General features: G+C 49.3%; 4 protein-coding genes and 1 long non-coding RNA gene across 8 annotated transcripts; 4 read left to right on the forward strand and 1 right to left on the reverse strand.

The window, feature by feature from the left end:
- Nucleotides 1–4,263: 4,263 nt before the first annotated feature.
- On the forward strand, nucleotides 4,264–14,535 carry LOC109446809 (uncharacterized). The gene is made up of 3 exons (XR_002137274.2): nucleotides 4,264–4,860; nucleotides 11,036–11,113; nucleotides 13,156–14,535. It is a non-coding gene; the product is annotated as an uncharacterized LOC109446809 (long non-coding RNA).
- A 7,530-nt stretch (nucleotides 14,536–22,065) lies between these two features.
- Nucleotides 22,066–58,124, forward strand: AHCYL1 (adenosylhomocysteinase like 1). Of its 4 annotated transcripts, none has more exons than XM_019730479.2 (17): nucleotides 22,066–22,468; nucleotides 43,926–44,037; nucleotides 46,277–46,420; nucleotides 47,534–47,634; nucleotides 48,040–48,142; nucleotides 49,318–49,412; nucleotides 49,999–50,105; nucleotides 50,914–51,030; nucleotides 51,288–51,351; nucleotides 52,146–52,234; nucleotides 52,694–52,764; nucleotides 53,141–53,235; nucleotides 53,321–53,419; nucleotides 53,810–53,878; nucleotides 54,013–54,091; nucleotides 55,413–55,533; nucleotides 56,061–58,124. In XM_019730479.2, exons 1-17 carry the CDS (start codon nucleotides 22,349–22,351, stop codon nucleotides 56,065–56,067), a joined length of 1,593 nt encoding a protein of 530 aa, XP_019586038.1. In that variant the 5' UTR covers nucleotides 22,066–22,348; the 3' UTR covers nucleotides 56,068–58,124. The 4 variants fall into 4 exon arrangements, with proteins under 4 accessions (XP_019586038.1, XP_019586039.1, XP_019586040.1 ...); XM_019730481.2 differs by having other exon boundaries at nucleotides 22,268–22,468; nucleotides 43,929–44,037; XM_074319133.1 differs by lacking the exon at nucleotides 22,066–22,468 and adding an exon at nucleotides 31,965–32,163.
- Nucleotides 58,125–63,681: 5,557 nt separating this feature from the next.
- Nucleotides 63,682–80,742, forward strand: STRIP1 (striatin interacting protein 1). Its single transcript, XM_019730478.2, has 21 exons — nucleotides 63,682–63,904; nucleotides 66,275–66,344; nucleotides 67,057–67,131; nucleotides 67,500–67,634; nucleotides 67,731–67,851; nucleotides 68,628–68,696; nucleotides 69,735–69,841; nucleotides 69,951–70,078; nucleotides 70,970–71,152; nucleotides 71,468–71,685; nucleotides 72,642–72,707; nucleotides 72,831–72,894; nucleotides 73,997–74,068; nucleotides 74,520–74,594; nucleotides 74,823–74,920; nucleotides 76,157–76,283; nucleotides 76,489–76,589; nucleotides 77,281–77,347; nucleotides 77,852–77,956; nucleotides 78,581–78,785; nucleotides 79,783–80,742. Exons 1-21 carry the CDS (start codon nucleotides 63,725–63,727, stop codon nucleotides 80,028–80,030), a joined length of 2,514 nt encoding a protein of 837 aa, XP_019586037.1. The 5' UTR covers nucleotides 63,682–63,724; the 3' UTR covers nucleotides 80,031–80,742.
- A 5,497-nt stretch (nucleotides 80,743–86,239) lies between these two features.
- On the reverse strand, nucleotides 86,240–97,161 carry ALX3 (ALX homeobox 3). The gene is made up of 4 exons (XM_019730571.2): nucleotides 96,541–97,161; nucleotides 91,101–91,417; nucleotides 87,796–87,924; nucleotides 86,240–87,395 (listed from the first exon to the last, which is right to left on the reverse strand). Exons 1-4 carry the CDS (start codon nucleotides 96,815–96,817, stop codon nucleotides 87,087–87,089), a joined length of 1,032 nt encoding a protein of 343 aa, XP_019586130.2. The 5' UTR covers nucleotides 96,818–97,161; the 3' UTR covers nucleotides 86,240–87,086.
- Nucleotides 97,162–135,607: 38,446 nt separating this feature from the next.
- Nucleotides 135,608–136,398, forward strand: UBL4B (ubiquitin like 4B). Its single transcript, XM_019730576.2, is given in 1 exon segment — nucleotides 135,608–136,398. A coding segment is annotated over 1 exon segment (534 nt). The 5' UTR covers nucleotides 135,608–135,673; the 3' UTR covers nucleotides 136,208–136,398.
- The last annotated feature ends 4,091 nt before the right edge of the window (nucleotides 136,399–140,489 follow it).

Consider the following 140,489-nt stretch of genomic DNA (forward strand, 5'->3'; position numbering starts at 1 on the left):
CAACCCAAATGTTTATCAACCGTTGGCTGGATGAATAAAATATGGTACAACCATGCAATAGACTTTTATTCAGGAACAAATTACTGATACCCATAACATGAATGAATCTCAAAATCACTATGCGCTGTGCAGAAGCCAGATGCAAAAGGGTACATACCGTATGATTCCACTTATATAAAATGCAAAGTAAAGTCTAATGACAGAAGGTAGTCCAGTGGTTGGGGGAGGGGCAGGGCAGAGTGAAATGGACAGCAAAGGGGCATGAGGAATTTGGGGCTGATTATATAAATGTTCGGTATCATGATTGTGGTGGTGGTTTCACAATTATATGCAATTTTCCACACTCATTGCATTTGTGCATTTTTAAGTGGGTGTGGTTTAACGCTATATAAATCATTCCTTGATTCCTCAGTAAAGTTGATAAGGAATAAATAGATCCACGTGGTACAAAATTCAAAAAGTACAAATGGCACAAAGTAAGTCTGCCCCACCCTGGAGGCAAACACTGTTACCAGCTTCCTGTGTATCTTTCTAGAGATATCTTTATTTAATATAAATCAAAGATCTTTACATATCAGTACATTTAAAAATCTCCTCTTTCTTGTTTTTAATAGCTACACAATTGTCCCTTTAATGGCTGTACCATAATTTACTGAACCTGTTTCTAATTGATGGACGTTAGATTATTTCCAATTTTTTTCCCAAAGAAAACAACAATGAGCTTAAATTGCTGGGCTAAAGAGTATGTGCATGTTTTTTCATTTTTAAATATATTGCTAAACTACCCTCCATAGAGGTTACATATCGATACATATTTCACCAGCAATGAGAGTACTTATTTTTTTCCACACCTTGATGACACATATGTTATCAGGCTATTCAATTTGATGAGTGAAAAAATACATGTCATAATTTTATTTTGTATTTCTCTTATTATGAGTGAGATAGATAATCTTTTCACATTTTTAAAAGAGTTGTCGATAGTTGCTTTTATAGCTAACTTTTTGTGAACTATTTATTCATATCTGCCTACTTTTCTGCTGGGTTATTTCATGTTGTCTTTTACCAGGTAGTTCTTTATACAGGGTTTTGGCTCAGGTTCCCTCGGAAACAGAGGCTGAGACTAAGTTTCCATGCTCATGCTTTACTGGGGGAGCGCAGGACAGCAAGAATGAAGGGGCAGGGGCTGGCCCGGTGGCTCAGGCGATTAGAGCTCCGTGCTCCTAACTCTGAAGGCTGCCGGTTCGATTCCCACATGGACCAGTGGACTCTCAACCACAAGGTTGCCAGTTCAACTCCTTGAGTCCTGCAAGGGATGGTGGGCTGCGCCCCCTGCAACTAGCAACGGCAACTGGACCTGGAGCTGAGCTGCGCCCTCCACAACTAAGACTGAAAGGACAACAACTTGAAGCTGAACAGAACCCTCCACAACTAAGATTGAAAGGACAACAACTTGACTTGGAAAAAAGGCCTGGAAGTACACATTGTTCCCCAATAAAGTCCTGTTCCCCTCCCCCAATCAAATCTTTGGGGGGAAAAAATGAAGGGGGAAGTGGAAGTGAGGGCAAAAAGAAAGGAAAGTATATATTAGATGGTATTATACTACATTATGGAGCTGGCCACAGCTTCACGAAGAAACACAGACAATTGCTCAGCTACATCAATGTCAGGGGTGGGCCTGCTGGGAATGGGGAGGAGAGGCTTTTATCTGTCAGCTCCCTCCCGTCTGCAGTCTCTTGTAGGTCAATGTTTGTCCCACAGGGCATTGGCTGCCCTGCACTTCTGGGTGCCAGATCCCATGTCCCATGACACAGTGTTTCATCTGAGTCCAAAAGAGAGGAGAGTCACACCTTCCAGATCTGGTACCAATGCAACTGTGGCCATAGCCCAGCTTTGGATGATAAGCCAGGCTGGGTTGTTGGGATCAAGGCAATGAGGGCAGCGGCCAGGGCATTCCACTGAGTAAGCAACTGAGGTCATGGAAGGCAGGTTGATCTGAGCAATTCTGGAGAAAATTTTATATATATATACGCGGTCTGACAATTAAGTTCATGAACCTGTTGCAATCATGGTGCTAACCTTTTTTGATGTCAGAGGGATTATTCATTATGAATTTCTACCAACTGGACAACCAGTTAACCAAGTTTACTATTTGGAAGTGCTGAAAAGGCTGCATGAAAACGTTAGACGACCTAAACTTTTCACCCACAATTCATGGCTCTTGCATCACTACAATGTACCAGCTCACACAGCACTGTCTGTAAGAGAGTTTTCAGCCAGTAAACAAATAACTACTGGAACACCCTCCCTACTCACCTGATCTGGCCCCCAATGACTTATTTCTTTACCCGAAGATAAAGGAAATATTGAAAGGAAGACATTTTGACGACATTCAGGACATCAAGGGTAATACAATGACAGTTCTGAGGGCCATTCCAGAAAAAGAGTTCCAAAACTGCTTTGAAGGGTGGACTAGGCGCTGGAGTCAGTGCATAGCTTCCCAAAGAGGAGTACTTGGAAGGTGACCATAGTGATATTCAGCAATGAGGTATGTAGCACTCTTTCTGGGATGAGTTCATGGTCTTAATTGCCATATCGCGTATAAAGTTCAAAAGTCCCCCCTTGGGGCATGGCATGCAGTAGGCCCTCTATAATAGCTGTGTTGTTACTATTTTTATTATTATTTACTATTATTGTTATTAGGAGGCATAGGGGAAATAAAAAGGAAACTGTTAAATTTAGAATTTAGGTAGCTTTGGAGGAGATGGTTGGGCATGGGATGGAGTGTCATGGGCAGGCTGTCCAGTAGTTACTATGGTAATAATAACCATCAGATACTGAACACCTACTCTGTCAGGAACTCCACACACATCATTTCATTAAATACTTACAACAAACCTCAACATCAGTGGTATCAGCGCAATTGTCAAAATGAGCACCTCTCTGAGTTTCAAGGTCACAGAGCTAGGAAGTGGTTGAGCTGGGTTCAACCCAAATCCATCTGATTTCAAAGTTTGTGCTCCAGGCATAACTTTTTTATCCCATTCTGAATAACACAAGAAATGAAAATCTTCTGGGAATAAAACCTGCTTTACAGACTTGTCAAGAACCTAAATAGTGAGTTAAGCTGGGTTAAGGTCCTGAGTAAAGTTGCAAGGCTACATATGCCCAATTTTCCATCAACCTATGCTTACCGCTTTGTCATTAAAGATGTCTTAGCATTTTAAACAACCGAGCTTGTGCTGGATCAAAGGGACTGTACTGTGTGTGGAGAGCTAGTTTTTTTGGGGGGTAGGGGAGAATCTCCACCTGCATCTGTTTCAGCAACAGCAGCAAGTTACCAGTGGTTTTTGGAAAGCTGCCTTTAGGGGACTGCCCTGAGCCTAGCTTATCACAGGAATTTCATTGGTTTGCATTTCCCCAGCACATAGCAGATGTTTGCCTTAGCATACCATACATTTTCCAAGCATGCAAGACACGGAGACTCACCCCAGGCATGGCTGTTGCAAAGCTTCATCTGGCTGCTGCCTCTGACCTCTTCTCTCGTGCACACGCTCATTGGGCTCAAATGAGCTCATCGGGTGCTTGACTTCGGCATCACAGAACTTAGAACCTGATTCTGAATTCTCCGGGCACTGTTGGCCATTTTTACACAAGCCTTCTCTCCACCAGCCAGACGGTTTAAAACGTGCTCTGACCCCCACATTCCCAGTAAGTTGCAGAGCACATGGTAGGTACTCGACAAGTGTGTTCTAAACTGAGAGGTTCACTGAACAGGAGAAGATGAACGGTATCACCTCTTGGCATCAGTATTATGTAGCATCAGTATTCGAGGAGGGTTGAGGGGCTTGTGGAGCGAGGATGACTTCTTTCAAATCTCTCTGTATATATGTCTCCCCCACTGAGAGTCCTGCTGAAAAGAAACATAACCTGCTCTGTGTGTCTCCACCACAGGAGGGGTATATGGCAGGGATAAGAACCGGCTTCTCTGGAGGAGCTTTTCCAAAGGACACCATCTATTTACTCAACAAATATTTACTGAGCAAAATGGGAGGAGGAAGGGCATTCCAGGGAGAGAACAGTTTAAACAAAGCTACAGAGGAAGGAAAACCAGAGGTGTGTGTGGTAGGGGGTGGGGTCGGGTTGGGGTGTCCAGTGAGTAGTGAAATTCAGGAGATAAAATCTGGAAGGTAGGATGAACTCCTCAAGATGTCTTTGAATACTTGGCAAACGAGTGTCGGCTTATTTGAACAGGCAGAAGGGAGTCAAAGAAAGATTTTAAGCAAGGGATAGACATTGTCAAAACTGCTCGTTAGGAAACAATTTGACAGTATTGCCTAAAATGGACTGAGGTGAAGAATCATAGAAAGTAGCCAGGAATGGTTGAGAACTGAGTATGTATCCAGCACCAACTGCTTTATATCCACTGTCTCGTTCAATAAAAGCAATAGATGATGCATTGACGACTCCGTGCCAGGCACATGGTGTTTTCCAATCCTCACCATCACCCTGTGCGTTGAATGTGATTATCACCTCAGTTTTACAGATGATGCCTGCAGAGTTCAAAGAGGTTAAATATTAAATAACGAAGGTCAAACAGCGGTTAAGTGGCAGAGCCAGGATTTAAACTCAGGTGGGTCTGACTCCAAGGCTGATTCTTAAGGGAACGAGATGTTAGGAAGCACTTTCAAAAGTCCTGACCACTGGTGATGAACTGGAAGAGGGACAAGAGGGAAGGAAAGACATGACATGGCAACTGACAGACTGGAGGAGAGAGGGCACCGTCCCAGGGGAGGTTTGGAGCACTGGTGACCAATAGAAAGGCGGCCCTGTGATGAAAATCAAGAACAAGGAGGCAAAGTAAGTAAAAAGAATTCAAAATATGTTGAATTTGAGGTGTTGATGGCATTATCAGGTAGCAATAGCTTGCAAGCATTTCGAAAAAGCATCTCATTTCTTACACCCTGTTCCCCATTTATAATTTCTCATTCTTTTTTTTTTTTTTTTTTAAATTATTGTTATTAGGAAGCTATTAAATTTAGAGTTTAGGTAGCTTTGGAGGAGATAGTTTGGGCATGGGATGGGGTGTTACATAACATAATGTTGCATAACATAAAATTTACCTTTCAACCATTTTTTTTTACTTTTTTTTTAAATTAGTTTCAGGTGCACAAAACAATGTAATAGTTAGACGTTTATCATTTATATCCTCACACAGTGTCAACCCCCCTCCCCCCACCCACTAACCCTCTGACATCGCACACAGCCATTACATTTCCACTGTCTCTATTCCTAATGCTGTACTCCGCTTTTTGTAAAAAAAAAAAAAAAAATATATATATATATATATATATATATATATATAAAATTGTAGTTGACATTCATTATTGTTCAGCTTCAGCTACAGGTGTACAGTGCAGTGATCAGGCATCTACATCTTCCCTGAGGTGGTCTCCCTAATGAGACAAGTGTCCATCGGATACCCTACAAAATCTTTACAACATATTGATTACATTCCCCAAATTGACTTTCGTATCCCTGTGGCAATCTTGTGGTTACTGATTGTGCTTTCTAATCCCCTCACCTTCCCCCTTATCCCCACCGCCCCTCCCGTCTAACAACCCTCAGTTTTTCCTCTATGTCTCTGAGACTGTTTCTGATTAGTACATTCATTTATTCTCTTCTTTAGATTCCACATATGAGTGAGATCATATGGTATTTGTCTTTCTCTGTCTGATTTGTTTCACTTAATGTTCTCTAGATCCATCCATGTTGTTGCAAATGGTAAGATTTCTTTCTTCTTTATGGCTGTGTAATACTCCATTGTATAAATGTACCACTTTCTTAATCTAGTCGTCTACCAATGGGCATTTCAGTTGTTTCCATGTCTTGGCTATTGTGTATAGTTCTGCAATAAACATAGGGGTGCATAAATTTTTTGGGATTAGAGTTTTGAATTTCTCTGGATATATACCTAGGAGTGGAATTGCTGGGTCATAAGGTAGTTACATTTTCAGATTTTTGAGATACCTCCATACTGTTTTCCATAGTGGCTGCACCAATCTGCAATCCCACCAACAGTGCACAAGGGTTCCCTTTTCTCCACATCCTCACCACCACTTGTTGTTTGTTGATTTATTGATGATAGCCATTCTGACTGGGGTGAGGTGGTATCTCATTGTGGTTTTTATTTGCATTTCTCTAATGGTTAGTGAGGTTGAGCATTTCTTCATATGTCTGTTTGCCATCTGTATGTCCTTTTTAGAAAAATGTCTCTTCATGTCTTCTGCCCATTTTTTAATTGGTTTGTTTGTTGTTGTTTTTTTGGAGTTGAGTTCAGTGAGTTTTTAATAAATTTTGGATATTAACCCCTTATCAGATATATCATTGGCAAATATCTTCTCCCATTCAGTAGGATCCCTTTTCGTTTTATTGATGGTTTCCTTTGCTGTGAAAAAACTTTTTAGTTTGACATAATCCCACATGTTTATATTTTCTCTTGCTTCCCTTGTCCGAGGGGATATATCAGTAAAAATCTTACTCCAAGTAATGTCTGTAAAATTTCTTCCCATATTTTCTTCTAGGAATTTTATGGTTTCAGAATTTACATTTAAGTCTTTAAGCCATTTTGAATTTATTCTTGTATATCGTGTAAGGAGGTGGTCCAGCTTCATTTTTTTGCATGTGTCAGGTTTCCCGCACCATTTATTGAATAGACTGTCTTTACCCCACCGTAAATTCTTGCTTCCATTGTCGTAGATTAAATGACCATATAGGCATGGATTTATTTCTGGGCTCTCTATTCTGTTCCATTGATCTATGTGTCTATTTTTATGCCAGTACCATGCTGTACCTTTTAACCATTTTTAAGAGACTTTTATTTTTTAATGAGCATAAAGTTGACTTCTGGTTTCTGGTCCAGCATGGAAGGAGCTTGGAAATCATTACTCCATCCTAACAAGGGAAAAGCTGAACAAACTGAAAAATCAACAACTTTTTCTGGGTTCATCAGACAAGTGAGGTCACAGGACAAACTGCTACGCTCAAAATTGGAGAAACAGAAAGCCAACACAGACAATCACAACTTACTGGAGCAGAAACTTTCATGGGAACAAGCACTGGGGTGGAAAACCTAAACTGTAATTGATGAATTGCTAGAGGCTCAGTGTGGACAGGTCAGAGTTAAAAACTCTGAGGCGGAGTGGGGGTGGGGGTGGGGGGAGGGTGTCATGCTTTTGTGAGTGTTAGCTCCAGAAACTCCACCAGGTTCTCATAGAGAATATCAGAGAAAAATCCCCTCATGCTTCCAGCAGGAGAAGGGGAAAAGTGACCATTTTTAAGTATACCAGAGCATTCTGTTCTTAACAAGTCCTGCGTTCAGTAGAAACTATTTTACCAGAGCCTAACCTGCTGGGGGTTTTGCAGAGTTTAATCAACCTGAGGGGAGGGAAATACCCAACTCCAGTCCATTCTAGCCATCCTATCCCACCTAAGGGAACAGAAAACTGAGAAGCACTCGTGAAGTTCACAGCTCAGGGCCACAGACTCACTAAAAGAGTGAGACCTAATCACAGGATTATAGAACATTTCTCCCCAGCCCCCACACACAACACCACCACACCAATACAGGCCTATTTACCAGATTTCCTTTTACCCAGCACATCATGTCTGGCTTTCAACAAAAAAATTACAAGTCATACTAAAAGACAAGAGACACAGTTTGAAAGGACAAAGCAAGCATCAAACCCGGAATCAGCTATAGCAGGGAATGTTAGAATTATCAGACCAGGAATTTAAAACAACTATGACTAATATGCTAAGGGCACTAATGGAAAATATAGACAACATGCAAGAACAGGTGGGTAATATAAGCAGAGAGACGGAAAGATAAGAAAGAATAAAAAAATGCTACAGATCTAAACCACGGTAACAGAAATAAAGAATGCCTTTGATGGGCTCATTAGTAGACTGGCCATTGCTGAGGAAAGAATCTCTAAGCTTGAGACCCTGTCAATAGATGCTTCCCAAACTGAAAATCAAAGAGAAAAAAAAGACTGAAAAAAAAGGAACAGAATATCCAAGAACTGTGCAACAACTCATAATGGGAATACCAAAAGAAGAAAAAGAAAAAGAACAGAAAAAATATTTGAAACAATCATGACTGAGAACTTCCCTAAAATCAATGTCAGACACCAAACCACAGACCCAGAAAGCTCAGAGAACACCAAGGAGGATAAATACCCCCCAAACACCCAAGTATATCCTATTCAAACTGCATAAAATCAAAGATAAAGAAAAAAATCTTGAAAGAAGCCAGAGAAAAAAACACCCTACCTAGAGAGGATCAAAGATAAGAATTCATTTGACTTCTCAGAAACCATGCAAGCAATAAGACAGTAGAGTGAAATACTTCAAGCGTTGAGAGAGAAAAAGAAAGAACCCACCTAGAATTCTGTACCTTGTGACATTATCCTTCAAAAGTGAAGGAGAAATAAAAGACTTTCTCAGACAAACAGAAATTGAGGGAATTTGTTGCCAGTGGATCTGACCTGCGAAAAATGTTAAAAAAAGTTCTTCGGAGAGAAGGAAAATGATATAGTTCAGAAATTTGAAATTACATTTTAAAAAAGGAAGAGCCATTGGAGATGGAATAAGTGAAGTTAAATTAAAACTTTTTCTTTTTCGAATTGACCTAGCACGTAACAGTTTGTTCAAAAAATAATAGTAACAATGTGTTTGATTATGTGTTTGTATATGTAATATATAAGCATATAACATATGTATGTATAATACATTCATATGTATAAGTGAAATGAATGACGGTAAAGATACAGTGGACAAGAGGAAGAAATTACGAGTATTTTGTTATTGTAAGATACTTGCACTAGTCCTGCAGTGGTATTTGAAAGTGGACTTGGATTAGTTGTAAATGTATATTGCAAAATCTAAGGCAACCACTAAACAAAAGTTAAAAAAAAAAAAAAGGTATAATTGATATGCTAAGAAAGGAGGGAAAAAATGGAATACTATAAAACACTCAATTAAAACCACAACAGCTGGGAAAAGAGTGGAAGACAAAAACAGGAAAAAAGAATAAGGATACAAATAGAAAATAGAATAGTAACAAAATATGATGGCTATTAATCCAACTATATTAATAATCACGTTAAATGTCAATGCTCTAATATGCCAATTAAAAGACAGAGATTATCAGAGTGGATCAAAAAACAAGACAACTATATGTTGTCTACAAGAAACCCACTTTAAACATAATATAGATTATATATAAATATAAATGAAAAGTAAAAGAATGGGGAATGACACACCATTCTAATGCTAATCGAGAGAGTAGGCGTAGCTCTTTTTCACTCAGCATAATGTCTTTGAGATTCATCACAGTTATTTCACGTATCAATTGTTTGTTCCATTTTAATCCATTATATGGATGAACCACAGTTTTCAAAAATCATTTGCTTGTTGTAGGACATTTGAATTGTTTCCATTTGGGGCAATTATGAATAGAGCTACTATAAACATTCCTGTACTGGTTTTTGTGTGAACATAAATTCTCATTTCTCTAGTGTAACTATCTAGGAGCACAATTGCTGGATCATATGGTAATTTATGTTTCATTTTATAAGAATTTGTCCAATTGTTTTCCAGTGTGGCTGCATCATTTTGCATCCCCACAAGCAACATATTGGACCAATGTTCCTGTGTTTGAGAGCATTGTCACCAGCACTTGATACACTTGATACTGTCAGTATTTTTACTTTAGCCATTCCATCATACGTCATGTTATCTCACAGAGAGGTTTTTTTTAAGATTTTTTTATTATTATTGGGGAAGGGGAACAGGACTTTATTAGGGAACAGTGTGTACTTCCAGGACGTTTTTCCAAGTCAAGTTTTTGTCCTTTCAATCCCAACCATGGAGGGTGCCGGTAAGCTTCAAGTTGTTGTCCTTTCAGTCCTAGCTGTGGAGGGCACAGGGGGCGCAGCCCACCATCCCTTGCGGGACTCGGGGAATTGAACTGGCAACCTTGTGGCTGAGAGCCCTCTGGCCCATGTGGGAATTGAACCGGGAACCTTCGGAGTTAGGAGCATGGAGCTCTAACCGCCTGAGCCACCAGGCCGGCCCCTCACAGAGGTTTTAATACATATTTTACTAATGATGTGCAACATACTTTCGTGTGCTCATTTGCTGTGTTTTTCTTTAGTAAAATAATTAAGTCTTTTACTCATTTTTAATTGGATTATTTGCCTTCCTGCTGTCAAGTTTTGAGAGTTCTTTATATATTCTTGGTACATATCCTCTGTCGGACATAAAAACTGTAAATATTTTATTCCAGTCTGTAGCTTGTCTTTTCATTCTTATGTTTTACATTAAATTCATGATCCACTCTGAGTTAATTTTTTGTATAAGGTATGAGGTTTGTGTTTCTGCATATGGATGTCCAACTGTTTTAACACAATTTGTCAAAAGAAACTATCCTTTCTGCAATGAATTGCCTTTACGCCATTCTAAAATATCAATTGGCCATACTTGCATGTGTCTATTTCTAGATTCTCTATTTTGTTTCACGGATATATATGTCTCTCCTCTTGCCAATACCACATTGTTTTGATTATTGTAACTTTGTAGTAAGTCCTAAAATCAGTCTGTGTTCATGAGAGATATTAGTTTGCAATTTTCTTTTCTTGTGATGTCTATTTCTGATTTGAGTATAATGATATCCTAATAGACCAATCCTTTATTTTTAAAAAGATAGAACCTAAGAAATGATAAGGATTCTGTGAACATCTTAGTGAAGACACTTCCTAGATTCTGAGCCAGTGGCATTCACTGGGCTGTGAATTGGATATAATTTTATTTATGTTGGCTCCTGAATCCAAAATACAGATGGTAGTTAGGTTGACTGTGGTGAGAACTGACTTTTGTAATATCACTATCTGATTGCTAATTATTGAAACTGGCCTTCCCTGCTGACACATTTTCAATGATGGATGACACAAATACTTTTATTTTCCTACAGCTGCACTGTCAATGGATGTCTTATTCTCTTCTTCTGTTTTACAGCCACACCTAGAATGAGACAAACTCTACCAGCCAGGTGAGTTAAGGCCTCTGTGCAGTTCACAACTATGTAGATTTCTAGGGGGCTTAGGGCCTTTCTGCTTACTCCTCCTCCAGAAAGGTGTAAATACAGTAGTCCCCCCATTTCCATGCTTTCTCTTTCTGTGGTTTCAGTTACACAAGGTCAACTGTGGTCCAAAAATATAAAATGGAAAATTCCACAAATAAACAATTCATAAGTTTTAAATTGCTCACCATTCTGAGTAGTATGATGAAATCTCATGCCATCATACTCTGTCCTGCCCAGGAAAATGAATCCTCCCTTTGTCCAATGTTTCTGTGCTACTTATGCAACTGGCCCATTAAGTTACTTAGTAGCCATCTCAGTTACCAGTCACGGTATCATAGTGCTTATGTTCAAGTAACCCTGATTTTAATAATGACCCCAAAGTATAAGAGTAGTGATGCTGGCAATTCAAATATGCTAAAGAGAAGCCATAAAGTGTTCCTTTAAGTGAAAAGGTATGTATGTATAGGAAAAAACATTGTATACACACACACAACACACACACACAGAGGGTGCCAAAAAAAAAAAAAGTATACACATTTTAAGAGAACATCTCTTAAAATGTGTATACATTTTTTTGGCACCCCCGGTATATATATGAAATCTTACATTTAGTATGCATTTACATATATATGCACGTGTGGTTGTTTGCATTAAATACAGAGGGTACCAAAAAAATGTATACACATTTCAAGAACTGAAAAAACTATTAAAATTGTAGTACTCAATATAGAGTCATGTTTGACTTCTGCAATGACAAGAGGTGCTGAAAGTGGTTACCATCAGCTGCCAGGCACTTCTGATTACGGTGAACTACTGCTACACAGATAACATCTCTTAAAATGTGTATACATTTTTCTGGCACCCTCTGTGTATGTAGGGTTCAGTACTCTCCGCGGTTTCAGGCATCTACTGGGGGTCTTAGAACATATTCTTGAGGATAAGGCGGGATTACGGTAGTTCAGATAACCCCAAGACTCTAGGTAAGCACAGCATTTGGCTGAATAGACCTATTTGAGGCCCACGGTAAGAGTCAGGCTTAGTCATCAATGTGAAAGTAGATCAACAGGGAACTTCCCATCAGGCAGCCCCTCTCCAAGCGATGGGAGGAAAAGATGAGAAGTCAGCTATTCATTTATTTTGTTTCATTTTCAAAAAAATAAATTTTTTCGTAAGTATTAAGTTAATGTAGTCCTAATGTAAAGGGATGCCTATGAAACAGAGTGGAAAATTAAATAATGCGTTAAAAGAGTCAGAGTTAAAATTCACGAAGTGCCTTTTATGTATGCCAGGTACCACTCTAAGTCCTTTATATATTAACTCATTTGATTGCAACAAAACCCCCAATAAGGTTGGTATCATTCTTATCTCAATTTTACTGGGAAATGGTCACAAGATGGGTTGCAGAATAACACGGATAGTCGTATTTGTGCAATAAAAAAATAAATCCACATATGAAAATACAAAAATATGATGTAGGCGTGAAGTTCCCCATGCTAAGCCTGGGTAAAGGGGAGTTTCACTTTTGTGGCACATACATCTGTTTGCTTAGTTGTTTTTATGAGTATGCATTACTTTTATCATTTAAAATTAAAATTTTCTTCAAATATGCATCAAAAAAGGGTAACATGCCCTCATTGTGGAAACAAGCATTTTGGGGTTTACCTTTCCAGTTTTTTTTTCTTTGTCTAAATATATAATTTTTATGGTTATCAAAAAATTGGGTCACACCGTATGCTGTTTTTCAAAGCTGCTTTTTCAGCTAGTAATTTTATCATGACCCTCTTTCCGTGTCATTAAACATTCTTCTTCCTGGTTGCACAACATGGCCTTTACCATATTTTTGGTTGCGGACTGCTGACCATTTCTTTTGCTGTTGGAAGTGAAACAGGGTGATTAATTGAACATTTAATGTGGCAGAATAACCTGGTTGAGACATCAGCTATATCTGGTTTTCTTGACTGTGGACTCTTCAGGAAAGAATGTGAAGAATTTTTCCCACATCCTCCCAGGAGGGTGCCAGGGCTTCCAATTCTGGTGGTCAAAGAGGACTGGAGCTGGTTTTCCAGTTGGGGAGTGGGAGCCGCCGTACCTGTGGAGCAGTGACCTCCAGTCCCGCAGAAGAGGGTGGGACATCGTGAGTGTCCACAAGTGGCAGACGTTGAGATCCAACTGGAATACGCACATCCCCCGACCCTGCAGGATGGCAAAACCTGGTATAGAGACGGCTGTGAGAAGGAGGCTGGGAGAAAATCTCTAGTGGCCAGCTGCTGGGAGAGGCCACTGTGGGTGGGCAGCTCAGCAGACTGCCTAGAGAAGCAGGGCTCACAGACAGAAGGACCAACATTCAACACATAGCACAATGAGCAACCGTAACTGTGGCCACCTCCACGGAGTAAGGACCAGCTGCCCCAGTTCCACAAGATCTAGCCCTTTGCTTATCCGGGGAGTTTTGTTTTGTTTTGTTTTGTTTTGTTTGTACAATCCAATGAGCCAAGGGAGGAAGCCCTAATAATGATATTAAACTTCTCACCAACGGTGGATAGGGTTTGGGACCACGCATAAATAAACTTGGAAAAATAAAGACAATCGGCGTTTCTTTCCCATCAAGTGTCATGGAGCTAGTCACTCCTCGCTGCATGCAACAGCATGAGGGACATTCACGCGGCTAAATCTTTTGTGTTCTTCCTTGATCGCTGGCTCTTCATTTCGAACATCTTCTTGGCCCTTAAGTGTTGGCAAGCTCTGCCGGGTCAGTCAGCTCCGTGGCATTAGCTCCTTGGATTAAGAGACGACCTGGCCCAAGACAGATAAGGGTGGGGACCCTGGTTCTAGTCCTTACTCACTAGTCACTAATTACTCATTAATCACTAAGCACTCACTTAAATCACTCATGTGCTTTATGGCTCCCAGTAAGTTTCTTCACCTTTCTCTGCCTCCATGTTCTGGTCTTATACAGTTCTATGAACCAAAACGTCTTTGTCCCTTCGGTACATTAAATGACATACCCACTGAAACCGTAAGCAGCTCAGTATTTTCCCATGTGCTCTGGTCAAACCTGATGGTAGGTAATGTTTCAGAACCTGCTCTGTTTCACACCTCCATAGTTTTGTTCTTGCTATTCCCCCAGAAAAAGTGCACCTCATGTCTGCCTGTGGAAATCCTACTCATCCTTTAGGATTCAACAAAAACTACTCTCTTCCACAAGGCCACCCCATTCCTTCCCTAGGAAGCCGTCTTGCTATCTTCTTCCACAGGCGTCTTTATGTCTTTGAGTACAGCCAGCAGAGTACATTTTGCTAGCTCCCTGAAGGCAGAGGCTGGGCCTCATTCATCTCTGTATCCCCCACAGAACTCAGCCCAGGATTCGGCAAGTTAAGGTGCAGGCAAATAAGTCTGTGGAATTAAAAGTGGGCCCTGGGCCTAGGCTTGGATGAAGTTTCGGGCTGTTTCAGACCCTGGAACTGGTGGGGAGGTGAGGAGTATGTTGGAGGTGGGAGACAAGAGGCCTGAGTGGGAATGTGGCCTGGGCTTTAGTGACTGGAAGACCGCCTTGCACCCCACCTCGCCCCACCCCCTCCTCCTGGCCCGGCCCTTACAAGAGCAGGAAACACTGTGTACTTGGGACTCCCTTCCATCACACCCTTAGGCCCCTTAGGACCCTCGCTCTGCCCTCTCCTTTCCTGAGCCCCTCTAAAGAGGGCAGAGACCCAAGTGGGTCTGCAGGAAATAGCTACAGGGGTTGTGGGGAGAGACCAATGTCCAAACGCCTGGTTTCTAGCTTGGGCCCCACTCTTGCTCTTGGTCTAAAATGTTGTGTTGACCCTTTGTCGGCGCTCTGTTTGGAGTGTGGAAGGGGCATGAGCTCATGCTAGAGGCTGAGGCGTCTTCCCTCACTGCTGCAGAATGGGACACGTGCTGAGGGTGGGGATGTGGGAGGTTAACTGTTTTCCTGGGGAAGAGGCCAGGCTGGCATTGGGTCAGGCGGAGCGGAGCCTTCAAGCCTCAAAAGGCTGCCCAGGTGGAACCCTGTGTATCATAGAGCAGAAGGGAGTTTTCTAAGATTGGGACAGACAGGCGTGAGGGTCAGCCTTAGGAATCCAGTTTGCCCATCGGAAGAACTAGGAGGGTGAAATGGTTAAAAGTTTGTTGAAAAACAGGGAGAGTCCCTCCTCCAGGGGCCCAGCTGGCTGCAAAGCTAGGAACAGAGGCTCCAAGGGTGATGCAATGGGGCCCGCCCTACACACCAGAGAGGGTAAGGAAGGCAGGCTCCCACCCAGCGGCAGCCTCCGCACAACCAGCAGCTGACCATTCTCCCTCCTCGAGCTCCAACACACCAGCCACAGGGCAGGCAGGGCCTGGGGGGCAAAAGGGGCAAGGCCCTGGTCACCTGAGGTTTGGCAAGTTACAGCTTCTGCCTGTCCCACTCCATCCAGCCCCAGTGCCTTTCCAGTCAAGGCAAACCCTTCTGCTAGCCCTCAACAGGGTATCTAATCAGCCTGGCCAACTTCTCATCTCTGCCAACTCCAGGACCGTTTCTAGTCCTAGCAGTAGGTGGCAGGCAGCGGGGGGAGAGGCCACACCTGTGACAGGCACAGGCAGGCAATACAGTACCTGATCGCAGCAAACTGCACCTCACCTCACCAGCCCACTCTCTACTGTCTTGAGACAGGGTATCTTCCAGGGAGACAGTATTTCAGAAACTTGTAAAAGATTCAGGGCAACTCCAAGGGTGAACACGTGGATCTGAACAGGGAGCCTTTCCATTGTGATCAAAAACTACGATGGATGTGCTGCCGAGTGCCATCCAACGGAAAGGCAGGATCTTCCATGCGTGAAGTGGCGCGCCAAACCTCAGTAACAGTGTGTGACAAGTTTCTACTTGTTCAGTGCAGTCAGTCAGGTGTGACCTACAGTTGAAAGAAGGTGTGTTTTAAAGTGTGCCGTAAATCATCCTCCATCATGACAATGCTCCATGTCACACATCGCTTCTGGTACGGAAATTTCTGTCAAATAAAAACATTACGGTGTGTCCTCATCCACCTTATTCACTGGATCTGGCACCGTCTGACTTCTGGCTCTTCCCCAAAGTCAAAATGACCATGAAAGGTAAACATTTTGAATTGATTCAGGACATCGAGGCAGCCACGACAGTGGCTGGACACTCACGAAAAGAGGACTTCCAGAACTGCTTCAGAAAGTGGCAAGAATGATGAGATAAGTGTGTTCAAAGTGAGGAGAGTATTTTGAAGGGGATTAATGGCAATGTATCTTTTACTGTAATAAATTATTTTTAACTTAAACATTCACCATATTTTTTTTATCACACCTTGGACATCAGGCTCTCAGGTCCAACCCAGAAGAAAGCATTTGAGGGAGCTTTGAGGGGCTGCTGGACACACAGTAGCCAGACCTGGGGCCAGGTTGGGCCGTGGCTCATGGCTGGGGCAGTTCCAGCCCTCCTTTTCAAGGAAGTAAAATCCCAGCGTAAACAAGCGCTCAGTACCAGCGATGACAATCCTTTCTTGCTTATTCTTGTCCTTCTGGGAAGCAGCGCAAGGAGAGAATTCCAAATTCACGACAAAAACTCCTTTCCCCTCCAGATTTTCAGTCTGGAACCACATCTTAGTAACTTATGTTTGCACAATACTTGTAACTTGTTCAAAGCTCTCTTATACTTATTATTTTCTTGGACGGGATCATCATAAGCCCCAGAAGAGGAGCAATCACCCTGTTTTGCATGAGGAAACAGACCCAGAAAGGCCCAGGATCCCAGCAGCTTAGTTGGTAGCAGAGTCAAGACTTGACGCCACGTTTTCGTCTGCCCCGATGCCTGGCTTCCCTCCACACCATGCAGCCTACCCATGAGTCAGCCATCACGAGTTCCGGGGGCACTGCACCTCATGTCCCCTTACAGCCATAAGGTAACTTCCTCTGGGCGCTGTTTATAGCCAAGATAATTGGCCCCATTATTTACGTTTTTTGCTCCTTCTCTCTGGCAGGACCTGGGGCTGTGATCCAACCTTGTCTGTTTGGCTTGAAAGCCCCTCCCACTCTGACTCCTACCCTGACACACACTGTATTTATATTGCATTAAGTTGGAAACAACTCAAATGCCCCACAATAAAAAAAACAATTGAGAAAATTCCTATAGCAATATGATGGAGCACTTAGGAAATGCTGACGACAGGTATGCAAACAATCTCTGTATGTGGTAATGCATTTTGAAATATTGCAATTTGATCAAAGCAGAACACAAATGACATGCTGATCACAGGTATGTAAAAGTGAATACCTGCAAATTAACAAGAATCAGAAGTGAACATAGAGATACATAAAGAGATTTTTATCTTCACAGGCTTTCTTTTCCGATAAAGATTATGTTGAAATAATGATAAATAGCACAATAAATAATAAATGTCATAATAAGCAGAGGAGGCAGAGGAGTCTTTCTTGGCCTCTGGGGGACTGCTCCTTTTCTCCAAAGAGCTGGACTTGCAGAGAGGGGAGGCAGGGAAGCTGGAAGAGGGGAACCAAGGAGCTGGGGAAGGAGGAACCCGGCATGCCTGAGGACGCCTTGCTGGGAGCCCCTGGGGAGCCGCAGGGCAGACTGGCAATCTGGAATCGTGCTCAAGGGTCACCCTTCACCTCAATGACAATGCCAATGGTGCCACCCAGAGTGTGTGGTGGTTCTGGGACAGGAAGAAGATGGGAGGGCATCCGCTGGATGGATGTAGAGCCATTTACCTGTTTCCTTACTTCTATGGTCACCCAAGATCTCCTGCAATCTTTCTGCACTTTTCATTTTAGAGGACTAAAGAGGGACCTGGCCACAGGAGGTGAAGGGGCTACAGGGAGAGTACAGCCTTACTCTTGTGGAATGCCAGCCTGGCGGGGAGCAGATGGGTGGGAGAGGTGCCAACCTAGGCTCCCCTGGGACTTGGGGACAGTGAACTCCACAAACATTTCAAAGTCAACATGCCTTAAGCTGGCTCCTTATCTCAGCAGCCCCTCCACCCTGACCTGCTTCTCCTCCCGTGTTCCCCATCCTGGCAGATGTCACCACTATCTACCCTTCGTTCACCAAGCTCTGCAGGACCTGGCTTTGGCCTCAGCCCTTGCTCTGCCCTACTTTGCACCCTGTGCCCCACCCATACTGAAATAGTTAGTTCCCAGTAACATGTCAAGCTGTTTCATTGCCTGCTTTTTGTCATGCTAATCCTTCAGCCTAGAATCCCTTCCTTACCTTGTCCAGCTGCTTATCTGTCAAGAGTTCAGGTCAAGCACCGTCTCCCTCTACAAAGCCTTTCTTGCTCATCCCTTCACCCCCACCCTTACCCTTTGTCCCCAGGTAGAGCTCAGGACTTCATTTGTCCCTGTAATCTAAGATCTAGTGCTGCTCCTGCCATATCTTTAGCATTTGATGTATATTTTATGAACTAAAAAAAAAAAAAATGAGTGAATGTGGAAGGTAATTTTGGGGGTTGAATTTGATTAACCAGACCAAGCCCACATGTGGTACCCCAGTGCCACCACTTTTCTGATAACAATGTCTTCCAAGTCATTTCTATTCCTTTCTAGAGCAGGGTCCCCTCTAGTCCTGAGGCCATTTAGAGGCCTGGCCCCCACCACACACAACAAGTACACCGATCCTTGGTCCCTGCTCTTCTCAAACACTGGCCCCTGGTCTCTTCTCGGATCTGTGTGAGGGTTATGCTGTTCAGGACAGTGAGCCCTGACACACCGTCCTGACCCGTTTCACAGGTGCTGAGTCATCAGGTAGATGTGGGGCGGTGGGGGGGAAGGGGGTGTGGTGTTGAAGACAGGCAGTTCTTGTCTTCCGTGAGAGGCAACCCCCTTAGCGGGGCCATGTGGGGCCATCTAGGAGCGGGGCAACACGCAGTGTTTCTCACTGATATGTCATCACACTCTCTGGCTGGGCGAGCTCTTTGATCTCCAGTCCACTGATGGTACCGGGAATGGCAGGCATCCATGTCCTCTAGAGCAGGCTGGTTTCCAGGAATGCCCTTGGCTCTGGCCTGACACACAGGCCTGCTGCCTTTCCACCAGGGCAGTCTAAGCCTGCCTTCCAGTCTAAGCACTTCCAATGTCCCTAAGTCAGCCTCCCCGGCCTCCCGTGGGCCAGGCATTCAGGTAAGTGGAGTTGGACCTGTTGGTCTCCTTCTTGGCTCAAACCGCAGAGGCATTTCTTGCTCTAGGCATGGCCCTGTCTTGACCATCCTCAGCAACAGTCAATTCTGTGAGCCTGCTATTACGGGAAACCTGTTACTTTGGTTGAAGAGTAAAAGAGCGGCTGAACTTCAGTCTCGAGGAATCTCAGAGTTTGAATGCTAATGTGCAGGGCAGAGACTAAGCTCTTGGACAACGGGAGTTTCGAAAATCAAATCCAAAGGACAGACACATGCGTGCTTTCATTTTATTTTTTAAAACAAGCTAACTTAAACCACGTATTTTCCTATTCAAAAGATGTGGAGTTTGACCTCTGTTCCAACTGGCTCTGCTTCTGCTCTCTGAGCAGGCAGCTCCGGTCTCTGGGCTCTGATAACAGTTTGGGCAAACGTACAGGATGAAACCTACTTCAAGCTGTACACCCAAAGGATCCTGGGTGGGCAGGGGGACTCCTGGTTCCAGCTGGGAGACGAAGAGATAGGTACCAGTGGCACCTCTGAATGAATCTGGTATTCCGGTCCCCCAACTTTCTGTCCCCGCTGCTACAGGAATATCTCGGAGAGAGGAGACGAGGGGCTTCGAAGAGTGGGCAAATGAGAGAATCCTAACCGTTAAAGATCAGGATTTGCAGAAGTGTGCATCTTTCCAGTAGCTTCCATAGTCCATTTTTATTTATTTATTTATTTATTTTTAAAGGTTTTATTGGGGAAGGGGAACAGGACTTTATTGGGGAACAGTGTGCACTTCCAGAACTTTTCTCCAAGTCAAGTTGTTGTCCTTTCAATCTTAGTTGTGGAGGGTTCCGCCCAGCCTCAAGTTGCCGTCCCTTCAGTCCCAGCTATGGAGGGTGCAGCTCAGCTCCAGGTCCAGTCGCCGTTGCTAGTTGCAGGGGACAGAGCCCACCATCCCTTGCGGGACTCGAAGGACTGAACTGGCAACCCTGTGGTTGAGAGCCCACTGACCCATGTGGGACTTGAACCGGCAGCCTTCGGAGTTAGGAGCACGGAGCTCTAACCGCCTGAGCCACCAGGCGGCCCCATAGTCCATTTTTAAACAGACAGCCTCATGGGGCTGGGTGTTTGGAACATGGGCTTCTGTGACTAAGAAAGACCTCTGGGGCCCCAGAGGCAAGTATTTCACACTTCCCAACCTTGAAAATAAACCAGTGTTGAAAACCACAACTTCTTTCTTAAAAGAGTTGACCCTGTCAGATAGCTAGTGGGTTTCTAGATATAAAAAGGTGGGCTTGGGGGATGGGCCGGGGGTGGTGGTGGTAATTTAGGAAAAGAGCACTAGGAAAACTTGAATACTCATCACAATACAAGGAAGCAGGCTTCCCAGAGACAATCAAGGAAGGGAGATGAGGTGGAGGGATGGGAAGGGAGCAACAGGAGGAAACTAGATTAGACACAGTGGGCTAGGGAGCTTTGTGGGGTGGTGTGGCCAACAAGAAATCCCAGGTGACGATATAGCCAAAATAACTTTTCAGAACATTTCAGAAATGTGATTTTTAAATTGTTTGCTGTATGATGTAATCTCTCCCCTGTGGCCAACAAATTTTCATTAAAAGTTCTACGACATGTTATAGCATTATTTTTGTGGTTGTTTTGGAATAGGGGGTGGGGGTTGGAAAGAACAGGGGCTGTGTTCCCTATGTGAATTGACAGCAGGAACTAAAGAAACAGCCACAAGACCAGAACACTGAATAACACTTCGCATGAGGCAGAAAACTAGAGCCGGAGGTAACCAGGAAAATCAAAGTTCCCCCAGTGAAATCCTGGGGAGGGCCTTGGACTTTCCACAGGACATGGGAGTTCAAGACAATGTCATCTGAATCTCCAAGGACAGGCAACCTTAGGTGACATTAGGTTACAGATATGCTTTGCCTCTCCAGCTGGACTAAGCCTTGCAAAACATAAAATGTATCACGCGGATCTTTACTATCCAGGGTCTAGAACAAGGACAGGACGTAGTAGGGCCCAGTAAAAACATGTGAATGGTCCATGAACGCCCTGGGTGCCACACTGGTAGCTGACAGAATCTAATGGGGGGCAGGGAGGGAGGCGCGAAGCAGGAAAGCCATTCAGTCTCGAAACTGTCCCCTCCCCCGCTCCTGCTCTCCACCCCTCTGATCCACTAGCCCCATCCCAATGGCCAGATAACATCAGCTCTGTGGCCTAAAGGTCTGTAAACAGGCAAGGCCCAGCGGAGACAGCGGTGGAGGAGGTCACAAAAGGTTGTGCAGAAACCACATTGCTCTGAGTCTGTTCTGCCCACTCTTACGGAGTCAGAGGCAAACACTGCCCCTTGGGAAGGGACTTCTGGTCTGAAGGACTTGGGTCGGAGGCAGTGAGTGAGTGGGCTGTCTTAGGCCCCGTTGTTTCTAGGACTGGCTGCAGGATGTGTCGTGTGGGGCTCTGCTCTTTGATCCCAAGCACCCCCTTACGCCGTTCTGAGGCCTTGCCGGGAACCCCACAGCCCAGTCTCCCCAGTTCTGCGGCATCCCTGCAGGAACCACGCGCCGCTCACAGGGCTGATGGCGCCACCTGGCGGCGCCACGGGGCCGACTCACTCTGGCAGCTTCACCCGCGAGCTGGGAAGTAGGAGGGGTGGCTCCAGCGGCCCAGTCCTGCGTGGTGACGTCATGACCTAGCGCCGTTTCTCCCCGCCCATTCCCCCGCCCCGGAGCTGCCAGTACTTGACGTGGCGTCACCACCCTCTACCCTTACTTTGCGTGCGTGTGTGCGTGCGGCGGAGGTGGCTGCGCGGGCTGGTCGGAGCTCGGCGTTGCTGCTTTTGGGGCTCCTGTCGCCGCCGCGCTGTCCGGCTGTCTTGGGCGGCCGAGCAGACGAGGCGCCGGCCCCAGCACCTCGGCACCGGACGCGGCTCGGCGTGGGGCCGGGCGGGAGGGTGGGCGAGCGCGTGTCGGAGCGCTCCGCGCGGGCGGGTGGGCGGACGCCCGAGAGGGAAAGAGGCGGGGGCGGCGGATCAGCCGCGGGCCCGGCCGGCCGGGGGATGTCGATGCCTGACGCGATGCCGCTGCCCGGGGTCGGGGAGGAGCTGAAGCAGGCCAAGGAGATTGAGGACGCCGAGAAGTACTCCTTCATGGCCACCGTCACCAAGGCGCCCAAGAAGGTGCGGGGGTTCTGGGTGGCGGCGGGGGCCCGGACTGGGGCCTCGCGGACGGGGCGCGAGCGAGCCCCGGGCTCCAGCTAGTTCGCGACTTTTGGGGCGAGGGGATCGGGGACGACTGAGATGGTGCAGAGGTGGCGGGTGAGCGGCCCCAGGCCTATCCCGAGCTGAAAGGCCGCCCCTGACCTCACTTTCCTTTGTCCCTCGGCCCCAGTCCTCCGGGATCTTGTTGAAACCTGACAGGGCTGGGCCTTCAATCTGTCCGTGACTTTTCTTGGGTGAAGGGCTTCGAAGACGGGAGTGGGAGGGGGCGAACCAACTCAGTTGACCCTTGTTGCCAGCCCCAGGGGATGGGGGTGTACGGAAAATCTCCTTTCAAGTGAGTGGGTAAATCTGGCAAAGCTTCTGTAGGCAAATCTTTGGAAGCAGTGGCCGGTTTATCCAACAACTGCGTGCTAGCCTGGAGACAAGCGGGGAAAATGCGTGGAGCTAGCTCTTTTATGCAGGTGAAAGCAATGAGGGCATCATGAGATGGAAAAGAAAACTAGAAAACTGTGATTTTTCACCTACAGTCGTCCAGTTGCTTCGACACACGTAAAAAATGAATGTGTGGAGCTTGGTGACTGGAGACACTGTCATGGATACAGGTTGATCGCAGTCATGTGAATAGACCACTTGGGCTTTTCTTGAGAAGGGAGCTAGGGTGGGTTGGACGGGTGGGTGGTACGGAGCGATTGCTCATTCTTGCCTGCACTTATTGAGGCAGAACAAGTTTCCTCTATTGTACTGTGGGTTGAGCTCAAAGGACGCCCTTCTCATTTTCTTGTCGTGCGTGGAAGATTAAATGGCAACCTTTGGAGCTTTCAGTCTAACTAGCTCTCAGAATGGTGGAATTAGGATTCCTGGTGCTTTCTGAGCATTTGCTGCCAACCACATCTTGACTTTCCACATACCTGGCATCCACTTAACAGTACACCAGGGAACCTTTGCAGAGGTGACCTTTCTGAAACCAGCGAGAACCTGGATAAATATTTCCCTCTTGTATAAAAAGTGTTTCAAGGCTGTCCCTGCCTGCAGCGTTTGATGGATACAGTGCTTGTATAAGCGGAACAAAGCCAGGTTTGCAGGAATGGTTAACAATCCTTAAGCCTCCTTCATCTGAACTAGTTAAGCTGTCATAAATGGGAGACAAAACTTTTTTTAAGGAAATGAATCCACCTCTCCAGAAATCAAATGCAGGATCGAAAAGACAGGGCACGATTCTGTGGTTTAACTCCATTTTCTCACGAAATTAAGATCTTACTAGTAGAATGCCTTTGAAAAGGTTGTAGAAAAACCCTTGATTCTAAGGAGCCTGATGAACCTTATTTTTAGTGCTCTCAGTTCAGCTGACTGCTTTGTTGGGCAGTAACCCTTTGTGATCTGCATTGTATGGAGACACAGGCACAGCCTTTATAAGCAGAATGCTTAAGGGCAGTGCCTGTGGTGAGTTAGGGAAAAGAACTGGGAAATCCCTGGGACCTGACTCCCTGAACTCTTCCTCTTCCCTGTTAGCCTATCCCTCCTTTGTTAGTAAACCTTTATTTTTGGAAATGCCGCTATTAATAAGACAAAGTTTGTATTGTAGATTGTAAACTCCGTAAAGGCAGGGACTCTTGTTCACCCTTGTATGCATTCCGCCTAGCTCTATCTGTACCTAGCATATAGTAGGTACTCAAATAAGTGCCCGCCTGGCTAACTAGTAATTAAGATGTCTGTATGGCTGCCTACCAGGAATAAATAATCCTTTTTCCTCTTTTCTTCCCAGGAGGAATATTGCTAATGTATTATTGTCAGGCCAAGTGCTAATGATTTTAGAGATTCATTCCATTAGCTGACAGAAGCAGTCTCTGCTAGGAAGTGGGGAAGACCCCGTGGAAGTTTCCATTTGCTGGTAAATGTATCCCCGTGTTTCTTATTAATCTTGCTCTTTCTGAGCTTTTATTGTGTAACATTTACACAGCACTTTGTATTAAAGTGCTTTATGATGACTAATTACCCTTCCCCTAATGATGATAAAAGGCATTTATTTAGTTAATGAGTTGGTTGAGGACTAATCAAGGTCATGTAGCAGCAAGTTCTAGGTGATCCATTTTTTTCAGGACTTTGGCGGAATTGGATATTTTGACCTGAGTCACTTTTGTACCTCTGCCGTGCGTTAATACTGTGAGAAAGCATGAGGAAAGTAAGAGAAAAAATGTAGCTTCGCATGTACTGAATGGTGTGAGAAAAAGGCCTCTACAAATGGTGCTGTCCTTCACCTGTGAGGATTCTGGTATGGCTCGCTAGACCAATTAATTCTTGGAGCATACCAAGCCCTGAGGCCCCTTGGGAATTGAGGACATTTCTGGTGCCGGTCAGAGGGTATAGGTTACTTCAGGGTGACTTTGACGGTCCTCAGATCAGTTTCCAGTGTAACTGGTGAAATTTTATTTACTTTGGGGAAGAGTGGATGTCCATCAATAAATACTGAGATTCTTCAATTATAATCACAACTTACTCAGTTTTGTATTCTGTCTACCACAGTGCTATGTGGTGTAATCAAAAAATACAGTGAATGTCTAAATTTTAAAAAATTTATTACAATAAAAGACATATTCCTATTAATCCCTCTCAGAATATTCTCCCCCCCTTCAAACACACTTATCCAGTTGTTCTTGCCACTTTCGGAAGCAGTTCTGGAAGTCCTCTTTCATGAGTGTCTCTAGTTGCGCTGTCGTGGCTGCCTCGATGTCCTGAATCGCTTCAGAACGTTTACCTTTCTTGGTCATTTTGACCTTGGGGAAGAGCCAGAAGTTGGAGGGTGCCAGATCCAGTGAATAAGGTGGATGAGGACATACCTTTTCTGCTACTTTGTATTGCAGCGGTGATAGCCACCTTGGGCCTTGGGAAATTGACATTATGTCAAGTTGATTTTTTTTTTCCATAGGGTAAACCCAAATCTCCATCTTGTTGATAAAACTTCCTACGGTAGACGTCTTTCTCTGGCAGGTCTGTCAGGTCATTTGCTGTTCTCTGCACTTCTGAACATGTGGTGGGGGCATGGGGGAGGCTCTCTGGAGTGCTGCATTCGGCATTTGACCTAGGATTTATGCAGACCTGTACCACCAGCACAGGAAGCTGAAGGAGAGAAAGAACGCAAAAGAAATTACTTTTGATCGTAGGATATTCTTTATTTGAATAAAGCATGTATTGCACTAATTCATCAAAGGGGTTGGCTGAGACTTAGGAAGCATACTAGGTAGAGCCTGGGTGAGTACTGGGTAAATGTTAGCCTGTTGGGTGGAACCCAGGGTGCACCTCTTGAGGGTTATGTAGCTAATTCTTGGTGCAGAATTTACACCATACTTCTCAGTCACTGAGAAGAGATTTGATAGGTTGACATTTCCTGTCTTCTCCACATCATTAGTATCTCTTGAGTCTCTAGAGTGGCTTCTGTTTTAGCGTCAGTCTTTGAACAAGAGTCAGACATGTAAGAAGATCCTATCTTGTTTAGATTTCTCCACAGATACTGATTACTTCTCTTTTTCTTACTTGATTCTGTTTAGTTAGTTTGATACTAGTTTCCATATTACTTTGTTCTAAGTTCCTTTAGATGTTTAACTTGTAACAGACCAATCTGTTCATTGCCTAGATCCCTTTCTGGCAGTATTGTAAATGTGTACCATTTGTTTTATCAGGAGAGTATCATGTGGATTTAGTATGTTACCCAATATAACATTCTTGTAAAGTTTTTAATGTATTTTGATACATAGAATGTAGACCTTTAGTTGCCTGTGATTCCTCATAAGTTTACTCTGCCACCTCAAGTAGTTATGGTCTATAAACAAGGACCGAAATGCGCTCTTAGGGCTCTTATTTAAAGGAACTGGCCAGTAAAGTAGAATCATTTATACCTATCTTTTTCTCAAGTTTGGGAATATGAGTATTAAAATTTTGTGAGTTAGAACACATCATATTGAGGTGGGTCAGAAGCATCCCCATCATGTATGAAGAACAACACATTTGCATTCACCAGAGGTTTTTCCAACCTAAAATCTGAGCATCCAGAGTTAAAGACGAATTCATAGCACAAGTTGCCCTTCCGGGTCTTGTCAACACTGTCAGTGCCTTGCGTATGGTAAGCAGTTAAAAATTCACATGGAATTGTGGTCACCTTTTCTCCTCTGTTTCCGTATTTCCCTTTGTTTCATTCAGGTAGTTTTCTGCTATCCCACTGTTGCTTGGCTGTTACATGAAACCTCTTTAACTTTTCCTTTTTGTTCCTAAAACTGTGAGTAGTACAATGTGAGTCAAGCACTTGATTTTTGGAGTCAGGTTTACTTTCAGTCTCTACCACTTAATAGCTGTATGACTGGATGGGTGGCTTAACCTAGCTAAGCCTCTGTTTTTCTTCTCGTCTCTCCCTCTCCCTCCCTCTCTTCTTCCTTCCTTTCTGTTATCTGTAAGTGAATTTATTTCTCTCTCATTTTTGAAAGATAGGTTTGCTGGGTACATAATTGTAGGTTGACAGTTATTTTTGTTAATACTTTGAAGGTATTTTTCCATTGCGTCCCGGTCTTAATTATCACTAAATAAAAGTCTTTATAATTATTTCTTTGTAGGGTACCTTTTTTTTTCCCCAGCTACTTTTAAGTTTTTTAAGACTGCATATCACAGTGGTCCGGGGCGTGGACTTTGAGCTTCCATTTTCTTATCTGTAAGACGAGGGATGATAATTGGACTACAGGACTGTTGAGAAGGTTAACATTTAGTAAATACTGCTTAGTGTATTTACTCCTTTATAACTAGGGTGACCATATATCCTGCTGAGCCTGGCTTATTTGAAATATTCTTAAAGAGCCAAAACAAAGATGTTTCTATTGGAACGTCTTTTTAACAGGAAAAACTTTTACCTGACAAAGATGTTGTTTTATGTAGAGCTTACACCTATTGAACACTACAATAGTTGCTGATTTCTAGGAGGTACATAGACAACGGGAGAACGTAGAGCTTGTGATGGAAATGGGATACGCTCTACCTGACCCTGCCAGCACCCTGTCCTCCAGACCACACATGCACCCACAGAATGGGGTGTTTATCAGACACTAGTCTGGCTGAGTCCAGGAGTTCGTTTCTTCAATCTGCAGTTGTTTGGGAGTCTTCCCAAACTAGAAGCTGTGAATTGCATGAAACCATTCCAAAGCCTCCTCTGAGCTGTGACTTTATCTTTTTATATAGTCACCTTCAGATCACATCCCTGTGTACTGAAACTCCCTCCCCCAGGCACAGTTTCTCTCTCCTCTAAACAGCCTGCTCCTAATTATGTATAACTGATTTTCTGCTGCAGAAATGTGTGGCCTTTGCTCACAGCAATTACAGACTTAGAGTGGAACACCCAGGCATTTGTCGACGCTCAGACTGCTTTCATTTTTATTCCTGCCTCTGTTCAGTTTTCTAAAGGATTCTGGTGCTTTAATCTCCATATATGTAATGACTGGTAGGCTTAGCAGTATACAGTGGGACTTAATCATTTCCTGCCCAAACAGGACACCAAGTAAAAGAGCTGGATGAACTACCTGTAAAAGGTAGTGTTTGGAGTGCTGGGGGAGAGACTGGAAAGGACGCTGACAGAACCACAGACCTAGGACTGTCTGAGCATGCTCCTCCCCTCTTTCATTTTTTAAAATTATAGTTGACATCCATTATATTAGTTTCAGATGTATAACATGGTGATTAGACATTTGCATACCTTATGAAGTGATCACCACGATAAGCGTAGTAACCATCCGTCACTGTACAAAGGTATTACGTTATTGACTGGTTTCCCTGTGCTGTACATCACGTCCCGTGACTTATTTATTTTATAACTGGGAATTTGTACCTCTTGATCCCGTTCACCTTTTTGCCCATCTCCCCGCCTCCCTCTCTTTTGATCACCATCGATTCATTCTTTGTATCTATGAGTCTGTTTCTGTTTTGTCTGTTTCTTTTGTATTTTCGATTCCACATACAGAAGGTGACAAAAAAAATTATACACATTTTAAGAAATGAAAAAATTATTAAAATTGTAATACTCAATGTATACTGATAACAAAAGATGAATACAAGTCATGTGTATACATTTTTTTGGCACCCCCGGTATACGTGCAATCATACATTTGAATTTTTTGCTCCTGCTTTCCTGCCGTGAAAGCCCCAGTGCTTCAGCTAATGTGCCTCTGTATTCCACCTGTAGGGCTTAATTGGCTTAAAATGTTCTTTACCAGTCCAAACCAGTTCACTTCTTTTAAAATGGTCCCCCTGTACTCAGTTGTGTGCTAGAATGAGGCTTAAACAGGAGGGCTTGGTGACTGCCCACTGTTCTAGGCTGCTCAGCTTGGACCTGCCTCAGGCTTAGTTCTTTACAGTCTGAAGAAGCCCAGCCAGAGCAAGCCCTGCTGTTGATGGAGTTTCTCTTCTCCTGAACCTGTGTGTGTACAATGGCACCACTGGAATCTCACTGAGCCTCTGTGCTCAAGGTGCCAAGGAAAATGCTCATGTGCCAATCTCCATGGGCACAGTGAGCTGGATGGTGAATTGGTGAGTGGCCGAATGAAGGGGTTGAAAGCCTGGAGGAGATGAGTGTAACCATGTTTCATTCATTGGCCTCCTGAATGAAGCTCTTCATATCACTGTGCTGAGTAATGTCAGGGTTTCGGGGAGTCCTGCTTTTCATAAATGACTCCAACTCTCCTAGTACTTTAGTTAATTGTATTGAGGTGAATCTTGGGGGCGCAGATTTTCATGGGTGTAATGGGAATGACTTTCTCCCTTTCCCCCAGGGCTGGCTTGACCACAAGTCAAAAGTTTTCGGGCTGTGACCTGGTCCCATTATGATCTCTGGATCCTGACATGAAAAAAGAGGACCTATCAGGAAAGTTAGTAGGACAGAGGTGCTGCTTTGCCCTCTTTGAGCACCTCCACCCCATCTCCTTCCTCAAAGGCTGTAAGGAAAACCGATTGGGGCTGTCACGACAGCTTTATTTAGGAGCTGAAGAGCTCTTCACCTTGAATTTTCAAAGCGCGCAACCCGTCTCTGTTATTTCAGAAGAGAGGTCAGCAAGGATACAGAGCTCTGGGGAAGGAGAGAACTTAAAGTGTCCCTTTTGCCAGTTGGAGGGATTGCTCCTGAGATAGTCACTGGATTAGAGACTCTAGAACAATGGTTCTTAATCTTCTGAGTCACAGATCCCTTTCAGAATCTTAGAAAATCGTGAGTCTTTCCTCAGGAAAGTTCAGGAGCGCAAACACTTGCATACACTTTCAGAAGACAGCATGGCACTCCCTGAAACTCATCCATGGATCCTGGGTTTAAAACCCTGATTTGGAAGGGCAGGCCTCTAGCCATAATATCTCATTCTTTTTACGGATCCAGAAACTGCTGAGATTAAGTTTCCAGATGTAGTTTATCTTTAGAAAAAAGCTGAGGTTGTTGGCGTTCTTTGTCACCCCCTCTTTGGGATGCTTTTCAGCTTCCCAAGAGACTCATTATCAGCGCCTTGAGGGTTCAACTCAGGAACTTATGCACACTGGAACCAGCAACTTTGGGTGGTTTTATACTATCTCCAGTGCCCTCCATCTGAACTGTGGGTGCCCCTAAAGCTCCATGGCTGATTTTAACTAAATATCCCATAGTGTTGAGAGTAGGGAGCTCACGTAGAGTAGGGAGACTGGGTACCAAAACTAAACAAAGTAGTTTGCTCCCGTGTGTTTCGTATCGGTCTGATTTTAGGGTAGTACTTCTCAGACTATTCAGGACTGACTTGCTATCTCAATCTTATTCTTCATTTGATTTCTCTAGTCCAAGCATATTGAGAGCAAGGACCGTATCTCACACGTACGTATAGTGCGTGGTACCTGGCACATAATACTGTCAGTAATTGTTTACTGAGTAAAACCATTGTGGGATGACGATCCCTAGGGGAAAATGAGCTGGACATGCTTGATGGCTTTGGCTCACTTTCCCCTTCACAGGTTGGTTTCCTAACTTACACCCCTCCCACGTGGGTGATAGTGGAGTACTTCAGGTGAGAGACTGATGAGAATGGCCAGCATCATAGTAGATCCCTTTGTACTGCCAGAAATAAGAGGTGCGGGAGGAGACTTGAGAATACGTGGCCCGGTAGCATGGGAACCACAGGGCAAGAGGCTAGAAGCTTAGGGGTATCCTTAGATATCGTGGGAAAGGGAACTTGAACTTCCCACTACATTATAAACCCTTAGCCTTAGGGACACTACCCAAAGTTGAAACTGGTATTCTGGTTTACACGTGTGCTTGATTTAAGGAACAGAGGCTTCCTACGCTTTCATTTTAGAATGTGTGCTGGAGTCCTGGAAGTGGCAACCAACAGCTCTGCCCAGCAGTGCTGGGCAAACTTCTGCTGCTGCTCGTTCTGCAACCCCAGCTGCCCCTTTGAAACCGAAGGCTGAGCTCCAAGTTCAAAAGCTTTGTATATACGCCCTTGTCTTTGAAATACACCTTCTTTAGAGGTCGGCTTCTGGGAATTGGGCCAGGGCTTGTCCTAACCAGGAACTCGGGCTCTAATTGGCGCTGAGGGTTTTATGTGTGACGTCTCCCTAAAGTACGTGACCGCGGCAAGGTACGTGACCGTGGCAGGGTACAGGGGGAGGGAGACCTTCAGAATTTTGCAGCTTTACATGGCAGCTGTGTTCAGTCGTTCTGGTAACTAATTCAGCTTCCTGTGGGTGGCCAGGTGGTCTCTAACTCCTTACTCAGTGCTTGAGTTTTTAGTGCCCAGCTTCCGAGCACCAGACTTCTTAGCAAACAAGACATGAAGATTCCCAATGTTCAGTTCTTAGGGAGAGCGGCCCAGCTGGCTTGTCATGCTGGAGTAGATGAATTGTGAATGTTAATTATACCGATCAATACAGTGGCCTTGGTAACAGACGGGTAGCTGCTGTAGAATCTGTTTACTTCAGGTTTATAACAGAAAAGAGATGGAGCTGGTTGGGAACATGGTGTTCTAAATGTAACAAACTGTTGTGAGCCCAAGGAAAATGCCTGTTAGAAGGACTGACCCTATTGCACCCCTTCCCCAGGATTTCCCAGAGGGAAACATTACTCTGGGGGTGGTTTCTGTTCTTATTTGCCAATTGGGAATGAATTGAGGTTGGCAGAGGCTTGGCTTTTAGTGAGATGGGGTAAAGGCCATTTACAAATCATAAAGGTTAGGAGAGCGCCCTTGTTGGGAGGCCCCTCATTTCTCTACTGCGTTTGTAATTGGGAGTGGAGGTGAGATTAGTTTCCAGGCTTGCATTCTGGGGAAGGAGCCCCTCCTCTCTGGGGAGTAGAGGGTCGGAATTCGGCACATTCTTTGCTGACTCCACAGGGAGGGGTTTAGCTGAGCGCTGGGCATGTGTGGAATGAGAGCACCTTGCCAGTTTCCGCTGAGTTTGGATCAAGCCCCTGTGAAAATACAGTGTCTTTCTCAGACAGGCTCTGCGTCATGTTCTCCTAAGTCCTTGTGTGTCCATCTGATGAATTGCCTGTACCTGACAGATGGAGTTGGAACTAGAGGCACATTTTCTACTTCCTTTGCCTTACTGTTGCATCTCCAAACCAGCCGCAGCCAGCCCATTTGTTCCTGCATTCCTCGAGTTGCTTTCTCAAGAGCCTGGTAAACCCGTTATGCTTGTGTTCGCTCTTTCAGATCCTGCTGAGATTATGTCCGATCAGTGCTTCTCATGCAGTGGGAAGGAAGGGACAGTATCAGTCACCTAAGCAGCTTTTTCAGAATATTCATGACTGGGGCCCTAACCCAGACCTACTTCATCAAAATGGGGAGGGATTTAGGGGAAGGGGCAGGTGGAAAATGGGATGGTGTATGTGCATTTTGAAATAGCTCGAACTTGAAAGATCCCAGATTTAGAGCCACTCTTTTAGGTTACCTAGCGAGGCTTGCCAAAACTGTTATGAAATCTGCACTGGGTGGTAATGAGCTACCACCTATCTTGGATGACTTTGGCCCTGAGGAAAAACGTTGTGCCCATGTGAAGATTTCCAGTGTTCAGGTCCTGAAAGTAGCCTATGCTCACTCTTCTTTTCCAGGGCGTTCTGAGTAAGCCAGGCCAGAAATCGTGCAGGCCTGTCAGCTCAGGGTTGAGCACCTCCTGTGTCCCAGGACCAGTGCTGGGTGTTCAGGATACATCAGTGAACAAGACAGAGGTCCATATCCCAAGGAGCTTATACTCCTAGGACGTTCTTATTTGAGTCATGTAAGTTTAGTGTCGTTGTTCTTAATCATGTGGGACTTGGAGCTCTGTCAGAGCTGTGGTCACGTTCCAGAAATATGTACGTATGTATAGCAATTGGCCCATCCATGGACTCCAGGCTGAACACCTAGAATGCTTGCCTAGAACTGAGAGTGTGATTTGGGGAAAGCCAGGCCATGAGTTGGGTGTTTGTGACTGTTATCTCCTAACCGGACTGGTTATAGTTTCTTCCTGTGTACAGCCAAAGAAATTTGCAAAGAACTTGAGGGTGTCTCTAGGAAAAGTAACTATGAGGAATGGCTAGGCCTCCACTAAGCCAAAAGCATTTCTTGACTCTGTGTTCCCTTAGAAATGCTAATGATTTTGGCTCTCTGTCCCCAGTCCCACCTCTAGTTTCTGGTTGGCTGAGCTTTTTGGACTCAATGGATTAAAAATCTCCTCAGAAAATGAGGATTTCCTTAACATGATAATTTACATTGTGAATTTCTTGACTAACGGTGATAGTAAAATTATAAAGATCATGTGAGAGCATTTTAGTGAAATTCTGGCTTCAAAACCGAGGAAATGACAAAAGGAGTTGATTGAGGGGCTAAGGAAATAGCCAAAGAGCAAAGATTGCAGAAAGATGATAGGAAAAAAGGAAGGCACAGCCCAGAGAGACAGTTGGCTGAGCTGGTCACTCGGGTCACCAGGACAGCAGCTACCTCCTTAAGCCACACTGAGGGAATTTGAGACCCTGACAAAAAGAGATTTATTTTTGGTCCTGAAGGGGTCTGTCACTTTTGCTTTATTATCGAACAGAACACAGAATTAAAATGGGAGGGCAGATAAGGCTTTGTTTTATATATCTTCAATGTCAGTATGTCTCTGTTCCTGGAAGAGTTGGTGTTTGACTTGAATGAATGGCCAGACCCTGCCTCAGGGTTAGTACAATGTGTAACGTGCTACAGAAACATGAATGAAATTTTGTTTGGGACGCGGGGAGAAAGAATTATGTAGAAAAATCACGACCAGATTTAGAGGTTGGAGCACAACAAACACGCAGAGTCCTCGGCCAGTTCTGCCTTTACCTCCCTGAAATCTGGGCTTTAGTATAACCACAGGCCAACACCTCTTTGGGGGCTCTTTGCAGGCTTGTGCTCGTTTCTCTGGTTCCGTGTGTAACTGCTCTCCAGCGGATGGACAGACTATTCTGCTGTGAACTCTTCCAATCTGCTACTGATACAAGCACATCTCATTGTTCAATGATGCATTAAAGCCAACGCTACCCAATCTAAGGGACAATAATACTACCGATGACTTTTATTTTCTAGTTTTAAAGAAGCCCTTCAAAATGATCGAAGGAATTTCAGACCTCTCTTCCTGGGTCTGTTTAGATTTCTTTTGAGGTTCTGTTCAGCTTGTTTTTTAAAAATTCTATTAAAAAACATATAACCAGAGTTTTTTTCTTCATTCATTAAATGAGTACTTTAAATAAATGTCTACCATGGATATAAAACAAAGATTCAGTAATCACATATACTACTTAACCCCAGAATATTTCAATAAAATTAATAACCTCACAAATACTATTTTTAGTCATAGTAGAGTCAGAGAATTGGTACCAGCACGTGGGAAATCATCAGTGACAAAATGTCTTTTAAAAAAATTTTTTTACTTGGGGTCCCCAAATTTAATATAATGTATTGGAAAGCTCCAATGTTGCTAGATCTTTCGGACATAAGATGCAAGGTGGCGTGGAGCGGTACTGGTTGAGTGGCACATGACAGATGAGGAAGGAACCTAGTGGAATGTTCTCAATTTAAGGGCATATTCTCTGATAATGTGAAAGAAAAGTTCCCCATTACCATTCTGCGTAGGCTGAATAAACTGCTTTTAAAAGCACATTTAAAATACATTCTCTGTTGCATGCTTTAAAGTATGGTCATTTCTTATGAAAATAGCAAGTTTCTCAGATGACCAAAAGAAAAAAAATCACTGGCCAGTTTTAACCATACCAAATTGAAAACCACCTGTATAAATAAATCCAGGTAGAATTGCTAAATTGCTTTTGATGCCAATAGGAAATTCTGGGTCATTTCTTTCTTCCAAGTAAAGTGGTCAGGATTAGACTGCCCGTACATTCTCTCCAGTCCACCCCCAAAAGACAGTGGAAGTTAAGGCCAGAATGCGTGTTTGGGCTCTTCTCACCCTTTTCAAGTTGAAGCAGCAGTAAATCGTCTAGCAGAAGGAAATCATAGTTGCAAGCCACTAATGTTGAGGCAGACTGCTTAAACTAGAGGGTCATAGAAATCGAGGCATTCCGGCCTTGGTTTTCACAACACTAGCAAGTGTAGATTTCACACTTCTAATCAGCTTTAAGTAAAAGTCCTGATTTACTGGTGATTTTACTTGGTATTTGTATGCCAAGATTTAAGCAAAAGGTTTGAAAAATATATAGATCAGTGATACTCTAGCAGCGTTATTTATTGGTACACTTTGCTGAGTAACTTTTCCTATACAAAATTCGATTTTGACTTTTGCTTTGCCACACGACCTAAAGCAAGAGCTTTTTATCCTTGTGCATCTCTCCTCGCCACTCATTAAAAAATGGCTGTTCAGAAAGTCATAGGTCAAGAAACTTTGTGTTTTGGTCTGGGGTGCCGGGGGGCGGGGGGTTGTACTCTATTCATTCTGGAGCAATAGGTAGCCCTTCCTTTTAAGTAGCCCCCAAAGAAGGTGCAGCCAACTATTCCTTGCAACCAGCTTGTTTCTTACGAGCTAAGGTTGTGATTTTATATTGAGATTTTATCTAAAATTGAACATATGCATCTCAAGTTAGAAAGTCAAGAAGGTAAATATTGCCTCTCTAGAATGAAAAATACACTTAATGTTTTTGACGTGCCTGATTGTCTTTGATAGACTCTTATCCATGTGTTGGGTCTCTAGTCGCCTCCTAGAGGCGTAATATTTTGTTTTGTTTTTAAGAGCTGGGAGACTAAAGCCAGCTGCAGCTGACCTTTAAGGTGATTTCACCTTGTCCTTTGAACTTCAAATGATCCATTCTCACTACAGTGTGGATTCTGAAAGGTCCTTTCCACTCGTGATACTGTTACTACATAGCTACTATTTAACACTAAGTCTTTCAAGTCAGATTATTGTATTTAATGTTGAGTTTTGATGGCTGTTTCCTCCCTTGAGCCTATGCTTCATGGGAGGCGGTGGATGGTGACTAGAAAACTGACCTGGTTTCCGTCTCATTAGCCTTTTGGGGTGTTAGTCCAGGGTTCAGAAAGTTGGCCAGCATAGACTCGGCAGCCACTTATTGGGCCCTGCTTATATTAATAGTTCTTCTGCCATATATTAATACTATTTGGCAAGTGCTTTTGTGTCTTTCACCTGTAGTTAGAGACGGCCTTCCCAAATACTGAGCTGACTCACAGGTGGGAATCACTGAAGCAACCATAGAAGAGGGTTTGAATTTGTAAGATGTAATTGGCTTTCAGCTTCACTTAAGCTAGACTTCCAGATCAAGGAAAGAAGAATTGTTCTTATATATATGTCTCCAATCTTGTTCCTTCTTGGTGGGCTAAGACATAAGGCATTTACTCCGTCTGTGTGGCTACCTTTCAAAATGCCAGAGAGATTCCATCTTCTAAAGCTGTCCACTGATCGCTTGCTTTTGGTATTAGCTTTTCTTTTCATAAAAATTAACTTGAAGAATACAGATTTACCTATTGGTAAGTAGTTGACAAGTTCTCATCTTAAAGAACATGCCAGCACACCTTGCAGTAAAGTTTTCCAGTTAACTTTTTATGAGCTAAGCTACATTTAAAGTCAAGATTGGCTTTAAAAACGACTGTGAATTAAGGCTAATGACTTTTATTACAAACATGTAAGTTGAACAATAGTAACCTGGCTCTGTCTTTCCCAACATTCAAAAATTATTGATTCTTATACTCTGTGAACCAATACAAAGTGATTTCCAAGTGAAAAAAAACACAAGGTGCAGAATGTTTTAGCATGCTACCTTGTGAGGAAGAAAGAGAGGGGAAAATAAAAATATAAATACATACTTGCTTTTTTCTACCTCCAAAAATAAACATAAACCAGAAACCAATGAAAATGGGGGGGGCAGGATTGGGGGGATAGGAAAGGAAGTGAGACCTCTTTGAATATACCTTTTAAACTTGGGAGATGTTTTATATATCAAAAAATAAAATTAAACAGGAGAAAAGGAAACCTTAAAATTGCTTATAAACAAATGAACTACATATCAAATTGATATAGTCACCCAAAAAACAGTACTTCGACTATACAGCCTTTGTGAAATATATTCGAAGGACAAAAAGAACTTCAATGAAATCTCGACACTTTGCTCTGTAGATTATTGTTAGTAATCTTAGTCTTACATAATAAGAATGATTTTATATGTATTATAGAATAAAGCAAGTAAATATATTATTGCTATTAGAGACTAAGATTGTCAACATAAGAGAAAAGAGATACAAATAGGACATTAAAAGTTAACAGTCATGTTAAATTTGAAATGGAAATATCAATATGAACTCATGAGTAAAACAAAGATTTATTTTTCTCTCCACTGAAAGAACCTGGAAGCACGGACGCCTCTAGTAGCAATTAGCTCACCTTATACCTAGATACTAGTTTCTAAATACCATTCTCCACTGAAAGAAGGCAGGGCTCCAGGGAGAAACGGTGATTCCTGGTTTGAAGCAGAAGAAGAGCAAGGGGAAGGTGGGCCCGGTATGTCTTCCTATGTCAGAAAGGAAGGACGTGCTCGAATGGGGTCACGTCAAAAGGACAGAAGAGTCAGCTGGAAGGAGGCTGCTGCTGGCCCAATTGGGGACAATTGGGACATTCTGTGCACTCACTGGGTAATTGAGTGTAACATATTGAATAAATAAAAATATGAATGACAAGCTAAAAAAAAAAAAAGATAGCGAAAGAGAGAGGGAGAAGAAAAGCTTTTCATTACCAAAGAGTGCCAGCTAACACATACAGAAGGAATAATAGGAAAAAACCCTCATGATTCTGTAACCACCCTCCCCCCACGCCCCCCAGTATAACTGGTTCAGGCAAGGATTATGAACAGATGGTGAAGTCACCAGGGAACAGGCTATTAACAGGCTGACAAGTATCTCCCCACAAATTACCCTTTACTTGCAAAGGAGAAAACATACCTTTCAAACACTGATGGCCTCACTTTAACCAAGGGCTCAGTTTAGTGTCACTGAGAGTCGAACAACCTGATGTTATGTGCCACCTGATATGATGCAAGGTGAAGTATACAACATCATCTGAAATATTCTTGCCAAAATTTTAACCTCTTTCTAATCAAACCTCAAAATTAAACTTCCAGTTAACAGGAAGGTAACAGAATGAAAAATTCAGGATATGGGAGATTCTATAAGGCAGCTGGCCTGGGCTCTTCAAGAAAAGTCAGTATCACAGCAGGTGGGGTGGGGGGTTGGGGGAAAACAGGAGGACTATTCTAGATTAATAGCAACACTAAAGACCTAACAACCAAATGCACTTAACCTTGATTCCATCCTGGGTTGGAAGAAGGCTGTTGGGTCTACAACTATGAAAGACATTCTTGAGATAATTGGAGAAGTTTGAATGCAGACTGGATATTTGATAATAGAGAATTATCAATATTTTTCTATTAATATTCTTAGTTATGATAATATTAGCATGATTCTGTAGGAGGATATCCTTGTTCTTAGAAGATGCATTCTGAAGAATTGGTGAATCTGTGTGTTTGCAACCTTTTTTTTCATTCAGGACCATTTGAAAGTATGCGTGTGTACATATGTACACATATACAGAGAGAAACCTAATACAGAAAACGGAAAGTTTCAGTCTAGGTGCAGGGTTTACAGCTGTTCATTATACTCTTCTTTTAAAATTTTTGTATGTTGAAAGTGATCATAATAAACTTGGAAAAATAAATAGAAAGTGCAACAGTGGTGGGGGGGGTGAGATGGGGAGACCTTTGGTGTATCACTGATGTCATGGGTATGTTTCAGGAACCTAGATTCCTTCAGTCACCTGTACTCCAAAAAACATTTTGACAGAGTTGATGATAATTCAACGTCAGGAGCAAAGAAGAATGACTGGCACGTTTTCATGTAACACTGGCAGTGGGCAAGGATGAGGAAAGTATGGACAGGGAGATAGCCAAGTGGGCATCGAAACATAGTCAAGATGTGTGTTATGTTCTGTTGTAAATTGTGGTTTTCAAAGGATTAGGAAACTCTTTCCTGTCCTACTTGTAGCCATTTTTTAACCTCTTAATTTTACCTCTAGTTGGCAGTTGGAGGCCCAGATCACTCATTTTTACTAGATCATTTTAGGAGATAATAGAAGCTAATAAACTGTGTTGTCTCCTGTGAAAAGAGAGAGAGAAGCTGATAAGGGTAGAACCGCTCTTTGGCAGAGTTTTCCAAGCTTTATGTTCCTTCCTCCCCGTTTCTTCCGTGACTCAGCAATGTGGGTGGGCCCTGGTGTTGCCTCTCCCCTTCCTCCCACCAACATTGATGAAAGATCAAGGTGAATCCCATTTTGAAAGGAGTTTCTTTTGACTGGAATTGGATTCTGGGGGGGGGAGAGAGAGAGAGAGAGAGATGGAGAGATCGAGATCAAGATCCTATCACTGTTGAGAAGCCAGACGGTGGAGTCAAGAGGAACATGTGTGCTGTGTCGGCCAGCTTGCCCATTCCCTCCCCCACAGAAACTCAGGCCCCATCAGGGGAGACTGAGAACTTAAAGACTTGAGAGCAGGAAGAAGGACCTGCTGAGATTACATAAATTCGGGACTGTCTCAGAAAGTCAATAGAAAGGGATGCTGGCCCTTTCAGATAATCAGCAGTGAGACAGACAGTACCCGCTACCCACTTCTCAGTGAGCTTTCTTAGTGTTTTTTTTCCCCGATGATTGCTGTTTACCTTTGAGTCAAGTTCTTCACCCTTAGGAGCAAACCCTTCTGAGGAAATTAAAAGTTGTCAGATAGGCGTGTGAAGTAACCGGTTTAATAAGCCTCCTAGCCTGACCTCTGATTTTTGGAGGCCTGAATTAAAAACCATCTAGATAAGGCTTGTATCTAGCTGTTCCTAAAGAAGCAGTGAAATTCAGTGACAAAACCATTTGGTTACTACACTGTGTGTCGGAACACGTGTACAGATTGGAAAGGACCATCTTTTCTTCCATAAATGTTCCTGGAATGGCAGGCACTGGGTGCATTGGTGCCTACCAAATGTGTTGACTAAAAGAATATACTATTCCATGAAGATTATCCTGGCCACCGTCACTTGGCCATAGTGTCGTAGTGGAATGGAAGTCTGGCGGCCTCTGATTCTCTGTGAGTCGGGAGCTAGAAGGCAGAACTGGGTGGTTAACACCTAAGCAGGCAGGTCATGTGTGGACGTCAGCTTCTCAGCTTCTAGTGGGAAAAGGCGTCAATTAGGATCAACTACACGAGCGGTATACAAGGTTTTCTTCTCTGGAGGCTGACGGCTGTTTTGGCTTGCCCCCGATCCCTTTCTCTTGTAAGTTCTGTACAGCAGGTTTTTCAGCTCGCTCTGACACCAGACTTAACCACTAGGTGGTAGGTTACCATACCCCACATTGTTTCTTCTGTAGAGCTTTTCTTTACCGTTCTCAGTATCACATGGAAGAGTCAACTCTTGTACCCACTAAGCCGTTTGAAGAGGGGATCTAAAATAGCATGTTAAATTGGCCTGATGTTTGAGGTTTTTAAGGCACAGCAAATAGACTGCTGTGTTTGGATGTGCTATTTGGAGACTGGGTTCACTCCGCCTTGCCTTTCTGAAGTGTGGCATTCACGGAGGGAGGGATACTAGTGTGCTTGCTGCGGGTGAGGCTGCTAACGGGTGAGGAGTATCCGAACGCAAAGTAGTTCTTTAACAGGACTTTCTGATTTTCAGATACTTTGGGACTGTTCACTACCTGTCTGCATTTCCCTCTCCCTCTTCCCCACCCTATCTCGTATTTAGACCTAGCATTCCTTACAGATCTGGATTCGAAGAAACACTGAAGGACACCAATTAAGACTTAATAATGATTGGAAGAAATCATGATAATGGGAAGTAATGGAAACAGAACAACTTTGCAGTCTTTGGATTTTGTTTTTTACCTGACCATATTTGGCTTAAATGCAGTGAGACCAACCCAGTTAGAAGGCAACTGTTAAATTGAGATCTGGTTTCACTAGAGAGAAAACTAGTCATGTCCAAAAATTGCTTTTGGCAACAGTGTTTTTAGTTACAATGTGAAGGTGAACAATACTCCAGGAGGTGCTTGGCCAAGAGGCAGATAGAGCGCCTGGCTGGGGAGCTAGCAGGCCAGGAGGAAGCTGGCCGAGCAGCTGCATTCCACAGCCATATCGGGGATGCACGTTCTCTTCAGCGTGTAGGTTTGGGGGTGGGAGAGAAGACGAGGTTATCGTGCATGTTTGTGTCCCTGGCCCACCTTATTTATAATCAGTGAAAGTATCAAAGAGCTGCAAGAATAGACAGCCACCCACCCCCCCATGTCCTGGCTGAAGTTCACTTCTGCCCACTTCAAGCGTGGACAGTATTCATTATTTGAGAGCTGGGACACTGCAGTGATTCGTAAGCTGCTTGCGACACAGGGTAATATTTTTAGATGGGAAAGATTTTGCTAAGCTTTAGGCAACTGATGAGCTTTATTAGTACAAGGTGGGATTATGACTGTTAATGCCGTTCTCAGGGTGCAGAAGAAGCACGTTTCTATCTTGCCATAGCCACCTCTTATTTTTTATTTAAAACAACTGCAAATGTTATTGCAGTTCCCTCCCCCACCCCCAGGTAGGTGGTGTCTGGGAATATACCCAGAATCTTTTGAAAAAAGATGAACAAGGGAGGGAGTCAGAACAGCCATGGAAAGAGAGCAGCTTCCGAGGAGGCTGCCATGTGAGAAGCTGGGAGGCTGACGGAGGGAGGGCTGCCTCTGGAGGGTTAAAAGGTCTCTTGGCTGTGTGTTTCTTCTGCCCCCGGAATAACTGCATATAGGGTTGAAAGTCGTTACCTTGGTCCTGGATTGTAGTCTCTTCAGTAAAACTAGCTTTGCCGGCTGCAGAAGTCATGTGAAGATGCGCTGGGAAATCCTGTGCAGAAGCGCAGTGCTGATATGTAACCACTTCAGTGAGTGGTTTGGGTTGTTGTTGTTTTTTAAAGTTGTGTGTTTGACATTTAAGCTATTTAAAGTTTTAGCACCTAAACTGAAAGGCTGCTGCAGATGTACAAGATACTTGTCAATCAAATTTTGGTGCGGTATATGTTGTTTAGCTTGAGCCTTTATTTACTTATTTGTTTTTGAAATTTGATTGATTTTACAGAAAAAAAAAGAAATTTGAAAGGTTCACTTAATCACAGATAATTATTGAACGCTTTCTCTGTGCGGAGCCCTGGGCTAGATGCCCAGGTACGCGGCTCCTTCTCTTCCATGCCTTCAGGATCTCCTTAAGCTTCATAAACAGCCTGTGGACTCTGCCTCCTCCCCCTCATTTCACAGAGTAGCCCAAAGAGAAAAAGCTTGCGCAGTTGGATGTTGAGCCAGGTGGGTTTTAAGTGGAGGTACACTCAGGTTTCTCTCCCGGGCCTGCTGTCCAGCCGTGGTATTTATGGCATGGCTAGTCTCTGCTTTCATCCTTGGTGTGGAAACAAACCTGCGCTCCCTTGACTACTGCTTCCTTACCTGTGGCGTCCTGCGAAGTCAGTAACCCATTCGTCCAGCTGAGCTGCCTGTGCCCAGGCCGCACATCTAAGCCTGATTCTTACGCTGCCCGCCGATGCTACCCTAGCTGGAGGGTACATGTGACAGGGAGGGGAACACTAACTAATGGGCAGTGTACCACTGTGTTTCCCGAAAATAAGACCTAGCCGGCCCATCAGCTCTAATGCATCTTGAGGAGCAAACACTAATATAAGACATGGTCTTATTTTACTGTAAGACTGGGTATAATATAATATAACATAGTACCGGGTCTTATATTAATTTTTGCTCCAAAAGACGCATTGGAGCTGATGGTCTGGCTAGGTCTTATTTTCAGGGAAACAGAGTATACCTGGCTTCAAAGTGGCTATATTATGGAGAGATTATCATCTGTAATAGCTCCATTTCCAGAGATATTTGATGAAGACTTAGCTTAATGCGTTCTCCGTGGGAACGTTTTCAGGTTTAGTCAGATTGTGAGGAAAATCTCAATTCAGATTCCCAACCCATTCTGTTTTTCAGGAAGCTGAAGTTGAAAGAGTTTATCGGGGTTTAGATAGGAATTCAGGAGGAAAGTTTAAACCATTTATAGAAGAAAGTATTTTCATGCCCTTTAGAAACACCCATTAGTTTGTCTACAAATAATATTAATTATAAGTTATTTGCTATTAGCCAGTTTTCCAAGTGTCTTTCAAACAGTTACCTAGTTTGGGTTTATTTCATTTAAGAAAGTTTTTAAAGCAGAGTTTACCAAGTCATTATTTTCTCCTTCCTTCAAATTAGTTGGAATTGACTGCGGTGTGTGTGTTTTTCGTTTCTCCTCAATTGCATATTCTGGTATCTCACTGGATGTGGACGTTTCTGGGGCTGCCACATTGGCTTTGTACATGATTGGGCTCTGACGTCGCCACCCTGGTGCTCGGCACCGATTCAAGGCATCTCTTCATAATTCTTTCAAAAAACGATGACCGTTGCTAACTTCAGGATAAGAATGTGCTGCAAGGGAATATTCTGGAAAAAAGCAAAAACACAGAAGCACTATGACGTTATGCCTGTTTTTTGATTGAGTTGGGAGGAAGGGTAAAGGGTTTAATGTGTCAAGGTTATAAGGAAACTTTATGGACTGTGGGAAGGAAAACTTGTGAAATTGGACAGATGCAAAAAGAATTGGGTCTTAAGCACCCCGTGCCCCCCAAAAAGTTCTGCTGAAACAATTGGGCAGAGGCAGTAATTGGCACTGGGGAAGGAGTGAGAAACTAGGTTCCACCCACCCTCATTTCTGGTGGGAGAACTGCTGGCTTAGCAGGAACCACATGATAACTTTTAGTGAAGACAGTGTATGGCCTTAAAAAATGGAACATTTTATAGAATCCTTGCTAGTTTTCCATTTTTTGTCTTCCTCTTACAGCAGATCCAGTTTGCTGATGACATGCAGGAGTTCTCCAGATTCCCCACCAAGACTGGCCGCAGGTCTTTGTCTCGTTCCATTTCTCAGTCCTCCACCGACAGCTACAGCTCAGGTGAGTGTGGGCTTCATGTCCCCTCTGACCTCTCTTCCCTGACTCAGAGTCTTAAGTTGGTTCTCTCCCCAGGGCTCACTTATCTAGAATCTGAAAATACCTCATGTCAAGACTGCCCGTCTTTGTGCTGAAAGCTGATAATTAGTGGTTGGGCAGTGGGAATGTTCCCAGCCAGCCTTGTAGCTGGGGAAGCTTTTGTCATCTTGAGGCTTTCTTTTCCGGCTGTCTCTGTGTGTGGTCTGTGGCCAGTGCCTGGTTGGTAGTTCTGGGCTGGTTCCCATTCCCACGTTTATCTGCCCATGTCACAGAAGGAAAAAAATCAATGGTATTTTGGCTGACAGAACTGGCCTTAAAAAGAAGTGTATGTACTTTGGAAGCGTAATTTCTAATTCCTTTATATGAGATAGACCCTACTACCTACCCTTTTCATGCTTTGCTTCAATTGTGACAATAAAAATTAGTATTTGGCTCCTTTCATGTACTAGGTTGCTCTTTATGTTGACATGTCCTCCCCTGTTAACCTCTGAAGTAGGAGAGTGGAACTGTCATGTGGCTCCAGCTCTGTTTCTTTTTGGTTCTTCTCTGTCTTAACTGTCTGAGTAGTCTCTTTTCTGGTTTGAATTGTGCCCCTCGTAGCTTTAGAGGGGGTGCTACAAAATTAACACGGAAAAGGGTATGGAATCTTAGAACTTGAGTACTGGAGGAGCCCAACACTGAAAGAGCCACAGGAGCCTCTAATCCCAACTGAGGAAACATTGTTAAAACATTAAGAGGCTCGCCCAAGGTCAGAGATTGCTATTAGTGTCAAAGAGACTTGTACCAAAAGCCATTTATTGTCTTTTGCAAGAATATTGTTTGCCTTATGTTGTTAACATACGGACTTGCAGTGCAAGGAATACAAAAAAACAAACAAGTCAATACATTTTTACAAACTTATTCTCTGCCCTGTGCCATTGACAACCCAATATACATAAAATAGGCAGACAAGAGCAAATGGTGGTCTGCAGGGCTACGTTCTGAAATAAATGAACATACAGATTGACTGTGAGCCTGTGTTCAAGAAAAGTTTCCAAACATAATGGCTATCAAATGACAGGGTGTCTTGGAGTGACAGACACAAAGGTGGTGGATGGCAGGCTAATCATAGCTAAGAAAGAATTGCTTGTGCAAGATTGAGTTGTAAGAGGAAGACAGGTGGAATGAGCGAACAAAGCTTTAACAAGGTCTTCAAAGATCTTGATGGCCATGTGTTATGGGGAACTGAGCATTTTTAAAAGCTTAGTAATATCGTCTAATTGTCCTAGGAGGTAAATACCTTTAGCAGTGTTTTTGTTATCTAGACAGAAGTACTTGTTAGCTAAGCAGTATACAGAGAGAGACCTGATACACAGCGATCAGGGAAATATTCGATCCCGAGAGTAAAGAATGGTTTGAGCGGTAAGGAGTGATTACCGTACGTCCTCCTGCAAATCTGTCTGAGAGGACACATGCAGATTCTGTGTGAAACTGCTTTGCAAAGTCAAACCTCTTGAGTGATCTGAAGGCTCTCAGTGGAGCCAGCATGGCTCACCTTTTGTGTCCTTTCTTTCCGCCTCTACATCCCTTGAGCACAACCTGGTATAAAACCCCTTGTAAGACTATGTTACCACTTTCGTCCATGTGAGTGGTTCTCAAAGTGTGGTCCTCTGAACAGCAGCATAACAAACAACCCTGGGAACGTGGTAGAAGTGCTAATTCTTGGGTCCCACCTGAGACCTACTGAATGGGATTTCTGGTGATGGGGCCTGGCCAACCGTGTTTTAACAAACCTTCCACATGATTCTGTTAGATGCTTTCGATGCTTAAGTCTGAAACCAGTAATCTACAGAAATAGCATTCCTTATGTACCCTAAATTATTCCATTTTTGCCATGTCTGGTTCCAATTCAGGATGGGACCAAGTACCCCTGTTATCTGAGATTCATTAGAGCTGGTGCCAGATTGGGCTCAATAGCCCCTTATCATAGGGACTAATGGCTAAGTGTCATCAGAGTGGGAAAAGGGCCACAGGCCTAAAAGATCCACAGCAGTGTCATTCATACCATTTAGTAAATAAACCCTGGAGAGGAACTGAGTGATGTAAAAGGTGACTCCAATTAAGTGTTGGCTTCACTTAAACGAGAGTCCCTTGGGGACCGCGCTCAGTGGAGTGGGGACCATTGAGGCTTTTCTGTCCTTGTTTCTTTCTTTCCTGGCTCTAGCCGCGTCCTATACCGATAGCTCTGATGATGAGGTTTCCCCCCGAGAGAAGCAGCAAACCAACTCGAAGGGCAGCAGCAATTTCTGCGTGAAGAACATCAAGCAGGCAGAATTCGGACGCCGGGAGATTGAGATTGCAGAGCAAGGTAAAGAAAGGGCATGCGGAGGGTCCCAGAAGCAACCCGCTTGCTGGTCACCAGGATCCACAGACAACTTAAGGCTTTAAAGTCTCCTGGGTTAGATGACGTATCACAGAATTGTACACTTGAAGCCTATATAATTTTACTAATCATTGTCACCCCAATAAATTTTAATAAAAATAAATAAAATGTTTAAAAGGAAGAAAGAAAGAGTCTCCTGGGAAAATCCAGTATTCTTTGTACAAGCAGATCTCTCTGTGTGGAGCTTGAGCCTTCGGGTTTTTGTTCTTGTTCTCCCTTGTTTCCTGTTCTCAGCATGTGGTAATGAGAGTACTTTCTGTTCCCCCACCCCCGTGCTACCATATTCCGAGATCTTGCACAGTCAGCCAGCCCTGGATCAGTGCTGCATGGTGGTTAGTTCTGCGGGATCCCACCACAGCTGCCAGTCTCCGAAACCCAGATTTCACAGAAGCAGCAGATGTGGGAGGGTTTTAGCTCCAGATGTGGTGACCTAGGGTCTCATTTGGTCTTTGGTCCTGAGCACCCTCTGCTGGAGCAAGAGTAACAGTGACTAACAGTCAGTTAAATCTGGTTTCTCCACCCCACACCCAGTAAGGTCTCTTGACTCTTGTTGTTTTGCCATTGAAGCATGTCCTGCACTGGGAGGGAGTATGAAAACCAAAAAGATGGACAGAATAGGGTTAGACAGCATAGAAAAACAGAAGCAGTGGCTTCTGCTGAGGGTAGAGCTTTCTTCCTGCCGTGAGGGTTATATATAGGAGTCCATTAGCCAGTGCCATAACAACTTCCCTCTCCTCCCAAATGAGTGGTGAGACGCACCCTCCATTTGATCAGTTAGGAGATTTACTTCATTCTCTACTCAGTCCTCTGCATATAAAGGCTGAAACCGTGGAAGAGAGAAATTCTAAGTGATTGGGTGAAAACCCTTTGCTGTTGTTTTGCTGTTGAAGGTGCCAGTTATCACAGAAATGTGCTTAGAGTTTTTCTAACTTATCTCACAATATCTCAACAGATCCAGACCAGCCCTAGCTGTTGCTGGGGCAAGAATGGATGATATTGCTAGTGCAGACCTAGCTCAAATCCTCTGTTCTTTCACAGACATGTCTGCTCTGATTTCACTCAGGAAACGTGCTCAGGGGGAGAAGCCCTTGGCTGGTGCTAAGATAGTGGGCTGTACACACATCACAGCCCAGACAGCGGTGAGTTTGTTGAGAGAAACAGAAAGGGCCTTCTGATGAGGCAGAAAAAAACTTTTTTAACTTGCTTTTTGTTCCCTATCTATCCTACCTCTAAATGCTAAATAACTATTATGTGGGACCTCCCTGTACTCAATAATGGGGTTTTCTATTTTGTTCGTATAGGTGTAACCTACTTTTAACAAACCTTCCAAAAATCCGATTGTTATAATAAAACTGTTACTAAGGCTTTTAGGAACATATCTTTTGGGTAACGTTAGATACCAATGTGCTACCCAGCTGGATTACACCCTCTGATTACTTCCCAGTGTAGCCCCTGTTGCTGTGCGGTTGCTGGGGATCATTCTCTTACGTACCGCTCGTGTCTGGCCCTCCTTTCTCACCCTGTCTTCCTGTACGTCAACACAGGTGTTGATTGAGACTCTCTGTGCGCTGGGGGCTCAGTGCCGCTGGTCTGCTTGCAACATCTACTCCACTCAGAATGAAGTGGCTGCCGCACTGGCAGAGGCTGGTAAGTTCGACTTTATTTATTTCCAGCCAACTTTGCCTCAAAACAATTATCCAAACATAATCTTTATGTATTACAGTTGTGTTTACAGTGTCGTGTCTGTCTAGGGCCTATAAAATTTGGAGGACGATAAAAATATCAATAGGAAGAAAATGGATAATGATCCCTGTTCATGATAGAATATTATATAGTTGTTAACAGTGATCTTTGAAAAGAATCTAATTACACGGGGAAATGCCCAATTCTAATGTCAAATGAAGGAAGAATATTAAACTATATGAGCTACGTAAGTACATAAGTATGAGCTCAGCTGGTCTCCTTTCACCAAAAGTCTGATCACTTTTGAGAGAACACAAGAAGTGCCTTCTATGTTGATAGTTCATTAGATAATTTGGTATTCAATATTGCTTTGAAAATATATGGACCACTTGTGAGTTCAGTTAAACATGAAATGATTTTTATTGTTAAAATGTTCAAAAGAAAATCACCATGAAGTTTGTTTCAGGATCCCCCATCTTCCCGGGAACCACAGAAAGCAACTGTAACATTTTTGTTTTTCCTGTACTCTTTTCTGGTGTTTATTGCAGAAAATTTAGGAGGTTCAAAAGAAAAACAACCCTGCTACGTAGAGTAATACTTGACAATTTTTTTTTCTATTCACTTTTGACAGAGATGGAATAAATCGCAGTATGCGTACAGGTTTATAACCTAAATATAACATTATCAGAAGTAGTTTTCCACGTCACTGCAAACTTTGACTTGGTCATTTGTCGTACTCAGTCACAGGGACATGTGATTTTACTTCACTGTTGTCCTTATGTTGAACATTTAGCTTGTTTCAGAATTTTTGCTAATATAAATAATGTTCCAGTGAACAACTTTGTTTTGATTTCCACTGCATTTTTTCTTCTTAGGAAGGAGTTCCAAGTATAAAACTGGCCAAAGAGAAGAACATTTTAAGGTTCCAAAATACTTCTGGAAACAAAAATGCCTTAAATTCTTAACCAATTTCTGAACTAAAGGTGCTATTTTGACTTTTTGCCCTTCCTAAGGGCAAACATCCTTCCCAACTTAGTTTCTGTGGCCTTTTACTCTTCACATGGATTTCAGAAAGTGCTAGTGGCTGGTATGAGACACCCCCCAAAGGAGGACTCGGCTGATGTGTTTCTTCTCCCCAGGAGTTGCGGTGTTTGCTTGGAAGGGCGAGTCGGAAGATGACTTCTGGTGGTGTATTGACCGCTGTGTGAACATGGACGGGTGGCAAGCCAACATGGTAAGGATGTGTATTCACCCTACACTTTTGACAATAGATTCGTTTCCTTTTTTTCCCTCAAAGCATGGCTCCCTGAATATGTTTTGGATGTTTGGTTTTATGCACTTACTTTGTTGCCAAAATGTTTAGCTTGATACCTGTTCAGAATGGGTCTGAGTACTGAATGGACAGGTGGGGGCAGGGTAAGACTAACTGAACACGTGTGGCTCAAACACAGCAGAATAAAATGGAAGGAAGTGATGTGGTACCTCTATGGAGTAGGATTCTGGTTTCTTGCTTCCTGCCCCAGCTCTCCTGTTACATTCAAAGGGGCGGTATGTTTCAAGACTCTAGACTGAAAAGAAGTGTGTATTGGCCTGATACTCTTCACTAGAGCCTAGAACAAACTTAGGAATCCTTTTAACCATTTGACACCAACAAATTTGACTGTTTCCGATTAGACTGTGTCCAAAGCTGCTCTCACGAGCTCTGAGGAGTGCTCTTCCAAAACATACAGGGCTCTCTTACTAGTACAAAAAGTGGGTTCAAAGTACCCCCCAGCTCTAGCAGCCTGAATGCCCATAGAAGTCTTCTGGCTGTTCTGTAGATCCTGGATGATGGGGGAGACTTAACCCACTGGGTTTATAAGAAGTATCCAAACGTGTTTAAGAAGATCCGAGGCATTGTGGAAGAGAGCGTGACTGGTGTTCACAGGTAACAGATTCTGGAGTAGCCGCCCCTTGTGTCTTTGCCTCAGCAGATTCTTCCGGTCTCTCAGGCTTTAGGGCTGTGTTTCTGACTCGTAGTGACTAAATGGGAGTGTCTTCATTAGATAAAACTTTTGTGTTTTTACTTTTGAAAAATCAGTGAGACCCTAAAAGGAAGTTATTTCAGGTTCTAGCTCACATTTTCTCTCCCACTTATTCCACTGTGATCCTCGATCAGGGTAGGGAGGCAGGGAGTGACTACACCTTGAAAAACTGTATTCAGTATTGCATTATAATTTTATATTTGAAATAGGAAAAAATTCTATTGTAAAACTATGCATTATACATACTACAAAAAGTGAAACTGGGCGAAGTATTCTTGGCTTGTCAGAATACCTAAAAGATACCTGAAAAAGCGTTTCTCAATTGGGGGCACATCGTACATGCTCTCACACACACAAAAGGAACTATATCAGAATGATTGATAATCTTTGTTTATCAGAAGTAAGGGTGGGTTTTTTTTAAAGATTGAGAAAATGCTGGTCTAAGGAAATATATCCCCTATTATGGAAGAGAGGTAAATTTCTTCAATTGAAAGGGTTTTGTTTTGTTTTTCCTTCCAAAATAAAAGGGTGGTGGAGAAAATGAAGTGAGGAGGGATGACAAAATCATATTGTTTACTTCTATCCTTGGGCAATAAATAAGACTGAGGAGGGTGGCGTGGAGCTTGAAGAGAGTTAGGCAGTTTTGCCACCTATTGTGTTTTGCCAGCTAACTTTTTTTTCGTTTGTTTTTGTGGCTTCTTCTTATTTTAGGCTATATCAGCTCTCCAAAGCTGGGAAGCTCTGTGTTCCAGCCATGAACGTCAATGATTCTGTTACCAAACAGAAGTTTGATAACTTGTACTGCTGCCGAGAATCCATTTTGGACGGGTAGGTTGAACTGTACAGATACTCAAGCTTAATAGGTGGTCGATTGGGGTTGGGTTGCAGTGTTTGTGTGTATCACTCCAGTCTTGTCCCCTGCTCTTCCTTTGGCTTTAAAAGTTAGTTAGAGGGGTCCATTTCATACTGAGCCCAGCCAGCTTCCAATTGGAGTTCTCATGGAGCATGGTCCCACACTTTGGATTTTGTGCGGAGGGACTGTGTTTGAGCTAATGTTTGAGTTGAGCCCTTGTTTGTTTCCACAGCCTGAAGAGGACCACAGATGTGATGTTTGGTGGGAAACAAGTGGTGGTGTGTGGCTATGGTGAGGTAAATAGCTGGGTCTCAGTGTCTGTCCTTCCATAGACTTAATCAGAAATGTTGCGTGGAGATTTGTGCTGTCAGCGGAGTCACTGATGCAAGGTTTCAAATATGCTTTTAGCTAATGTATCTTGAAATCATAGCAGAAGTCGACTATTCAGATTTCTGAACACAGACATCCAGAATGAGTTGAGTTTTCAGATTTCACCACTTTGTCTTGTGGACTGGAATGTTGGCATCATTTCCCCCCGTTTATAGCAAAATAACCTTTTATGAGATGTAACTCAAATGAATATGTGGCATTTTAGCCCCATGAGGGACTTGCAGGGGAGTGAAGTCTGGAGTGGCATATTGGTGACGGTCTCTAAAGTACAAGAGCTGAAGGAGATTTTGTTGTCATCAGTGATGAGCCACAGAAGTTCCTGAGCTGCTAGGTTGTCCTGTCCTTGAGTTAGATGCATCTCAAATGAAAGTTACTACCAGGTTTTTCTGGAATAAGAAACTAGAGGTTATAATCGCCCTTCCTTGGCCTCGTTTCCCTGATGGTAACACTTCTGATTCCTTTGATCCCTTTTACTCTCCCAAGCCCCAGCCCTTGCTATGAAACGTGGAATGTCTGTTAAATCACTTCTCTGACTAAGGGTCACAGCATTGGGATCTGGTTCTGCTTGGGCTGGGGCATCCCTGCTGGGGCTCGCTAGGTGATCGGTGGTTTCAGGGAGTTTAATTCCCGTGCCCCCAAGAGCCCCAATACCTGTGCCTTAATGGACCTGACCACCTGACTTCCTCCTTATGCTCTGCAGGTGGGAAAGGGCTGCTGTGCTGCTCTCAAGGCCCTCGGAGCAATCGTCTACATCACAGAAATCGACCCTATCTGTGCTCTGCAGGCCTGGTAAGAACAGTATTTGATTCATTCCAGGTACTTGATGTTTCTGAGCGTTCATGATTGATTATAGTAACCATTCTTTGCAGAAGTCTCTCGAAGGAGAAAGCTAGGATTGCTCTGTTCCCTTCATTGGAATCCCAGGGCACTCCTAGACCTTCCTGGCGTCTTCTCTACCTGGATGGAACCTTGGGGAGTCTCAAGAGGGCCATGTACATAGTTTAGCACAGCTTGTCACTTACCATCCCAGGGCACTCCTAGACCTTCCTGGCGTCTTCTCTACCTGGATGGAACCTTGGGGAGTCTCAAGAGGGCCATGTACATAGTTTAGCACAGCTTGTCACTTACCATCCCTGAGAGGTAGCATTGGATCTGACTTGAGAAGGGAATTTAGTTGTCTCATTTTTGTGACCAGCTTTCGTTCCCCTGCCTCCTTGCTTTGCTCACAGTGTCCTCTTTTTCTTCCAGCATGGATGGCTTCAGGGTGGTAAAGCTCAATGAAGTCATCCGGCAAGTCGATGTGGTGATAACTTGCACAGGTGGGTGTCAGTGCCTGGGTGCACATGCGTGGAGGGGTGCTCACTCGGGACCTAAGCCTTCAACGTGGTCTGACTGACATTCATAGAAACTAAGCAAGACCTGTGCTGAGTGTCAGACTCTCAGAACTAGAGTGAGCTGGCAGAACCTTACATGTTTGCCAGAGCAAAGGGCCTTTTTCCCTGACGGCTTTCTATACTGCTGAATCTTAAAACCAAATAACTGAGCCCAAAGAGCTGTGATGCAATGCACACTTCCTTTCACACAACGTATACATGCTGTATAATGGCCGCAGGCCTCTCTCCCAGGAGAGAAACGTGTCGATGCCTCTGTCCCCTGGCATCTCTTTCTTCAGCCTTTACTCTCCTTTCCTTGTAGGAAATAAGAATGTAGTGACGCGGGAGCATTTGGACCGCATGAAAAACAGTTGTATTGTATGCAATATGGGCCACTCCAACACGGAAATCGATGTGGTGAGGCTTCTCCTTCATTTATTGCTAGGCCTTGTTCCTCTTCCTTCCGTGATAGCCACAGCCATCTGTGCCGTCTTTCTTGCAGACCAGCCTCCGCACCCCGGAGCTAACGTGGGAGCGAGTCCGTTCTCAGGTGGACCATGTCATCTGGCCAGATGGCAAACGTGTCGTCCTCCTGGCAGAGGTACGCAGAGAAGGGCTTTGGCCCTGTAGCACAGGCCATGGAGTGAGGGGAGGGAGAGGGAGGCTGGGAACAAATATTGGGCCTATACTTCCTAGAGATAGCTTTCTCAAATGGTCTGGTCCCCAAAATAGAATCACTCAAAAAATACCTACTTTTTACTAAATAGCATACCATTTCCTGATCACAACTGAGTCTTTGGCTTATCAGACTTGGGTAGACTTGTAGAAAATAAGATAAAACCCAGAGTCCTCATCTGGAACTGTGACTCTCCCTCTGCCAGCTGAGTCCAGACGGGTATAAAGTTTCCCTGCATTTGCTTGCCTGGTGTGACAGTGGACTCTGAGACAGAGGGATAACACAGCTCATGCCAGGGCTCTCTTTACCTTCCAGGGTCGTCTGCTCAATCTGAGCTGCTCTACAGTTCCCACCTTTGTTCTGTCCATCACAGCGACCACTCAGGTACGTGACAACGTGTCTATTCATCCTGCACTGAGATTCGTGGAGCGGGGCCTAGATCAGTTCCACTGACAGTGTGCCCTGCTCTGTCCCTGAGAAGTGTTTTTGTGTGTTCTGACCCTCTTTCCCCAACTTAGGCTTTGGCGCTGATAGAGCTCTATAATGCACCTGAGGGACGATACAAACAAGATGTATACTTGCTTCCTAAGAAAATGGGTGAGTGAGAAACAGTAGAAGCCCAGACTGCCGCGTGGTTTGGTAAAATGAGTATCGTGAAACGGACTGGGTTTAGAGTCAGAGTTCTAATCCCTGTTCTAACACTTAGTGGTTTTTGGACCTCAGGACAAGTTCTAATCTCCATGAGCCCCAGTTTCTTTATCAGTAAAATGAGACTGACACCACACACATTGCAGAGTTGTAGTAAGAATTACGGCTGCTGAGCAAAGAGCTTATTTATTAGCACGACGGATTAGGGTAGATGTTCTTCTCCTGTGTAACCTGCGGAAGTTCAGCAAACTACCCTCTACCACTGAGCACAGCCGGGGACCGAAAGGAGGAAACGAGAAACACATACGGGCTTTAGTGTCCATCCTCTGTGTAGATATGCAAACAGCCTCCTGTCATTCCAGGGGACAGCTGTGCTTGTTCATGAGACATAATTCATCGTCTCTAGTTCATTACCTTTCTGAATAGTGGTGCCCACCGCCCATCTATAATTGGTCAGCCCAAACCCCTGTCCTCTTAAAGCTAAAAAACGTTCTTGTTCTCATTCCCTCCAACAGCTTACCTCAGATTGTTTTGTTTTGTGTTTTTTAAAGGATTCATGTTCATGGGGCAGCCAGTTAGCTCAGCTGGAGCCCTTAACAAGGTTGCCAGTTCGATCCCCACATAGGCCAGTGTGAGCTGCACCCTCCACAACTAGATTGAAACAACTACTTGACTTGGAGCTGATGGGTCCTAGAAAAACACACTTAAAAAATTTAAATTAAAAAAAAAATTCATTTTCATAAAGGTAAAGCCCAAGAAGCTTATCTATGGAAAAGTAATAAATTTGTGCCAGCTGACTTAGAAATCCCTACTCCTAAGATTTGAGGCCTTTATGGATCTTATTCTAAATGTTAATGACACAGGCTCTTTTGAGCATTCTGGTATCCACTTTGATTCATACTGTGACTATAATCCAGTTAAGGAAGTTGCTGCAGGAAGGTGAGAGTAGTACCTGGCAGTTTGGCCATTGAGGTGAAACTGAAAGCTTTGCTAGAGAAGGGGGGGGAAGTACAAGCACACCCGTGTTTGCCCCCCTGATAAATGGCTTTCTAAGTGCACGCTGGATGTGCTGGGAGCAATACCCGGCTTCGAAAGGCAGTGTCGAGGGCTTTTTTAATTAAGCAGATTTGCAAGTTGTAGATTCTTTCAAAGTTATTCCATCCCTTGTCCCCTCTCTCTCAAAAAGCTTCAGTTGAAAATCGGGGGAGGTTATGCCCGGAGAGGCATAGCTGAAATGGAGTCTGCTTCTCTGCCACTTTGTTCTTTTTAGATGAGTACGTTGCCAGCTTGCACCTGCCATCATTTGATGCCCACCTGACAGAGCTGACAGATGACCAAGCAAAATATCTGGGACTCAACAAAAATGGGCCATTCAAGCCCAATTACTACAGGTAACTTGGGGGAAAGCAAGTGAAAAGCTTTTTTCCCCAATATTAAACCAAGCTGACTAGCCAGTTTTCTTAAGGAAAGCTAATGTTATACCTGATTTGGAAGAGTTCAAGAACTTGGCTCCAAACTAATAGAGTAGGCAGAGAAATTGTGTATCTAGTAGCAGATGTAAAGAAGTACGAGTTTTCTAAAATCTTGGAGCTTGGGCCTTACCTTCATAGATTCTGATACAGTTCGTAGGGGATGAGGCCCAGGCTTATTTGTAAAAGCTCCCCAGATTATTCTAATGTACAGCCACAGTTGAAAACCACTGACTCATATTATCCAGGAGCAGGAGATGAAACCAGAAGTGGCGTTGTCAGAAGCCCTGTGGAAACATAGGGAAGAATGACCCCTGCGGAGTGACTGCAGGGATCCCCAGCCTGGGCTGGGGAGGGCCCTGGGGGAGTGTCTGTTTCTGATTCTTCTCTTGGAGCTCTCACGCGAAAGACACAGTGCTAAGCAATCCCATCCATCTCTCTCTTTACAGATACTAATGGACCATATTACCAAGGACCAGTGCACATGAACCACACAATTCGAAAAGAAACATTTTTTAAGATAACTTTTATTTTCTTCTTATTCCTTTCCTCCTGATTTTTTTTTTTCTATAATTTCATTCTTGTTTTGTTTTTCAATCTTGTTATCCAAGTTCTGCAGACCACACAGGAACTTGCTTCATGGCTCTTTAGATGAAACTGAGATTCAAGGTTCCTCACCCTAGTCACTAAAGAAGGATTCTCTCCCAGCCCAGAAAGGTGATTCTTTCTTTACCATTTCTGGAGACTTTAGTCTTAATTGGGTACCATATTAACAGGAAATGCTAAGGTACCTTTGATGTGGAACAATCTGCAATGTCTAAATTGCCTTAAAAGAGCCCATTTCTTAGCTGCTAAAATCAGTGCTCTTTGGCTTCTTCAGAGGAGCAGAGATGGTACCTACCTGCCAGGTAGGTTAGATGTAGGCAGTGCATGTTCATTTCCTCTAGATGTTCCAAGCCCTGTTTCCTGTGTAAAGGTGACATGTCTGGTTCAGAGATGTGTATTAGTGAGTGTTGCTTGTTAAGATCCAGTAGGCCCACTTGGATTTAGTACAGCCCTTTCTCCACCCCCACCAGACCTCATTTTTTAGGTTTTTAACCAGACTGCACTCTGTTAAGTTGAATTTTGTCCCGTAGCATTTATTTCTGTTATACAAAAAAAAAAAAAGGAAAAAAAAGAAAAAAACAAAGAAAAATGTTTAGTGTTAACACTGAGAAGCTGAGTGGCTAGTTGATATCAGTTTCTCTTTTGAACCTTTGGAGCTAAGCGTGCAGAGTTGAGTCTAGAGAAATGCTGGTCTCAAACTCTGGTAAATCCCTCTGTTTCTAGCCCACAGTTTATAGCTTCGATGAACTGGGGCCATAACAGCAAATTCTCTCGCTCTGCCCCATACAGCTATGCTGAAGGCACATTTCTTGAGCCATTACTCAGTATAAAGCACTGAGCTCTATCTTTAGGATTTATCCTTCAAGGGCAAATTTCTGGTCAGCTATGCTTCTGCAACCTGAAATATTTAAAGGCAGGTAGATGTGGACGGGAAGAGAAAGGATACATTTGGGCCATGGTGAGGGAAGTCTAAGTCCATATAACTTGCTGGGACTTTAGGCCCCATATAACATTAGTTTCCAGAAACGGTAAAAACTTCTGATTGACACAGGTCACAAAAAGTTTCTAAACTGAGATCTTAAAGGGCAGTTTGTGAGAGAGAAAGTGACCAGTGTGTCCTAGCTCACGTTCTGAAAGAATTCCCCAGTTAGGTTCCCTCAGAGATCAGAGGCTGTCTTCCCCTGCCATGCGCCCTGCTTACCAGCATTTCTGCATGGTCACGTGAGCTTGATGCTCGTGAGCTTTAAGTACGTAATTATCCAGGACTCTAAAATCCTCAACTTGTTCTAGCTCTGATTCTTCGCAATCGGGTCAGGCGTTAGTGCTAGGTACTAGACATTCTCATTTCTCTATTGCCATTGGTTAGCGAGACAGACATTAAAACAGGAATATAAAAAAGGAAAGCTTTCACCCTGCAACTTCCTAGCAGGGAACAATGGTCTTGCCAAAACTCTCTCCCCTTTCCTGTTTCTCCCCACCCAGTCCCTTCCCCCTCCTTGCCAGTGTGACCATGCTTGCTTCTCTGTAGATGCTAAAAGGTTGCAGCCCTTTTTCCCAGGGCACGTAACCAGCCAATCAGGACACCACATCCTTTAGGGAAGGTAACCTGGCCATCAGTGGTATCCATCATGTCAGCTATGCTAGAGGAAAGGGACCGAGGTTCTGCTGCCCTCTGGCCTGCCCCCTGCTCCCATATCTATTACTGTGTCCATAGGAATAATAGGTAAGGGCTCCGTCTCTGTCAAGCCATGGAACGAAGGACACTGTGGAAAAATGTCTGGCGTCAGAGGGAGCATGTGGAGAGCAACTTGGAAGGAACAAGTTTATTTTGTATTGAATGATTTTTAATGAATGCAATATTAATCCTTGCAGATGAGCAATAATCATTAAAGTCAATTAAAATAAGACCTTATTGGAAGTCTGTGTCATTCTTGATTGAAGCGAAACTACATTAGAATGTGTTTTCTACAGCAGGACAAATCATAGGTCAGCCAGCAGTATCTATTAGAGATTAATATGTAGAGGAATAGGCCAGAATCGGTTTTTCAGTAATATGTTAAGTTCTGTATGCCTGCTCTGTGCCAAGGTACTTCCACTCTTAACGTCCTTCAAGAAGCAGACCTGCTACTTGAGCTTCCGGGCTCCTCACTTGCATAGTCCCCTTCTCAGACCCTGTGTCTAATTCTTTTCCTTAATGTCTCCCAAGTATGTAAGCTTCAGCCCCCTCCCACGATGCAAAGGCGGGGGCTGAAGCTCTCCTCCCATCTCTGATGTCGTCTCCGTGTCTTCTGACGTGGCAGTGTATCAGTAATACTGTTCGCAAGTAATACCTTTTCAGTTTTGTTGAATTGGCCCTAAACAATGTTGATGGTTTCTATGCGGACTGGTAAAATGAGTGCTTTTAACTGTGAGGCTTTATCCATGCACATAAATCCAAATCCACATTCCAGTGTCCATAAATGAAATTTTAAACACTGCCTCACTCATTATATAGTGTCTATGGCTACTTTCATGCTACAGTTGCAGAGTTAAGGAGTTGCAACCAAGTGACCCACAAAGTCCAAAATATTTACTCTCTGGCCCTTCACAGCAGTGGATTGCTGACCCAGGCATAAAGGTTGTATTAGGTATAAAGGGAAGGATGTGTTGGAGGACATTTGGTTTGCATTCCATTAGGCAAGAAGGAGTCTGAGAGAATGGAAGTGTTAGAAAGTAAAGAATATTGAACAAAAAGAATTCTAGCCTAGGTAGCAGATGCTAAATCCACCTGCATCCTGGCCAAGAGTCACTCTGGGGTTAGGAAATCTTTGCAAACTGATAAAGCAACTTAAAAATTATTTTAATTTGCGATTCCAATTTAGAATGTGTAATTGAGTAATAAATATAGACTTAGTAATCAACTTTGCGTTGCAGTCAATTATATATATGTTATATGACTGCGCATATATACACACACATACATACATAGGGGGCCAAAAAAATGTATACACATTTTAAGAAAGGAAAAAACTATTAAAATTGTAATACTCAGTATATACTGATAACAAAAATGAATGCAAGTCACGTTTGATTTCCGCAATTACAAGAGGTGCTCAAAGTGGTTACCATCAGCGTCCAGACACTTCTGATTATGACGAATTACTGCTTGAGCGTAGATAACATCTTTCAAAATGTGTATACATTTTTTTGGCACCCCCAGTATATGCACACATATGTATGTAGTGTTGGAAACTATACACTGTCGGAACTTTTAATAATATTTTGCTTTTTATTTTGTTTCCGTTTGGTTTAGAAAGTACCCCAAAGAGGAAATCAAATATATTAAATGCATTTGGAAATGTTTAAAGGAGTTTAAGCTTATAAATTGGATATTCGAAGACTCCTTAAGAGTGATTAACATTTGCTAGCTTTATAAATAAGATCTATAAGCTGAACTTTAAAAAACTTAAGTAATGTTTTTAATTTGTTGCTTTAATAAGTGGAATATTCATTTCTTTTTAAGTGAAGAAATCTCTTCCCTGCCTACATAGCAGCTTTTGAACACATTTTTAAATGTCCTCTAAAAGAAATTGTTCTGGATTGTGGACCAAAGAGGAATTGTCTGATCCTAGGGGCCTTTCCCCACATCCTGCCTTCCAGTAGCGCGGTTCTCCACTGTAGCCACCAGATGGCGAATTTTCTCTGTGTGGTTGTCACACAGGGTCTCTGGCCAACAAAGGATAATAAATTTAAGTCCACAATCCCTTTTCTGTCCCCCCGTGTTATGAAATTGAGAATATTTCAGATTTTTAGGAAAGTACACGACTATACAGTATATTATGTAATACCTATTCCGTGGGGGGGAACAAAGGTGTTAATATTTCTTCAATTAAGTTTATTAGTATTTGCAGAGTAAGGGATAAATAATGGCTATTAATGGCCTCCCATCAGGTTTTGCTGCCAAATTAATTTGTGCCAAACTTCAGGAAAAGTTTTTTGATTTTTAGAATCTTTAAAAAAAATTTTGGAGTCATGGATAAAGGCTTACAACTCTGGAATAATACGAGTAATACTTATGTAAGATGTTTGCTATGTTTCTGGCTCCATTCTAAATGCTTTTACAATTAGCATACTTAATCTTCACAGTAATCCCATGAGATAGGTACTACGATTACCGCCATTTTACAGATGGGAAGATTGACAGTGGGGTGAGGTAACTTGCCCAAGGGTATACAACTCCTAAATTGGAGAAGCTGTAATTAACCCAGACAGTCTGGCTCCAGGGTCCATGCTTGACATGGGCAATATCGCTTCTAGGAAACAGCCCCAAACTAGGGTTCTAGTATCGAGTCACATGTGGGGTTGGCTAAAAATACAAATTCCTGGATCCGGTCCCAGACCTAATGAAACAAAACTCGGGACCATGGGAAGTTAACTATCTCTCCAGAGTTGTTAAACTCTCTCCAGAGCAATTGATAGGTTGAGCTAGGATTTGAACCCAGTCTTTCTGGCTCCCTGTGGCCCTTCTAAGTCACTCTGAGGCTCTCCAAGGGTACTTTCAGGCAGTTTGCCCATGGTTCTCATTTCTCAGCAAAGATTCTTTGCCAGAAAAAACTCAGCATGGACACGAAGACCCATACTACAGGGCCAGCCTGGTGGCTCAGGTGGTTGGAGCGCCGTGCTCCTAACACTGAAGTTTCCAGTTTGCTTCCCACATGGGCCAGCGAGCTGCGCCCTCTACAGCTAAGATTGCGAACAACAGCTCCAGAGCTGGGCTGCTGTGAGCGGCCAGTGGCCAGCTGCTAACCAACTGCCTCAGCCAGGGGGAGCACAAGGCTCATAATACCAGCATGGACCAGGGAGCTGTGTGCTACACAACTAGACAGAAACAACGGCTTGAACCGGAGTTAGGGAAAGGGAGGCGGAAGAAGGGGAAAAAAGACCCATTCTACAGATGCCATGACTTCCCTAATGCTTCCTGAGTGAAAGCCCTGACAACCTAGGATAGCTGCTGCCTCCTGGTGCACCGAGCTCTGCTTCCCGAAGCCAGAGCCAAACTGGGTCTATTTACCCACTCTGGGGGCCCCAAGATACACTGATGAGCAGTTGGGCCCTTGTGCTCTGGATTTGGTTGTTTTTAAATCACAAAAGTCTCACACACATTCATTACTGATTCCACTATTTCAGTGTATGAACACCAAACAAAAGGTCCATTCTCTTCAATGATTCTCTTGCCTTTGTGTTTCTCTCTGGGCATGTTACTTCCGAAGGCTCACTTAGAGATGTTTTCTAGTCAGGGGAAGTATATTATGGAGCTGGAACTGGATAAATACTAGCATGCGGCCCTACGGAAGGTCAGCTGAGCACAGCCTTCTCTAGATGCCCTCTTGGTGCTTGCTTTCATGGAAGTTTGTCAACGGGATGGGTTTGTGTAAATGTTTTTTTGAGTTAAGACTTATCTCAAGCCTAATAGTAAGATAAGGGAACTGTCACACATACGTACAACGGGGAGCAAACCAGCACTTGTGGCTGTTCCTATCTGTGCAGTGGATTTGCTAATGTCTAGTCAAGGTCTTCGCTCTTCTAATTCTCCTCAAAATTAAATGAATCATGAAGATATCACTAAATAATATGAGGATGAAGATGCTGCAACCCCTACCATTTTTTTCAGAAACATATCTTTATGTTCAATTGATTTTTTAATTAAAACTTTTTTGGGGCCAGGTCTTATTTTCGGGGAAACACGGTAGATGTCAGTTGTGTATGGGTTATATGGGGTTTGCTGATTTTATCTAAGAAGCCTCTCACTCTTAGTCCTTTTCCTGCAAATTCCTTAGTTTTTCCTATCAGCTTGGACCAGCCCAGCTTGGCTGGAAAGCTGATTACAACGTGTGTTACTGGATACGAGAAGGAACAGGGGCAACGGACAGGAAGATACACAGGAAGTAGCAACATGGTGGCTTTGGACCTCCCCATTATTTTATAACAAAGACTTCTAAAGCACCTGCTTAAGAGGAACCCTGGCAGAAATCATGCGAAAATTGCATCACAGAGACTTTCTGAGAGTTGAGCTGGGGGTGCAGAGCAGCCAAGATGCAGTTCTTGAGAGACAAAGATGGGTAAAATGCCTTTACGGATTTCACAGCGTAGTAACAGGTAATTATTACATCACCACTAAGATACCTAATGGGGATCTCAAACTTGACATGTCCAAAATAGAAATCTTGATCTTCCCCACAAACCTATTTTTCTTTCTCCCAGATAGCCCTATTTTTATAAGCAATACAACCACCCACCCAGTTGTTCAAGCCAAAAATCTAGGACTCATCCTTTATTCCTCTCTATTCTGATAGGAGTCCAGCCTTTCAGCAAATCCTGTTAAATCTACCCACACTATATAAAAATATATCAACCCAGCGCTCCACCCTGGTGCAAACCATCATCGTTTCTGTCTATATAGTCTAGACTGCCTACCTTCATCCACTCTTGCAACTCTTCAATCCCTTCTCCAAAAGCAGCTAGATTGGTCTTTTAAACATCAGACTGTAACACCTCCTTAGTTAACACCTCTAGTGGTTTTCCATTTCACTTAGAATAAAATTCAAACTCCTTTCCACGCCCTTCGAGGGCCAGCATTTATCTGACCCCACCATTATCTGGCCTTCATCTCCTATAGTTCTTCCCCTGGCTCATTCAGTTCCTGCCACACTCACCTCAGGGTCTCTGCAGTGAGCTGGTCCCTCTGCCCTCGTGGCCTCCATGGAACTTTGCATGGCTCTCATTTCTTTCCGAACTCACTCAAAATCTGACTCTCAGGCCTACCCTCCCTGGGCAGCCCACCTAACATAGCCAGGATCCCCCCACCCCCATCACCACTGCCACCTCCTACTCCCTTACACTTTTTTGTTTCTTCTCGGCACTTATTTCTCTACTATTATATCTGTGTGCTCATTGTTTATCTCTCCCACCAGGCAGTATGTAATGCACCATTAGTGCAGGAACTTGATTTGTTCCTCATTCTATAGCACTGCCTGGAGCACAGGAGACATTCCTTAAGTGTTTGTTGAGTGAATGATGAATGAATGTCACAGCTGTAACTGTTTTATCGATCGATTCATTTGTTCAGCATATCTTCCCCATGTAAACATGAATTCTGTGAAGACAGGGAATGTGTCCATTTTGTTCACTAACTACATCCCAAGATTTGAACAGGACTGTAAAAGTGGCAAGTGCAAAGAAATATTAAAGGAAGGAGGGGGGCAACTAAAATGACTGAAGGAGCTAAGAGAGGATTCACAGATAAAACGACATCTAAATTGGAACTGAAAAGGAGTATTAACTAAAAAGACTGAGAAAGCTGAGAGCTCAAGCAGAGGGAATCTCGCGAGGTGTTGGGCAGTCAAGATGGCTTCCAGCACTTGCCGCCACACTTAATATGGCGACCAGGGAGCGTTCCTGGAAGAAATTACGCGAGAGTTGCATTACGGCTACTGTCCGCGAATTGAGCCGGGGGTGTGGAGCAGCCAAGATGGAGCCGGCAGCCGGTGTCCCCGGCCCGCTGATCATGAACAACAAGCAGCCCCAGCCGCCGCCACCTCCGCCGCCAGCGACCGCGCAGCCTCCACCCGGGACACCGCGGGCCGGCGGGGGCCTCTTGCCCGGGGGCAAAGCACGGGAGTTCAACCGCAACCAGCGCAAAGACTCGGAGGTCAGGAGCTTCGGGGGGCGAGGCTAGTACCGGGCGGTGGCGGCGGCAGGGTCCCGGGCCCGGGGCCGTCTCGGGTCCACGATGGGTTTCCCAGAGGGTTCAACAGGGCCTGGCCGGGGAATTGTCATTTTACAGCGAAAGGAGCGAGGCGTAGGCTGCTCCCCGCGGGGCCCGGGGTGAGATGCCGGGGACTCAGACCCGAGCTCCGCCGCCCGGGAGAACCGCCGGGAGCCAGTGACTGACGGCTGGTTTGTTCCTCCGGGGCGGGAGCTGTGGACGCGGCGTCGCGGCCCCAGTTCGGATGTGAAGTGTCAGTGGTCCGCTTGCGCTCCAGGGGGCCTGGCGGCTGACCCCTGATCCCTGACCGTCTCCGGCCTCTGGTCCTGTGGGTTCCGCAGCGCGTGTGGGCAGGGAAGAGACTGACCATTGTTTGGGAGGTACTTGGAGGCTGGTCGGAGCTAATTATCACTAAAGGTACTACGGCGCCCAGAGGTTGTGAGAGTAGGAGGGGGACGTTCCCTGGTCAGTGTGACCTGAGCCAGTGCAGAGTTGACAGTGCTGGTGGTTGGTGTACCCAAGTGCGCCCATGCTGAACGGTTCAAGATCAGAAATACACATTGTAAGCGTGAGTTAGGGCTCAGCATTCCCTCCTCTCTTACTAGTGGGCTGTTCCGGAGACACCGGAGTCTGGAGCTGACTAGTCACCTCACCCCGAGTTAAAGAATTCCTCCCACTGCTTTCCAATTGTAGAATTCATGAATGAAGACACACGTCGCAGCGTTTTAGGGCTCCTTAATCAGCAGGTTCCCAGAGCACTTACTGTAAGATTTCTTTTACTCAAAACAACTCCCAGGCCGGTCAGTCAGGCACTTAATGAGAGGGAATTCCTCACTGTCCGGGCGTAATGTACCAGGTCATACCAGCGTGATAATACTGGCTTTAGACGTGTGAAATCAGTTCCTCTCACGCTCTTGTTTTCTGTTGGCAAGTGCAAACCTTTGGTAGAACACGTCAAAACTTGGCGAGTCCAAAGTAGACATACTTTGAGCTGGAAGTGAATTATTTGAAAAAAGCAATGAAACCGACCTGTTAGGAGCCCTTGTATGGTGGGGTGATGGGACATCAGTAGTGACTTCTTAATAATTTTTCACGTGTGGAAGATTATGAAAGTGGCAGGAGGGAACCTGCCTCCATCATGAGAGGAGTTATAGTTTAAAAAGAGTTTTACATTTTCTGAAGTAGTCATGAATGGTCAAATAAATAACCTCTGATACATTGGAACTTCTCTTTCAACCCTTTCATTTCTATATAGACTCAACACGTGGGAGGTCAGTCAGTGAGGACATTTAAGCTGAGAGACTTGTCTAAATTCATTTTCTTAGAGATCCTGATGCTGTGCTCAGCTCTTTCTGGAATCATAGCTGAAATCATTGGGCTGGGGTCCTCAGCAATGCCCGGAGGCCAGGGAGGCTGACACTTGATAAGAGTCCACACTGTGCTGCATAATTTCGACTGGTCCTTAAAAACCTTCAAGATAGATTTTTTTGTCATCCCCAGTGTCTGTGGATGTTATTTCATTTTGTGTTATTCAGTGTCTGTGGGTATGTTATTTCATTTTGTGGGTGACGTTTGTCTTCTCAAGCAGATTGTAATTAAGCCTGAGGTCCTCACATATTTCTTCACTTTGTCTCTCTTATCAGAACAAGGCTTCCAAGATGGTGTGTTCTCAATGATCACCTATCTCCAGCAGTAAAAAGATTCTCTTTGTCACATTCTCTCCTGTGGGTGGGAAAGAAGCCATTCTGTTCAGCTGCGGCCTTCTCTGTCCATTCTCACTGAAATTGGAGAGAAGGGCAGGAAGGCTGAGGGTGTCAGGTCATTCTGTCCTGAGCTGTTGCTAGTTCACTAGCCAGAAGGAAGTAGGCTTCCGGAATCTTAGCAGCGTGTGGAATGCTCATTCACTGCACGGAATACATGGAAGCTTTGTGTTCATTCATCCAACAAGTGTTTATTTGAGTATAGACCATTAATTCACTCATTCATGCCGAGTAGTGTGCTAGGCATTGTGAAATCATTGGTGAGCAAAATGGACAAAGTTCCCGCTCTCAAGGAACTTGCAGTCTCACAGAGGCAGATACTTAACAAATACACATGCCCGTATATAATTACAAGTTATGATAAGTGCTCGGAAGGAAAAGTGCAAGGTGCTCTGAGAGACCTGAACCAGGAGACAAAATATTGCGCTGAAACATCAGAAAAAATGAGGCAGTGATGTACTGTAGCAACAACAGTACCTGTGGAAACACGTGTTTCTTCCTTTGGGAAACACTCACAGTGATCTTCGGCTTTACTCTCTCCTGTTCTCAACAGGGCTATTCGGAGTCCCCAGACCTCGACTTTGAGTACGCTGACACTGACAAGTGGACTGCAGAGCTCTCGGGTAAAAGCACAGACTGTCATTCTATCGGGGGTGCTGTTTTCCTTACTGGTCTTTAGTAAAATTATGAGTGAATGTCATTTTGGATTTCGTATTTTTCCCCCGAATTAGTTCCAATAATTACTGGATTCCAGCCTGTGTATCTCATCATTTTGGCTTGTCCTTTACTTGGATGAAGCATCTCATGTGCTCAGCTCAGCTGCCTGAGACCGTCCCAGTGTAGACAGTGGTGCTCCTTGGCCGTACGCTCGCCCCCTGACACTGGTGTGTCCTAGAGCCGTGGGTCGCGAGGAATGCCAGCATGTGTGCACATCCGTCAGTGCCACTGATGCTCATAGGTGACAGGTTAGCCTGAGCTGCTTCTCTAGATTCCATAGCGCAGGTCTTCTTCCGGAGGTAGCAGTCGCTTGAGAGACACATGTTCGCGGTGGCAGTCAGCCTCTGGCGCGGCATGGTGGGATCGACGTGCACAGGCTGGAAGTGCCTGGACTTACGTGTCACTGGCATTCTGGGTATCAGCTCCAAGGGGAGTCGGCAGTCTCTCCGTCGTGTCCATCAGCACTAAGGCCCCCTTAGTAATTAGAAAACATAGTCCAGGAGTGACTGTGGCTCAGGGGCAGAGTTCAGCCTAGAGGCAAGTGCCTTACTTTCTCTGCTACGTGTGAAACCTGCCGTGGACTATGGACTGGGAGCTGAGAGACTTTGTTCTTGACAGAGCTGTACAGCTACACGGAAGGGCCAGAGTTCCTGCTGAATAGAAAATGCTTTGAGGAGGACTTCCGGATCCATGGTGAGACGATTCTTTCCACTTCTTGGTTTCTTTCAGCCCACATCACGAGCGATGCAGGCTTTCTCTTAGTCATCTGAATGACCCGAGTCATCCTGGAGTAGCCTGTGAAGCCTGCTCGGCCATGATTATTCCAGATGTGACATTTAGGGTGGGCTTGCAAGTACTCTGGTGGTGGCTTTTCAGAGTGTGCGTATTGGGGGGGGAAAGAAACTTTATGTGATGAAAATTGCACCAAACAGCAATGTTTCGGTCTGAAACTTCAAATTCATAGCGCAGCAGTATGTGACCGTATCCCTTAACGTGGTGTTCGTTCCATTGTGAGGAGTTTTCTGGGCTCACATGTAACTAAGTGGTCCCTTTCCCTGCAGTGACAGACAAGAAGTGGACTGAACTGGACACCAACCAGCACCGCACCCATGCCATGAGGCTGCTGGACGGCTTAGAAGTCACAGCCAGGGAGAAGCGACTCAAGGTGGCCCGGGCAATTCTCTACGTCGCCCAAGGTACTGAGTGGACCCCCACGGCCCCCTGGCACGTCCGTCAGTGACGTAGTCCAGTCAGATACAGGAGGGGCTCAGTGAGCGCGCCCTGTCTTGCAGGCACCTTTGGGGAGTGTAGCTCGGAGGCTGAGGTGCAGTCCTGGATGCGCTACAATGTCTTCCTGCTCCTGGAGGTGGGCACGTTCAATGCTCTGGTGGAGCTTCTGAACATGGAAATAGAGTGAGTTCTGAGGGGCTTGAGGAGGGAGGGGAGGCAGGGGCACGGGGTAGGGGGACAGAGCTTACAGAACTACCTGGTCCCAGGCTCCGTTCTGACCAGCCAGTTCGAATAACGGGAGTTGCTCACCCAAACCTTGATGACTAATGAGGGGTCCCTGCCGCTCACTAACACCGGAGATTTCACCAGACGGTGCAGGTCCTGCCCAGGCCTGTGGCCCCTTCAGAAGGAGGCCTCTCCTTTGAACCCCCTTTTGAACCTGCAGACTGCACTGTGCTTACACTGCAGTTCCCCTCAGCAGGAGGCCAGGCAGCAGTCTGACACGTGGGCTCAGCCAAAGCCTGCCTCTGTCACCACTAGTCCTTTGTTCAGTGGACAGGTCGGCTGCTGCCCGTCTAGGGATAACACCATCAATAAAAAGAGCTGAGAACACTCACTGAGAGCATGTATGTCCCAGGCATTGTTCTGAGTACATTACATGTACTAATTCATGTCAATAACACAGGTACTATTATCATCCCCATTTTGCAGATGGGGAAGTTGAGGCACAAATAAGTTAAGTACCTTACCCCCAGGGCACATAGCTAGTAAGTGTTAGAGCCAGGATTCAGACCTTTGCAGCCTGGTCCGGGGCCTGCGTCCTTACCCACTGGGTCCTGTGGCCTCTTGTGCAGTCTAAGTACATGTAGCGTTTCATTCCCCCTTGGGCAGCACTTGTGAGGGGAACCACTTCTCTTCCCTCCTGGGGGAAGGCACTGACTCTCCAGTCTCTCCTGCAGCAACAGTGCCGCCTGCAGCAGTGCGGTGAGGAAGCCGGCCATCTCCCTGGCTGACAGCACAGATCTGAGGTGAGGCCGCAAGTATGGGCTGCCTGAGTGTTGGCCAGAGAGTAAGATTGCGCGCAGGAGGCGGGGGGGTAGGGGTGTGTGTGTGTGTGTGTGTGTGTGTGTGTGTGGTGGGGAGTAGACGGGGCGTTCTTTGCTGTGTGCACATTCCTTCTGCACACACTGACCTGCAGGTGTGATGGGCTTAGTGTGGGATTAGTTGGCCTCGCTGAGGGCTCTCCCTGTGGGGACTCTGGGTTGGGACTGTCAGAAGACATCCAGGGTGAAGCCACCCAGAATAGAGCCACCGTGAAGTGTGGCCTCCTGTCCACACGCTGCGGAGAACTTGGCAGTGAAGCGTTTTGTATTTGGATGAAACACACAGTGTGGCTCCTTGGGCTCCCACCTTCTCGTGCACAGCTTACCCCCCAACTGTGGAGGGTTGGTCCAGACAGCTTCCTGATGCTTCGTGGCTGCACAGCAAGTAATAGCAATTGCTGAGCAACAAGATCACCTTCCCATTTCTGTGAGGATGCGAATGTCTCTTTGTGCATTTGGAGGTTTTCAGACTGGGGGTTGGTGGTGTTCCCCACTGTCGTTAGAGTCCCTGGGCGTCACCCTGCTCGCTCCCGATTTCCACTCCACCGTGGTAAACACCTTCTTGCTCTCACTTCCACCTGCTCTGCCTTGGTGGACCCGACCCCCCCTTCCCCAGCTCACTCCCACCTCTGTGTTTGTCATTCCAGGAAGCTTAGGGCAGTCGATTGGCCCAGCCATTCTTGTTCATATTCATTCATTCAGCAACCATTTATTCAGCACCTGCTTTGAGTAAGCACTTTGCTAGACACTAGAGATACAAACAGAACCCGATCTGGTCCCACCCTTAGCCACACGGGGCAGAGGAGGAAACGCCAAGAGGCGCTCTGCGCTCGCTCAGTGTTGCAGCCGTTCCAGCCCACCCCCGTCAGCCGGCCTTTGTGCTCAGGCTTTTCTCATGGTAGCTGCGAACGCAGGAAGCACAGGTGCTCCCTGAACCCCTGTCCGCTCTGCTGTCGTCCTCAGGGTCCTGGTCAACATCATGTACCTGATTGTGGAGACCGTTCACCAGGAGGCTGAGGGTGACAAGGCCGAGTGGAGCAGGATGCGACAGACCTTCAGGGCCGAGCTGGGTAGGACCCTGGGGATCCTGTGTCGAGGCCCCTCTGGGAGCTGCAGCTGGCGGGCGTCGGGAAGCTCCTGTTCCTGCCTGTGGTCCTGAGGTCTTGGTGTCGCCTCCAGGTTCCCCGCTGTACAACAATGAGCCATTTGCCATCATGCTGTTTGGGATGGTGACCAAGTTTTGCAGCGGCCATGCCCCTCACTTCCCCATGAAGAAGGTGCTCTTGCTGCTTTGGAAGACAGTGTTGGTGAGCATTTCCTTAAAGGGGGCCTCAGGGGCTGGGGAAGCTCGGACTCCTGTTCTCCCTGGGGCTTCCCAGCGCTTCTTTCATAGGCCAGCTCTGTGGAGCCAGGGCTCAGTGAGTTTAGGACCCCCTTCGAGTGGTCAGCGCATTTTATCTTGGCCACACTTCCTCTTGGTTCCTCACGAAGCCCCACTGAAGCCAGAGAGGAAAGCTGAATTGCTCAGAAACAGTGAGACAAAGTGGCCTGAAATGGCTAAACACTGCTGTGGTTTTGGCTTCTAGCGGGCTGTTTAGCGGAAGCTTCTTTTTTATTTTTTATTTGAACATCTAACAATATATAGTTGACCCTTGAATAACGGGTTTGAACTGCACGGGTCCATTTATATGCAGATTTTAAAAATGTAAGTGGCCTCGCGCAGTTCAAACCATTGTTGCTCAGGTGTCAGCTGTATTTTCAGTCTGTGGTTTTAAATCCACACGTAAGGAGGGCTGATTTAAGTTACATGTGGACTTGCAACTGCGCTGGGTGTCGGCACCCCACCCCTCACACTGTTCCAGGCGCAGCTGGACTTTGAAAGGCTGGCAGGTACAGCTTTTGAAGCATGTGAGTCTCTGACTTTTCTAGGATCTTGAAGGGTTAGGATCTTCAGCCTGCCTTTGTTTGCTGAAGAGTCTGTTGTGCAGAGAGAGCTTGGTGTGTCTGTGCAGCAGGCTCCGCCAGACTGTTTTCTGCTCTCCCTTCCTGATGTCACGGAGCTCTCCTGTGGGTGGATTTAGTTCCTCGTTCAGAAGTTGTGTGGGTCGCAGTGTCATGGGTGCTCTTAAGCCTGACGCCGTGATCAGGGACCTGCTCGTGACGTCTGACCCTGGCTCTGTACCCTGTGTGTGACGCAGTGCACGCTGGGTGGCTTTGAGGACCTGCAGAGCATGAAGGCCGAGAAGCGCGCCATCCTGGGTCTCCCCCCGCTGCCCGAGGACAGTATCAAAGTGATCCGCAACATGAGGGCTGCCTCTCCGCCAGCATCTGCCTCGGACCTGATCGAGCAGCAGCAGAAAAGGGGCCGACGGGAGCACAAGGTTAGGGTGACAGAGGTCCCTGCGACCTGAGGGTTCTCAAGGCACACACGTGCAGCGGCCTGGTCCCTGGACAAGTGGGAATTGTCTCTGATCAGCGAGTCAGAAGGCAGGCCTCCCGGGCCTGGTTTATCAGGACTACTCAGGGGTGGCACTTTTGAGGGACTACGGCAAGAAACAATTTGTCATTTGGGCCCAACCTTGACGTGATTGGCTCTCTACCTACCTCCTTTCCGTGTTACAGCCTCTCTAGCTTCCCTGCCCTTTCCTGGTCCATCACTTGGCTCTTTTGTCTGCTCGTCCCTCCCTCTGTGTCAGGCTCTGATAAAGCAGGACAACCTGGATGCCTTCAATGAGCGGGACCCCTACAAAGCCGATGACTCTCGGGAAGAGGAAGAGGAGAATGATGACGACAACAGTCTGGAGGGAGAGACGTTCCCCCTTGAGCGGGATGAGGTGATGCCTCCCCCACTCCAGCACCCCCAGATCGACAGGCTTACCTGCCCAAAGGGTCTCCCATGGGCTCCCAAAGTCAGGTGAGTGTCAGACCTTTGGAGCACTGTTGGCTTCTGAAACCAGAGCCTTCACACCCACAGGCCTGGCCCTGGCCTGCAGCACCACATGGGGTCCTCTGCAGGGCAAGCCGACCTTGGCTCTGGGATAAGGCTCGCTCAGTGCGCTGTGCTCGCCTGGGGTCTCGGGTCTGGCCTTACTGACCTTGCACAAAGAGACCCTCTATAGCTCTTGAATCAGTAATAGGAGTTACCTCTTGGTTAGACATGATGGTAGCAAAGGGGGATGGGGAAAATTAAAGCAAGGACATTTAAGTGATGCTATCCCCACCCACCCTAGGGTTGTATATGGTTTTTAACAGAAAAATTACAGATTAGGGAAGAGTTCTTTTAGACTCATAGTTAAGATATTTGAGATATATGTGCATGAGTCACTGGTTGGGAAGGTACTTGTAAGTGGTAGCTGTTTGAAAAGGCACCAACTTAAGAAATAGATGAACATGTGAAAGGCTCTAGAAGTCAGTTTCTTGATCCAGATAAAGCCCCAGTTTTTAGTGATCCATGGTGAGAATAGAAAACAGGTCGTCAAAAAATACAAATGCTGATTGTTTCAGACAGGAAAATGTGACCCATGAAAAAAATCAGTAGCTTATAACTCTAATTGTTGTAAAAATTTTTAATATTTGAGAAGTTCTGTTGACTTATAAATATCTGAATAAATATGTTTTTAAGTTTGTTGTATCACCTTAATTTTATAAGTAAACTAGTTACACATAATATCTTTTCAGGTTTTTGATCCAACAACTTTATGAAGGACATTAAAATAGTCTGAAGATTTCAGTTTTCTTTTTTTCCCAAAAAGAAAAACAATTTTGGGAGACTTTTCCTTCTGTCTTCACAATTTCTGGACGTTCTATATTTTATTAACCAGGACACTTGCAGTAACGTTTAATAAAAACCTTGCTCTCTTTCTTTGGCAGAGAGAAAGACATTGAGATGTTCCTCGAATCCAGCCGTAGCAAATTCATAGGTTATACTCTAGGCAGGTGAGTGTGATCTGAGTTCCTTTTGAAGAAAGGTAACAGGAAATTCACTCTCCTGGCCTTTGGTGTTGGGGACCCAGGTGAATTAATGGCTAGGCTTAACACAGGGCCTTCTTTATTCTCCAGTGACACAAACACAGTGGTGGGGCTGCCCAGGCCAATCCACGAAAGCATCAAGACTCTGAAACAGGTAGGTGGCTTTGGGTGAGCTTTTGGCCTAGTTTGGTCCCAAGTGAGGAAAGTGAGACCAGCCCGTTGGCAGAGGCCGTTTCAGACTGTCGTCTGCCTGAAGGAACCTGGGGTGGAGGAACGGGTGGGCTAGGGCAGTACCTTTTAAACCAGTTCTTCATAAGTTTTCCTTATTTTAGCTGAGCTTTTATTGTGGATTTACTGGTGGTTTATTGAAGATTATGTTACCTGACAGTTGTTGGAGTTTTCAAGGGGCCCATGAAATAGTCCCCCCTTTTCCTTGCTGAAGTTCTAAGGCAATTGAGATGGAGGAGTTGGTAGGTGGAGATCGAAACACCAGCTTTATTGCTGATGAGAGCGATTGGCGATGAGGCATAAGAACACGGGACAATAGGTGTCCTAATCCCTTCCTTCCAGAATTAGACTCACCCACCCAGACCCGGGCAGTGCTGGCACCTTGCTGTGCCTGGTTGAGGAGCAGAAGAGAGCACAGGCTTTTCTCTTGTTTTTAAAGAGAAAAGAGAAAGGGCGGGTGAAGAACGTCCTGTCCCTCCTCCCACAGTCACTCACCCGTTACTGAGGGGAGGAGTGAGTGTGTGGGAAGGGCCAGAGAGACCAGCAGTGTCTGGCACGTGTACGTCCTTCCACAGGGGAGGACACATCAAGAGTGGGGAAGAGGTGGCTCCCCTAACAGTGTATCTGGAGCATATGTGTTTCTGTGTTTGAAATACATTTTTGAAGTTGGTAGTACTAAGTGGGCCTCGTGCTGCCTGGCTTTTTGAGTCCTTGAGTACTTGCTTCTGAGTCCTTGAGTACTTAGTTCTGTTTCCTGTTGCTGCAGCTACCTGAAAGCCCCTTTCTCTCCCTTAATTTGCTTTTTTTCTAATCTATTGTGTGCTTTTATATTGGTTTTAAGAGGCTTGTGCCCACATAGAAAAATACCTGGGGGTTGGAATTTTAGTTAGAGATCTTTGCGGTGACTTAGCCCTCTTTGAGAGAGTGTGTTGGAAGAAACTTCCATGGGGTCTTTGCCAGCGTGTGGGGCGTTTGGCTAGAGAAGGAGCAGTTTCCCCCAGTGCCTCCTTTCCCTTCTCTGTCCCCAGCACAAGTACACGTCGATCGCAGAGGTCCAGGCGCAGATGGAGGAGGAGTATCTCCGCTCTCCTCTCTCGGCGGTGAGTGGGAGGCGTCTTCGCCCACAGGGTCCCCAGCTGTTCCCAGGCGCTGTGCTGCCCCAGGCCCTGCCCTCCAAAAGCTCCCAATCTTGCTCCCACTGCAGCGGTGGCATATGTCTGGTGCAGGGGTTAAGAGCACAGACTCTGAGCCAATCACCTGCCCGTGAATCCTGACTCCACCACTTAGTAGGTGACAACTTAGGCAAGTGACTGGATCTCTTTGTGCGTTAGTTTCCTCACCTGTAAAATGGGAATAATAATGGTACCTTCTTCATAGTTGTGGTAAGAATTAACCTAGTTACTAATGCCTGTCAGCTGGCATTAGTCATTATTCAGTCTGCTGTCATCATCGCCACTTAGCTCCGTTCTGCAGACTCTCCCCAGCCAGCTAGCAAGCTGGCTCCGGAGACTGGTCGGGACTGGGTTTGGATCTGTGCCACTGTGTTCAAAGGGAGAAGAGGAAGTCGAGCAAGTCCCCGCAGAAACCCTCTACCAGGGCCTGCTGCCCAGCCTGCCTCAGTACATGGTGCGTGCTCAGCCCTCCTCAGGAGCGCTCGGGGTCGGGGACCCCTCGGTGGCCAGCATGGGTCCCTGCCACGGGCGCACCCTCCCCACCCCTGGCTGTGAGAGCATGCCCTGCCAGTGTCCTCCAGCCCCTCCTGCCGCCGGAGCCGCTCCGGAAGGACCACCTCTCAGGGCTTAGCCCGGCGCCTGGGCGCTCATCCAAGCTGGCTCCGTGTCCCCTCCCCACCAGATCGCACTGCTGAAGATCCTGCTGGCCGCAGCTCCCACCTCAAAAGCCAAAACAGACTCGATCAACATCCTAGCAGACGTCTTGCCTGAGGAGATGCCGTGAGTATCATTCCTGTGAACGGAGCAGGGCAGGCAGCAGAGTAGAGGGGGAAAGGGAAGTGCTTTCCTTTCAGTCCCACCATTCGCTAGGTTGGTTTCTTTTTTGGCTCAAATTCTCTGTAGGTTAAGTTGAGAGTATTCCTGGCTCAGAATTACTGGATTAAATATTTAGTTTCACTGGTTGGAGAGATGGCTTAGTCCAGTTAGCCTGGATTCTAGTGTACACTCTGCCACTGAGTGAATCGTGGAAAGTCGTTTCCTCCTCTGTGAAGTGAGTCGGGCTGCGTGCGACATTTCCCAAAACACTCCCTCGAAAGCTGTGTGATTGGGACACCCAGGACGTGTAGGTTCAGCTTCTGGACAACCTGCCGGCCAGCTGCTAAATCTGAGCTGGGCGTGGGTTCTTTCCTGTTCTCCAGTGAACTGGCACGGAGAGGGTATTTGTGAATGTCTCAGGGTGATCATGAAACCTTAGAGAGTCTTCCTCCCTGGGACACTGAGCTCATCTATTTGATGTGAGAATATAGACCGAGATCTGTTCTGCTGTGAGAGGGAGCTGGCCTTGCCTGATCTCCCGCCTGCCTTCCAAACCGCCCAGCTCGGAGCCCAGCTCCCGCTGGCTGGGCCAGGTGAGGGAGGACGCGTGGCTAATACCGCAGGTGGTGTCACGGAGCACTGGGCCAGCGTGATGGTCCTTGAATACAGGGTTCCAGAGTCAAATATTATGTCTCCTGTTTTAAAGATTTAAAATGAGAAGTCCTGATTAAGAAACTGATTTAAATGTCTAATCAATATGTTGTACACCTGAAACTAATATAATGTTGTATGTCAACTGTAATTGAAAAATAAATTTAAAAAGAAGATTTAATTCAGTGCTTCCTAAACTTATCTGACTCTGAAACCCTTTTCCCCCATAACCTGAGACATCTCAACGTACTGGTATTCTACAGAACACGCTCTGAGGCTCACACATTCATATGGTGGCAGAAGCTTCGGGGACACCTGGAAGAGGAGAAGTTAATTATTGGAGGCAAAGCAGGGAAATAGGCTAAGAATGTGTCTGGGGCATCACAAGGGAGAAATAAGTTGTGCTGAGCCGATTGCTCAGGAAGTGGGTGGAGGAGCCGTGGGCCTGCCCTCAGATGTCTGTGGGCGCCTGCTGCGGTGGAGCCTTTGCTCAGAGAAGAATTGGGAATCTGAGCACCTGCTGGCTCACCCAGGTAATTGTGTTTCCAGCACCACCGTGTTGCAGAGCATGAAGCTGGGGGTGGATGTGAACCGCCACAAAGAGGTCATTGTTAAGGCCATCTCTGCCGTCCTGCTGCTGCTGCTCAAGCACTTTAAGTTGAACCACGTCTACCAGGTACCTGCAGGGCCTTCCTTCGTGTCCCCTGGGCCAGGGCCGGAGACAGTGCTGTCCCTCCCACCCTGAAGAGCAGAGGCCTTGGCCGTCAGCCCCCCGAGCTCCGCGTGAATGTTCCAAGACTTCCAACCCCAAGGCCTTGTAGCAAGGGAGGAAAGAGGGTAAGGTCCCAAGGGATGTGCTTATTTTTTCCTGTTGGTTTCAGTTTGAATACATGGCCCAGCACCTCGTGTTTGCCAACTGCATCCCTTTGATCCTAAAGTTCTTCAATCAAAACATCATGTCCTACATCACTGCCAAGAACAGGTGAAGAGCAGCAGAGATGAGGAAGGGGCGGGTGTGGCCGGGTGGCAGGGCTCCTAGCTGGCCCCTCCCACTGAGCGCCTTCAGCAGCTGCGAGCCAGCGCTCTGCCAGGCATCAGGGCGCCGAGATGATTGCGACACGGTCCCTGCCTGTGCACAGCACCAGGGTGTCCAATCTGTCTAGTGACAGGCGTCTCATCCTGGGCTCCGGTGCTGTCCTGCCCTCAGGGTCCTCCTGAGCTTTTTTTTTCCCTGAGGAGACCGGCCATGTGCATTGTCAAGCCCTGTCTGCTGACTCCTAAGCCCCTACCCCTCGCTCCTGGTGCCAGCTGTGTGTCATAGTGCCTGCGTATCAGTGTGGTACGTCACAGCATGACTGACAGTCAGACACTGTCCCCAGGAGGGGCTTGGCATAAATTACTTGCCTTCAGAAACCAACGCCCAGCCCCAGATTTCACTGCTGTGGGGAAAACAGGGTCTCCACCCCTTACGAAACTCCAAGTCGCCCTGGTCAGAGGGACCTTAACCCTGAGTCTGGGGATACGTTGGAGCAGGTATTTCCTCACCTGAGCGAAGGGGAAAGCAGGGTGGTGCGGACAAGTAAGAGGAAAGCCAGGAGCCGGCCTGTCGCAGCTGCGGTGCCAGGCCCCTGCCTGTGCTCACGGTGGGGGCCTGGCTCCTCTTGTCCCTGCAGCATCTCTGTCTTGGATTTCCCTCACTGCGTGGTGCATGAACTGCCAGAACTGACTGCCGAGAGTCTGGTGAGTGGCGGGGCTCTTCCCCAGCTGTCCCTTTGGCGTGAGGGTCGGTGGTAGAGAGCCTGCTGCCCCCCCATACGGGGAGGGGTGTGTTCACAGGTGAGGTCACTGTTGTGTGCCTGGCTTTCAAAGCGCTCTAACTGCATAGAAGGGCCGGGGGACGGCCTTGCAGCGTGCAAAGATTTGGATGTAGGGATGAGTTTTCTGGGAGCATAGTCTTCGCTGACCCAGAGCTCCCCTGGTCGAGCTGTTCCTCCCCACATTGGAGCTCTGTGGGGCCTCAGGTTATGAGGGCTGAGGCCACGGCCCCCAATATCCTGCAGAGCCCCCCTTACCCCTGCCCACTTCTGGGATGGAGGTTCCCCGAGGCAGAGGAGAGGAGAGGGTTCCTAGTCCAGGCATGAAGAGAGAGACCCGCAGTTCTGAGACCCTACCCGTGAGTGCCGTGGGACTGCTGAGCTCCCTGCCGCTGTGAGGATCGTGATGATTCCCGGGTTTGCCCTGCAGGAAGCAGGTGACAGTAACCAGTTTTGCTGGAGGAACCTCTTTTCTTGTATCAATCTCCTTCGGATCTTGAACAAGCTGACCAAATGGAAGCATTCAAGAACAATGGTGAGTGAGCGTGGTAAACAGGCATGGGACCCGGGGCTGAAAGAAGAGTGCCGCGCCCGGTACCACCTCCGTACCTGGGGCAGGGGTCCCCAGGTGGGCTTGCTGCTGCGGCTACATCCTTCTCCTAACTTTCCTGTAGCCACATCTTGCATTTTAAGAGCTGATTCCTGGTTCCTTGACGAGTTGAACTGGAGGCTAGAAGAGGCTTAGTTATGCCCTGAAACAAATCCACACTTACGAAAGGCATTTCTCTCTATTCTCAATCTCCACTGGTACCATAACCAGGGTCCTGGGAGTCTCCTGTAACCCTGAGTCTGTGGATGCCTTTGGGGTGCAGAGGTCCATGAATCCTCCGAAATCGTAGGTACACGCACATAGCAGTATTTCTGGTGAAGGAATTCATAGCTTTCTTCATATTCCAGAATGATCCATAATTGGGGTGACTAACGATCCTGGTTTGTCTGGGACTCTCGGTTTTAGCAGTGGAGGTCAGTCCCATGTCCTAGGAAACCCCTTAGTCTGGGGAAAACTGACAGTTGTTTACCCAGAAGGAGTGAGCCGCCGGGTGGTGGTGTGGGCACTTATTTCCGCCCTGCACGTGGCCTGTCTGGGGCCCCTTCCCAGATGCTGGTGGTGTTCAAGTCAGCCCCCATCCTGAAGCGGGCCCTGAAGGTGAAACAGGCCATGATGCAGCTCTACGTGCTGAAGCTGCTCAAGGTGCAGACCAAGTACCTGGGGCGGCAGTGGCGGAAGAGCAACATGAAGACCATGTCTGCGATCTACCAGAAGGTGCGGCACCGGCTGAATGACGACTGGGCCTACGGCAACGGTGAGGCCTGGCACGGGGTGGGGGGGGCGGGGGGGCTGACACGTCCCCTCTGCCCCGAGCTGCCCTCTGAGGATCGGGATGGCAGCTCTGGGGAGGACTGGCGCCTGGTCACCCCCGATCCCTGTCCCTCCTCAGAGTCAGGTCCCTTTCCAGAAATCGTCACAAGACTCTCATCTTTTCTCCCCCTCCTGCAACTGCCTTGGTTCAGGCCACTGAAATCCTCAACAGCTCCTGTTGGCTTCCCTGCCTCCAGTTTCTTCCCCTCCGTCAGTGCCTCAGACTTTGCCCCCATGATCATCAAAATGCAGATGTGGTGGTGGTTCCCCCTCTGAGTAAAACCCTTCACTAGATTCTGATTCCCTCGGAGTCAGAGCCAAGACGTAGCCTCCTCTGCGGTGTGATCCAGCTGCTCTTGAGCCCGGGCCCCTCACACCCAGGGCTCTGGGCCCCCAGAGCGCTCAGTCCGCGGCCTACATTGGCCAGGCCGGCCCCACTTCTGTTCTTCTCCCAGCGGGGTGCCTCCCCACCCCCCTAGCTGTTCTGTATCTGCATTTGGTCCTGCCCCCTCTGAGCAGCGCCTTGGCTGCCAGGGCAGCGTGGGTTCTCGGCCTTTCCTGAGCCCATCGCACCACAGCCAGGTGACTGCGTCTGCACTCCCAGGGCCCTGTGAATTTGTCCCTGGTCCGGGAATTGAGAGAATGAGCTGACAGGCTCTCCAGGTTCCTCCTCTGGTCTTTCAGAGAAGCGCTGCACCTGTACCCCTCACCGGGCCCACATAGGCTGGAGTGTAACCTCTTTCTCCGTAGGTCTGGCTTTTCTCCTTTTACCTGACTTTCTTTTTGTATCTCACAGAGGAGTCCTGTCAGTCTTCCTGAGGTTGGGGCTGAGGTTTCCTGCCCCTGTGAGCAATCAGCATTCCAAGCCTGTGTGGGCCTGGCCCTGAGCTGCAGTGACCCCAGGGCTTGGCTCCTAACCGCATCTTCCTGCTTTGTCCCAGATCTTGATGCCCGGCCTTGGGACTTCCAGGCAGAGGAGTGTGCCCTCCGAGCCAACATTGAACGCTTCAATGCCCGGCGCTACGACCGCACCCACAGCAACCCCGACTTCCTGCCCGTGGACAACTGCCTGCAGAGCGTCCTGGGCCAGCGGGTGGACCTCCCCGAGGACTTTCAGATGAACTACGACCTCTGGTTGGAAAGGGAGGTCTTCTCCAAGCCCATTTCCTGGGAAGAGCTGCTTCAGTGAGGCTCCTGGGCAGGGGGCTGAAGAGGAAGGAAGGGGTGATCTCCAGGGGCCACGGAACCTGTCCTGGCTCATCGCTGCAGTGCTCCCATCGCCCGCCAGGTGGCAGCACAGCCCCGCTCTGCACTCCCCAACCAGCTCTGCACTTGCCGCCGAGCTGAGTCCAGCTTTGGCCGCTCGTGGATCCCAGCAGCCTGCTCAGGAGCAGTCATCTCTCTGCTTGGGATCCTCTCATCCTTCACTCCTCTCTGCCCTCCTCGCTGGACGTGGTTGCAGCTCGTTTCTCATTCAGCCCAAGGCTGGGAAAAGCTGGGATGGGCTGGGAACCCATTGCGTCTGAATTTCAAGGGTCACACGGACTCTACTTGAGACATGCAAATCCTCGGCAGGTCCGCTTGCCAAGGGGGAGGGTTTAGGATTAGGGCCAGGGCCAGAAATTCAGAATCATGGTTTTGCTCTGGGGATTTCTGATGTCATTCCAGCTTCCAGCTAAGTGTCATCCAGAAGAGTTGCAGAGGCTCCCGCACCTGCCTCAGCACTTTGGTTTTGGACAGGGTTGGGGTGGGAAGAGAAGCTTTCCTTAACCAGGGCACCCTCTTGGTTTGCAAGCGTCTGTAAATATCTATATATAAATCTGTGTGAATTCTCTTGTGTCATGTTGGGGTTTTTAATGTGTTTGTGTATTCTGTTTACATTAAAAAGAAGCAAAAACCAATCCCCATTGTCTTGTCTACAGGAAATGTGGCTACAGTCAGGCACGTGGGTTTTCTTGCCAGCATTGCTAGGTCGCCCCCTGGTCCTCTGCCAAGCTGCCCACCTTTCCCATCTGAGGGGGGACTAAGAGGGGGTTGTAGGCACTTACCCAGAATATTCTCTCCTCGCATCAAGCTGAGGTGGCTCCAGCCCAGCTCCAGGGCTCTGGTTGCTGGAGTGACACATCGTCCTGCACCACGGCGTTTGTGTACCTGCAGTAGGGCCCCCGGTGTCGCTGGGTCATCCTCCTAAGCTGGCCTCAGCCACACCAGTGCTAGGCAGGGAGGGCGGGGCTGCTCTGAGCCCTCGCTGGGGCAGGGGGTTGGGACTGAGAAGAAACTTCCATGCCCAGAGGCTAGGCCAGCAGACCATCAGGAGTTAGCTTCAGGGTGGAAAAGAGTGTCAGGGCCCAGGAGCCCCCAGGGCTGGGGGAGAAGCAAGGAAAAGCATTGCGGTAGGTGTGAGTGTGAGGCCAGGTGCCCACACCTGGCCTTCAGGTCCCTGGTACGTCTGCCTCCTCCTCACTCAATCCTGAGGCTCTGCTTCTGAGCAGCTCAGCATTCTGACGCTGGTAAAAGAAGTGTTTCCTTTTCAGAACCTCTTGAAGTTCCCTTATCTTACCTGTAGGCCATGTGTATGGGTTTTACGTCTCCAAGAGGTCTTGACTTAGAAAGGTAGCAGATTCTGGGGCAATCTCCCCTGTGTTGGTTCTGTGCAGTGTCTGCCTGGCCTGGGCCCTGCTTAGTCCCGGTCCAGGCCCTGAGGTGGGTTTCTGGGCCAGGCCTTGATGTGACAGCGTGGCGAGGAGCAGCAGGGGTGGAGGCCAGCAGTGCACTGAAGCAAGTCACACAGCCTGTGAGATGGGAAGTCCCTGCGACTGACTGGTGTTTTGCCCCAAAGTAACGTGTACAGGACAAGGAAATGTGATACAAGTCTTGTGTGCATGATGGATTTTCTGCTGTTTCTTGCCAGGACCTATAGGAAGTATGTACGCGTATCTCGAGGTTTCAGTTTGCATAAGGTGGATTTTTACGTTCTTACTCCACCAGGCAGGCTGCCACTGAACCTGCCTGCCTGAGGCTTTGTTCTCAGTCCCCTTTTTTGATTTCCCCAATCTCTGATGATGCCCTTAACCAGAGGTGCCATTTTTCCTCTTAGTTTGCCAAGGTCTGTAACTATACATAAATCTGTGTAAAAAAGAACACAGAATATTAAAGCTGCAAGGGCCGCAGAGCCTGGCCAGGGGATCCCTATGTCTGTAGGCCCATGGCCAGTTGGGAGGGGACAAGCCTTATCATTGAGTGTGTGCTCGTGGCATATTGGCCATCTGAACCCAGGTCTTCATACCAAAATACCCTTTGGAGCAAGTGGCCACCCAGTCTCTGTGGCTTTACATTTCATCTGGGTCATAAGATGGGCAGGGTACGTGAAGGCCTTTTGTAAATGGTTGAGTTACACAAAAGTTGATTATTGCTAACCAGGCTCAGGGCCCAGAGGTCCTTCCGTCCACTGAGGGATGGATTACCCTGTCACTGTATCACTGAGGATGGGGACTGTCCCTCATTAATCAAAAGAGTTACCCGCCCTCCACAACTAGATTGAAACAACTGCTTGACTTGGAGCTGATGGGTCCTGGAAAAACACACTTAAAACTAATAAAAATTAAAAAAAAAAAAAAAGTTACCACTTACTGGGTGCCAACTGGGCCGCAGGGCCAATATTGATGCTTCCTGAAAGCTCATTTTCTACGCAGTAGCCAGCGTTTTACAACTGTTGAATGTTTACTGTGTGGCAGCCACTGCTCTACGCACTTGGTGTGTGATGTCTTATTGTTTATAATAACCTAAACGGTAATATTATTGCAATACCTATTTTGCAGATGAGAAACTGGCACAGAAAGGGTAAAGAACTTGCCCAAGGTCGCAGAATAACGAAAGCCAGAGCCCAGATGCAAAGCCAGGTCTCTGCTCACAATGTGTGTGTGTGTTCTACCCCCACACACACCCTTTCCTATTAATCATTGTTATTCCCCAGCACGCACCACCAGAGCATTCCTGGGCTCATTTATTCACCTTAGTCAGGACTTAATATTTGCTCAAGCGTGGTCCCTGGCGGGAAGCCTCTTGGCCGATGGCAGTTGCTTTAGGCTCTAACTGGCCACCCAAGCTTGGCACTGGTCTGGCCTCAGCTGCCCCACTCCAGGTCACTCCGGAGCTGTTGCTGTTACCTTTTCTTCCCTTTCTGTTAGATCCTGAATGTCTTTCTCTCCCAGGTCCCAGAGGACTTGTGTGGCTGCCTCTGCCATACCTGTTAGGTTTATCTCCTGGGAGGTGGGCTTCCTGTCTGTCTTCTATAAAGTGCTGACTGCTCAGAGAAGCAGTAGCTGTGCCCTTCACTTGGCACTTGGCAGAGTTAGCCTCAGCCTCCTGGCTATAAAACAAGCACCCTCTGGGAGTGAGACAGCCCTGACATTCAGTCCAGGCTGTGACATTACTCACCGAGACACCTCGAGCCCATCAAGCTCTAAGTGTCCATTGACTCCACTGTAAAAATGGTTTAATAACAGCAAGGTGGCTACGAGGCCTGAATTAAGATAATGGAAAATGGACCTACATACCTGGCTGACAAGAAACAACACAACTAATAAAGGGCAGCTATTCTTAGTATTGCTAATGGCCCTTCCAACTCTAACCTTCTATGAATTTGCATCCATTTCCTGTGTCCCCTGGGAAACAGAGACCCCCTTTAAGAACCAGAAAGATGTCTTGGGCCTTTTTGTATCACTCATCCTTAGCTCACTGCTCTGAATACAGCAGCCTCTAAAAAGAGTCCGCCAGTCACCCAACCCCCTGCCATCACACCTTGAATGCCTGTTATGGGCCAGGTCCCATTCTAGGTGCCCCAGTGTCCAGGTGAATAGGACACCACACTCTCACTTTACTTGACGAGCTTGCAGCTGATAGGGAGACGGCCATAAAAGCAAATAAGAGCAGCAATGGGCTAGGTAGGTACGGAGATAGACATCTGTAGGGCCACACAGGTCCCCCTGGTCCTAGCCAGTGCCCTCCTACTGGAGAAGAGACTGGGTGGGGGGAGTCTGCAGCTGAGGAGTGGGAAAGGAGGGGGCCCCAGCCTCCGGAACAAGGGCTCCTAGAGCAGATGCTTTGTGCTCATTGTCCCCCTGGTGAAAATGGGCAGGATGAGACTAGGGCAGAGGCTGGGGCAGGGGTGAGGTACGGACACCTCTGCCTGATACAGGAAGAGCCCGGTTCCTGGCGATCTGGCGATGCTGAACACGGATCCTGTCTGGGGCTGCAGAGGGTCTGCACTTCAGAGCTGTAATTCAGGTTGATGTGTAAATGATTGGGGGAGGTGGGGAAGGAAGATTGAATGCCCCTAATGAGAAGCATTTCCCGGTGCCAGACTGAGGCTGCTAGAAGCCGGGACTGAAAAACCTGCTGGCTGGGGCCCTCCACTCTGGGCCTAGTGTCTGCACCTCCCTGCCAGGGCCAAGATTTGGGGGCTTCTCTGTGGGCCTCCGTGGGGTAGAGACGAGCCTTAGCAAAGGGAGACTGAACTTAGCAAGTTTCTTCAAGTTGGGATTCCAGGGGGTGCCACTGCCCCTTTCCTTTTCCAGAAGGGGTGACCAGAGCCCCAGCCTGGCCTCAGGACAACACAGCCTAGGCTGAGGACGGAGGTCGCCTCTGGAGTGAGGCTGGGGCAGGGGCATCTGGAGACTTAGCGGAGAGCCGCCTAGGGTGTGGAGCAGGGGGGTTGGGAAGATGGCTAATGGGAAGCAGGTGGAAGGGCAGCCTGTGTCCCAGCCAGGGGACAGGCAGGCTGGGATGGCCCAGTCAGTGGGAGAACCCGTCAGCTCACAGATAATCCCAGGGAACAGACTCCGGGATGCCCATTCATATTCATTATGTGTGAAGCGGACGGTTGTAAAGTTAGCTTTCCCTTCATTTAGCTGTCACTGGACAGAAAAATATGAGCTGTGGGCAGATGCCCCTGGATGGGAGCCAGTAGCTGGTCTCCGGCCTCCCTGTGCCCTCCCCCACCAGGCCTCCCTCCCCCACGGGGGCCCTCCTGGCCTCTGCCAGCCGCTCCTATTCTGGCTGCAGGGATCTCGGACTCTGTTTTCTTCTGTTGTCTGTTTTTTCCCTACTTCTGCTTCCTTTGCATTCCCAGATCCCTTTCCTCTTCCCTCCCTCCCTCTTCTCCTAAGCTGTGAGACAGAGGGAGTCATGATTTTCTTGACAATTGCTCTATCTCTGGCACCAGCACAATGCCTGGTACAGAGTGGGTGCTCAATCAGTATTTGTAAAACAAACTACTCTCTCTCTCTCTCTCTCTCTCTCTGACTTTGTAGGACAGAAAGTCCAACAGTTTGCTGACCTCTCTTGTGTGAAGAAACCTCCAGTACAGTGGTCTTAGCCCTGGGCTCAGAAAAGTGGGTTTATGCCCCGGTTCATCATGGACCAGCTGGTGGAGGTGGTTCTGCTCATCAGAGGTAGTGGGGCTGCCCCTGCCTCCCACTTGGACTCTTCCCTTCCTGCCGGACAGAGGGCTTGCCTGGACCTCAGAGCCAGCGTCAGGACTGAGAGGAGAGAAATCGCTGGAAGCCAGGCCCAGAATGAAGAGGACACTGGCTTTCTCTGGGGGAACGTTGGAGCCTTGTCACAGCGACTCTCTTGGTGGGAAGATGTGACCTGATGGGGAGTTGCTCCCTTTGCGGAGAAGCCCTGCACTGGTGTCTGTATGTCCTTGGCTTTCTCTGAGCCTGGAAGAGGAGGCACAGGGTCGGGGTGGCTGGGCTGCTAGCTGAGGCTGAGCCCTCTGAGCAATGTGGTGGTATTTACGGGGAGGGTGGGCGGGCAGGACTGCTTTTTCCTGCCTTCCAGGCTGCGGAGATAAGGCAGAAAGTGGGGATGAAGGATAGAATGGGTAATACTCTGAAACCACAAGAAAGAGTCCTGGCTTTCGTCTCTGCCCCGCAGCTCAGACAGGCTCCTGGGGTGTCTGGGAGCTGCCCTACCCCCACAGCTCTGGGGTCCTGGCCCAGGAGAGCTCAAAGTCCTCAGTGGGCTCCCTAGTCTGCCATTCCGCCTCCCTTCCACTGTCAATTCAGCCACAAGCTTATCTCAGCTTTCTCACTCCCCTTCCTACCCCCAATTTACCCTTCTAAATGAGCCCAGCAACCCTAGAGCTGGGCTCTCTGTCCCGCCTCCTGCACTAGCCAAAGCCACAGAAACCTTGGCAGGTGACAGGTCCAGGCATGGCATGCATCAACCTTGAGGGCTCTGCTGCAGGCTCACCTTCCTCTAGGCTCCAGGATCCCTGAAGGCCTCTCCGGAGGGCCTGGCCCAGCCTGGACCCTGCTCACAGACCAGCCTCAGAGCAACCAAGGGTCAAACCCTGAGGATACGCAATCACCAGGTCTGAAAAGTACTGCCACCTTTATTATTATGCTGGGCAGCACACTTTTTTTTACAAAAGCATCTTTACACAAGTGGAGGTCAGGATCTCAGGGCCTCCGAGTCTGTGGAAATCTATTTTATTCTTACCAACGTCCAATGAGTAGACCAAGGGAGCCTACGGTTTTCCATGGCATGGCTCTGGCCTGACCCCATGGAAGAGAACCCCATATCTGGTGGTTGCTGGTGAAATTTCTGCCCCGTTTGAGGGGGGAGAGGACTCCATAGCATGTTGGGGGAGGGGACACAGGGGAGAAGTAAGGGATGGCTGGAGCAGGGAGATCTGGGAACCCTTGACACTGAACTCCATCTTCCAGGCCCTTGTCTGCACCAGACGCTGGGTGCACGCCCCCTGGTGGTGGGATGGGGAAGTGAGGCCACCCTACATGGTCATATGAGACTGGTTTCCCCGAAGTCACAAGTTGCTCCTCTCTGTGTACTTCTCCTCCCATTTTCCTGGGTTTCCTGAATGAGGAGCCAACTAATCCGTTTCAGCTGGAAGGATGACAGTGACACTTGGACGAAGTCTGAAAAAAGCAAGGCAGTATCTTCCTCCCTCCAGCCCAGCATTTGGGTGAGGGAACCCAGTGTGTGGTAGGAGGTGTCCAACCAGCTTCGAAGCCCCTTTCTACTGGGCAGCCCTGCCTTATTCTAAGGGAAAAGAATCAGCAGGAAGCTGAGAGTCCCAGCTGCTCTGCCTGGCCTCAGGGAACCACTTGGGGCTTGGAGGCACAGGTGTGTCCTCTCTGGTATCCAGGCCGGCGTGGGGTAGGAACAGCTGGGAACGGGAAAAGGGGTGGAAACTTAGTCTGCGTGTCCACACATCTGATCACGTGGTCCAGTTCAGCAGGCTGGGTGGCTCCTTGGGCCTCACCCTGAGCGAGACGAGGCTTGGAGACTTGTAGTCGCCATCCGGAGAGGGCTCAAAGCCGTGGCCCCCCAGAGCAGGGGAAAAGCTGTGGATGGAGTAGATGCCTGGGTGGCCTCCAGGGGAGGCTGGCACCCCCATGAAGCCAGCCACGTTCCCATGTGAGTGAGAATACGGAGACATGCATGGGGAGGGGATGCCCTCTGGAGACACGAGGCAAGGGCCAGTGGGGCTCCCCGACCCTGGGCTGGGCCACAGGGAGTTCTGCAGCTGAAAAGAGAGAAAGCAGGCCCATGAATCAGTAGCCCCAGGGGCTGTCTCCTTACCTAGGGGCTCTCTCTTTGCTCTAAGGGCTGTAGACACTTTCCGAGAAAGCTCCATTTGGCCCAGGTCTAGAATTAGCTCCCCAATACCCTAACACTGGCAGTGGCATCTCAGGAGGCCTCTGCCACTGCTTCTCATAATGAGATTTTCCTTGGTGATTCCTTTGTGTCAGCTGCTTTGCCTACATCACTGAGGAGACGGGTAAGAGCCCCCGTGAGCAGAGAAAGAAGTGATTTGCCCACAGTCACACAGGGCCCAATGCTGTTCCAGGTTTCCTGGAGCCAGAAGTCACATTCTCGTTGACGTGTTGAGTCAGGCCCAGACTCACGGCGGGGTGGGGTCTCACCTGGGGATGGCTGTCCGTTCGGGGCAGCACAGAGATGTCATAGGCAGACGTGAAGGGGTTCCGCCCCTCCTGGATCTTCCCATAACGCTCCCGCTTCCGCCACTTGGCTCTGCGGTTCTGGAACCAGACCTGAAGGGGGCAGAGGGGAGAGGTTGAGGGGGTGATACAGTGGCCCTGAGGAGTGGAGCCTGCTGGGGAGAGGTGGTGGTTGGGTCATACAGGGCGGGGAGCTGGCTCCAGGCTGGAGAATCTTGAGTCTGGAGCTGCAGAAGCTTGTAAATCCACCCTTCTCGGGGCCCAAGTGGCCTGGGATGGAGCCTCGGAGAGGCCCGGGCTGGAGCAGGCTTATTAACCCCACGTCCTGCCTCTCACCCCAGTGGGGAAGTCACTCTCGTTCTCCAGCCTGACTGTGTCTGGTCAGTGCCATGGGTGTGCATGGCCTTGGAGGCACTGGACACTTCCTAAGTGTCCCAGTCACATATGTTGGGTGTCCAGCCCCCACTTCATCTTTTCCAATCACCCACCTCATGGCATCTGAAGAACCTTAAAGATATTTCTGTTCAGGTCCTTGCCCTGCTTAAACTCTCAGTGGCCTCCTGAAGACCTCAGCTCAGAGCCCAGCTTTTCAGCCAGGCCCCTTGGTCCTGGGCCCTGGCCCTCTCCGCAGCTTTCACCGCTTCATTCTTCCTAGCTGCCTCCACCCAGCTGACCTTTTAAACACTGCTACTTTGCTCCTTCCTGTCTTTGCCCAGGTTTTCCCTGCCTGAGTTACCTGTCCCCTGTCCCCCGTCTCCTTAACCCGCACACATCTGAGCTGGGCACCCTCTACTGGGCTCCAGGATAACGCAGAATCTCCCCTGTACTTACCACATCCTGTTACCACCACCATGTTTTGGAGTCTCTCTCTCATTGATTTGTGAGCTCCTGGCAGCTGGGGGTGGTGTATTGTGCGCTGTGCACATCTGTGTACGTATCCGTGATGCATAGTCACTGGGTATATGCCTCAGGACTGTTACATTCATATGAACTGGTATATGCATTTGCATTTCTATCATTTAATAAATATTTACGTGTCAGGCTCTAGGCTAGACATTGGCAATATCAAAACCAAACCAAGCCAAACTGTCGCCCTGCTTCCCAGGGAACTAGCTGGGAGCCACAACAGAAGGCGCTGTGTGTGCGTGTGTAAAAGTAAGCCCTCCGCAGCCCCTCCCATTCTCCCATGGTCCTTCCTACTCACGCAGACAGGTTAGGCCCTGAGGTAAGAAGCTGGGTGCAACCCCCACCCTCTGCCTCAGGTTGCAGAGATCCCACTATAGCCCTGGGACAGCCCAGGGAAGGGCCGCCCCACCTGCAGGCTGCCTGACCTTCCTTCCTCCACTCTCCTGTCCCTGCAGGCAGTGAAGGCCCTGGAGCCAGTGAAGCTGATGACTGGGAATTCCCTGTCACCATCCATTCTCCTAGAGTCCCCACTGCAGGCCTGCACTCTGGACCTCCCCTCTGCATTGTCCTGTGTGTGGCCTTGTTCCTCTCCATGGGGCAGGGCCTTTGGGTGGGTGTCATGCTCCGGTCAGAGAAAATATCCCTACTCTAGGTGCTCAGTCATTGGAGAAGCTTCTGGACTAGGTCTGGAGGCCCTGTGGCTACCCTTGCACAATTCCAGGGTTGAAAAGGCCCAAGAGAGGGGCAGCCGGATGGCTCAGTTGGTTAGAGCACGAGCTCTCAACAACAAGGTTGCCAGTTCAATGCCCACATGGGATGGTGGGCTGCGCCCCCTGCAACTAAAATTGAAAACGGCGACTGGACTTGGAGCTGAGCTGCACCCTTCACAACTAGATTGAAGGACAGCGACTTGGAGCTGATGGGCCCTGGAGAAACACACTGTTCCCCAATACTCCCCAATAAAATTTAGAAAGAGAAAGGAAAAAAGGCCCAGGAGAGGAGTAGGGAAGTGTGGTCCATTTCCCCGAACAGCCCCATAGAAGTAGCTGTCAAACCCCAGCCCACAGGCTTGCTGAGGCCCCTGGAGACTTGACGTCTGGAACTTCCATGGTATATATAATCTGGGGTTGTTGTGATGCTGGCCATCTCACCCTGATGGCCTCAGGCCCTGGGGAGTCCAGGGGGACAGTCCTAGAAGTCTGTTTTGGGTGTCCCCTGGGTGGAACATGGAAGCAGGAGGACTCAGCAGAGAAGGGGAAACAGCCCAGGCCCCTCAGGTCCTTTGTGGAATCCAGCGGCAGTTCCTTCTCTGCTGGATGGCAGCCAGCCTCTTTACAGACTGGCCCTGCCAGTCCCCATGGAGAAATCCTACGCAGGGTATGACAGCAGGAGCTCTGCCCCTACCTGCCAAGTCTTCTCAACCCAGAAGTCACCTCCTCACCTTTCCGGAGAAGTGCACACCTACCCCTCTCCCAGGGCCTCCTGCTCGGTTGTGTACCAAGCCAGTTCATAACAGGCAACAGTGACCGCCTTCCTCTTGAGCCAGACTCCTTCCTTCCCACCCCACCCCCTGCTTGCCTTCTTCAAGTTCATTCTCACTTCTAACATTCCTCGGACACGCATTTCCCTTCCCTTCTCTCTCTCCCCTGTTCCCAGCACCCCACCATCCCCCACCTGCATCCCCACAGGGTGGGCTCCACCCTTCATGAAGCTGGTCACAGCCCCATCCAGAAGCCTGATATCTGATTTCCACTGGGGAGAATTTGCTGGGTGGGGAGAGGTTCCTGGTCAGACTCTCCTGCCAGGGTCTGGGAGTTGGCAGAACATGAAGGTTGCTGCCTCGGGGTAGCTTTGAGTATCACTGAGGCTGAGAACCCTTCCCCACCCAGTGGGGATCCCCCATTCTTGGCAGCCACCTGGGGAGCATTCCTGATACGCGTTCAGAATTTCACTGCTTCCACATCCACTGCCCCCTCTGTGCGCCTCAAAGCTCCTTCCTAAGTAGGTAGCACTACCATTCTCTCTTCCCACGTTGGGAAACCAACACTAAGAGATTCAATGGTGTGCCCCAAATCACCTGGAGAGCCACTAAGTGGCAGAGCTCAAGCTCCCACACAGGTCTTTTGATGCCCAGAGGCCGTCACCCCCGACCTCTGCACAAGCCTCCGATTGGGCTGCAAGCCTATGGCCACAGCAGAGCTGAGCATGGAGGGCGCGCTCAGGAGCGGCAGACTGGGGACAGGCACCTGGGAAAGGCAGCTGTGTGTGGCGCTCGTGCCCACCTCTCCCAGCCCTGCCATGGCCTGGCCAGAAGTCTGGGTGGTCAAGGTAGCCAGAGAGCCCTGCGCCTGGGGTGCCCTCACCTGTACCCGGGCCTCGGTTAGGTCCGTGCGCAGGGCCAGCTGCTCCCGGGCATAGACGTCAGGGTAGTGGGTTTTCTGGAAGACTTTCTCCAGCTCCTCCAGCTGGAATGTGCTGAAGGTCGTGCGGTTACGGCGCTTCTTGCTCTTGTTCTTGGCCAACTCCATGGAATCAGGGAGTCCCGGGGACAGAGGGACACGCAGGCTGGCCAGGCAAGGGCCTGGGGAGCCTTGTAAGTTAGAGGGTCCGTCTCTGGGGCCCCCTCGGCAGTCCAAGGGCAGCGGGGGGAAGCTGGCAGCTTTGGAGGCCTTCTCCTCAGCTGCAATGGAAACACAAAAAGGAGGATGGAAACCCAACCAGGGGTTTTGTGGGTGGAATGGAGGGAGGGGAGGAAATATTGACGCCTCAGTCCCCGCCTCGCCCTTCCTTTTTCTTTCCTTCCTCCCAGCAGCCACCCGCCATGGGAGCCTGGCATTAGGAGGCCTGTCTGCTGAGCCTCCAGCTGGGGAGGGGGCCCAGGGGAACCATGTTGTCTGTGGTCTGGGCGGATCTCTGGGGCCGGAGGGGGTTCATTTCGGGGAAGTGCACTGTGGTGATGCATCCCACAGTGTGTGGAGGTGCCAGGATTGGCGCCATGGCAGGGCCTAGCGCAAGGGTGGGCGGTAGGAGGGGGTGAGGACGGTGCGGTTGACATCTCCCTGCCCCTGCTAGGAAGTGCCTCCTTGTCTGACTCTGCAGGCCTTGGTCCCCATGTCCTTGTACCCACCATGTAGATGCTGACAGGGACGCTCACACAACCTGTGGCTGGTCTGGCTGTGCCTCATTCTCTGCAGCCCAGGTCTCAGGGCTATGTCAAATCTCCCATCCCTGGGGTACAAAGGGCAAGAAGCTTCCAGAGGGATTGTCTTATTCCTCCCAAAATTGTGATGTTTGGCCAAGGATTTAAGCTCCAGCTATAGAAAGGCAGGACGCAGGCTATGCTCAGAGAAGGAGAGTTGGGTGACTCATGTGGAAAAAGGACACAGCCCCCAACCCATCATTCTCCTAGGAATCTGCCCCCTTCCTCCCCAGGAGTTTCTGACAAGCACAGGGGACCCGATTGCAGACTGGGAACAGTTCCCAGCAGCCCCATTCTAATGTGCTAACCCTCACTCAGGAAGCTTGTTGGAGCCCTGCCGGGACCAGGACATGGTGAAAATAGGTCACCCTAATTGCCCCGCCCTCTCCCTCTGGCAAGGACCCCCAGCAGCGCTGCCTTGAAATCTCCCCTCAACAGTCTGCAGAGATGGCAGCAGCGACGCCACAAAGACGCCCCACTGACTTACACAGCCCCTTCCCTGGCCCTGGGCCCATCCCCAGTGGGGGCCTGGCCCCCAGGAGGCCCAGCAAGCTGGCACCAAGAGGCAATTTCTTCCCCGAGCTTGGTGTCAGGATCACAGCTGTAGTCAGAGGAGGATGGGACCGGAGAGATGGGCTTCTGGAGTTCTGGGGCTGATGAGTTCCTGTCTGCGTGGGGAGGACAAGTTGGGCAAGGTGCCCCTCAGCTGGAAGGTGGTCTGGGACCTCCCAGGACCACCCAGGCGGGGAAATAAGCTCCACATTGTGTCCTGGAGGCCTGGGAAAGTCAGGTCAGGCCTGCCCTTGGCTGTGCAGAGCAGACAACCTGAGCACCAGGTTTCCTTCACAGCTCAGGTGGAACACAAGGGAGAAAAAGCTCCGGCCCCTGGCTTCCATTCTTGCTCAACATGTTTTGTTATTGTTTGTTCTAGGGGTAATTCCATGTGGTAGGAATTTAGGAAGGAGGACTCATGGAAGTGGAACCAAATAACTGAAAGTGACCAGGGATCCTGAAAGGACACACACCATACATAGCAGGCCTGAGAGGGAAGTGTCTTGGTGTCTGGGAGAAAAGGGTGAGAGTAGCTCAGGGATGGGGGCCAGGAGAGCAGTGGCATCACGGCAGAGGGCTCCCCAAAACTCTGGGGCTTGCTCTTCTGCCTCTTTTGCCCTCAGTGTCTGTCCCAACAGGATCTGCCCAGAGGAAGTGACCAGATCTGGGACCCTAGGACTTGCCTTCCTGACCGTAAGCCGCCCAGCTGCCAGAGTCAGGGATGAATGTGCAGTGGGACTTCTCAGAATCACTACCCCCAAAAGGGCCAAGACTACTGGCCTCAACTGGGCCCCACGCCTGCCCATTCCACAGCCCTCTGAGGAGACCTCTCAGAGAACTCCCTCCTCACTGCCATGGCCCTGAAACCTTCCCCATCTCCCTGGAGGACTCCAGGGAGAGGCTGGCACTGCCCCGCTTTGAAGAACAAGGGCACACCTCATAGAACACCAAGCAGCCCCCTGAGGACAGGTGCTCATCAAAGAGATGGAGGTGGGATGCGCGGAGGGCAGCCATCAAGGAAAGGCAGAGCAGTCTGAATTTAAGCTTGTAGGAGAAAGATGCGCTGTAAGGCTTGGGCGGCACGGTTAAGGTGTGTACAGGCGGTGTGTAAGTGTCACTTGCAGCTCGTGCAGACACGGGGCGGCTAGGGGAGAGTGCTCATGTGGGAGACTAGGGGTCTGGGGACCGGCACCCGGTGTCCACGGCCTGCACACCGCGCAGTACTCCCACAGCAGTCCGTGGGCCTGAGAGACAGGAGCCAGGACTGGGACCTCTGGGGCGGCGAAGGAGCCCTGTTCCTGATTGAGCTCTCGCTCGTCGCATTCCCCCATCCCTGGGGCTGCCTCGGAGCCCCGCCTGCGGCTGCTCGGGAGTGGAGCGGCACTGCTTGGGCCGCCTACCGGGAGCCCCACTGCCCCCACCGAAGGCGTCCATTGAGGCCGCAGGGCCAACCACCCGGCTTTGAGCTTTCGCGGCAGCCTTGCTCCGCGCCCGCGCCGTTTCCCAAGCGACCCACAGAGCTTTCTGAGGCCTGGGCTCCCGCAGCTCTGGCTGAAGACCCAAAGCCGGCGTGGACATAAACACCGGGTGTAGGACCCTAGCGGGGCCTGGTGCTCTCCCTACAGTTTCCCAGCCTTGACCTAGAGGCCTCGGCGTGGGGTAACGGGGTGGGGAGAAGGGAAGGTCCACGGTCTGCCCGGGAAGCGCGGCGCTTATGGTTACCAGCTCCGAGCCTCCACCGCGGCAGGCGCGTTACGAGGTCAGGGAGCCAAACGAGGGGACACACTGCGCAGCCCCCGGCAGAGCAGGAAGGACTGACCCGGCACCTCTCTGGGCCTCTGAGCAGGCACAGGCAGAGGGCACGAGGGTGGCTGGCACCGCCTGGACTCGGCAGGGTCCAGAGCAGGGCTGGGCGCTCTCCAAGGGCGGGAGAGGAGAGCGGTGCGACAGACTCTGGGGCTTGCAACTGCCCTGCCGCGGCCAAGATCGCGCCGCAGATGGGGCGCAGCTGCGCGCGCACTGGTCTGAACTGGAAACGCTCCGAGCCGGTTCTTTTTAAAGCCGGTAAATAAGGCGGGTTCCCCCTTTGCCAGCCACGTCCCACCACGTAGACCGTGCCGCCGGAGCCCCAGGGCCGTTCCTCCCCAACCTCCCGGCTCTGCCGCAGGGACGCAGGCCGCGCGCCCGCCCTTCCGCGGAGTTCCAGTCCGTGCACCCTGGAGGCGAGCGGCGGCCGGGGCTCTTCCCAGGCTCTGTTCGCAATCGCGGAGCCTCCTTTTCGTTTGGCCTGCCCCCCGCTCAACTTGAATCGTTCATTTTCTTCTCCCACTTGTGTTCACTCTGGTCTTTTAAGCCGTCCCTTTTTTTCTTTCGTTTTATCTGCTCCTACGCTCTTCGTCCTTTCCCTCCGTCTCCAGTTACCCGCTTCGTTCGATCTCCGGTTGCTTTTGTTTGTTTGTTTTGTTTTTTCGTTCTTCATTTTTTCCTTTCCGTTCTTGCTCAGCTTGCCGACTGCCTCTACCTCTCGTTTTCGCTTCTTTCATCCGTTGCTTTGTTCAATTTCCTTTTCCCTCTTACTGGTTGTTGTTTACTCTTTAGTTTTCTTTCCGCGAATTTCGTTGTGGACCCCTGACGGTCGCTGCGTTCCTCCCCCGCTGGTTCTGCCCCAGTGCACTTCGCAGTTTGCTCGGCGCCGGACCGGTCCTGGCGCCCCGCCGTCCTTGCGGGATCCGGCGCGCCCAGCAGGGACGAGGGCCCGCGGGGTGGGTCCTGACCGACGCCGCGCGCCCAGCCAGGCCGGGTACCTGTCCCCGGCGGTGCTGTCGGCGCTGCGCGACCGCCGCCTCTGGCTGGGATCAGAGGAGCCAGGCCAACTGCTTCTCATTAAGTCCCAACTGTGGTTTTTATCAGGAGAGCCTCTTTCAAAGGGCACAGACACGAAGCTCCGCGGCCTCACTCATTTCCTCCGCTGACCCACACACACCTCCTGCCCTCCCCTACACATTCCCACCTCTGGCTGAGCAAAGGCCGGAGCTGCTTGGTCACTCGGTGGAGGAGTCAGCGGGGCAGAGGAGGGTTGGACGGATTTCGGAGGCTCCAGCTCTGGGCCTAAGCTGCGGGATGTGGCAGCACGGATGGGACAGGCTCGGGCGCCAAGATTCCTACAGGTTCGCCCATGCAGCGGGCACTGCAAGGGTTGCGGACACGCCAGCCAGGCTCTGGCGTTCAGGCGCGATCTCAGGAGGTGGCGCGGTCCAACTGGCTTTAGCGCACGGAGCACCGGCCCAGGAGCCCGAGACGCCCAGGGGTTAGGGCCGCCGGGGCTGCTCCCGACGGCCCAGCGGTGACGATCCAGTGCGACGAAGCCGAGACTGCTAGAGGAGTGGCCATCGCCGTGCATAACGACGGGGAGGCCAGGTTAGTCTGAGAAATAAAAGCACAGTTATTCCATATTGAGCATGGCCCCGGCACTTCGGGACCAGTTGTGGCCATTCCGCAGAGCGCCTAACTCGAAGGCAGCGCTTTTCCCGCGGAAGCTGGGCCTGGGGAAGAGACGCCGGCAGAGGCCAGGCCGCAGCCCTCGGAGGAGCCCTGCTTGGACATTCTGGGTCTGGTCCCAGGCTTGGGGTCTGAAAGCGGCGCCAGACACAAAAAAAGCCGCGCTTTTCTCCCGGCCTCGAGGCCAAGGGCTCAGTGTGGCGCCTGGGCCCTGGGCCCCTTCCGGGCTTCTGGGTCGGTGTCAGTTCTAGCGCCACTCCGGCCAAACATGAGCTCTCCTTCCCTGCTCCGGCCGCCTTCGGGTCCGACTGGGCCCTGGGCCGTCGCCGATCCACCCTCTCTCTACCTCCCGCCTTCCATTCCAGCCGCCAAAGGCACGCATGGCTTTGCCTCCCGCGCCGCGCCGGCTTTGACCAACCTGGACACGCGCGGGGCGAGAGGGTCATGAAGTTGAGAAATAAGAGAGCGGGAGAGGGAAACGGGGAGGCCGGGGCGGACCGGGAAGGGAAGGGGAGCAGGTCGGGCTGCGCGCTACGATCCGCGCCGCGCGTTACCTTCCGCGGGGCCCTCGTAGAAGTGGCCGCCGTTGAGCGCCGGGCCTGGCCCGAGGTCCTGCAGGTACTTGGCCGGCGGCTTGGCCGGCTCTGGGAGGTAGGGCTCCAGGGGCCCGCAGGCCGGAAAGCGGGTCAGCCGCGGGCCGCGGGGCGGCGCGGGGTGCAGGTGAGGCGCAGCGACGGTGGTCCCCTGGGCACCCGGAGGCTCATCCCCCGCGGCCGCATAGGGGCCGGGCCCGGGCCCCACGCCGAAAGGCGCGCAGCGCTCCGTGTCCATGCCGGCTCGGGGCGCACAGGCCGCCGGGGCTCCGGGGCTCGCGCTGCCCGCGCGGCCTGTGAGCGCCCGCCAAGGGGGAGGGACCTGGGCGCGGGGGCGCAGAGCCCCCGGGAGCGGCGTGCGCCGCGGGGGGCGGGGGACAGGAGAGGGGCCAGCGCCTCTGACTTAATGCTGGAACCATCCACGTCACGTGCGGCCCCGCGCGGGTTAACCCCTCGGAGCCCGGGAGCCCCCTGATTCACCCCAGCCCGCGTATCTGAGGCAGTTGGAGGAGAGGGGGAGAAGAACCTTTTGTCTGCCCATCTTGGTGAGTCCCTTGCTCAGAGCAACAGCCTCGGTCCTGATACCCAGTCTAGAGGTTCTCACCCCTAGAAGGGTGAGGCAGTTCGGCGGGCATAGAGTCCTTCCCTCTACTCCTCCCCCCAACCCCACTCCCACCCCCGCAAAAGCAACAACAAAAAAAACAACTTGTAGGCCTGGTCTCCTGACATCAGCCTGGGATAGAGGCTGGGGGCAGGTACGGGCTGGGACTTCACTTAAGTCTTTGCTGGGAGCTGGGAAACCATTGCCTCCAGAAAAAACACCTCCCGTGGAGATTTGTTTCTCACCGGGAAAGGAGTCCTTGGGAGTGTCGTGTAGAAACAACTCCGATCTGGGAATGGAGGCTGGGGAGCTGGGGCCTGTGCACTATCATTGCTTGGCTGGGGGACCTTGAAGCAGCCGTTGGTGTCCTCATCTAATTGTGGAGGTTGGACGGAGTCAATCCTCAGAGTCTGTCTGTATATTCCTGGTGGGTTTCAGAAGCAGAGACAGGGCTAGAGCAGACAGTGAGACTAGCAGGGCCAGCTCAGGACTGGAGAGAGGCCAGCAGAGGCTACCTTTGGAGCAGGTGAAGAAATATGTAGAGGGTTTTTGCCTTTGAACGGCAGGCATGGAGAATGCCTTGCAGTGGGCAAATGACCTGGAAGTACCTGGAGACCCACCGGAGACAGGTTGCCTGCAGCTCAGACCTCAGGGCTCTGCTGCCCCAGACCTGCCATTTTGCAGGGAGGTGAGGCTAGAATCACGTCTTCTAAGAGTTGGGTCTCTCCAACCCAAAGGAAGCATAGGACTAGCACAGTAGCGTAGAATTTCTGAAAAGAGAAGCATCCCCCACTCTACCTAAGATATGGGAAGAAGTACACCCCAGGGCCCTAGGACCCTGCTCACATCAGTGTGCTGAGGGGTACTTAAGTCTGGGTCACACCATTTTTTGTTTGTTTGTTTGTTTGTTTTTAATTTCCAATGCCTCAAGAGACCACAGAGGGGTGGGGAGTCAAACATCATTTGTATTTCATTTGAATTCTCAATTTTTAAAGGAATCCAAGAGGCCTGGTGTGAACACCTCCCTCTTCCGCTGGGGGCTTAGAGGGGGTTTCTTGGCTGTCCTCAGCCGGAGTTGGGCTATAAATCAAGGGAAACAGGAACCAGAAGCCTTGCATCTCACAAGTAGTCATTAAGCCATTATTAAACATACCATAACTTCTCTGAAGCCTTATTGGTTTAAACACCACATTGGAGGCATTAGGCCATTAGGGCCCCTAATCATAGACTGCAGACTGAGGCAGTGAGATGGGAGCACCTGGGGCTGGTATTTCCAGCCAAGAGGGAGGCTCAGCTCAGAATTGTTTTTTCTTTGGCCTCACTGGGGAATCCATTCTTCAGGATCCAGTGGATCCCAGCTCTGGATCACCAACTTGTGTTGATTACTTTTGCCCATTCATAAGGTTTTTCAATAGTTACTGGGACAGGACAGTGGGTATTACATTCTTTTTAAGTGAAGTCTGTGTCAATTCAAGACACCTCTTCTATTCAGCAAAGGAATCAAGCAGCTTACTGTGGAAGATGCAAGTATGACAAAGGAAAAATGTCCCCACCAACAGTTGAAACAAGGCTGCCTGGCTGAAATGCCAAGTGTTTTGTTTTGCTTTGTTTTGTTTTTTTTGGCCTCAGGTGATAACCTTTCTGAGCCTCTGTTTGCTTATCATAAAAATGGGCAACACACATGGGCAAGGGGTTTTTGAGAAGCGCTTACATTTTGATGGGTGAACTGCGTTAATTTAAGAAATTATTGTTATGTGATGATATGTAGAATAGCAGCCTGGATTTCTGGGCTGCGTCACTGAATTGGTGGAAGGCTTCTGACCCCGGACTGAGTGGGCCGGAGGCTGGCGTTGAGCAGAGACCTAGGGACCCACACCCCTTCCCTAACCCAAAAGTGCCTCCTGCCATTGTCCCACTCTCTGAACAGACCATTTCCATGCTGAGATGGTGCTGCCGATTGAACTGAGGCAACAGACACCCTAGATTACCTTCAACTTGGATGGGTAGATGGAGTTGCCCCTGGGAGGATTTTTCTCCCAGGACCATGAAAAACAGGGTTTGTAGAGGAGCCTTTGCTGCTCCCCCTTTTAAACCACTAGTGCAAACTCATCTTGATCCATATGTGGTCTGGAGAGAGTTTGATGGGGCAGGTGCATAGAAAACGCAAAGTTGGCAATCTCAGAATTACTAAGTTTTCCTTCTTAGGAGGGCTGAGAGGTTCTGGAGAACCTCATTTTACAGGTGAAAACAATAGCTAACACTTACATAGTACTCATAGTGTGCCAGGCACTATCTCATATAGTCTATGTACGTTGGCTTATTTAAACATCTCAACAACCTTTTACAGAGAGACACTGAGGTCACAAAAGAGAGCTAGTTGTCCCCAGTGGACACAGCCGTTTAGTGGGAGAACCAGAACTTATGCTCAGACCCATGGTCTCCCACCCAACACCGACTCTCTCAGGGCTTCTTCGCTAACATAGCAAAGCTGAAACTATTCAAGGCACACCCTCTGTTTCCCAAGGTAGGTTGGGACATCTTCCTGAAAGACAAGAAGTTGAGGCCAGAGTGATCAGGCACAGAGTTGCTTCGAGACAAAGCCTCACTGCTGCTTTCCTCAACCCCAAGTGGCAATTCATGGAGCCTCCCAGTGCCCAGCTGTGGCGATCCGGCAGTAGGTACAGAGTGGTTTCTGCTAAGCTGAGACTAAATGAAACAGAGTGTCTAACACCTGAGAGGTTTTACGACCCACTGACACTGCCAGATGTGAAGCAGGGTTTTAAGAGAATTTGTAAGTTCACCGTTCACACTGTTTAATAACCAGTTGAATTACAGCAACGTTTGTCACTGATGTCTTGTCCATAGGCTAAGCGAGATGAACTGACAGGATGAACCAGAAATTTCTGGGACTTATCCTGGAAAAACTTGAGGAAAAATATCTCTCCACCTGCTGAGAAAAATTGCTTTTAAAATGGAACTGATACTGATTGGCTGTTCCTATGCAGCTGTTTTACGTGGGCTAATTGTTTAATTTATTCATTGACTAGGAAGACCTACTATGTGATAGATATTTGCTGGCACTTGGCCGAAATGGCAATGTGGGCTCCATAATGAAAACAATCATTCCTTGGATGTGAATGAGAATGGAATTTGTTCTTGAGTGCAGAGCCTGGCTTCTAGCCTCAACTGTGAGGTCAGTTCTTGAATGAGAGAAATGTCAGCCCCAACCACTGCTTTCCTTTCATTTTCGACTTCCCTCAGCCTGCACCACACAAAGGTGAAGGCGCTCCTTTTTCTCCCACTGGAGATCCAAAGGGGATCTGAACAATGGGAAAGATGGAACTCAGCTCTGGCCCTTGCTTGACATATATAAAACTTCCTTCCAGTCAGTAAAAACTCGTTCTTTTTTTTTTTTGGCCTTTGAAGGCAAGACAGTCGATACCACTCTCGTCCTGTTTAGACTTTGAAATCCTAAATCGATCCCTATGAAAATTCTGGGTTTGGGAGCCCAAGTAGATTGTTTCTCATTAGTGACATTCTTCCTAGAAGGTCAGGCTAAGGAATGGTAAATAAACGTTCAGATCCGGTGCTTCCTCTTCACCCAAGATATTTAAAAGAAAGAAAGAAGGGTGGGGGGAGCTGTGTGCTGTAAATACCCAGAATCCTTGGCTATGGTTCTGACAATCCAGCCCGAAGTCAGTGATTTGGGGCAAAATTTCTGGGAAGTTAGGAAACTATTTTTTCCTTGTGCTGCTTTGCTGTTTCATTGGGAGAGCCACTTACTCTGTCTGCACCTCAGTTTCTCCCCTGGAAAAATGATTCTGTAGTTCAGCTTTAGAGGAATGAATGAGACGGTATTTATACAGACATATCTTGAGCCTGACTCCACCCTGAACCTGTTTCCCTGCTCGTTCTCTCTGCCCATCTCCCTGGAATGGGGGCAGGGATGGAGAGGTGGAGCTACGTCTGGGATGTGGCAGTGTCTTGAGGGCGGGGTGGCCTTGATGTCTGCCTCACTGCCTTTGTGCGACGGTAAATGGTTCTGTGGCAAGTGCCAGCGTGGAGCATGAGAAGACATTTTATGGGGGAGCGTTTGATGAACACGTGTTTGGTGTAAAACAGAAAGGGGCAGGTTTAGATTTCTTAACACTTTCATGAATTAATCGTATGCATTCATTTGTTCATCCAGCGTTTATTGAATGCCTACCATGTGCTAGCCAGTGGGGCTGCACAGTGAAGAGAGAGCCAGAGACGCAGACCACGTACTCTCAGGGCTTTTTCAGACTGGTAGGAGAGCAAGGGATGACGTGGGAGGTGGGGGCTGTGAGGCGGGCACCTGTCCCAGCCTTGGGCTGGGGGCAGCTGTTCATGGAATGCTTCCCAGTTGAATCCTGAAAGCTGAGTGGGGGTTAACCAGGGGAAGGTGTATGGGGGAGGCAGAGAGAGAGGACATTCCAGAGAGAACAGCCCAGAGATGAGAGACAGGAAGCTAGGTTTGGGGAATGGGGATTAGCTGAGTGTTGCTGGGGCCTGGGCAGGAAGAGTTGGGGTCGGGCTGGGAGGAAGAGAGATGACACTGGAGGAGTCCCTAGGAATCAAGAGAAACTCCAGGGGGAGGGCAGGATGGTTCCACAGGCACCGGTCCACAGCATCTGCCAAGCCCAGCACTGGATTCACTAGTGGGAGATACGGAGGAGGCAGCCCCAGGCCCCAGAAGTCCCCCTACTCTAAGAGGGAACCCAGAACCCACACCCAGTGGGCAGATATTAAGAAAACATGAAAATAACAACAACAACAAAAGCCCATCTGTTAGCCGGGAGCTGAGTATGGAGAGGGCAGAGGAGCTTGTGAGCCGGGCTGGGTGGGTGATCTATGCGGCCTTTCGTAGCAGAGCTTTGGCTCTTAGTGGGAAATGCTGGCCAGGGTACCCCTTGAACTCATTTCAACAGGAAATCCATTGGTTCCAGAGTGCAGATTCCAGATTTATTATTTTACAGGGCTAACAAGTATGTAATGATCACATTTGGGGCCCTTCCGAGGAAATACAAACACACACCACTGAACACCCTGAGCAGTGAGAGTGGGACCCACCCCCAAATCCTCGAAGGAGCTCCCCGCCATGTCACAGACACATCCGTGTTAGTCCAGTGTCTGCTCCCGTGTTGGAGGGACAGATTCAGGACTGGGCCTGAACTTTACAAGGGACTTGGAGAAAAACAAGTGAAGACGGTGGAAGGGGCTCTGCCCAGCCTCCTCTGGAGTCTCCAGCAAAGGCGAGGCATAGGACGGGTAATAATAGAATTACACCCACCATTTATAGAACACCTACAATGTGCAGGCCAACACCATCTCATTTCATCCTTCCAGGGTTATCAAGTTGATATCAATATTCCGATTTCACCAATGAAGACACAGACCTGTCTGTGTGTTAGCTATCTAACGCGGCATAGCAAAGCATCTCAAAACCTAGTGGCTCCAAACTAAGTCAGTGACTGTGGGTCAGGGATTCAGGAGTAGCACGGTTGAGTGGTCTGTCTTGGGGTGTCTCATGACCCCAAATCAGATCTTGATGGGACTACAGTATTCTGAAGGCTTGACATGGGCTGTAGGAATGGACTCCAAGGTGGCTTGCTCACATAGTTGGCAGGTTGGTGCTGGCTGTTGACGGCAGCCCTCATTTCCTCCACGTATGGACCTCTCCACAAGGCTGCTGTGTGTCCTCACAGCCTGGCAGCTGGTTCCCCCCACAGTGATGGATCCAGGAGACCGAGGTGGAAGCTGCAATTCACACACTGTTCCTTCTGCCTATTCTCCTGGCCACGCAGGCCGGTCCTGGTTTCGTGTAGGAGAGAATTGCACAGTGTGGCTCCTCAGGGGCCCTCATGGAGGCCGCTACCATACGCTGGGTGCCACCACTGCTGCATGTTGCCGGGATTCCAACCCACGTTGCCTGATGACAAAGGGAAGGTCTTAATGCCAAATGTTGGACCCAAAGGAGTAGCCATGTTGATGGGTTAGGAGGACCTGAAAGGGCGTGACATGGTGTCTGGCAGGCAAATGGCAAAGCCCACAGGGCAGTGGGAACCACGCTGCCTGTCTGAGGAAGACTGAAAAGGTCTCAGAATGGGGACAAGCTGTGCCCTGGGTATTTTTTTATTTTGTACCCTGAGTGTTCAGTTGTCACAGCACAAACTGCTGGGGGTTCCCTCAGCCAGCGAGCTGATCGCAGGGCTTCAGGGAGGCTCTTCGTTCACGTGGGTGAAGGAAGGAGGCAGACTCCTCTTTGCTCTGAGATGGGTATTAGAATTCCCTTTCTGCATTGCTGTTAGCTTAGCAAAGGGAGCCCTGACCTTGGACCTTAAACTGAATGACAGGCAAGGAAGAGCGTGTTGGGAGCCCAGGATGAGTTAGGTCTGAACTAGGCACTCTGCATTTTTACATTTCACATAATATGCTCAGGAGGTAGCTCTGTAATATCTACTTTACAGATGACAATACAGAACTCAGAGAAATTAGGTTGTCTACGGTGTCACATACTTCCTATGATAGAACCAAGAGGGACCGCACCCCCACCCCGCAGGTGGCCTCATAAGCTGGCACCATCTCCAGCGTGCCATGCTGCCTGTCTTCTCAGACAGACACGGGCCGTGCTCTCTCTCCAGCCATTCAGTGGATCTGAGCAGTTGGTGGGGCAGAGCTGTACGGGACAGAATGGGGGGGAGGCTAGAAATGCACCCCCACTCCAAAGCCTGGGTGGATCCTCCTTACTAGATTTTTTCCCTGTGGGGAGACAAGCTTTGGACACATGAACAATGACCCAGTAAGACGTTTGCTAAGTAGGAGACAGGTTATCCTTGATGAAGCACACGCAGGTGCAAGAAGGGCTGGTGTTCTCCAGGGTCACTTCCAGGTGGAGAAGAAAACGGCTGGGCAGTCATAAGCATATCAGCACCAAACCCTGGATTCCTAACTCCACAGCCCTGTGCACCAAGGCAAGGGGTCACCTCCCATCACAGAGAATTCTTGGAGATCTCCCAACTGTAGCCCAAGAAAATACGAAAGGCCATCAAAATGTGTGCAGATGCAGAGGAGGGAAGTGGCTGAGCCTGGGCCAAGTGGACAAGACGTGTCCAGGCACAGGGACCTTATCTGCCTCCAGCAGAGGTTTTTGTGAAGGAGCAGCGGACATGACAAAAGATAGGCTGGGCAGGCCCGGACTGTGGCAGGTGCAGAAAACGGAGCCTACTTTCTCTTAGGCAATGGAAAGCGATTGGAGAGTGTTGAGAAGCACTCAGAACAGGGCCTGGTCCCTAAGAAATGTTTGATCAATTTTCGCTTTATTAGTATCGTTGTTGTCATCACTATTTAGCAGGAAAATGAGAGCTGTGCTTTCAGAAGATAATGTTCACAGCTTGAGCAGAGTGAAACAGTAATGGTGATACCTAACATTTATTGAGCACTTACTATGAGGCAGGCCCTTTGAGTACATTATTTTATTTAGTTCTAGACTCCTTACCTCCACTTTACAGGGCACACAGCGAGAAAGTAAGTAACTTGTCCAAGGTATCCAGGGGACATAGGAAAAGGGGACGCAGTCTGTGTGTGAGAGTGGTCCAGGCACAAGGTGATGAAGGATTGAACTGGGTGGGGCTGTTTGGATAGTCAGCAGTCCAGAGAAGGGGGCAGCAGAGAAAGGACACGGAGATAGGTTTTCAGGGGGCGTTTTGAACCTCTGAGGAAGATTTCCATCCAGAAAGGAGTCCTTCACTCAATATACATCATCAGCTGCAAAGTCAGGGCATCTGCGAAGCCCCAGGCTATTCTCTAGGCTTTGGAACAGAGGGAGGAGACCTCCAAGTAGATTTGCCAGGCTCTGGAATCCTGTGATGGTGCCATCCCGGTGACAGCACTGGGCACAGCAGGTGCTGAGTGAGAGTGGGCCTGGCTGCTGGCTCTCTGGTCCCTCAGAGTGTGGGCCAACCCCTAGCCCTGGCTGAGCGGCCTCAGGTGGGGTTAAAGGTAAACAGCCCAGCCCTGGGGTTGGCATGATTCCTGGGAAGTAAGCATGCAGGATGCTTGGGCTGGGGTCCAGGGGAGCAGTGGAGAAGACCAGGCCTGTGGCTGTTTTGTGTCCACCTGTGGAGATTATGAAACACTTGGTCCCTTTACATGGATGGGGAGGGCCCAAGCCCTCAGCTGCAAGGGAGGTGACTCTCTCCACACAGGTACCAAATTTAGGGACCGAAATGACAGTGATGATTTTAGAAGCAGCTCCTGCTTTGGGGATGAGGATGCTATAGCAGCTGGAGGACAGGGGTGAGGGTGTAGAGGGTTGTTAGTCTGCTGTGGGAGTCTGAGGCTCTGCTGGTGGGGTGTGAGCATAGTGTGTGCATGTGTGGAGTACGTGTGGCTGGGTTTCCCTACTTGGAAGCCTCAGAGCCCTGTGTCTGATTTGAGGGGCCCTTACAGCCTAAGTGGGCAAGCCCTGGATTTGGCGGGGTCCGTGCAGGGGAGGTTATGTGTAACTACACCCAGATCCCAGGATGTTTGGGGAAAAGCAGTTCTGTAAGCACATTCACGCCAGATCCATTGGACAAAGAGACCGGATATTTTGCTGTTTGATAAACTTCGTAAAACGGTGGAGCTGAGTGATTTTGCTGCTGCCTGAATGGAAGTATTCTAAGAACCCATGCCAAGAAGATAAATAAGGCCATGGCTCCAAGAGAGGGGCTGAAACAAATGTGCAGCGAGAGGTACATCAAAGTAAAACGAGTTTTCCTGACGACCAGGGGTTCCGTGTGTGGCGAAGTGTGTGCGTGTCCATGTGTGTGTATTGGGACAAGTGTTTGGCAGACACTAGGCCACATCGAGGGGCCCGGAGATGTACCCTGGGCTCCTGCCAACCGCTCTGAAGGCAACCCTTTACACAACAGGCCTGCTTGGGATTTAGCTGGGATTAAGCCCAGCCCTGCTTGGTACAGAGGAAAACCAGCATCAGCCACTGTTGGGGATGCGGGCCCTGCCGTCAGCCAGCTGGGGTTAATTCAAACTGGAAAATGTGCACTGAGAGGTCAGAAATCCCTCCGTGGGCAGGGTGACCAGCCCCTGTTGGCCAGCTGAAAGATTTATGCTATACTGATGACAGCGGGTACAAACTGGAGTGTAAAAACATCAGTCCTCTCATATGTGGTTCCAAAAACATCAGCCCTTCTCGTATTTGGTGTGGGAGAAATACAGGGGCCTGGAGACAGAACAGAAGGTTAGCTCTGGATGGCACCGCACACATCGTCCCGTCCAAAGGTTCTCGAAGTGTGGTCTTCAGAGCAACCGAGGAGCTTCAGGGAACTTGTAAGAAAGGCCAACGATTGGTCCAACCTCAGACCTACGAAGCCAGAAACTGTTGGGGGGGCGGGGAGGGGGCGCCCAGCAATCTTTGTTTTAACAAATTTTTTTTCCGGGTGATACTGAAGCAATCTAACCTTGATCCAGGCTGTCATCTTCATTTTGAAATGAGGGAACAGAGGCCCAGAGATGGAACTTTTGCCAAGAGCATACAGCTAATTAGGACACAGCCACTTTCCTCCTCACCCATATGGTCTCAGCTATTTAGTTTGCAAATAGCATGGGGGGGATTTTAATAAATTTTTTTCTTAGAGGCACTTGTTACGTGTTTATATAAGTTTCCATTTGTTAATAAGCTATTTAGATCAGCAGTGTCACAGCGGCCCAAACAATGGAGGGTATTTGCTATAAAGTTCAGTCTCTGGAAAGTGGACTTTCCAGTTTGGGCCCCAAGCCCAGGCAGTCAGGCCACGTACCCCCAGCTGCCGGCAAGTTACCAGCACCTTCTTCCCTGTCTATCTCCAGATACTCTCTCTGTAACTACCCCACCAGCCCCATCAGCTCGGTCAGTGCAGTGTTGGTCAGTAATCCCTCCCTCCATTTGCCAGGCCAAGAGAGGGTGGATGTGGCAGGATCAGTTTCGCCCACTGGCCTTCACGCTGCCTTCCTGAGAAGACCTGCCTCTCCTTCCGCTCTCACAGTGCGCCCAGCATGTTTTCAATATTGCATCAGTGTTTGCCTCTACGGAGTAACGCTTTAATGGGGCAGATTTGTTCTCTGTAAGGGAAACATGTGGGCTCTCGTCAGATGCGGTGAGAGCAAGTTGTCCTCTATTACGGCCATCTGGTCACCTCTTGGGGCTCCCATCCATGAACTCAGGAGAAGGTCAGTGGTGTGAGGAGGAGTGAGAGGCCCTCCAAGACTTTGGGGTGAGTAACTCTTCTGAAAGAGTAAAACCATAATAGATGGCATGTTTACATCATATTCCTGAGAAATTCATCCAAAAATTCTGTTGGTCTGAATTTCCTAGCACACAGGGAAGGGACCAGAGTAAGCTGGACCTTACTGATGGATTTTTAAATGGGAGTAGAGTGGGGAGGAAGGGAGAAACCCACGCCAAAGGCCGAGATGGAGAGATAGCCCAGGGCAGGACACAGACCCTGGCCCCTCTTGTCAGAGAAAGTCTTCCCTGGCCCCAAACCATCATAAACCAAGCCCCTGCCCTCCTGGGAGCTGGATTTTCTTTTCCCGGGAGCCCTGAAATTTCTGAAGCTGGCATTCTTCACCTTCAGGGAGCTGTGATCCCCTGGAATGGTGTGTTTCCTTGGAGAACATCCACCTCAGCTTCTCCTGCTGGATCAGGAGGCCATAACCTGCAGTTAAATAATTAAAGTTAATTTAAAGTTTATTTCACTTTGAGCATTTCACAAAGCCCTAGAAACAATTGAAGTTTCCCCGGAGTGTTGCAAAACCAGGTTTGGAAATCTCAGATCAAGAGAAGGTTTGGCAATGGATGATGGAGACAAAAGAGAAAGAGAAAGGGAAGGGAGGGAGAGACAGCTTTCTGTTTCCACTGGGTCTCCCGAGGGGGGTGCTGCAGGGCTCTGGCCGTTTTAACAGTGATTCAGTCCAAAAATGGTTGATTGCTATGTGATGTACCCAGAACAGAGAGTCTCTCTGGGTCCCCCCAGGACAATATCATCCCAGGAAGAGACACCCTCTGTTCGCGAACCTCCTTCCCCCCCCCCCTCGCGCCACCAAAGCCGTGTGGGATTTTAGGGAAGCCCCTCTTTATGAATGCAAAGCCCACTGATTTGAGTTTGGCCCCTGAGAATTTGCCTCCTGCCCCGGAAGGTTTATTTATTAAGTACGTAACTGAGTCTCTCGGCAGGGGTATGGGAGCCCTGGTGGGAGGACCAAGGGGCCGCGGTGGCTCCAAGCTCCTCTCGGCTCTGCGTCCTGCGCCTCCCCGAGCCCGCGTTTCTCCGCCGCGCCTCAATTCTCGCACCGGCTTCCCGCGCCGGCATTTCGGAGAGAGCGGGAAGGAATGACATGTGGGGGGAGAGGGGATGTGTGTGTGGATGTGGGTAGGCGCTGCGCCCAGTGTCGCCCCCTGCACCCTCGTGCCGCGGGGCTGGCAGCTCCCGGTGCCCGCGTATCGCCCGCGCGCCCTCGCCAGCCCGCAGAGATCGTTCGCCGCGCTGGCACGGGAGTCTCCCTTCTCGAAACGGGAAAAAGAGAGAGACTGAAATAGATAAAAGCATTCAACGTTTAATGTCAATATTAAATCTCCATAAAATCAGATCAAAGGGAACAGGCGCTTGGTTTCTCCCGGGATCTCTGGGGGCCTTGGGACTCCGCGAGCCCTGAGAGTTGAGTCCGCGGCCGCCGGGCGCGTTCTTCTCTCCGGCTGGGGTCGGACGCACGCGAGCGGAACGGGCGCCGTGCGGGTGAACTTGGGGCCTGTGAACCGTCAGCAGCTCACAGGTTGCGCGCCGAGCGGGAGGCGGCAGCCGACGAGATGCGGGAGCTGGGAGCGCGGCGCGCGGGGCCCGCGACGGACAGACGGCTCGGAGGGCGGCGGGACAAGCCGGCGAGTAGCAGCTGCTCCGTCCCCGCCGCTGCAACTCGCGACCGCCGTTGTCAGGCGACAGGCCACGGTGAGCGGCCGGCAGCGGATCGCCGCACCCGGTCGGTTGTCCGCGTCGCTGGCGGGCGTCTGCTTCCGTTTTCTTCGGCACTTTCTCAATTCCATTCTTCGATAAACACACGTGTGTTTTTTCGTTCCCGATTCTTCTAAGGCGAATGACTCCAAAGGGAGCTTTTTTCTCGTGGTCCCTGACAAATTTTGCAGGTCAGAATGAAATTCCCTGAGGTTTCCAGTGAGACGTGTGAATTGCAATCTAACAGCCTGTAACGTTACGACCAGGAGAAATGTGAATGACGATAAACCCTTAACATCTTGAGAATGAATATGGAGAACTTTATTACTAGCAAAATTATAGTCTCTTTCTCTCACCCCACATAAAAAAGAATTGTAAATTGTGGACGTTCTCTGCGTGTATCAGTTTTATGTGCTGTAGCATTCCACCCCCGGGACATAAATTTCCACGTCTGCGGAGCTTGCTCATAGGTGAAACCACATGTCTATTCTGAGTGCCTGTGTGTGCTGGCACAGTTATGTTGCCACGATGGACAGTTCCTTGGTGACAGACGTGGGGAGAGGGTCCCTGGATAGGCATGCATGGAGGGTCATTTGTGTTTGGACACCTGAGGGCAATACCCAAGACTCACATTGATAAATAAACCAGCCAAGGAGGATTTCACCTCATACAGTCTGAAATTACAGGAAATTCACAAGCAGAAAAAAGGGCAGAAAAATTAAAGAGAGGCCAAGGAAAAGAGGTTATTGGTGTGAAAGAAAGAAAGAAGGAAAGAAGGAAAGAAGGAAAGAAGGAAAGAAAGAAAGAAAGAAAGAAAGAAAGAAAGAAAGAAAGAAAGAAAGAAAGAAAGAAAGAAAGAGGAAGGGGACAACACGTAAAAGAGACAGATACTGTGCTGTGAAAGACAAAACAGGGATGGAAATTATACACACAGAAAAAGGACTGAGATGTCACAAAAAGACAGATTATAAGAGGGAAACAGTAGAGAGAAAAAGGAAAGAGAAAAAGAATAGATGAAGAGAGGTGGTAGAAGAAGAGAAACAGACAGACAGAAGGAGAAAGAGGACACACAGAAAGACATAGTAGAAGGACCTCAAGAGGGATGAAGAGACAGACAAAGCGAGAGCCCAGACGGGGGTGGGGTGGGGTAGGGAGGAGAAGATAGAAGCCCTGGAAGCTGGGAGCCTTCCCAGTGCTTGCGCCTCCCCAGGGCCTGGCTTCTCAGATTTCCCCAACGCAAGGGAAATCCAGGGAAGCCTTTGTGGGCTCCGTTTGTTTGCTCCAGACCCGGATCTGCTGATGCCGTTGATTTGGTTTATTAAACAGTGGGTTGGCAGCCTTCTGGGCCGGGGCAGGGGTCTGCTAGCCGTCCTTAAACCTGCAGATTGGATTGAATTTCGGCCACTTTGATGGTCCTGTAATCGTCTCCCAGTTTTCCAATTTCCAATTCCCTCCACCAGGCTGGGGGTTGAGAAGGGACTTTAAAGACGCCTTTGATAACGTCTCACGGTTACAGATTTCCATAACAATTTTCTTTACCAGATCGGTCTGCCTGATGCAGCCCCAGATGTTCTGGGGGAGAAAAAGGGAACTCATCGCCGCTGGGACAGTGGCACTGGAGGCAGGCGTGGGGAGGCAGACTGAATGCTGTGGGACCCAGGACCCTCCAGCTTTCCTCTCCTCTGCCGCCTCTACCTTCAGCTTTTCTTTGGCCATTCTTTCTGGTTCCTTCTCAGGGCCAGGGACCTTCCTCTACTCACAGCTCTGGCATGAGTGGGGCCCTAGATGTCTCTTTTCCACCAAAACATCCCTTTCCTGGATCCCCTTCCATGCTCTCTGCTTGGTGACAGTTTGTGGAGTTGATAAACCACTCCATGCTAAGGTCTTAGTAGGTCAAATTAATTCCAGGTGCCCCTCCTGGAGAATTTTAACAAGCCCTTCTGGAGACACAGTGTCCTTTCTTAAGGACGGGAGAGAGTTTCCTTCTTTCTTAAACAAATTTATTGACTATTACAGTGAAGGCACTGAGATGGATGCAAATGTCAATCAAACATGTCCCACCCTTGAGGAATGCAGCGTCTGCATTGTTGGGGAAATGAGACAAATATGCAAATAGCTTGGGCTGCAGGCTGAGTGAGTGTGAGAATTGGTGGAGAGAGGTGTCATAAAGTGGCTCCCGCGTTCAAAGGCAGCAAGATGACTCTGGCTGGGGACATCTGGGAAAGCTTCAGGGAGGAGGCAGTGTTCTGGGGGTCCTGGAGAACCCCAGGGTTAGACTGCGAGGTCATGGGGAACAGTAGGTATTGTGATAGGCTGATGGGAGAGACTTGGAGGCAGAGGCAATTTTTGGTGTCTCCTCCCCAATTCTGACCAGGGCAGTTGATGGAGCAATTTTCTCTTATTCAATTCATTTCACCCAACATTTGCTGAAACGGAACTCTGAACTGGGCATGCGCTGGGCACTGGGGCATAGGAATGGAGGAGAGATTCTCACTCTCCTGGGCACTGTAGGTACAGGTCATGTTGTACAGAATTCTAAGGGGTAACTTACTGGGGCTGCTGGGGCAGTGAAAGGGGCAGCCAAGCCAGTCCCCACCTCTACTGCAGTCAGAGCAGTTCCACACTTTATGTACTGGGGTTCCCTGTGACATGTCCTCTGAAAGAAAAGGAAGGGGGCTCTGCTGCTTAAAAAGGAAGAAAATCCCTGGTTCATAGGTGCTTGTGCATTAAAGACTACGATTAAGCCATAATCCAACTCTGGACAAGAGTTTCGATTTTAAAAGATCCTGTGGGGACAGAGCCAGGAGAGCAGTTTCCAGGCTCTCGGCCTCACGTGGAAAAGTGCTCACTTGGGTAGTAAATGGCCATTAACTGTGATTGGATGGCCATCAGCTGTGGCTAGTTGGCTGTCAGTTGTAACCACTGAGCCATTGGCCACTAATATAACTGCTGTGGCTACGCTAGCAGAAAATGGGGGCTAGCAAGAAGATGGTGGCTGAGCGAGCAGGAGCAGATTACAGTTAGCGGTGGAGTGTGGCGGAGTGTGGATTGCGGATTCTGTGGCTCCTGCCTCCTGTGTCTCCAACCCAGCCGCCAGTGAGACTATAGTGATATGACTCCCCTACCTATGGCTCCGTGGGTGTTCCTTTTTGGCCTCACCATATCCTGCGTTCTTATGTGAGGAGCGGGAGCTGAAACCCCACAAGATGCCCCGTGTGACACATGGCACAGTGAGCAGTGTCCCCCGCATGACAGATCCCAAGATCGATTGTATGATTTCTATGCTTGAGGCTCCTGGTTAGGTCAGGTCCCAGGTTGCCTTTTTTTTTTTGCGTCATCTTCCCACATCCTGCTCTCCCACCCCCCACCCCCAGCTGGTTGGAAGTGGCTGGGTTCCAGCTATTCCCAGAGCACTGGGGGATCCTATCTTAATGAAACCCCAAGACCAGGTCCCAAAGAAGGGGGAGTACAGTGGGCTGAGCTCAGCCACAGAAATCCCACACCTTGCTTTTTCTTGTATCCCGTGAATTGCAATATGACAAAATGCCACTAGGGGGCAGGACAGAAACATGGGGCTGGGCTCTTGGAGGGCCAGGCTTGATTTTGGCTTTGTCCATGGAAGAGTGCGCAAGCCCACTCTAAGTACTGCCCTGCCTGGTAGATGAGGATGAGTGCATAGGGACCCTGCCTGCAAGAAGCTTACAGTCCCATGGGGACTTTGGTGATACAGTTCCCTATCCCTTAAGTAGGCAACTGAGTCTGGTGGGTGGTACTGGAATCCCAGCCTCTTTCAGCAACCCTCCCCCTCCCTGCAGCAGTCCCCCCTGTGTCCCAGCTGCCTGGCTTTCTCTCACGGTCCTCACTGCCTTCTCCAGCTGCAAGAACCAAGGCCACGGGAGCCTAGGCTTGGCTTGGCCTCTCCATGATTCCCCCAGCCATATCTGGGGTACATTGACTATTGTGGGCTCCGTGCAGGTAAGACCCCTGAGGAAACAGCCTCCTGGCGCCAGAAGTTGAGACCTCTCAGCTAGAGGAGAACAAACCAGCTCCCTTCCCCCCTCATCTCCGGGACCACCTTCCCCGCTCCTAGGCTGGGGTCTGCCCATAGCTGGCCTTGTCTCCCCGTCCCACTCCCAGGGAGAAGACTGCATGTCCAACTATGCTGCGTCAGGGACAATGCCGTTCAAAGACTAGACGTGAGTACATGTGTGTGCTGTGGGCTGGCGAGGGTGAGGGGCTTTGGTCAGTCACAGATGGCAGAGGTGTCCCCACGTCTACCCTGCTCTCCATCCAAAGGTGAATAAGAAGCACCAGTCCCGCTCAGGGCCCTGTGCCCGCTTCAGTGGGAGGTAGAGCCAGGAACTAGACACAGACCGCACCCTGGGAGTTTGGTGTGATAGATAAAACAGAGCTTTCCAGAAACATGCCTGGAGGTAGCACGCAGTGGGCAGACTGGGCAGGTGGCAGAGGATTCCAGCTGGGCTTTGAAGGATGCAGAATCTACATGCTCTGGACGGCAAGGGGCATGTGTGGGGACAGAGTTCCAGAGAGCAGTTTCCAGGCTCTTGGCCTCACGTGGAAAAGTGCTGGCTCGGGTAGTAGATGGCCATCAGCTGTAACCAGTTAGCCATCAGCTGTAACCAGTTAGCCATCAGCCACTAGCCACTATCATAACTGCTGTCGCTGGGTTAGCAGGCGTGGATTGCAGCTAGCAAGTGGAGTTGATTGGTTGGCAGAGAAGGGACTGCGGACTGTGGCTAGCAAGTGAGGTGGGTCGGTTGGCAGAGAGGCAGATGGCGGATTGCGGATCCTATGGCTCCTGCTTCCTGTGTCTCCCCCAGCCGCCAGCGAGACTATAGTGGTGTGACTCCCCTGTCTATGGCTCCGTGGGTGCTCCTTTTTGGCCTCACTATATCCTGCGTTCTTATGCAGGGAGCGGGACCGGAGACCCTGCATGACAGCTTGTCTGTCATTTCACTGCTGAGCCCCCAGTGCATGACAGCAGGCCTAGCACAGAGGAGGCATTTCATTACTGTTTGTTGAATGAGTAAAGGCGGGGTAGGGAGAAGTAAGGAGGTGTACAAACAAGATGGTGGGGTGAGCCTGGGACCATGGGGGAGCGGTCTGACAGTCCCCTAGCCAGGGCTGCTCTTAGGGTGACCCACGACCCTGGGTTTAAACCTGAAAGTTCTGTCTCCCAGAAAAACCCTTCAGCCCCAGGCAAACCTGACGGTTGGCCGCCCTAGCTACTGCTCCGTTTGGGAAAGGGCCGAGCAGCTGGTTCCTCCCTGGCTCTCCCTTCATCCTCCCCCCTTTCTCTTTCTCCTGCCCAGCAGGGTCTCCTCTCTGGTCCCCTGGGCCTAGCCCTGGCCCCGTCATGACCCCCCAGCCTGACCTCCATGGCTGCCCACTTCCCTTTCACTCGGCCATTCTCGATAAGGAGACTAGAAACAGGTTTGCCCTTTCACCTCTGCATATCTCTCAAAGGAGCCTGCAGGTCCCCATATCCTGGGTCACATCCTGCCATCCCTGCGCCTTCCCTAGTCTTCAGGCCACCAGCCCAAGGCTTTAAATGGGAGAGTACTGTAGGGACGAGGGGCCTGCAAAGGCCACAGCTCTTGGGAGATGGGCCTCTCTGTGGCCTGGTTGCGGAGGACCACGTGCCCGCTCCTAGGACACAAGAATGGCTGGACAGGATGGCTGAGCTGACTGAATCCTCCCCTGCGTTTTGACTGACATTCTTGATGGAATTGGCCGGATGTTTCTCCTTCACAAGAGACACAGCCGCAGGCAAGACAGCTGTGCCTCTCTCAGCCTGGCTGCAGCTGGAGCTTCTGAGAACCCAGGACCCACACTTCCTACATTTGGGATAACATCGCTGGGCCAAAAGGTCTCCAGGGAAGGGTGTGATGGCTTCTACAGGAGTCCCGAGGTCAGCAGGACTGGTGTCTGAATAGAATACCGTCTGTCCTCGTTCCCCCTGAGCTCTGTTCTCTGCCTGGGTCTGTGGACCGGATATAGCCACTGTCATCTGACTCGGCCAGGCCGTGCTGTGTGGACCACCTGAGGTCTGGCTTAGACCAGGTGCTGCTCAAATTCCAATGTGCTGTCCAGATCCACTCCTCATATTTGCCAAGTGCACCATTTGGGGACATTGTTGTCCAGAAGAAGTGTGACCGGATGCAGATGTCATTTAAAGGGCACGTTGTAATCTTTGTTGCTTCAGAAGGCAGCGTTTGGGGGGATCTCGTTGGTAACAGAATCAATGTTGTAGCCTTGAGGTGGTGAAATTGTTTGTTCAGAGAATTTTCCCCTTTAGTGAAATCTAATCACGGCCAATCCCAAAAGCAGCACGGAACAGGGAGAGTTATCCCCCCACAGCCTGCAGGGACGGTGAAGGGAAAGGAAAACGTTCCCGCCCTTGATCTTGGGGTGGTTTGGGTGATTATGAGCTTTGTGTACGAATATGAGGCTCAGGGCTCTCATTTCATCTCTATCTTTTATAGCCATGTTTCCCCACACACACACCCCCGCCAGATTTCAGTCATGTGAGTAGCACCTTCATGATTTGGGCCACATCTGAGTGTCATTTGTACTTGTAACATTTTTCTTTAAATTAAGTCAGTACACTCCCCCACCCCCAAACCCACACAGGAATATCTTTTAAGAGAAAATTTTACATCCTTACCATAAATGGAACACTAGTAGCACTTGTCATAAACAGGGTAGCCGTAAAAATAAATAAAATGAAAGCATAGCAACCTGATTACGTTGTAGCCAGAGTTGCTGCCCGTTGAACCCTTGGAATCTAAGGTTTGCTTTCTTGCCTTAAACAGGAAGGCCAGCAAGTGTCAGAGCGTGTTAAAGCCCCGTTGGCCATATTTTCAGTGACCAGTTGCACCTATTATTTCAAGGGCACTTTGTAATCAGATATGAAAGAGAATTGGAGAGGAATGATTTTCTCTCTCTTCAGGGCGCCACCAAAGACTGTCTCCAGGTTCGCCAAGGAGCACTGAATGGGTCTCCCTGGGAGGAACTGTTCCCTGGCCACTGGCCTAAACTATCCTGACCATTAGCTCATTCCTGACCATTCCTTCCCTGGGGCTCTCTGCCATCAGATATGCCCCCCCACAAGCGATCTTCTTCAGCCCACAGGGAGAGGACAGATGGAGTTGCTGGAGACCTGCGGAAGCCAGTCTCGCCTTCTCTGGTGTTGCCCCAGATTTTCCAACCTTAATGAGACAACCCTAGAAAGACTGTTTCCACTTTCCTTAGCAGAGCTACAGGGAATTTTCCATAGCGGTTATGAGAAACGCCCAAACGTGGGAGCAAGCAGGGTGTTTGAGTGACACTTCCTGCTTCCTGAGGATTCTCAAAGGATATTTTCAGCCTGCCCACATCCCTGAGTTCCAGACGTGTCTGTCCAGTGGCCCATCGTTCCTCTCCACATACAGGCCTAATAGGCATCTCGAACTTAGCATGTCCACACAAAGCAGAACTCTTGATCCTCCCCAAACCTGCTTCTCTCCCAGGTCCCCCATCGCAGCGAAAGGCACCGGTGCTCCCCAGTTACTCAGGCCAAAAAGCCCACTCAGCTCCTTTCTTGTCTTCATACCGAAGATCCAACCCATCTGTCATCTCATTGGCTCCACCTCCCCAAAGTATCGAGTATCCAGTGACTCCCCCACCCCTTTTGCCCCCACCATCTCTTGCCCGGACCATGTTTGTCTCCCTGCTCCTCCTTTTTCTCTGTAGACTCTGTACACCAGAGTATCGTGAAGCTATAAATCTGATTGTGTCACCCCTCAGCTCAGATTCCTGCAGGGGCTTCTCATGGCACCCAGAACAAAATCCAAACTCCTTCCATGACCAGTGCACTTTGCTCATGTACATTACACCTCAGTGAAAAAAGTCAATCATGGCCGAAGTGATATGAAGCTCATGGACTCAGGGGCCATGCCCTGTGCCTTTCCCTTCTCACCTTCACACCCTCTGTCTCAGCTTGCTGTGCTCCAGCCACGCTAGCTTCTTCCTGTTGCTCCGACACTCCCTCCCATCTCAGGGCTTTCTCCCTGCTGTTCCCTCTGCCCTGAGCTCTCTCTGATCCTCACATAGCTCTGCCTCCCCGCTTTCCTTTATTCAGATCTCCACTGAAATGGCACCTTCTCGGCAAGGTCTCCTGACCTTCCTGAGTTAGCACCTTCCCCCACCATTCTCTCTTTAACCGGGGTTATTTGTGAATGTCTTTATTTCTCTTTCACTTTTGAAGGACAGTCTCACTAGATACACAATTCTAGGTTGTTGTTGTTTTTCCTTTCGATACTTTAAATGTTTCGTTCCATTTTCATCTTGCTGACTTGGTTTCTGAAGAGAAGTCTGATGTAATTCTTATCCTTGTTCCCTTGTAGGGAAAGCGTTTCCACACCCCCACCCCCTCCCGCCTTCTTTCAAGATTTGCTATGTCTTGATTTTCTGAAGTTTGAATGTGGTATGGCTAGGTGTAGATTTTTGGGTGTTTACCCTGCTTGTTGTTCTCTGTTGACACTGTATTATATACATTGTATTGCTTATTTATGTACTGTCTCCCACATGAGAACGTGGACTTCCTCTGTCTAATTCACTGCTTTGTTCCCACTGCCTGGAACAGTCTTGGAAGCTAGCGGCATCAGTAAATATTTGTTGAATAATGAATGAGTGATCAAATATAGAGCCTCTAAATAATAAGTTTGTGTAAGAAAGCAATATCACATAACATAATTTATACTATGAAATGTCATTTTGTGTTTTATCTTCTTTATTTGAAGTTGTTTAATCCCTTTTTATATTTCAGGACAAAGTTGGTAACTCTACTTCCTTCGAACATATTAATAACAATGAATACTACTTACTGAGTAATTACTACATGCCAAACACTGTTTGAGGGGTTCCACATGTATTAACTCACGTACTCCTCACAAAAACTCTTTGAGGTCAGTCCAGTTATTATTCTTATTTTAGAGATGAGGAAACTGAGGCACTAAACAGGTTAAGTAATTTGGTCAAAGCCACATAGATACCAAGAGGCAGAGCTGGAATTTGAATTTATGAAGCGTGGTCCCTGAGTCCATGAGATTCCATGAGATTCACATCACATCTGTCACGACTGACTTTTTTCACTGAGGTGTAACTGATATGAGCAAAGTGCACTGATCCCAAGTGTACAGCTCAACACATTTCTGTGTATATCACTCCTGTATGATGACCTCCCAGATCTGGAACTAGTCCTTGACCAGTGTGCCCCAGGCCTCCCGGTGTCCCTTTCCGTTTTCCCCGAAGTAATCCCAAGTTTAACCTCTGTCACTCATTGATATTGAGAAGGACTATCTTTTCTTTTATCCTCCTTATTTAAAAAGAAAAAATGTTAAAAAAAAACAAAAACAAAAAACCCTTTCTTTTGTCAGTTCTTTAATACCCTTACTCGGCTACGTGAAAAGTAAGAACATTAAATTATAATTTCAGTCTGTTAATACCCAATTTGGGGACCAGCAAGTTAGACATTGTCCCTCGCCCCATCTCACCCTACTCTGAAGTGCCTTCCTGAGTCTCCCAGATTGAGGGAGAAGTGGGCCGGCCTTTTGGGGACAGTTCTGCATGTTTGTTGCAGTGTCTGGCTGGCCTATGAAGGTATTTAAAACACCTGCTGATGAGTGGATGGATGGATGGGTCTTCCTCACAGACTATCCATTTCTGCCCTTGAGGAGAGAGGCCTGTCTTTGCCTGAGAGAGAGGCTCCAAGGTGCTGGCAGCTGAGGTCAACGGCCCAGGCTGCCAGCCTGGCACCGTGACCTGTCCATAGCCTTCTGGGGCCCTGGCTGGACTCTCACTGCCCCCACCCCATTCTCACACAGATGCTCACCACCCACTCTCCAGCCCCATCTCTATCATCGCCTTTATCCTGTGGCCAGGCTTGGCTGTCCTGTAGTTTTTCCCCAGCAGGCCTGGCCCCTTCTCCCACTCCCACTGCACCTACTTCCCTCTCTGGCCTTCCTCTTCCTCCTGCATGGGGTTGGAGGGCGGGCAATCTAGGATCAAAGCTATGGCAGATGCCACAGTCCAGGACTGAGGGCTTTCGTCCGGGGTGGTGGGGGGGAGTGGTACAGTTTCTTCCTGGATGGATGCTAAGGGGCAAATTTGTATAACCTTGGGGGTGGGGATTGGAGGGGGGTCCTGTGACCCTCGGACAGTGCTGCCCCTTCCCCTCTGTCTTACCCCTCAAAGCCAGGCTGGCCACAAGTTCCAAGATTCCCTGGCCTGGGGAAGCCCAGGAGACGCAGGACCAAGATGGAGAGTCAGGGCCCCACCCTGCTGGGCCAGAATCGCCCTCAGACCCACAGCTGTCTGCCCTGCTCCAGCCTGCTCAGAACTCACCGGCCTCATGATCCCAGCCTCCCCACTCCCCCGGCCCTTCCCTGAGTGTCAGCAGCAATTTCCTGGCAGGCCTGGTGACAGTAGCCTGAGCCAGCCCAGGGGAAACCCAATGCCATGGTGTCAGCAGCGGGTGTCCCTCGGTGTCTGGGGAATGGGGCTGAGACTGTGCAGAGCTGGGCCGCCCGACGGGGTGGGAGGGCTACCCCCCCACAGCTCCCCTGTCCCACACCCCCTGCATCCAGGGACCCTAGCAAAGATACCCCATTCTTGCTTCCAGAAAAGGCTACAAAAAGATCAACCAGACCAAGGCTGGAAAAGTCACCCACACCCTGGAGACAGTGCCTGGGATGACAGAGTCCTGCTCCCTTCCCTAGTGGTGTGAGGGCCCTGCTTCAGGAAGAGGCAGAATGGCCCTGGCCCCTCCCTCCCCATTCTGATCTGGCTCCAGCATTCAGAGAGGTATCTTCATCCCAGGCCCCATCAATGGCCTACAGTCCACGCCTTCCACCTCTGGTTTTACCTTGTTGCCGGTTCTGTGCGGGACACGGGATAACCAGAATGATAACAGAATGCTCCCTGGGAGAGGATTGGGTCTGTCTCACCCCCTCAGGTCAGTAGGGCTGTTTTCCAAGGACTGGTCCTTGAGGACAGAGACTGGTCATATTTTATTCAGTCTAATCACCTCTTAATAGGCTTGGATACAGTAGATACACATGAACACACATATTCTAAACTTAAATGACTCAGCACTATTGTATGTACTGTTTACCTGGATCACGCGTGCACGTCCCCACCCTTGGCACGAAGCAGGGGCCAAGCCAAGTTTTGTTGCATTAGATTGGATCAGCTTGACCTAGAGGGGGTGGCACGACTCATGGTGAAAGAGAGGCTCTGAGACTGATTCCAGCTTGGAGGGGCTGGGAGACTGTGGGGACAGAGCCAGGAGTGCAGTTTCCAGGCTCTCGGCCTCACGTGGAAAGGTGCTGGCTCAGGTAGTAAATGGCCATCAACTGTGATTGGATGGCCATCAGCTGTGGCTAGTTGGCCGTCAGCTGTAACCAGTGAACCATTGGCCACTAATATAACTGCTGCGGCTACGCTAGCAGAAAATGGGGGCCAGCAAGAAGATGGTGGCTGAGCTAGCAAGTGGAGCAGCGAGGGTTGCGGACAGTGTGGCTCCTGCTTCTTGTGTCTCCAGCCCAGTCGCCAGCGAGACTATAGTGATATGACTCCCCTATCTATGGCTCTGTGGGTGTTCCTTTTTGGCCTCACCATATCCTGTGTTCTTATGTGGGGAGCGGGACTAGAAACCCTGCATGATACCCTGCGTGACAGAGACGCATGAAGGGACTTAAGCTAATGGGCAAGTGGCCACTCATTTGATTTGGGCCTAAGTCCCGGCTCATGTCCAGTGAGGCTCTTTTGTCTTGGTCGGCAGACCTTGTTGTTACCAGGACTTCTCTCATGTGGGCCGGCCGAACATGGGTATCCCCTTCGTCCCCCTAAGCCTTCTGCCTGGGGTATAGCTGCCTGCTCAGAGCTTGCGACTGGCCTCGGCTCTGCTTTCCGGAGCTCAGAGGTGCCCTTCCTTGAGCTGGGGAATGTTGCCACTGGGGCTCCTCTTAGAGGTTGCCTGATGGTCCTGTCATCTCCTCCTCTTTGCAGAAGAGGAAACTGATGCTGAAACATCAGCACTTTGCTTAGGCCTCCAGCCATTTCAGGTTCTAGACTCCACACCTCCCCATCCCAGGCCCTGTTACCCAGACTGTAATCCTCGTTTATGAAGCATTTGTAACATCAGAACTCGGAACTGTGCCTCAGGCCAGGTACGAATGTCTCCAAAACAACAACAACAACAACACACAGTTGTTTCCAACCTTGTGGATTTGACGGACCAATTAAAAATTGCTTTTAACAGAAGGAATGGATGTAGGTTTGACAATTTTAATTTGGCCAAGAATAGACTTCCTAGAAGGCCTACTTTCATCATGTTTTGTAGCAAGAAAGAGCATTTTACATCAGAAAAGGGATGATATTTCAAATTTCAACGCTGACTAAACATAACCATACAAAGAATTCATCACTGAATTTTCTCCTTCACCTCAGATGGGTAAAAGCATCATCATGAACGAACACCCTTCTGTGGACATGAATTAGAAGACCCAGCTGCATACCAAGGAGCCCCTGCTCTGACCCCAGGGGAAGTGGGGACTGGCCCAGACCTCCAGCTACCCCCTCACAGTCCCCTCTGCCCAAGGGTGGCCCAAAGTGTTGGAGTGTGATTGGCATGTGGCCAGAGCCAATCCAAGCCCTTCTCCTGGTGCCTGATGGGAGGGGTGGGCAGGAGGGTTGTGGGAAAGGCCTCTGGGAGCTCTGCCCTCCTGCCCTCATTGTTTTTATCAAAATGCTTGACTTGAGAACTAGCCAAGGCTGTTCAACTCCTAAGAGTTGCCACACTGGCCAGATAACCTGAGCCTTAGGTAATTGTACCAGCCTCTTCTCTCATTGGCTGTGTGACCTTGGACCAGTTCCTGAATGTCTCTGGGCCCCTTTCCTTGGCGGACAGGGCTAATGTGCGTGTAGCCACTCATATAGCAAGTATACAGTTGTATGGACAGAGGGGCTTCTTTCTAAGAAGCTGTTAAGCGTTCCAGGATCTCAGAGGACCCAGGTGTCTGGCTCCCGCTTCAGAGCCCTCTCTCCACACCCCACAGCCATTAGGTCTTCACCAAAGCTGAAATCTTCCTAGCGATGGCATTTTTCTCTCAGCCTCTTGCTCCATCAGGGTTTTGTTCCCTTATCCAGCCCCTGACGCTTCCCATGTTTCTCTGGGTTTCGCATCTTTAACTTAATGTTAGCACCTGTGCCCTCTGAGCATGCAGCTCAAGTGCAGACATCTTTGCCTGGGCTCTATGGCAGCCCTTGTCAGGCGCTCTTCCTGGGGTTGGGTGGGGGACACCATCAGTGATCCTCCCTCACCCCCTTCCCATCATCCTTCAATTCCAAGACCAGGAGAAAGCCCCTCCTCTGGAAAAACTGACTTCCTGCTGGCTCTTCAAGCCTCCAGGGCACCCTCAGCCTTCCCTCCCCTCCCCTCCTGCCTCCCTCCAGGATGGGATGGTGGGCGCTCTCCGGGAAAACCTGTGTCTTTCCCTCCCTCCTGCCCCCCTGGCTCCCAGCCCTCAGCCCCTGGGTCTTCTCCCTCTCAGCCCTTATCTGCCCCAGGATCTGACCTACAGATGCCCTCGCTGCTCAGCGTGCTCCTGACCCTTGGATGGCAGTGCCGCCTAGCCCGCCTGCCCTGGGGCCAGCTCCGGCCTGCTCTCCTTCCCTTGAAAAGCCCCCATGTCTTGAAGCTGATTAAAACAAACACAGCTCATATTTTTGTTCTTAATCCAATTCTGCGCTGGGCTGGGGTCGGGGAGGGAGGATAGGATGACAGAAGCACATTCCTGGCTGTGCCGGGGGTGAGAGCCAGCCCAGGTACAGACCAAGGAGCCCCCAGAGGCTAGGGAGGCCAATCCCAAGCGGGGTGCTGCCTGATGATAGTGGAGGGGCCCCTCCCTGAGCAAGATTCAGCTGCTGCTCCCAGGGCAGGTCAGGAGGAAGGGCTAGTTCTCCAGGGCCTTCCCAACCGGGGGCCAGAGGCTCCACGGAATAGAGGCCTTTATTTTCTCTAGTCTGGAAACAAGACAGGATCCTCTTGTCTCAGCTGACCTCTTCCTATGACTTCCCTCCTCAACACTTGGCCTTGGAGTTCCTCAGGACACAAACCCACACATGCACTGTGGCTGCCTTCTCCTCTCACAGGCAAGACTCACAGGCCCCCGAGAACTCTGTTACTGTCTGAACCAGTGGCTGAGTTTCCTGATGGAGGGACCACCCATTTTAGGGCATGGAGGAGAGGGAGCGTCCAGCGACAGTGCAGTTTGGAGGCCAAATGCGTGTGTTCCATCTTGCTCTGCCACACACTAGTTGTGTGACTGTGGGTAAGCTCTCTAATCTCTTTGCACCTCAGTTTCATCATCTGTGAAGTGGGGGCGTAGAATTACGTACCTCACAAGGTTGTTGTGAACACGTGTGTATCTGGCACTGTACTGTATACTGTACTAAGTATTTTATCTATTTGGTATATACGGTATTATATTCTGACCCTATACTGTGGACTGCTACTACTGGAAGTCTTGATTCTTCTTATTATTATTGAAGGCAAGTGGAGGTAATCTTACATCCGTCATCTATTAGCTGTGTGGTTCTAAGCAAATCATGCCTGGTCTCTGAGCCTCAGTTTTATACCTGTAAAATGGGAGGAAACTCAGCCTCAGAGAATGGCAGTGAGGTTTAAATGTAATAATAAACATGACAGTGCCTAATACTGTGTGGCATGTGTTTATTGAATCTTAAACACGATGTGATTTCACTGTTAAATCAGATCTTAAGTGACAATTTTGTCCAAGAAAGGATGGAAGAAGATGGTTAGATCAAATAAAAAGACCAAACAGGAAAGAGGAGGAAGAAAAGCTAAAAACAAAATGGAAAGGTTAGGAGAATGAGAACAGGAATGAGACTAGTAAAGAATATGGAAAGGAGGGCCGGCCCGGTGGCTCAGGCGGTTGGAGCTCCATGCTCCTAACTCCGAAGGCTGCCGGTTCGATTCCCACATGGGCCAGTGGGCTCTCAACCACAAGGTTGCCAGTTCAACTCTTCGAGTCCCGCAAGGGATAGTGGGCAGCGCCCCTGCAACTAGCAATGGCAACTGAACCTGGAGCTGAGCTGCACCCTCCACCACTAAGACTGAAAGGACAACAACTTGAAGCTGAAAAGCATCCTCCACAACTAAGATTGAAAGCACAACAACTTGACTTGGAAAAAAGTGCTGGAGACACACTGATTGAAAGGACAACAACTTGACTTGGAAAAAAGTGCTGGAGGTACACACTGTTCCCCAATAAAGTCCTGTTCCCCTTCCCCAATAAAATCTTAAAAAAATATATGAAAAGGAAAGAATGAGGAGGGAGAGAAACACCCACCAGAAACAAACAAGTAAAACAAAAAAAGAGCTGGAGAGAAGAGAGTCAAGAAGGGAGCGGCTGTGGAGAAGGGTGAGAAAGGCCCAGAGAGAGGGGACAGCTAGCAGACCGCTGGGAGGAGTCTTGGTGTCTACCTTGAGAGCCTGTAGGGCTAGGATTTCTTTCTGGCTGAGGTCTCTGGGCTCCTTCCCCTCCACTGGGCTTCTGGCAGTTCCTAGGCTGGGAAGCTGCCCACCCCCCACTTAGAGCCAGAGAGGACCCCAGAGCAGCTAGGATCACAGGCCTTTCTGTGAGGCTGCTGGCCTGGGGAAGTTCTAGTTCTGCATTGGAGAGATGCTTAATAATTCTTTCCTGCAAGTACTCAGAAGTCTCTAGTTTCACAGTCTTTCAGACTAAACGAGATCGTAAAGATCCATTGTTTCAATCCTAGCCTGGACAGCTCCCCTGCCTGGCCACCCCCAGGATGGGGGGACTGTCTCTTAGGACAAGACCCTCACTACCCTTCAGAGGTGTTTGCTGGGCCCCTTCCAAGACTGATCTGCAGTTACAGTGGTTGCAAATCAGTCAATTGACAAATAACTTAGTGAGACCTTATTTTGTGCCCTCTGTGAAGGACACGGGGCCAATTGAGGGAATGCAACAGACGATCTGGCCTGTAGAGGGTGGGTGGGTGGCCTACCTAGCCTTCGGAGGCAGCCTCACTTCCCAGGCTCAGGGGTGTCTCCTCCTTCTTCCCTGCCCAGTGGTCACTGGGCCTGGGTTGGGACAATTCCCCACACCACAGCTAGAAACCAAGCTGCATCAGTAGGTCAGAGGCAGGGGACTGGAAGTGGCCCATAAAAGTCTCAGGCTCCTGTAAATGCAGAGTGGGCCTTTGAAAGCCCAAAGCACTTTTATGTGCTAGTTAAAGGGCCTTCCTGTTGTGTCGCCAGAATTTACAGGAGGTGGGTGGAGAGATGGGGTGAGGTGAGGCCAAGTACAGCCTCCACCTACTCACACTTCCCCAGAGGAGCCGGGGGTCCAGAGGAGAAGGGAGGAAGGGGGCACTTAGCAACTTCTTGGCTGTTACACTCCACTTACCAAGCCAGGACTGTGAGGCTCTTCCTTGGTCCTTTGAGATCCTGAACCCACTCCCTGGGGCAGTGGTGACTGAGGCAGTGACATATTCCAGGCCAGCAGTGCCCATAGCCAGGGGGAAGGAGTTCCCTGGAGACAGAGGCAGAGCTCTCAGGAGGCAGAGGTCAGGCCACCTGTGTGGTTTTTAAGGGTATAAGACTAGGACTATCATGAAGGCATCATTTGGAGAGATTGTTCGACGGCCCATGTTGCCCACACCCTGTGTCTGATGCCAGCACCAAGGGATCATGGGAGGAGAGCTGGGCATCAGCCCCCATTCTCGACTCCACTTGTTAGGGAGGCCCTTCCATGAACCTGTCTCCCTGGGGCACCTGTAGGAATGTGATGTCCATGAATATAAACGTTAAAAAAAAAAGCCCCACAAAATGAGTGTGTCATGAGTGAGTTTACTTTTCTCTCTGGAAGAGCTGAGAAGGACCCTCCTTGACCTATGTAGAGGAGAAAGAGTCCCCTCCCTATTCTTCCATGACTGTCCTGGTCTTATACCCCCTGCAGAGCCTGTCAGCCTCATTTAAGGACCCCATGGGTTCTCTCTTCCTCTAGACGGAGCTCGGCGCCTGTTGACTAGAACTGAAGGAAAGAACCAAGGTCGCTGGCCACGCCAGGAGCCAGGCATTATGCCAGGTGGTCCACACACATCCTCCTGACTTGTCTTTGTCTTTCTAACCATCCCTCCCAGGGCTGCTCACTCTGCTTGCCCTCTCCTGCATGTGCTCCATCCTCAGTCCGTCCCTTCTGGGGAGCAGCAGACAGAGCACACGGAGGCTCCCAGGCGTGGGGTCCTGCGGCCAGTTCCCAGGCAGGGGCGTTTCTGCATTGACCTCGCCATGACCCCCATCCCTGGCCTGCTGACCTCAGGTGCCCACCGCGGCCTCAGGCCTCTGGCATTCTTTCCTGATGCTGCAACTCCCCTCTGCTCCTCTGTGACCCTATTGAGTTTCCCCAGGTCTGGCCAACCAAACACTGCCATATGAGGGAGAGTTACATTTCCTGTATGTGTGTCAAAATATCAGAGCGGATGTGAAATAGATCAGACATGTATAAAAATAAACTTTTATGGAGTGACTGACTACTCCCCTCCAATGGGAACCAGTGATTCACTCTTCATCTGGGGCCTAGAAACTTGTCTGGGGCCTGGGGGACTACTCCCCAAACCCAGCTCTCCACGGTCGTCCTGTCTTACTTCCTTGGGCGTGGTGCCAGCTTCTCTTCTGGAAGGCATTCTCCCCAGGGGTTCATGGGCATGGAAACCCCTCCAAAATAGGGCTAACATGAGCAAGTTACCTCTCTGGGTCCCAGTTTCTTCATGAGCGTGGCAGAATTTGCTCTTTCAGCCTTCTTTCCCCTCTGACAATCCATGACTCTACAACCCAGGGTCCCCAGGCTAGGCTCATCTGCCCACCTCCTTTGTCGGGCAAAACATTATAATTACACCTCAGTTGGCCTTTCCTTGTTGCGTTAGTGTGAGGCCTGGTGGACAAAAGTGCAGAGGTCTTTCTGTCCAGGCACCCCTGCCTGAGTTTACCACAAAGGCTTGTCAAGGTCATTTGCTGGTCAAGGTCATCTTGCCCATCCCCCTGCTTCTGGCTAATTGGTTCTCTTAAACAGGTCTTGTTCTCTTTATTACTAGCGTTTACAGGAAGCAGCCTCCAGCCTCATATCAGAAATTTCTCCCTAATATTATCCGAAATCCTTCTGCACGCGGATCTCCTTTCACCCGTCTCCCTAGCCTTGTCCTTGCAGGGGGCTGGGGATGGGTCAGGTATATGTGGGAGCCTGAGAGGGTACACTGTGGTTTGGGACAGCTCAGCGGATTCTAGCACCAACCACTCTGTGCCCCCTGAAACAGCCTGGAGAGAAGGGCCTATCTGCCAACCCACAGGAATCCCACCAGACCCCAGTTTTGGGCCATTGGTTCCTGTCTAGCAAAGAACCCAGCTTGGTCTCATCTGAGGACTGGCCTTCGCAGCCTTAGGCCAACAGCCAGGCGGAAAGGATGGCACACGCTGCCTGCCCTATGATGGACCAGCTTTGGCATCTTTCCAGGAGCCACCAGGAGCCCCTTTGGTCCTGTGGAATCAGTGTGGCAGCATCTTTAGAGTGGCCAGAGGCTTCTCCATCCACACCTGGCTGTGAACTTGTAAGACCAGCAAGAGCAGGAGGTATTCAGGGCCGGGCTCCGGGGGTATGTCCTCTGTCCTCACTTTTCATGCATCATGTTTGATCTTTGCTGCATGGTGGAGGGTTCCTGCTGCTCTGATTGATGACTCAAATCTTCAAAGGAACAGTCACCCCTGGAGTGAGGGGAGCCTTCATCACAGCTGTTCCCAGGGAGGTACCCGCCAATGCCAGGTCCCTCCAGGAACCCCCTAGCCTCAGCTGGATCTCTGTAGCTGCCACCATTCCGCCTGACCCAGCAGCCGCTTTGCTTCTCCACGTAATCTGGCCTAGATGTGAATACAACGTGTTTTTTTTCTTATTGCTGCAACAGAGACGAGTATAGATTTTTCAGGAAGCACTTTATGAGGAAACCAAGGGGAAAATAGTGCTCAGGAACTAGAGAACGCAGGGTGGTCACAGAGCACCAGTCGTAATGAACCAGAATCTTCCCCAGAACGCTCCTCCTGGCCTGGGACGTCCGTCTCCCCTCAGCTCTCCTGTTCCGGGCCCCAAGGGAGGAAGGCAGTTTCCTGGTCGGCCCAAAGATCCCTCCCCAGCCTCTGGCTCTGTCTGAGTGGGTGCTGCCACGACTCCTGGAGCACTTTCTTCAGCTGGCCTGGAACAAGGTTCTTTGTAGTTAGTCCCGCCGTCCAACCCCAAGGGACACTAGTGAGATGGCCAATGCTGGTTCTGCTTCAGTTTCTCCCCAGAGCTTCACACACCTCTCCCTTTTTCTAGGACGGAAGAAAAGTGCTTCTCCCCCCTCACCGCCCTGCCTGCCATGTCCAAGTCCAGCCTGAGCACGGCCTCTTACTCTTGCGTAGTTTGCAGAGCAGATTACTCGCCCACAGTCTAGTGCAAACGCCTGGCACATACTTAGTGTGTAATGCATATTTGTGGATCACAAGTACGGACGTGTGTGTGGTTCCCAGTACACTCAGATGGTCCCTTCTCTGAGGAGTCATCTTGCTGAGTCGCAGTCCCCGAGGGTTTATAAGACCATCACCCTGAAGTGCAGAGTACATTTAGTATGTTTCAGTGAACGTCACTGTACCACGGCTACAGGCTGAAGCAGGCTGTTTTTCATCAGCTGGAATCACACAGCGCAGGATGCAAATGGGCCTGGGGGCTGCCCCATGTGGATCATGGCTGAAGTACCCCTCACTGAGATGAGCCCCAGCCACACCATGGGCAGCGTCTCCTCCAGGGCCCGCCAGAGAAGGACTGAGGGAGAAGGTAACTCACCCTTGGCAGTGTAGCACTGGGTGGAGTCCTGGCATTGCCACAGCCCTGGTAGAGCTCAGAGACAATGCAGGAAAGAAAGCTCCTTCACTGGCCCCTGCATAGGTTGGCAGAGTGTGTGTGCGTGTCTGTGTGTGTGTGTCTGTGTGTGCGTGTCTGTCTCTGTGTGTGCGCGTGTGCAGAAGAGGGAGCGAGCCATAGCTCTGGGCTGCTCTTTCGGGACTCCTGTGTGCGTCTCAGGGATTTAGGCTGTGATGTGCTTAACTGAGAAGCTTTGTCCCCAGTAGAGAACACTTCTCTGAAGGTGACTGGCCCCTGCCTGTTTTGTCCTGCCCTGTCTCACCCCCTGCCCATCCCGTCCCCCACCACACTCCTGCTGCACCACGTCCCACGCTCTTCCAGGTGGGCTTGAGCATGCTGGGCCCTCAGCCAGGATGCCCTACTCGCCTTCTTCACTGGGGCAGCTCCTCTATCAGACTCAATCAGCCTCCCTCCTTGGTGAAGTTTCTCTGACCTGGCCCCGCCTCCTGTTGGATCAGGAGTTCCTTCCCCTCCGTGGTCAGGTTTATGCACAGGTGAAAATGATGGTTTTACCTATCTGTGTCGCCCCCACAGGGACATGTCTTACTATCTTGTCTTTCGACCTCAGCACCTGGCACAGTACCCAGCTCAGGGTGGGCACTAATGTCTGTGCCCAGAGTATGGCTGCCCGGAGCATGCCCCATGAGGGCAGGCAGGGGGTACGGTACTGGCAGTCTGCAGAGGAGGGGCTCGGCGCTGAACGAGCCTCTGGACCCATCCAGTTCTGTGTGCCCAGGCCCCTAGAGGGAGGGAGCGCCCTGACGCTTGGTGGTGTCAGCAGCGGGAGCCGGCCTGGGAGGTCACCAGTGACATCTAGTGGTCATAGCACGCTGCAGCCCCAGGAGGTTTTCCAGAAGGTGGGAGTCTGAGTTTCCCATAGACTCTGGGCCAGGCTTCTGAGCTACCCCCAGTGAGGGTCCGACTTCTCCGGGCAGAGCAGGACTTAGGTTGTTGGGTGCAGGGCCCAAGGTCTGGAGAGATGCTGGGCCAGCCACACTCAGCGAGCGCAGGCTGGGATGACTCCGGTGGCCCTGTGCCATCTGCTGCCCTTCTGCTCCAGGCTCAGGCCCATCCACCTCAGCCTCAGCTCCCTCAGACCTGCGTGGGGGGAGGGGGGCTTTGGGGTCCCACCTGGAACAGCCACAGGGCCACTTTGGTACAGCTGTTGAGACAGCCAGGGCCAGCCAGTGGATGAGGGGTGGGTATGGGCCTCATTTATTCACATAGCACCTACTGTGTGCCAGGCACTCTGGAGGGCAGCCGGGGCAGAGGCCGCCCAAGGAGCTGCCTGTCCTGTCCTGGACTAGGCCAGACGGCACCCAGCAGCCCAGAGAGACCTCTCCTTAAAGGGGCAGCTGCAGGAGGCAGCATAGTCTGAATGGGGGTCTCAGGCAGCATGCTGGTGGGCCTGAGGGCAGCCCTTGCTAGCTAGTCAGTGGTCTCTCCTTCAGGGTCTTACAGAGTGCCCACATGTCATGGACGCTCAGCAAATGCTGATGAATGGTGGGGTTGGCATGGGGTGGAGGCGGCAGGGGTGCCAGAACCACAGATTCAGGCTCTCAACCCCCCTGTCAATGAACAGCTTCCTGGACTCCACTTTCTCCGCCAAAGTTCTCCCGGGAAGCATATCCAGGCTATCAGAGAGGGGAAGCAGGGCACTGTCCTCAGCAGGGAGGCCTACAGAGATATTGTGCCTTTTATTTTCCAGTCATGATTCCTTCCTGCTCCTTCTTTCCCCCACCTTGCCTTTCCTGGCCCAGTGTCTGTTTATAACTTCGTCCTCTGCCTCGTGTGCTGCTCCTCGCCCCTGTGCCTTCCCTCCTCTCCCCTTCCCTTTTCTGCCTCTGCGCTCCTCCCCTTTCTAAGTTTCTCCTGTGCTCAGCCTTCCTGTTCTCCATTCCCCTCCCTTCTTGCTGTTTCTGTCACTCTGTCTGTCTTCCTCTCTCTTTGTCTCCATCAGTTGCTCTGCCAGTGTCCCTTGATTTCTCCCCAAACCAACCCTGGAAGGCCAGCCTGGTGTTATTAAAGGGCCATAACTTGAAAACTTGACCAGGGTGTGAGGTGGGCAGAGATCTAATATATCTTTCTAATGAGCCTTTCATGCACCCCAGGAGTAGCACAGGCTCCCCGCAGCCTGGAACCCCGCTGTCAGCCAGCATTTCTCAGCCCCTTGGCTGCCAGGTCTGCAGATGGCTGCTTTGCCTGCTTACCTGTGCAAGCGGAGCTCACCCCGGCCCAGTGGAATCACACTTTGGGCATGTTTCTGGGTGCCATGGGTCTCCCCTGACAGTTGGGATGACAGAGCTCACATTTACAAGTTTGTATAAATACACCGTGAATGTCTTTAGGGGTCAGACACTCTGCTAGGTCCTGGGGGCATGGTCTGCTTCTTTTGGCCCTCACAGCAGCCCTGCAATGGAGGTTCAGCAGTGACCACACTCCCATGAGACAGAGGAGGCAAATGAGACTCAAGGAACAAGCTTGCTCAAGGCAGGCCCCAGGCTGGCAGCTGCACACCTGGCTTTGATCCTACGGAGGTCACAGCCTCAGTGTGCCCACGTCCAGTCAGGCCCCAGCAGCACGCCCAGAGCTGCAGGCAGCTGAGTGTTCACAGACCTGTCCCAAAGCACCCTCCCTTTGCACCCCCTCTTCCCCCCTCCACCCAGACACTGTGCTTGTTTCCATGACCCGATTGCATTTGCAGTTGTTTTAGAGAGGGGTCTGAGCCCACTACCAGCCAGCGTTCTCTCTGCACACATTCATTCCTTGCCCTCAAGTCGCAGCGCTCACTCATTCCTGCTAATCGTCCCTCTGATTATGGCAATCATTGTCTGATTGCACAGGCTGATTATACAATTACATTTTCTCATGCTAATTCTATAATTAAGGCAAGCAATAATAACATAGGGAAAATTATGACATTTCCAAGCTCCAAATATGATTTGAGGGCCCAGCAAGGTGCCCCCACTATTCCCCGCGGGGAGGGCAATGTGAGCTCCAGGCACAGAGGTAGGGGCCAAGTAGTGACCATCTCTCTCAGCTACCTGGGACACCCCTAATTCCAGAGCATCTGTCCTCATGGTCCAGTAGGACACCGGGACTCTAAGCCAGGAAACCTGATTTGGAAAGTGTGACCCAGCAGCTCTGGCCCTCAAAGCCCCTGTCACAGAGGAAGCTGCCTACAAGCAGCCACTGGCCTTGGAGAGCCAAACCTGAGCTGTGGCTCTCATGTGCTTCTAGAAGCCCCGGCCCAGCATGTCTTCCCAATGGCTGCCAGTGTCCTACTCAGACCAGTCTGAGGAGGAGAGACTGGAGGCAGGTGGCTGGTTCCCATCTTCCTCCATGCTCAGAACTCCTGCCCCGTCCCCAGAAGTCCCAAAGCCTGGGAGCGATGGCAGATTCTGCTCTTCATTTCACCTCCCTTTCCTCTCCTGCTGAAGACGACTCAAACCGCCACCCTCCAGGAAGCCTTCCTGGGCGCCTCCCGTGGTATATTCCCTAATCCTGTTCATCCCATGGTTTGTCCTCGACAGGGTCCTCCCCGCCAGAGGCTGGGAGCTCCCAGATGGCAGCGCAAAAACCTCGTCCACCCTCTGCTCCCTCTGCACAGACGCCCTGCTGTCATGGAGTCCGCGGGGCCCCTACACACTGTGTGCACATCTGCAAATTCTATCTTATTTCCAAGGCACCAAGGGAGTTGGTTATTTAAAGAATACTATAGAAGATCCTTTGGTAAAGACTGGAATCATTTTGATTCATTTTTAATGTAGTTTTGGATTTTCATTTCTCTAAGGAAGAAGGGGGGCGGTGAGGGAGAGGCTGCAGGCAGGTTTATATGTCTTTCCACAGCCTGCACCCACCTGCATGGCTCCGCATGCCTAAATTTTATCTTCTTCATTCAACAGCATGCCTTTGAGGCCTTCTCTGTACCAGGTTGTATATGTGGGAGGTGGGGATAAAGATGGATGAGACCCACTTTCTGCCTCTGAGAGTCAGTGAGGGAGACACAGCTGTGTGCTGGGTGCACCCACACAGGGATGTACAAGGGGAGTTATGTTTGCACAGGTTATGGAGGTGGGATTACCTCCACCTAGGACTGGGGAAAGCAGGGAAGTCTTCATGGAGGAGGTGATCTTTCACGAGCATTTGGAAGGATGAATGGAAGAGTTCAAATGGGACGAGCAAGTAGAGGAAATGGGAGGTGGATGTGGCTGGAGTGGAGGGTGCAAGGAAGGCTGGGGAAGGAAGCAGGACCAGGCCATTATGCCCTTGGAGGCCAGGCTGAGGAGCTGGTGATGATTCCAAAAGCAGAGGATTCAAGTGGACGATGTTACTCACAGGAGTGGCTTGACCTCAATTTGGTTTAGGAAGCCCCCTTTGGCTGCGGCAGGAGTGGACAAGAGGAAGTGGGGCCGGAAGGAGAAGGCGAACCATGAGTTCTGAGCCAGAGGTAGGGGGTCTGTGCATTTTGGAGAATGGAAATAACAAGAGGGCTCATTGGGGAGAGGAGAGGGAGAGGAGAGGAGAGGAGGGGAAGGGAGGGGAAGGGAGGGGAGGGGAGGGGGGAGGAGAGGGGAGGAGAGCAGAGGAGAGGAGAGCAGAGGAGAGGAGAGCAGAGGAGAGGAGAGGAGAGGAGAGGAGAGGAGAGGAGCAGGAAGGTGGGGAAGGTGCAGCTGGATGGGGCAGCACACTGGTAGGTGAGAAAAGGGACAAGATGTCAGGGAATTCCTGAAATGTGAGCTTCGTTTCTCTCTGGACTAGATTTGGATCACCTGCCCAGAGTGAGGGCATGGGACGGGGAGAGGGGACGGCCAGCTAAGTTTGTGGTGTCCGTGGGTGTTTTCTCCCACTATCCAAGACTGCCAGGGCCAGAAGAGAGGGGTGGAGTTTGGAGCGACCCCCGGTGAGGGCTCAGGGCCAGGGGCCGTGGACTGGCAACGTCTGGAAAGTCCAGGGATGTTGGCAACAGTATCATTCAAGTGTAGTCCAGGCTGGAGGGTAAGGGAGGAAGGGGTGGAGGGAGCGGAGAGGAGAGGCACAGCAGCGGAGCACAGCCAGCTGGGAGAGGTGAGAGGATCCCTGACAAAATCACCCCACCAGCTGTGGGACATCAGCCAGGGCTTCTCCACGCTCATTCAGTTTCAAGTGGGACAATACCTTTCTCAAAGGTTACATGTGCCGACGCTGATGAAGGGAGATCGTCAACAAGTTGAACCAACACCTGCCTGTGCATAGACGTTATCGACACAGTGGAGTCCCCATAAGTGCTCTTTCCTCGTTCACCGTGGACCCCTGGGCGCCTGCTTAGTGCCTGGCACACACAGGGCACGGCACAGAGGTTTCAGGAGGCAGGACATGGAATGGGGAAGTAGCGTCTGCGTGCTGGACGATGAAGCTGGACCCCCTTGCAGAGACAAGGATAGTATTTGCCTCTGAGGCTGCGAGAACTAAGTCAGGCGATGCGGAGAAAAGATGCTGTTGATGGCCCAGCCCTGTCCCCTCAGCACGCATGGTCCTTAAAGGCTGACGGCCTCTTACTGCTCGCATCTGCAAACTTCTGCACAAGGGTTTCCTCTGGTCACAGGAGCCTGCTCTGTACATGGAGGGTCCAAGGAGTCTGGACCCTCTGTACCACAGGGTCCAAGGAGTCTGTACCCCACTAACAAAAGGCAGGACCCAGTGCCCACAGATCTGGCTTCCGTGCCTCCCTGCAGCCGCCCAGAATGCCCAGCAGGAATGAAATCTCCCAGCTGCCCTCAAAGGCCACCTGCTCATTAGTACAGTTGGGCTTCCCTCCCTTTCTGTCTCACTTCCTCATCCCCAACTGGTGCCTTCTGGGGTCACCTCCCAAATAAATACAAGGAAACCCGTGCACTTGAATCTCTGTCTCAGAGATTGCTTCTAGGACACCCAATCTGAGAGAATGTGTAAGTGCGTGAAGAAGGAAGACACTCGATAAATGTGAGCCGGCTCGCTAGATGGAAAGCTTCACAAGGACGGAAAGTATCCATTGTGATACCATCACCTCAGGGACGGGTCCGGGCAGAGCTGCTGAGTAAATCGACATGGATGTGGTTCCTTCTGCCCCGCTGTCCTTTTGGGCCCTCCCATGCTCCATCCCCCCGTCCTTTCTCCCCATCCTCTGTTTTCTTTCCTGACCCCTCTTTTCTCCTCTTCTACCCTCCTCCGTCCTCCCAAGGAGGAAGGATGCTCTGTGCCCCAAATGTCCCTCTGACTTCCCCAAGGTCAGAGCCCGCCTGCAGCATTGTGACATCACTGTGCACAGCCAATGGCTGCCCTCCTGGGCTAGGCTCTTGGCCTCCTGGGGCCACCACCTTCCACTGATAGGGAGAAGCCATCTTCTTCAGGCCCCTTAACCCTCAGCGTAGCCACCAGAGCATGGATCCCTCCTGAATCCACTCTCAACCCCCATGTTCCTCACGGTCAAGCTGCCTCTGGGCCAGAGATGCAGCCTGAATGTGTCTGGGCAGGAGAGCGTGGCCATGCTGAAGAGGCTGGTGTTGAAGCCACTGTAGGTGGCTGCGGAGCAGCAGCCCCTGCTTTTCCGTGGCCAGCTTCCGGCTGACGACAGGTGTCTCTCAGACTACTGCATCGGACCGAACGCCTCCATCAAAGTCATCATGCAGCCCCTGGAGAAGACGGCACCCGAGCAGCTCCTCCAGCCCCAGCCCCAGCCCCTGTGGGACCAGCTGGCCCGGGTCCTCGCCAAACACTTTGGGCCCCAGGATGCCAAGGCAGTGCTTCGGCTGCTGAGACAGGAGCACGAGGAGCGGCTGCTGAGACAGGAGCACGAGGAGCGACTGCGGAGGATAAGCCTGGAACACCTGGAACAGCTGGCACGGGACCTCCTGATGGGGGAGCCAGTCGCGGAGCCCGCAGAGGAGAGGGAGCCTGAGGCTGTGGGCTCGGAGTCCCCAGACGAGGAGGAGAGAGCTGATCAGTAAACTGGCCACCCTACTTATTTAGACGCCCAACTTTGCCCAGCCTCGTCTTTAATGTTCCCTGGTGCCTCCCCAATAGCTGGTGTAGATGCGTCCTCACTCCTTTTTGCAACTTCAAAGCAGCTGGAGGGAGTTTGGACCCCTCTGTCATCTCTTGGGCCTGTGGTTTCCCCTCTGAAACACGGAACGATTCCACCCCATCATCATCCCCTAGGAGTTCTGATCCCCCCGTGGGCAGCCCAAAAGGGTTGTCAAAGGCTGCCCCCCGCCCCGTAGGCTGGGCACCATCTCCTGGGTCAGGCAGTTTGCCCAAACATGCCTGGCAACCCCCTGGGCTGTTAGCCAACCTCTGTGGTTCTAGACAGACCCTCTTTCTTCTTTGAAACAACGATAACGTGAGTTCACTTTCCTCCAGCCTCAGGCCAGGGCACCTACCTCCAGACCCCAAACAGCCAAGAGAAGGGGATATAGTTAGCTGTCCCCAGCCTTCTGGGTGAGGCTTTCCTTGCTGTTTGCCTGCTCGTGCCTCCACAGCTTAAGGGACAGAGACAGCAGAGGTAGGAATGGGAGGAGAGCACCTACTGCGCGCCAGGACTGGAGGTCACAGGGAGACGCACACAGACGAGGACAGCAGGAAACTGAAGCTCAGGCAGAAAGGGCAGTTTACATAGTGACACACTCACGATGGCCAGTGCGAACAGAACCATGCCCCATCAATTCACAGGTGTCACAGAGTCCCCATTACCTGCCCAGCGTGCCCAGGCTCCCTGGGGCAAAAATGTTGCCAGTCAGGATCCTTGCCCTCCCGGAGTGTGCAGCCTAGATGGAGAGACAGGACATCAATATGACAAGTAAAGCAGCAACATAAACCTGGCGTATAGCCTATGTGACTAAATGCCCAGACACCAGTCACCACCTCACAAGGCCCTGAGCCTAGCATGGAGGGCCAGTCCCTACAGACAAGACTGCCAGGCCCTTTCTCTGTTCCTGGTGTGTGTGCCTCACCAGGGGCCGAGGAGCCCCTCACCCTGTGTACGAGGGGAACACGGAGCACGCTGAGAGCCTGGTCCCCCATAAGGTCCCTGAAGTTCTATTGTTGGGTGATGGAGACAGAGAGAGGGAGACAGAGAATGTCTTAAAAGGAACAAGCAGGGCCTGTTTCCCTAAAAACATTCCGTCCTTGGCCTGTGGGGCCCAGTGTCTGATTCCAGTCCTACCTCAGCCGTTGTCCTGCTGCATGACCTTGATTCACCTGTCTGATGCTCATGTTTTTCACCTGTTAATTGGGGCTCATTATAATAGTGTCTCCTTAATCCCTAGGCGTTTGTGAGGGTTAGATGTGAACACTGTACAATTGAGTAATGTCCTCCAGGGGTGGGGTCAGTGGCAGAGGCAGGGAGAGACTCTGGAAACCAACTCTGGCTCTGTGAGCCTGCTTAGTAGCAGTGGTCCCCCCACCCGGAGAAAGAGACACCCTCATTTAGCTAATGACCATCTCTTTTACCGCTGCCCCAGCCCCTGCCCCCACCAGCTGAGAGGAGAGGAAAGTCAGGGGGCAGCAAGGACTCAGCATGGAGTGGCTGCAGCCAGCACCTGCCGATTGGGGGTGGGGTGCCCCAGCCTGTCCCCGGGTCCCAAACGGGTCCTAGTCCTGCTTTTCCTGCTCCCAGGCCGTTGGTCCTTCAAAGGAGCAGCCCCCACTGGTTCTGTGAGCCATTGGTGCTGGGGCTGTGCCATTTGCAAGGGGGATGAGCCTATTATCTTTACATTAGGGGAACTAATAGCCCATTTCCCAGGAAATCTGTGAGCGATAAAAATAAGTGGGCCGTTTTATTTCTTTTGCCAAGAGAAGCTGGCATGAAGGATAGGGGAGCTTTTATTTTCTCTCTAGTTAGTGGGAGTGTCAGGGCCGCTGAGAGCAGCCACCTCCACTGCTTTTGTCACCAGCACTGCAGGGGAAGAGGACTCCAGGCCCAAACTGGCAGGAAGGAAAGTTGTTCTGCCCTTCTGTGCCCATGCGTGCCTCCCACCACTGACTCCAGCCTTCCAAGGGCCCCCTGCTCCCATCCCTGTCTGAAGAGCTGGGCACAGGAGAGAACACACTAGCACTTGGAACTTGACGAGAACTTGTTTGTCACCTGTCCTAGGGATAGTTTTCCTCAATGGTGCATTTCCCACTGTGGGGTGACAGGCTTTGTCCCCTAATGGATGAACTTGCAGGTGGGACTACTTTGGGAGGCTGAGGGCAGGGCTGTGCCTCAGGCTGTGAGGAGGGGTTAGAATCCTCTTCTGCGTGGAGAACCCCAGCTCTTGGGCTGCCTGCGCGGAGATCCTTCCTTGTGCCTGGTTTCACCTTATTTCAAAGGTGAATTTAAACCTGTGCCAGCAAACCAGCTGAAGACTCCCTTCTCTGCTGTCTAAATGGGGAAAGCACTCTTTTTAAACTGCCACTTCCCCACAGCACCTCTCTCCTACCAGGAAAGGACACAGAGGTCCCGACAGGTAATAACTTTGCTCAAGTAGGAGGCGTCCCCGGACACTCACCACATCCAGGGTTCCAGCTGTGTGTTCCCATCCACAGAGAAATCTGGCTTCTCCTCTTAGCCCCGCCCTGTATCACCTGCAGGCCAGTACCCTTGGTCCCCTGGTTCCTGGCAAAACAGTCTTTCTGAGGGAAACAAGCACCGCTCCCTGGTTTGTGTGCTATTTTATCAATCTTTTATTTTCGATCAATAAACATCGATAATGGTCCTACTATGTGCCACGTTTTGTGCTAGGGACTTCGGTTGGTAGACAGGGAGCCTGTCTCCCTGAGAAGGAGGTTTAGCGGGAAGTGCGCCCCCTGCTGTGCCTGACTGCATGGTGCAGTGGAGGGGCCGAGAAAACCCCTAAGGGCCAGCCACAAACTTGAGATGTACTGTGTTGGTAGGTAGGCACGTCGCTTTTGCCCAGAGTCCCAAATGATGGGGCCGGGAATAGTCTGCCAGGATGAAAATTCTTGCATATATTCAAGAAGGAGGCAGCTTACAATGTTTCAGGGACTCCGGAGATCCTACATGCCCGAATCTGTTAGAGTCACACGTCCTGCCCACATTCAGAGTGAGGGGATATCAAAAAGGCCCAGACACCAGGGGGTGTGAACACCCCCACAGGAGGTGTTGACTGTGTCATATGTTTTGTATGTATTAATCATACAAAAGCCAACTAAAGTGCTAGGCTCAGCCCAGCAGTTGTGGGAGCACAAATGGGGAGTGGTCTCTCTAGCTGAGTCTCAGGAAACCTTCAAGGAGGAGGTGGCATTTGAACTGGTGAAGGATGAAAAAGGAGGGCAGTTGAAGGGCACCTGAGGGACATTTCCTGACACCCAGGGCTCCACATGTCACACCTGGAGAACTGTCCCTGCTCAGCACACCCCGCTTTTGACCTTGTTGGGTGCCTCATCACATCTAGAGACACACGGACATGCAGACACACCCCAGGAGCACACCCACAAACAAATAGACACCTCATACCTGTAGGGCAGGGCTACAGGGACAGAACCAGGTTTGCAACGGGAGCTGTAGGCTCTGTGCCACTGGCAGTGTGTGGATCCAGACCTTGCCTTTGAGGGTTCAGGCTGCAGGAACCCAGCTGACCCACCTGACCCAGGTGGCTCGGCCAGAAGATCCCATGCAGCGAATTGGAGGACAGAAAGGAAGACCGCAGAGCCAAACCCAGGAACTGTGAGCACTGCCGGGAGAGGTGGCCTGGCCGACTTTGCTACGTTCAAGTGATGCCTCATGTCGTCAGGACAGGGGTGTTCATAGGACACATAGGGACATGGAGAGGGACACATGGTGCGCACATTTGTGTCCTGGGTGGTGGTTGGCTTTGCAAGGCTTGCCTGAACCTGCAGTCAGCCCACGTCTAAGGACAGAGACTCCTTCTCTGTGTGAACACTCCAAGGTGGCATGCTGGCCTTCGGGATCACCTGCCCCAGCCTGGGTTATACACCCTGTGCTCTGTGCTGGGCTTGGGTGGCTGCCAGCACATGGCCGGGAGCGGCCAGAGGGCAGGCTGCCCTGGGCTAGTGTCCTGCGCCAAGCCAGCTGTCGCTCATGGAGGTGGCTGAGGCAAGACTAGCGGCAAAGCCCGGGCCCAGTGCCCTCTGGAGCAGATGGTGCTTTCTGCTGGCTGCCTTGTCCCACTCTTCCCTTCTTCAGTCACCTTCCTCTTCTCCCATCCTTTCTGCTTTTCTTCCTGAACCTCTTCAACCCCGAGTCGGCTGCGTTTTGTGGACATCTGA

The sequence above is a fragment of the Rhinolophus sinicus genome, linkage group LG14 (genome assembly GCF_036562045.2).
Source record: "Rhinolophus sinicus isolate RSC01 linkage group LG14, ASM3656204v1, whole genome shotgun sequence".
NCBI lineage: Eukaryota > Metazoa > Chordata > Mammalia > Chiroptera > Rhinolophidae > Rhinolophus > Rhinolophus sinicus.

What these genes read in the sequence shown, in the direction of transcription:
- AHCYL1 (XM_019730479.2), top strand. Translation starts at nt 22,349, where the DNA reads ATGTCGATGCCTGACGCGATGCCGCTGCCCGGGGTCGGGGAGGAGCTG. An exon ending in ACATCACAGCCCAGACAGCG is followed by an intron (nt 47,635 to 48,039) that starts GTGAGTTTGTTG and finishes ACGTCAACACAG; the next exon opens with GTGTTGATTGAGACTCTCTG. An exon ending in CTTGCTTCCTAAGAAAATGG is followed by an intron (nt 54,092 to 55,412) that starts GTGAGTGAGAAA and finishes TGTTCTTTTTAG; the next exon opens with ATGAGTACGTTGCCAGCTTG.
- STRIP1 (XM_019730478.2), top strand. Translation starts at nt 63,725, where the DNA reads ATGGAGCCGGCAGCCGGTGTCCCCGGCCCGCTGATCATGAACAACAAG. An exon ending in GCTGACAGCACAGATCTGAG is followed by an intron (nt 68,697 to 69,734) that starts GTGAGGCCGCAA and finishes TGTCGTCCTCAG; the next exon opens with GGTCCTGGTCAACATCATGT. An exon ending in GGGGCCGACGGGAGCACAAG is followed by an intron (nt 71,153 to 71,467) that starts GTTAGGGTGACA and finishes CCTCTGTGTCAG; the next exon opens with GCTCTGATAAAGCAGGACAA.
- ALX3 (XM_019730571.2), bottom strand. Translation starts at nt 96,817, where the DNA reads ATGGACACGGAGCGCTGCGCGCCTTTCGGCGTGGGGCCCGGGCCCGGC. An exon ending in TAACCGAGGCCCGGGTACAG is followed by an intron (nt 87,925 to 91,100) that starts GTGAGGGCACCC and finishes TGCCCCCTTCAG; the next exon opens with GTCTGGTTCCAGAACCGCAG. An exon ending in GAACGGACAGCCATCCCCAG is followed by an intron (nt 87,396 to 87,795) that starts GTGAGACCCCAC and finishes CTCTCTTTTCAG; the next exon opens with CTGCAGAACTCCCTGTGGCC.